Source organism: Sinohyriopsis cumingii, chromosome 12 (genome assembly GCF_028554795.1).
Source record: "Sinohyriopsis cumingii isolate HCF-2022 chromosome 12, ASM2855479v2, whole genome shotgun sequence".
Classification (NCBI taxonomy): Eukaryota; Metazoa; Mollusca; class Bivalvia; order Unionida; family Unionidae; genus Sinohyriopsis; species Sinohyriopsis cumingii.
In genome coordinates, this window is record NC_142972.1 from 9,201,596 (window position 1) to 9,310,244 (window position 108,649).

The window sequence follows — 108,649 nt, forward strand, 5'->3', positions numbered from 1 at the left end:
TGTACCAAGCCGATGAAGAGAAAGGAGAAGAAATCAAGTACTTGGACGTGTGTTCACTGTATCCTTACGTGTGCAAATATTGTCGCTTTCCTGCAGACCACCCGCAATTGCTAATGGAACACATCAACCTGAACCACATTCGACAATATGAAGGCTTGATCAAATGTAAAGTCTTCCCTCCCACCAACTTGTACCATCCCCTGTTACCCTACCATTGTCAAGGCAAACTGATGTTTCCTTTGTGCTGTAATTGTGCCGAAACGTGCAACCAAGACCAGCCTTGTCAGCACAGCCAGGAAGAATACGCCTTGATGGGGACCATGGGTTAGCATGGAATTGTTCAAAGCTCTGGACATGGGATACCGTTAGAAGTGTACGAAATTTGCCACTTTCCCAAGACACAAGAATACCACAAGGGTGACCCAAGTCAGAAAGGATTTTTCGCAGACTATGTGGATGTCTTTTGAAACTGAAACAAGAAGCCAGTGGTTATCCTTCCTGGTGTCACACTCCCGAAGACCAAAAGACATTCAAGGAGAAATAATGGGAACAAGAAGGTATCCCTTTAGACTACATCAAGAAAAATGAAGGAAAGCGATTGTTTGCCAAAGTGATGTTAAATTGTTTGTGGGGCAAAATGGCACAATGACCGTGTTTACCCAAGACGGAATATTTGACAGAACCCTCCCGCTACTTTCAGATGATTCACGACAAAACCAAATACATGAAACACGTAGACGTCGTTCATGAGGATTTGATCTTAGTCAATTACGAAGAAGATCTGGACTTTGTACAAGCCGACTCATTTGGAAATGTCATCATTGCGGCTTACGTGACAGCCCATGCTCACTTAAAATTGTACGAAGCTTTAGAACTGTTAGGGGATTGTGTCCTGTACTTTGACACAAACAGTGGTATGTACATCGATCGCCCGGGTCAACAGCACCCTAACATTGAAGGAGACCGTTTAGTCTATCAAATCGTGTACCAGAAGCGAGTGAGACTTCCCAATCATTTTACATTGCCGTATGGTCACATCGATATTGGTCAGCATATAAAAAGGGACAACGTCCAAGACCAATAGTTCATTGTCACTACCAAGACCAATCGAGAAAAATGAATCCTTTCAAACAGCAAGTATAGAGCGTACGACTCAAGTCCAACGAGAAACTCAGGTGTGATTCTATGCCTCACGATCACATCACCAATGCAGTACCACATCTTAGATGTTTATGTACTAACGCCATGACAAACTACGTGCAACCAGTGAAACTTCCAGACCGCAAAACTTTACCTTATGGACATGCTGATATCACCTAGTCTAAAAAGGGACGACTTCCAAGAACGATGCTTCATTGCGAGGACAAGTGACGAGAAAGATGAATAACTCTACACAGAAGAAAAAAAGAGAAGGAACAAACATCATTGACCTCTTTCACCACCATACCGTCACAGCAAAATGCGTTCAAAAAGGGAAAGGATTCAATAGACCTAAAGGAGTATTTTAGCATCCAAATGACTCAGACAGCGACCTCGAGAAAATTTAGAACGACAACTTACACCTACACAGTTAAATTTAAAGACTTCGCATCTGACGTTCCAGCTAAGGAAGTCTCAGGTTTCATTACGGATCTACTTGACTCACTGTTAGAGGAACTCAAATATCATTGCCAAGTCAAAGATCGAGGTCGTTTGAGCCTATATATGTATCACGACAGTTTGAGCTCGCCTGTATGTCTCGGATTTAGCACACTTGCAGAAATAACTTCTTCCAAACTTTTGAGGGCTATTGAAGACATGCAGTCGATGAGAGAAAAAATTTGACATCACCGATGGAAAAGTGACTATTCATATGGCATATGTTGTACCTCCATGGGAAGAAGACGATGACTGCTCTTGATCTGCTTACCAATAATTGTACCTAGCACGATGGACGTAACAGCAGATTTATGACTGAAAGGGAGTACGTGATGGGAAACATCTATGCTGGGACACAAGTGGTAGCTGACCAGATTTTAAACAATGTGTGTGACAGATAGAGAGACAAACATGAACTTTCTCTTATTTGATTGTTTGTTAATTGTTTTGTTTCAGCTTTTTCTTATAAACGAACATTTAATGTAAATTAGTCGCATATGAAGTGTATTTAGAAAGGAGTGAACATTAATTTTAAACATTAGTTACTTGAGTCAATGACTAAACAACTCGTAAATAGGTTTGTTTTATGTCCAAATGTTTATGTATTAAATGAATAGTGCTCAGACCAAAGCACACGCCAGAGAGCTCATGTATATACTTGAAAAAATGTTTTTAACCCATACAACAGACTTTTCTTTTTTGAGTCTCTATTCTATCTGTGAGTCTTTTTTTAGAATATTTCTGTCCTCTTTTCTGTGTGTCTGGATGTGTATTTGTTTGTTTCTGTATGTCTATGTTTGTCCCTATCAACCCTTTGTCCCTACAAATACATTTCACCCTATAAAAGGTTTTGACCCTATAAACAGATGATGTCACCAATGTTTAATTCCCATTGATTGCCAGGTGATATTCCCATGTTCAGTTCCCACTGACGCCAAAGTGCAAACATCATATTTTAACGTTAAAGTCCCACTGACACTAAAGTACCAGCCCTGTGTTTCCCATGTTCAATTTCCCATGTTAAATTCCCTTGATGCCAAAGTGTCGGGACCCTATTTTAACATTAAAGTCCCCTTGTCGCTATAATGCATATCATGTGCTCCTGATGTTAAATTCCCCTTGTCGCTATAGTGCTGGTCCTGTATTCCCCATGTTAATTCCCTTTGTTGCCAAAAACCATACAAAATTTCCCCATGTTAAATTCCCATTGTCGCCAAAGGGCCGGGACACTATTTTAACATTAAAGTCCCATTGTCACTGAATCGTCCCCATATAGTACTTGTGACTTTTATATGTAAACATGATCACATCATCCTCTATTTTGCAATATATTTTGCAATTAGGCATTTCCGAGAGAGATCGAGATCTCAGAGTCCAGGGCTTTTAACCACTTGATGTCAAGTTGTTTTCTTTTGTTGTGACCAGAAATTAACTTTTGAGTTTTTGAGTTATTAGTTAATTTTTCTCCAAATTATTTGGACTCTAAAAGATTAATTAGTTTCTATGGAAATATTATTGTACTCATACAGAATTCTTTAACAAGGACATTTACTGAAAATTCTGTTTGAATTTTCAAGACCAGAGGATAAGTTATTGTTTGTACAAAGAACTGTAGACATCAACACAGTACAGGCTACAACATATGTCATCACCTTCCATCTTGGATTCTTTGTTGGTACTCAAACCTGAAATCATCAGAACCTTTCAATATTAGGTCTGCAAAAACTTTATTCATGGTTCTGGAAACCATAAGTTCTATTTTTTAATTTTGACAGTATTTTTCCAGGGAAATAAATTGTTATATTTTTCAAAGCTTGTTGTTTTCACTCTTTCTTGTTTTACTGTTTATTCAAGCCTAACCACGTAACATAAGAGTATCATTAAATACTTGTATGTATGTGCAAATAGGATGATATGAGGAGCAAGATAAGTAAAAAATGTGTAAATATATCCTAAATTTTATTGTTATATAGAAATATAGACTGTAAATACATCAATATCAGTAGTTAGTGATACAATTAATACAATTATGATAGTTACAATATTAAAAATGTTGCTAATTCTAACATTCAGATCTCCAAGTTCTCTGCTATGATTATGAAACACATATCAAATCTACATTTCAGATGACTGCAAATCAATTTGACTTATACCTTGTGTGAGTATTTTTGCCCATTTAGAAAACCCAAATGACCAACATCAAGGGCACTGACACTTGACTAGACATTTTAGTAATGGTCATCCGAATCCCATGTATAACCAACACTAAGGGCAATGATACTGAGGTTGACATGGTTGTTATGGCTATCAAAACATCCCATGAATAGCCAACACAAAGTGTACTGACACTGGGTTAAATATGATGGTACCATATACAGCCAACACTAAAGGCCTGATACAGAGGGGTATACTGTCATCCAAATCCCATGTATAATCAACAGTACAGGGGCTGACATAGGAGTAACCATAGTGGGAATGGGGGAGTGCATGTGTGTGTGTGTGTGATGCTGAATAGAAATCATGCACTAATTACAATCTTCAAATCATAAACGAGAAAGACAGAAAGCAGATATTGAATGAGATTTTCAAGACTAGATGTTCTTGAAAAATATTTTGTAATACATTTGAAGTGTTTTGTAACTGATAAGCCCATTACAGTTCAACATGCAAGGCAGAAACTTTAAAACAAATGGTTTCTTAATGCAGATTAACTGTGAAATAAACAAGAGACATTACTTATAAAATTACAGATCCATAAAACAACCAAATTTAGATATGTACAAAATTATCAGCATGTTTTCAAAGTCCTTTTACTGTAGGACACCAGGTGCACTATTGTTGCAGTTATAGACCCAACATATAAGATATGCATGTTCTATCCCCTTTTTTGGTGTGTAATTAGAATAATTAAGGGTAATGACCTACTCAATCATTATTTCAGTATCTGCCCTAGCCCAACTGCCAGTAAATGACCCTTGATATATCAATTAGGCAGCATAGATGAAAATAAATCTAGCTCATTTAGTCCTTTGATGCTAGCCTAAATATTAAAATGTGATGTCATTCAATAAGTGAAAGAGGCTAATCCAATATACTTTACAAAAAATTAAAACCAAGCATATATGAGCATTGCTGATAAATATTATATTGTAATGCACTTTAGTGTTTTACTATGCATCAAAATGCAGTAGAAACAATCCTTCATTTTAATTTACCAACCCATTCAGCCTAAAATGCAGAATACATATATATATATATATATATATATATATATATATATATATATATATATATATATATATATATATATAGACAGATGCATACATACTTACCCAAGTACTTAAAATACATGTGTAGTCATCTTGTATTATGGTGATATATATATACACATCATGGCAACATAGCTTTTTCATTTCTATTTGAAAACAAAAATGCAAATATAAAACAAAAAAACCTAAAAAATAAACTAAAATCTTTGAAACATATTTAATAATAGCAACAGGAACATATGTTGCAAACTACTTCAATTTTACATGTTCTTTCATTTATTGTTGGATATGATAATGACATAGATGTTTATAATAGACAATATAATTTTACAGGATTTTGTATCATTCAGCAAGAGCTACGTTTTAATAAAATGGCTCGAAAGTATTTGAATGTTTTATATTCTGTACATGACTGTCTAGCCTTTAAAATATATTACAGCCAGACCAAAAATTCAAAATGCTACTCCCTTCTGAAAATTATGCCTAATGATAACACTGAGCCTTAAAAACCAAACAATACAATTTTTAGCTTTATAGAAAATGCCAACATCACAAAAATATCCTCCATAGTGAAATATAAAGTAAATTTATTTATTTAATGTTGACCAAAATAATAAAATCCCTTCCTTAACAAGAGAACAAAAACATGAAATCACATTTACCGGTAATGATACTGATAACAAAAGTTCAAACTACCTTTACACTTACCACATCTACAAACTTATGATGGCATAATATTAATCTTATGTACATGACTGAGTACCGGTATACCAAAACGTATTTGACTAAATTAAAATCTTTAAAACTAATAAATATTATTTTTGTTAAGCAAATCCTGAAACATCATGTATCCGGTTATTCTTCATTAGCTATGACCTTTGTAGAATGATTTTTTTCTTTTGCGTGTACATAACTGTAACCTCAATACAATATTATATTCAAAAAAATGGAAATTATTTGATTTTTTTCTTTTGCGTGTACATAATCGTAACCTCAATACAATATTATATTCAAGAAAATGGAAATTATTTGATTTTTTTTCTTTTGCGTGTACATAATCGTAACCTCAATACAATATTATATTCAAGAAAATGGAAATTATTTGATTTTTTTTTTGTGTGTACATAATCGTAACCTCAATACAATATTATATTCAAGAAAATGGAAATTATTTGATTTTTTTCTTTTGCGTGTACATAATCGTAACCTCAATACAATATTATATTCAAGAAAATGGAAATTATTATGAGAATGTAGTATTGAATATTACCATTTTATAATTTTGACCAACATAAGACTAGTTGTTGTTGTTGTTGTTGAGTTTAATGTCATTTTTCAGCACACGATAGGCTATATGTGGCGGCCAGTATTAATGGTGGAGGAAGAACCCGGGAAATCCCCGGAAGAACCATTGACCCTCGAGAAGCTACTGGCAATATTTGTTACATACCCACCATAAGACTAGTATTTTAATCTTTGAAAGAATTGTTTTTGTGTCATAGCCATAATGACAGTAGAACAGTTTTTCATAATGAAGCTTTCTGTGAAACTAGCAGTTAAATTACTCAGCAATAAAGATATTAAGTAACATGTAACTGCTGATGCTAACATCTTGAGGTGTTAACCTATTGAAGTCATTTCCTTCACTCGTGGCTAATTACTACAAAAATGTCTATAATTGACAATTTAACATGTGTTATATGTATATATAAAGCAGCATATAAAACTAATAAGACAAAAGCACATAAGCAAAGAACAATTAGGTGGTTGAAACAAAATTATCTTACAGACTATGATGATATTGTTTCATCAAGCAGTGGAATTATACAGTAGTTACCTCTTTTATATCATTTTTATTTGAAACAATGCATCATATTTATTTCTGTAGTTTACCATTAATCACCTTTTAGGATCTTGGCATGCTTTGAACAAATTATTATGATCTATATGTTAAAAGGCGTATGAACAAGTTTATTTGAACAGTATTTGGACAATGCTTTGAATAAAATGCCAGTAATATGGATATTATTCAATCACATGTTAATATGCCATTGATCTGTTTAATATGCCATTGGTCTGGGTAGTATTTAATGATGTGGTTATTATTCAATCACACATTAATATGCCATTGATCTGTTTAATATGCCATTGATCTGTTTAATATGTCATTGACCTGTTTAATATGCCAGTGATCTGTTTAATATGCCATTGACCTGTTTAATATGACATTGACCTGTTTAATATGCCAGTGATCTGTTTAATCTGTTTAATATGCCATTGACCTGTTTAATATGCCAGTGATCTTGGTAGTATTTAATGATCTGGTGTATCATTTAATGATCTGGTTCATATGGTTATATATATATATATATATATATATATATATATATATATATATATATATATATATATATATCGTGAATGCTACTATGTTCATTGAAGCTAAACAAGAAGTGAGTTAGAAATATCTGCCCACAGCAATAATTAGTGTGATCAACTTGGAGAAAGATAATAATGAAAAACATATCGAATATTGCAATAGCATTGTAGATGGTCATCATAGTCTCCATACTTGCAACACCTATTATGTTTTAATATAAGTATACACTCCAGTAACACTGATTATATGATAAGCTTGAATCACTATCGTCTCTGGGTCTCTCCTCAGTTTGTAATTACGCATTAGTTGTTTCAGATGTTTCCATCAATGTATTTTCATACCTTTAGTTTGAATCTGTAATTAAGAAAATAATGTCAGGTTCATATTGCTAAACAACTATAAAGGTCATCTTATACATTTGCAAAGATAGTTTGTAAGAAGATAACTGTAGAAAAATAAAGAATAAATAAACGTGTTATGCATGGGTTATTAAACAATAACACATAATGTTAAATCTCATAAAATGCTATCATAATAACTCTCTGTAGGATCATTTAATATCATTCCAATGTCAAAATATACCCTCTGTAACATCATTCATTATCATGCCAATGTCAAAATATACCCTCCGTAACATCATTCATTATCATTCCAGTGTCAAACCATACCATCTGTAGGGTAGTTCATTACCTTCAAGTATCAAACTAGACCCTCTTTAGGGTAGTCAACTATTCAGATTTATACAATGTATGGATATTGTATGGCAAGAAGTGAAGCAGACGGTACTTTACCAGTTCATGGTCTGGATCTTGGCTTGCATCAACTCATATCAAATGCTGCCCTTCTTGTCCATTGGCTGCATCATGTCTGGTGTTTCTTTGATTCATTTTTGCGCTTGATATGGAATATAAGATTTGTCTTAGTAAATATGTTTGGAACAGTAATAATATGGCACATGATTCAACATTTGACAAAAGTCTGTCTTCTAAAAAGTATATTTAGCTTACCCATTAATGCATAAGTGGAAATGTGTTCTGCATTTGCTTCAAAAATGGACTCGTATACTTAATGATGGGTTCTTAGAAATATAGAAAACACAAACATGTACCTCTTTATAAATCGTAATGCTAGTACTTTCTTACTGTATTGATATTTTGTTTTTTGTTATCTCATTATCGTGTCCTGTGCAACGTTAGGTCAAAATTCTTGGTATCAAATTAAGTAGAATATCTCATGCTGCATTCAAATATTAGACATGTAGTTAGGTCTTCATTATTTTTATACATCAACATATCTTTGTAAATTTTAATTAAGTTTAACGATTTTGTTTCACTGTTATACGTAAATATAAGTTGTGTAATGTGTCACTCCTTGATGGTGCCTCTTTGTGTTTGAGATTTTACAAGTCCTCTATAGACTACAAAAGAGAAACTTTAACCTTTCCCCCATAAAGACACACACACACACACACACACACACACACATATAACATTTGTTGTTTTGCTTTGCAATCTAATTATTTTAATTTTAAATTCTGTCACCAGTCAAACACTACCTCACTGAACCTTTTTTATTTTTACGCTTTTATTTTCTTGGCAATGGCTCACTGACTTATCCTATTAATGAAGTTAATATATATATATATATATATATGATCCTCTAAGGTGGCTATCAATGACAAACTGATACCACTTTAGAGGAGGCTATCTATAACAAACTGATAAGCAGACACATGATTACCTGTAAACTTCTTATAATATGATTCATTATACCGCAATGGCAGCACGGCTCTCATTTTTAATTTAAGGTGACCTTTTCTTAACATCCTAAGTACATGCTCTTGGCAAGCCAGTCATTCTTACCCCTAGCAGATTTTTAACAACAGCACTGCATCTGCTGTTGCCTTAACTTCCGAAATTTTCTAAAACATATTGCAGTGTTAAATGTGTTAACGAAAGAAAGGAAGCTATCAAGTTCAGACAACTTAAAGATTTTTTTTCTGCACTCTTTACTGTATGGTGTAATCAAACTCGGCAAACAAAACAATTGATAATATGATCAAGAGGTTACTTAAAACAGATGACATTGAAATTTCAAATCAAATTTTCTATTGGGAATTTTTTTTTTTAAAATTAACTCGATCTTGGTTATATAGAGTTGTTATTCTTTCTACCCCAAGTCTCGTGCTATAATGGCTTTTACCTGTATTTGTTCATTAAAACTCAATTGAAAGATGAAGGGACCTTTTCTATTTTATTGGAAAAAGCAATTTTCTTTAAGAAAAGGAGCTGATAATGTGCAATGTGTGATTAGGTACACGTGAGACAAATGGGACTAATGTTCCGTAAGAGATGTAGCACCCTACACCTGCAAAATATTACTATCATGAGACATGTGGCAAGGGGAAAACAGATATTGTTTCCATATTTAAGAAAACTACTAAGGCATTTTCTATCGTGAGTAATCAACAGTCCAAACTTATAAGTCATAAATTCAGTTACTTGGGGTTATGGTTAGGGTTAGGTCAAAGGTTAGGGTAAAATTAAGTATTCCATTAATTAGCAAGGGAACAGATGAATCAGTAATCATAACCAATTAATGTGCATGTGTGTATTATGATATTCAACATTAGTTTGTAAATATTGTTTACTAGTTCATCTTATGGAATGGAGACACTTCATATGTGTTGCAATGTGTAATTTAAATATTTTGTTATTATCAACAATATCTTTAAATGGATGTTCTTTTCTTACATCATTTGCAAAACATAGCTTTAACAATTTTCAGTCATATCGCTATGATGTCTGCAGTGTAGCAGTTTATAGTGATGTCTAGCACTGGGGCATCATACCGCAGACATGTAGCATGATGTCCCACCCAGTCACATTCTTCTGACACCAGGCTGACCAGTCCTAACACTAAACTCTTAATACTGAGCACCCAGCAAGGCAGCTGTTAGTACCATTTTTGTAAGTCTTTGGTATAACTCGGCCGGGGATCAAACCCATGACCTCCCGCATCCAAGGCGGATGCTCTAACCAGAAATTGTTTAGAAAATAAGTGTTTGGCATGAACTTTCATATAACTGTAGGTGCAGCCTGCTCCTTTCTGACATGACGTTCTTGTTGGAGGGTACAGGTGGTCGAAAGAGGGGTACTGGCTCTCCCATAGAAAATATATATGGATATTACATGCGTTTGTGGGAAGTAAAGCTTCCTCAAGCCAAACACTGCAAAGAATAATTGATTTTACTCAATAACTACACTTAGCTTAAGAAATTTATATTGATATTTAAGGACTTTAATTAGCCAGATGCAGTATAATTGTGGAATTGAGCTGGTTGGCCACCAAAGTGGAGTTGGCTGAGTTTACCCGTGTTGACTTTGTTGTATTGTGGAATCTATCAAATATCAAATCATTTTAATTAATAATAACACTTAATTTGTTAAAATCCACTAAATGAAGTGATATAACAATACAATGGTGTACAGAACATCCAAGTGCTAAGCAGCAGAGGAGGCAAACAGACCTTTTGCAGAAACGTAATTTTGACAACTAAAAACCTTATACAAATTTTTTTTTTAAATTAGGACACTGACACTAAACCAAAACCTCTAACTTTACGAAGAGTTTCTCTCCCAGAGTCTCTCTTGGGCGTAAGTTTTTTTTTGTTACTTTATTTTTGTCATTAGTGCTCTTTAAAAAGTATATATGTTGTCGTTTACCTGCTTGACATCTCACTGAGGTTGTGCCTCCTCTGCTGCTATAATTAGATCATTATTATATCAATAATGACACCTGCACGGAATCTTATACTGCTAGATTAGCTCAAGAAAGATTAGAAGCAATCAATTTTTTTTGGTGTGTTTATGATTCTTTTAGACAAAAACTTCAAGAACATCAAGAAGCACAAGTTGAATAAGCAGATAGTACACAAAAATTATTCAAACCCATTATAAAGGTTACTGAAAGAGTTGCAGAAGCTGAACGGCTTCTTCCAGCAGTAAAACAAACTGCTGAGCGAACAGAAAAATAGCGAGAAGAACTAGATAAACAAGAAATAATTTGGAAAATCTTCCAGACATTCAACCACCGGCTCAACTTAAAGAAGAAGGTGCTGTTGGTGGAGAAGATAAAAAAAAGAAAAAGAAACGAATAAATTATTTGATAAATTTCAAGAGGACATTGTTGGTACAGTAAGAAAAATGAAAATGCCAAGAGAATTACTGATCTTGCTGTTGCAAGTTTTAGTAATAGAGATAAATTTTTAAAGCCTGAACATACTGATAAACCAGTTTCAAAAGACACTTGGGAAAATTGAATATATCGATTATACAGGAGAAGTAAGCAAGCTAGAGGAGACGATATTGATTTTATGGTATATAAATCGGAAATAAGTGAAATATTGTTACCTAAACAACAATTAAAAGAACAACCTAAACCTATATCTCGATCATTTGAAGGTAAATTTACGAAAATGGGCTTTAAAGAAATCGTGAATGCAGATCCGGATAAAGTTTATGATATTGCTAAAAAATATAGAAGTAGGGGTAGTTATTTGATAGTAAAATATACTGATTCTTTTACAGAAGATGATTGGGAGAGAGATGTGTTTCTTTTTTTAGAAATAGATTGCTTCTTTTTCTAGAAATAGAGAAAAATATTTGAAGGATGAATTTGTTGAACGGATAGAACCTGAAAAATGGATTGCTTTATTATATGCCGCCCATAAAAATCGAGATTCTTTAGACCATGACATCCCGTACATGATCCAGTGCACCTGAAAGGACCGTTATTCGCCATGTTTTGATTTGTATTCTCTGTCTTTCATATGCATAGACATACAAACACGCTTATACATTTGCATGTGTATCATGAAACGTTTAACTTTATATAACCACTTTTTGAACGATATCTGGTTAAATCATTTAAAAAGTATATTTGAAAGGGAATGCCTCTTCTACAACACTACCTAAAATAATCTATACTGTAGTCGCATATATCTATAATTTAAACGTACAATAAAAAGTAGTTAGCTTTGTCTTAGCTCTAAAGAAATCCATTAAATCCATAAATCTGTTCATACGTTCTGTGGCATATTTTGTAGCTGTATAATAAATTTAGATCAATGCCAATCTTACCTTTCTTCATTCCCCGCCGAGTTATCTTTCTTTGTAACTGAAATGAATAAGAATGCAAGATATAATGAAACGAAGATAGTGACTATCACTAAATTTTGAAATTGAATGATAGAATACTTAAAACTCAGGTATTCAAGTTATGTTAGGTATATTATGTGCATATTAGTATCCTAATTGAATTGTGCCCCTTCAAAAATTATTTTAATTGCAAAGAGCTTTAATTCTCATTGTGTCCAGAAGGAGCTCAGTAAAATGTTGAAAATTAAAATTGTTTATATTTAAAGACATTAAAAATATTAATGTCATGGTTCCAACATTTACCAATAAATACAAAAGATTTACAAATGATGAAAATATTTAAAGACTTTTATAGTTACACTTGAACAAATGTCATTTGACAATAAAACTACTTATGGTAGCTGCTACCTGGTTTTGGGACTATACTTGCTATGTTATCTAAAATTTACGAAAGGTATGTTAGCCTGTCATAGACCACATTAGTGAATATTTGACAATAAAAGAGCATATTGCACACAGCTGAACTATACTGATATAAACTGAATAAAAAATATAGGTTAATCACTATGTTACATGAACCAAAAAAGAAAGTTTCTAGTGTAAGACTATGATAAAGGCTTATTATATAATTTAGTTTCAAATGTTACCGAGGATGACTAAACATCAATGACGTCTTTTTCGCTTCTACCACAATTCCTTTATGCATGCATTTAGAATAATATTTGTTTTACTTTTAATGGTGCTGATGAAGTTGATATTTCTTACCATGTCCCATTTGTTTCTTATGTTGAGATCTTCTCCAAAGGAAGATGCCAATTCCTATGAGTAAAATGACCACAAGCCCAGCCATTATGCCCACAACTATCCAAGCAACGGGTGTTTTATGACATTCGGGTGTAGTAGGTACTGCAAAATGTGAAGAGACATAATTTAAATTACAATGAATACTGACCATCAAAGTGGTAAAAAGTCAAACTTTTTGTTGTAAATAACATTAGATCAAAATTGATATTATGGTATGGTCAGAACATGGTTTGATTGTCTGTATCAATTTCCTTTAAAGTTATGTGATTTCTTTTGTATAGCTGAAAAAACTAGTACGTCTATTTTCAGTACAATGCATCTAATTTTTATTTATAATCCATGCACGTCTGCAAGCAGTTTTAATTCAGTGCACTATTAAAAACAAAATCATGAAATATTATCATGTAGAATTTGCTATCTCTCTCTCTCTGAAAATACCATTCCATGCAAGATTATCTGGCACACTTTAATTCATCCTGGAAATTAAATAATCACTGATGTTTTAAATATATCAATGATTGTGCATATTTGCTTAGGACAAAAATAATTTCACAGCTAATTCACAACTCACATATGTTCATAAAAATGAGGACAGACTGCTTGATTCTCCAACTAGCACAGTACAGCAATGCTTAGGAATATGTGTTTACACTTCAAAATGAGGACAGACTGCTTGATTCTCCAACTAGCACAGTACAGCAATGCTTAGGAACATGTGTTTACACTCCAACTAGCACAGTACAGCAATGCTTAGGAACATGTGTTTACACTTCAAAATGAGGACAGACTGCTTGATTCTCCAACTAGCACAGTACAGCAATGCTTAGGAACATGTGTTTACACTCCAACTAGCACAGTACAGCAATGCTTAGGAACATGTGTTTACACTCCAACTAGCACAGTACAGCAATGCTTAGGAACATGTGTTTACACTTCAACTAGCACAGTACAGCAATGCTTAGGAACATGTGTTTACACTTCAAAATGAGGACAGACTGCTTGATTCTCCAACTAGCACAGTACAGCAATGCTTAGGAACATGTGTTTACACTCCAACTAGCACAGTACAGCAATGCTTAGGAACATGTGTTTACACTTCAACTAGCACAGTACAGCAATGCTTAGGAACATGTGTTTACATTCCAACTAGCACAGTACAGCAATGCTTAGGAACATGTGTTTACACTCCAACTAGCACAGTACAGCAATGCTTAGGAACATGTGTTTACACTCCAACTAGCACAGTACAGCAATGCTTAGGAACATGTGTTTACACTCCAACTAGCACAGTACAGCAATGCTTAGGAACATGTGTTTACACTCAAACTAGCACAGTACAGCAATGCTTAGGAACATGTGTTTACACTCCAACTAGCACAGTACAGCAATGCTTAGGAACATGTGTTTACACTCCAACTAGCACAGTACAGCAATGCTTAGGAACATGTGTTTACACTCCAACTAGCATAGTACAGCAATGCTTAGGAACATGTGTTTACACTCCAACTAGCACAGTACAGCAATGCTTAGGAACATGTGTTTACATTCCAACTAGCACAGTACAGCAATGCTTAGGAACATGTGTTTACACTCCAACTAGCACAGTACAGCAATGCTTAGGAACATGTGTTTACACTCCAACTAGCACAGTACAGCAATGCTTAGGAACGTGTTTACACTTCAACTAGCACAGTACAGCAATGCTTAGGAACATGTGTTTACACTTCAAAACGATATCTGGGTCAAACAGTTGTTAAATTTGCCATTGTCAAAGGAGGGAGACAGCCTCCAAGATTCGTCTCTGATGAGAAGGGACTTAAAAGCTTACCGGACTGACTATTATATTTCCAACGTAGAGGAGTTTCCATTTTGTTTAAAGCATGTATAAATTTTATTTCCTTTTGTCTCAGGATCTGTTGCATAAAATGGAGCAGACTCATATAATATTTCATGCCCATTCTTCCCTTTTCTGAAATCTCTTGCTTATCCAACTGAATTTAATGAACATTACTGCTGTTCTCAGAAATTTTGAAGTCTACAATTTTATTCGTGGTAATTAAATTTTCGAAATATCATTTGTAGCAGTTAACATGAAGGACAGTTTGGAAGAACCGTCTGCTAGGAACTAATTTCCTAACATGACTGTTACATTATGGTGTATGAAAACTAAAGAACCGTCTGCTAGGAACTAATTCCCTAACATGACTGTTACATTATGGTGTATGAAAACTAAAGAACCGTCTGCTAGGAACTAATTCCCTAACATGACTGTTACATTATGGTGTATGAAAACTAAAGAACCGTCTGCTAGGAACTAATTCCCTAACATGACTGTTACATTATGGTGTATGAAAACTAAAGAACCGTCTGCTAGGAACTAATTCCCTAACATGACTGTTACATTATGAAAACTAAAGAACCGTCTGCTAGGAACTAATTCCCTAACATGACTGTTACATTATGGTGTATGAAAACTAAAGAACCGTCTGCTAGGAACTAATTCCCTAACATGACTGTTACATTATGGTGTATGAAAACTAAAGAACCGTCTGCTAGGAACTAATTCCCTAACATGACTGTTACATTATGGTGTATGAAAACTAAAGAACCGTCTGCTAGGAACTAATTCCCTAACATGACCGTTACATTATGGTGTATGAAAACTAAAGAACCGTCTGCTAGGAACTAATTTCCTAACATGACTGTTACATTATGGTGTATGAAAACTAAAGAACCGTCTGCTAGGAACTAATTCCCTAACATGACTGTTACATTATGGTGTATGAAAACTAAAGCAAAAGTCAGATTATTTGTTGCCAAACTTTCAACTTTCTAAAATAAAGATATACACTTCTTCAAAGATTTCACAAAAATTACTTCCAATTAAATGTTTGACCAATAAAATGTTATGTATTCTGCCTAAGAATTTGTGGCAACAACACGAAGTGATTTACATTCCCTTCCTTATATATGTACACGCGTATGCGTATATTAGGTTTCTTTCCAAAAATGAACAATGAAATTAAATTTACCTATTATATCGACTAACGTAAAACAGAAGTGTAAAAAAGGTGACACAATTTAAAAAACAATATGATCCATAATTCTAATAGAAAAAATATAGCCCTAAATTATTATTTTTATATTATGGTGGTAATAACAACAATTCTGGAACACTAGATAAAATAGCAAGGATTACCCATAGTCAAAAACTAAAAGAGAACTTACTGACTGAATAATCAAAATGTCATAATCAGTGTTAAACACAATTTCATTATAACCACCCACCCACTCCGTTGTTAAATAATACTTCTGGCACATCTTCCATACTCATGAATTTTCAGAGATTTAGCCCCGTAAATATGAAAGTAAACTGAATGAAGCTGATCATTTACTACAATTAATAAATCATCAAGCAAGATGGAAATAATTGATACAAACGATGCAGCGACAGTTCATCTAGTAAATGAGTAAATTAGGGGAACTAAAAAACCTCAGTTTACATTCTTGCATATTTTGATAAAGACACATTAATACTTACAGTAAAAACTGACAATGTAAATACTCTTGGTATGTATAACAAACACAAATGAACTGGAAACTTTGTGACACAATTGTGAAAAAAAGGGCAAATACTCAGCAATGTGTTACAAATGAAGCAGCCAGGTCAGCCTAAAAGGCAATTGCAAGAGGCTGGTAGCATCTGTGACTTATATAAAAAGCAGCTTGACACTAGCGACACAAAACATTTTAATTGAGGATATAGTAGTAATGTCAGTATATGTCACGTGGCTTGGTAATGGATTAGTGCCCGAAGTGTTATCACCTTTGGACAATAATACTAATAATATTACATTTCGATTTCAGCACTCCGGTGGCCTAGTCATTAGAGCGTCTGCCTTGAATGCTCGAGGTCGTGGGTTTTTTCCCTGACCGAGTCATACCAGAGACTTACAAAAATGGTACTAACAGCTGCCTCGCTTGGCGTTCAGCATTAAGATGTTAGTGTTAGGACTGGCCGGACTGGTGCCAGGACAATGTGACTGGGTGGGACATCATGCTACATGTCTGCGGCATGATGCCCCAGTGCTAGACATCACTATAAACTGCCACATTGCATACATTACAGCAATATGACTGAAAAAGTGTTAAAGCTATATTAAAAATCAAAATCACATGACATTCTTTTGATTCTATTTCATCTAAAAGGAATGTTACCTTTGACGCTAGATAAACATAGACATAAACATTCTCTGTCTCTGTAACTTACTGATAGATGATGGTTAGACACATTAGGTGGATTGTCAAAAGTTCAAAAACTTGTGACATTAAACTAAATACTAATATTGTTTTAACACTTCTGATTCCTTTGATCACCATTTTAAATATCTTGATTATTTCAATCAATGTGAACACGATTGTCTTTAATATGATATAGTAAGAATTCAGTGTATCTTATACCGTGAGAAGTTAATATAGTCAAGCGAATTTTCTTGTGCCAAGAAGAGTCGATGGAGACAATGCCAAAAAAAATAATGATAATAACTAAAAAAATGGAAAACATTTCATATCTTCACACATACAATTTATACTGGAACCCAATAAGGACTTTAGTGCAGTTAGTTTCTCTTGAATATTCGTGATATTCACACATATTGTATCGCCTTTCTGGCTATTATGTGTTACTTCATGTCATACACAAAATGGTGGAGCGAATGGCCGTTTTTTACTTTTGTGTCATGAAACTCACAACACAGGTAATGTCAGTCAGAGAGCATGTTTGTCAAAGAACTTATGTAGCAGTTTTTAGTTCTGCTATGGAATCTATCTTTCAATGTTTTGATATCTCATTAACGTTGCAAGAATCATGAGCAAAGACTACAAAATTCTATATTACAGTACTTTAGCGGAATTAAGACTAGGCAGGAGCTGAATACTGCATGAAATAGAAGCATTAGAAATCCCATGATGCAATGGTAAGGCAAGAAAGGAAGAGCCCTGTGGGCCAATATCCGTGCAAAGAAAAACATCAGCTGTCAGTCAGAATGGTTCTGGAAAGGTGCTAATCCCATGTATGGTTTGCATAATGAACCGTGTCAAACTACCGACACAGAAACTGAAAGCAAGAACTATTCTGGCTTAGGAAAAAAAAGGAAAATTGTCTCCCTTTTGGGGTACTTGTTTTGCTATGTACCACCTATAGTTGCAGTGGCTTTGCATCTTTAGTATTGATATGGGCAATTTGCATGGAAAATAAATTAATGATACAGATTCTGTATTTGGTGACCCTATGCGTATTGAAAATCAGGCAGGACTCCTCTAACATGTTCACAAAGCACTAAAGATGTGAGATGTATGAATAAACAAATGTAGCAAGATGAAGCAGAATTATTGCGAAAACGTTTAGTGATCCATTGCGTGTAAATGTAAAACTGTGTACCTTATGATGGTATTCATGCAATTTTATATGAATGTTTTAAATGACACAGAAGAATGCCTGAAGAAATTCATAATTTCGAAGGTCTATCAGTCTGGATCAGTAAAATTTCGGTTTGACTTGATATTCAGAGCTGTGAAATGACATTCACAGGATGTTTTGACTAAAGCGAATAACACCAGTCTATAAGATGAAGCTTCTATACAGATTTGCTTGAACAGGTGAAAAAGAAATGTTGTCAACCTGTACAAATACCAATATAGCCAATTCCTTTTTGTTGAGTTGATGTTAGGTATACGACAGCAATTAGAGTAACAGAAAACTTATAAAAGAATTATGTGATTCTAGGTGAAGGAATGGAAATCTAACATTATACTGGAATAAAAGATTCTGAAATTCTGTGGAAGACCACATGGATAGTGAAGATGTTCAGCGTATAGTGTAGGAAAGAGGGGTGGGAATGGCCTGTCATGTCGAATACTCACTATGCGTATGGTCTTCCACAGATTTCAGAATCTTTTATTCCAATATAATGTGAATTCTGTAGAATCATTCTGCTTGTAAGTGTGTGAAAGGTTAAATGCAACATCTATATGGTAATATGTGATTTGTTTTGAGTGCCTTGTTAATATTATTGTTGTTGTAGGGTTTAATGCCATTTTTCAGCACATGATAGGCTATGCATGGCGGCCGGTATTATTGGTGGAGGAAGAACCCTGGAAAACCCTGGGAAGAACCACCCACCCACGAGAAGCTACTAGCAAGCTTTCTCACATACCCACATTGGCCGAATCCTAGACTTGAACCCACGCAGACAGAGGTGAGATGGCAGTGATCCATAATGGACAGCGCTTTAGACCACTCAAGGCCCCTTGTTAATAATACTTTTAGCAAATGCCAACAAATAAGTATGCATATATTTACAGATCCACTGTAATGTTATCCTCTAAAAAGACCCTAATCACGCAGGCAAAACAGAACTAAAGATAATCTGTACAATTTACAGCCAAAAATAAAAATTAACAAATAATTAAATCAAAATCATATACCAGAAGTAACAAAAAATATAGGTATACATAATATGATAGGTATACATAATATGATAGGTATACATAATATGATAGGTATACATAATATGATCATCTGTTCTGTAAGATATCCAGTAACATTATTTAAAGTCGGCAATTATGTAGATTAAATCGGATGCTTTTATATGGGCCAAAGTAGACCTCACCATCACATCCTAAAATACGATACGATAAAATAGAAAGAAAAAAAAGGTTAAGCTCCTCTACTTCTTGAGAAGTACAAAACTAACACTTATTTGTGAAGGGACGTACTATACTGTCAAGTTTCCATGATAATAATTATTGCACAACAGTAAGAAAATTTTACATATTAAATAATTCACCTGCTTTACAGTCTTTTCCATTTTGGGTGTATTCTGACTGACACTGACAATTGTCACTAATACAATCTGCATAGGGGCTGGAACACCCATTAGTTGCATCACATGTTAAACCAAGAGCTGAAAATACAAATGAACATTGTGTTTATGTTCAGAAAAGAAATCAACTAAGAAATCATCATGTTCAGGGGAAGATTCAAAATATATGCTGGACTGGAAACGAGAGTGTCTTAATAGACTGCTATACCATTATGAGACGGTCAAAGAGTTCAAAAGCATTATCTGTGCCTATTCAAAAGCATTATCTGTGCCTATTCAAAAGCATTATCTGTGCCTATTCAAAAGCATTATTTGTGCCTATTCAAAAGCATGGACCTCGGCCTACAGAAGTGTACGAGTTATTAAATGAAAATGAAATAATAATTATAGGCCACTGCATTTGTATGGGAAAATATGAACGAGTTTTTTGGATGGATATACTGCTTGACCTTTGGAGTGCAGTACATCTGTCCAAATAAACGAGTTCATATTTTCCCACATAAATGCATTAACCTTTTTATTATATGCTCATTTTCTTCTTCTACCTAAGGCTGTATTACATACACAAAAGTACATTAAATGAAACAAAGTAACTGAATTTATTTTGTATTCCAAACTACACAATCGCAGATTTATCAGTACACAACATCATTAATGTGCACATAATTCTGCCCAGATAAATTTGAACTTAGTCACATGCTAAACATCACTTTCGAAAGAAAATGGCATTTTGGTCTACTTAAAATTGAAATTTAGAGTCATATTGTGAATGATTGCGCACTGCCACAATTCCTGTCCCTGTAATTGTATGGTCGACTCCACAATTCCTTTCCCTGTAATTGTGGCTGTCCACCATTAGAAACAAATAATAGCAATAGCAAGAGGACATTTGCCATCATCAGCAGGTAGCAACAAGTTAATTTCTAAAAGAGAGTCAAGTTTATTCATTCAACGGAACATTATTTATGAAGATTTCATCATTCATTTAATTATACTGCAAGGAATGTGAGTACTCAACACTCTACTCAGCAAAGCAGAGACATGTTATCTTTACATCAGCATAAATATTAATAAGTTGACATGTTTCTTATAAATTTTCCCCATTCTTAATGAATGATGAAATACATTATTCAAAACGATATGCCAACCTAATGTTCAAACTAATTTGTATGGTTGCAAGCACCTACCAATACTCAAGACGCTATCAGTGATAGAATCAAGGGATACATAGGTGTTCCAAATGCAAATCAATATTCGAAAGTTACTGATGTGTTTTGATGAAAGTACAGTTTGCATCGTTGACTACAGGGATCGTTCACTTGTTTAATTTTCAAAATGATGAACAAAACACGAGGTAAAATATGCCTGAAATCGATAATCTCACTAATGTAAACCATAAAGAACATTGCAAGTAATGCTGACCAATACCTTTCAGTTAGTATGATGCTATCTAACATCTACAATGTTTTTCCTAAAAACTTTAAACACTTCTCCTGACTCATCCAAAAACGTTTTCAGTAAAGTGTTGCAGAATCTTGGCTAAACACAAAGGTTACTTCTGATCACTGGAAAATGAAATATATGTCACATATACCTAATTTGATATGAAAAGTTTAGTTAGGAACATTTGCAAACAAAATTTATAAATTCTGCAAATACATTTTAATAGGATCTGTGCTAAATGCAAAACTTTACATATGTTAGTTGAATAAATATGCAGAGATATCATCAATCCATCTGCCACATTTTGCCTTGCACAGAAAGTAAAGAAAGTACCCAGAAATAGATCGTGAATATTCTTATTATTTGGGCAAGTAATTATACACAATCTTTACATAATAGAATTGTGAATATTACTACCACCTTTGTTCATTTGTCTATCTCCACGTCAGTATGTCCATTACCATATCTCCTAGAAAATGATATATTGTATATATGGTTACCCTGTTTCCTGACAATCTGCAGGATGGGTTTCATCCATGCCTCCAGTCCTGGCAGGATATGAAAATTCATATGCTCTGAAACTTGCAATAGTGCACACACACACACACACGCTGACTACCATAAGACAATTTACCTCCTTTACAGAGAGTTCCATTTGTAGTATATCCCAACACGCATCTGCAAATGCCATTAGTGCAGTGAGCAAATGTGTTGGAACATCCACTGATCTGGTCGCATTCTGCACCAACAACTGAAAATTAAAAAAATCACAGTCTCCATTTTGAAGATAAATAGGTAAAGGATCATACATATGTATCTGAACAAAATAAATTGGGGGATATTGGGATACACCATGTTAGTATCTTAGTTGTTCCTGTATTTTTTCTTATTTCTCCATTACTATTTCTCCTCCAAAACTTCTTGATTTAATTTTGCAAAACATTTTAGTTATGAAACATTTGCAGGACAGGTTTCCTCCTTGTCACCCATTATGGTAGAACCCTATGTATGTATGTATGTATGTCTGTCTGTGTGTGTGTGTGTGTGTGTGTGTGTGTGCAGTTATTTTGCAAGTATGTTTGTATGGATGTGTGCATGTATGGGTATATATATGAATCTTTTATCCTGATCTGAACTGATGGTTGTGAAAATAGAGCTTTTGGCTACCCGACTATTCCCATGATTTTAAAGATGTTTGTTAAAACTTCAGTTCACGGCCTAACCTCGTTTAAGAGCTTAGAAGGTTCTGGAAGCGAAGAGGTTTACTGTTTGGTGGAACTTACAAATCGAAAATTAAGATTTTTCAAAGCACTCTATTGTGACATAAGTCAAGGCAAATTATATATATATATATATATATATATATATATATATATATATATATATATATATATATATATATATAGAGTTAAGCATTCATTCATTTCTTTTTAACGTCAATCTTTGGGAATCCGTGTACATTTGTTATAATTATTTTCGAATTTAAGTTGAGAGGAATTTTTCTTTTTCTTTTCTGACGGAACTATAAGTAGCATAATGAATGTTTTGAATTATGGAGAACTCACTCAAAGATTCTGGATTATATCATTGTGATATATCAGACATTCTATACTTTAGGATCTGTGATGGTACATTTAGGATTATTCGGGGTTTAATTCCCATTACTGTAAGTATCATTTGAATTTACATTTTGTATTATAGACAAATAAATTATTTCTTCAATAGTGTTTCCCTTACATGATTTAAGCCCAGAGAGTCGTAAAAGAAATTGGTGGCCTGTCAGCAATCTGAAATCCTTTAAAAGATTACAAAGATATTAAATATTGACTTAAACTTTTTAAATACTTTTGCTTCAAGATTTTCATTGCCCTTGGGAAAGATTTTATTTTCACCCATTTGAGTAATCTATATCAAATCAACAAGCATTTGCATGTTCATCTAATGATGAGAAGGAGTTAAGAGTTTATGAAAAAGGACGAGGTCCTTGATCTAGCCAGACATTTGATATTTCTTAAGTAAAAGCATCTGTAACAAAGCAATATATAACTAATATTTTGGTTCAGGTTTTTGTTGAGAATGGAAGGTTTGGAGGAACGTGTTTTGAGTTTGTTTAGTACAGGGGTGTCCAAAGTCCGGCCCGTGGTAAGATTTCATACGGCCCGCAGCTTCGGTCATATAATGTATTATTTATGGCCCGCTATCACATGCATAACCCTTCTCTGCTCATTTCTGCCATGGTGACTGAAAAGAAAGAGGAAAGTTGACAGTGAGGGCCGCCGCTTTCAGGAGAGATGGGAATTACAGTACTTTTTCACTGAAAATCGAGGCAGTTGTGTTTGTCTCATTTGTAACGAGATGGTTGCCTTGTTTAAGGATTTCAACGTAAAGAGACACTACCAGACTAAACATGCTAACACATACGACACACTAACAGGGAGTGACCGTGCTGAAAAAGTGAAGCAACTCCAAGCTGCTCTAGCAGATTCTAACTCATGGAAATTTAAGGTATTACATACAGTTCAATGTTATCTGACTCTCCAGATATGACTGAAAGGCAGAATTGTGTTTTTAGAGTTGTTCATGTCTGCCTGTGTGACTTATATTTAGTTACATTGCCATTTGAAAAATAAAGATAATTGTGTCAATGAAAATTGTTTTATTTATTTATTGTTTATTTGTTTTTTTAATTTATTTATCGTTCTATAACAGTGTATATTTGCATGTACCTTTTGTGGTTAAAAAAACATCAGAAGGAACTATTGGCATCTTCACTTTATCAAATCTAGCCCTCTTTGCAAAAAGTTTGGACACACCTGGTTTAGTACATCTGACTCTTGTAAGGAATTACAGTCAAGAGACCAGATTAACTTGGAAAAGACAAAGCGTCAACTTCAGACAGAAATGATGCAAATGCAAATGATGAAAGAAAAAAAGTAGAGGCAAATACAAACGCAGAGAGAGGGAGAGAAGGGGAAGCTCAAATACAGACAGAGTAAAGGGTGAAAAAGAGATAAAACAAAGCAAGAGAAAGACAAATGCTGAGAGACAGATAACACAGAGAAATATAAGGCGTAATAAAAGAAGAGAGAGAAATAGAAATTCAGAAGCAGACAGACGTAAAGCGAATAGATTGGAAATGTAATAAGATTAAAATAATAAGAAATGGCGGGTGGAAATCCCACTCCTTTTAACACTCAAGTAAAAGTTTTTATGTTACCAGAAATATGAGGGCAGTACCTCCATTACAAGACACAGAAGTACATAAATACTTTCCGCACTTTGCGAGAAGGATGAAAACCTGAAGTATCCAACATAAAAACTGATGTGGTTATCACAAAATGTACTCAATGGCAAATCTCGTAAAGTCTACACTCACTGTGATACATTAAAGTGTTGATGACGTTGTTTGGCAATGTATCTAACAGTGTTTTGACTTGATACCTGAGGCATGTCGACAAAGGTTTATGAACCGTAGACAAGAAACTGGATAAGTGGTGCTCTGGCAGGATGGTTGATAGAGATTTAAATAGTCTCAGGCAAGTCATAGTAATTGACGAGTTTCACAAAAGCATCCATAGTGATGTCAACATCTATTTTGATAAGCAAAAGATGGAAACTTTGGAAAATGCTGCTCACATAGCTGATGAATATATCTTGACTCATTTGTCTATGACTCTTACTCTCAACTGAGAAATCATTTCAGTCTAAAACGAGTATTTCCAAATCTCAACCTGTAATAACTTAGAGAAGTGAAATGTCTGATTGGACTAACTACAAATCCTTGTCTCTTTCTTACATGCACTTTTTGTAGAAACAAGGGTACGCCAACATAGTAGAAAGATAGCTAATCTAAATGATCTTATCTCAAACAGATTAAGGTCATGGACTGATACTGAAAGGAATACATTGGTTGGGTCGAGTTAACTCCAGTCTCATCCTTGTTTGGAGAATTATAACCATTCATATTGCATACGGCGAGGTGTGATTGTTGTAACATCGGTTTGACCATCTATTATCATTACCTTGTGGTTAACGTTAGTGCACATATGTATTGACATGGTGAGCTTCCCCTTCTCTCTCTCTGCGCTTGTATTTGCCTCTACTTTTTTTTTTTTCATCATTTGCATTTGCATCAGTTCTGTCTGAAGTTGATGCTTTGTCTATTCCAAGTTAATCTGGTCTCTTGATTGCAGTTCCTTACAAGAGACAGATGTACTAAACCAGGGGTGTCCAGACTTAATTGTAACAAACAATGTAATGTTAATTTCAATATACACCAATGCCACAAAAAGCTTGTGGTGTTATCCTACCGGCATGATAAAGTAACATGGCCTTGCCGCTGTCTCTACGGATTTTCATAATGCAAACACCTCCTGTCTTATCAACCAGTCAACACATGGTGACTAACTGATCTCACTGAATATTGATCAGCTGCTTGTTTGAGTGTGTGTGTGTGTGTGTGTGTGTGTTATTTGGATTTTTAATGCAGCTTTAACAATATTTCAGTCATATCACTACGATCTCTGTAGAATGACAGTTTATGGTAATGTCTAGCATTGGGGCATCATGCTGCAGACATGTAGCATGATGTCCCAACCAGTCACAGTATCCTGACCCCAGTCCTACCAGTCCTAAGACTAACATCTTAATGCTGAGCACCAAGCAAGGCAGCTGCTAATACCATTTTATAAATCTCTGGGATGACTTGGTCAGGGTTCGAATCTGCCACCTCCCACTCAATTTTAGTTTGAAAATGTTTTTCTAAAGGCATAGGCTACCTAACCATCTCAAGTATGTTCTTGATGAGTTTTGATTTACGTACATGAATAATCAATCACGATTTTATTAAATCTGTCTACATTTTGTAATGTAGTTTCTTCTGTAACACTGAACCACGGGGATTCACTCTAACTCAGTGGTGTGGTAATTTGATTCTGATTGTTTGTTACAGTTTACTCTTCTGGGGAGATACATTTGTATCAAAAAATTTCAGTCAGCTAGAAAGTGTTGCTTCACTGACCCATTGTTACTCTGTGACACTTATCCATGCTTGGATATAATCCAGTGTACGTTCGGTGATAATATGTGAAAATATATTGGAATTAGGTACTGATGCTGTGTTAGCAAATTGTTAATAAATTCTGGAAAGGTATTTACAGCAACCACTGTGCAATTTCATTGCAGTGAGTGACACAGATTGCTGTACAAACAGGACATGCATACATACGACAATCCAGATGGATAAATCAAGTCCTATAAACCACCTCCTGCTCTTCTCGAATCTATGGTATACAAATATACTGATCACGAAAACTGCCATTACCAGACTGCAGAGTTTTATATTTGTCTCAAGGTCACATAAGGTCTTCGATTTCATGTCTATGTATCAAGTTGTTCTAGTTTTCCAGCAATTTTGTCCAAAACTTTGAGTTAAACAAAAGACAAAGTCCAAATTCCTATTGGTGGAAGTAGTCCCCATTTACATTGTTTTAGTTTGAGGAAAAATGCCATGCTCCACATGATGCCTAAACTTTAAAAGGTTATATGACTGCCATGTATAAAGAACCACGAAGTGTAATGAATATCACCTGAGCATAAAATAGGATCATTTAATGCTTGTTTTGTAGGATGTGATACTCATCGTGCAGCATTTGGGTATCCATTCACAAGACTAAATCACAGTATACTTTACTAAATGAAACTGTTCACACGAGTTAGGTGATAGTGATCTGACCTATGCCTGTTGAATTTAGTACATTTTCCCACCAATAGAGTTTATAATGAAGAATCTAGATACTTACCCTGTCTGTATATCTTGAAGGCAACATTGTCTGACAAACAGGGCTGGACTCTAAATATATTGTGGCACACATAAGGGTTGTTATAGGTGTAGAGGCACTGACTGCTTGAGCCTTACGAATGGCTTGTTTTTTCTGCATCTAAGCGATTTATTGCTGTGCTGGTCCAAGCTGTGATCCTGTTTTGCTAGGATGGATGGTCTTGTTCAAGGGTCTCCCATAAGCCACTGATGATATGCAGGTATTTTAAGGACGACTTCAGTGCGTCCTTGAATCGCTTATTTTGTCCTCAAAGAGCGTGCTTTCTCTCACATATGATGTAGGGCTACATTGTTTGTGTATAAATACCTCACCGTCGGACAAAATCTTTACATTATGGAATGTCTTGTCAGTGAGCAGTCTACTTAGGGACTTCTAAATCTTCAGCTTTAGAGCTATGTGTTATTTATTAATTTCTTATGTATATTATAGCTTATACATATTACACTTCCACATTTAGATTTGTATATTTTCTATGAAGCTTTGGCTTGCGTAGTATGAAGCTAATATTTTCTATTCTTTCATGTGACTTAATGAGAAATTTATATTTGCAATAAAGTTGCATTTTATTAAGAAACGCTTAGTACCATGGGAGTTGTATCAGACATAGGTAGGTTCACTTCTGAACCTGTTTATTGCTTTGTAATGTTGTGCCAATGTTGTAATGTGTATAGCTTAACGTATATGAAGTCATTACATGTTATCGTATATGCCCGTATGATTCTTAGTACACAGTATTAGATTTAGTTTCAGATGATCAGAGCTGACCATGGTGATCAGAGCTGACCGTATCAGCCATGGAGCTGACCTTGGTGGTCAGGGTTGACAGGGTACCAGCTCTAGTGCTGACCATAAAAGTTGACCATGACGGCTGTGGTTCTGGCTATAGCAGCTGTAGAGCTGACGATGGAGTTGGAGATGGAGCTGGTTAAACGACAGCCATGCAGCAGAAAATCGGGCATTGCTGACCAATTGGTGGGCGCTAACTGCTTGATTGATCAAGGAATTGAGTGGTGGTCCAGTATGCTAGTGCCTAAGTGTTTTGTGTAACTTCATACATGTTATCTTTTAGCCATGGACTAATGTTGGGGCTTCTTATTTCCAGTATTTTGGAACTGTAAAGTTATTTTGTACAATATCTGTCCCATCATTTCATTATTTTACTATTTTAGTAAAAATCCTCATTTTTCACTAATTTTACTACATGAGTAAAGTACATCATTGTTTTCATTGTGTGAAATTACCGTGAATCATATTTACTATTTGAGTAAAACACATCATTCTTTTCGTCATCTGAAATTACTGTGAATCATTAACCTTTATCCCTGTACTGCGTAAGGTCATTTACTTTTATTTACATTTATGTTACATTATTAGATTCATGCGGATTATGTTAAATTGTCAAATGTTTGGAAATTATACAAGCACATACGAATCATCATTCTTTTTTCATTTGAGTCATTCATCAATAAACATTGTATTTATATCATCATCAAACATCTTCTGTCATGAATCCAAAATCCAATCCGGTTATCTTGTTACGCTGTACCACACATTCACACGTAGCCTCATGAACGATAAGCTTCCTTTGGCAATTCCACTGATGTCTTCAATGTTAATGTTCACTGCTCTTAACATGCTGCAACCCAGATATGTAGAAATGTCGACAGTGTAGAGTTTCTGGCTTTTCACTGTGATGCTCTGATCAAAGTACGGCTTCGTAGGGCATTTTGGTCAATGGCTTCGGTCTTTTTGGTGCTGATCGTGAGGTTGTAGCTGATGCGAGTCTTTTCATGTCTTCTTCTGTGCTGGAGTTGAGAAGGCAGTTGTCAGCTAAAAGGATGTCCCTGATGACGGTTCCCTTCAACTTCGTGATTGTCTGCATTCACCTGGGGGTTGAACGCTTTCCCATCAATCTGTATTTGCCATGAATGCCCTAGTTTTGGAACGCATCTGTCAGCATGCAGGGAACATTATGCTGAGAGTGTGAGAGCCAGAATGCAGAACTGTTTGGATGCCATTTATGAATGGTAATGCGTCGGACGGTTTGCCATTGTCCATTATGTGCACCATTATGCCTTCATAGAACTGGCGAATGACTCTGATGAACTTGAAAAAGCAGCCTAAAATTTGCCCTGATCTTCCAAAGTCCATCTCTGTGTCGAACGCCTTGGTTAGGTCAAAAAAGTTTTTGAAGAAGTCTATGTGCTGCTGCTGGCATTTCTTCTGGAGTTATCAAGCAGAAAATATGTGAACTGCCCCACGGCCTGCGCGGAAATCAAATTTGCTTTGTGGAAGTAGACCCAGCTCAAGATGGTGACTGAGGTGATTGAGCAGGATGCGAGGAAGTGCCAGCGTTTGACAGGAGGGAGATTCTTCTGTGACTGTCGACGTTTCTCTTAGGCTTGTATTGGTATACTTTGTGAACTTCTTTAGCACTAGAGGCATCCCAGCTTTGTAAAAGTATGGCATCCAATCTTGGGACTTTTCAATATGACAGCTGAACAACGGCTTCTTAATCTCTTGCACAGAGTGGAGAGTCCAGCTCGGCATTCGTTTCCACTTGAGGCAAGCATTTCCACTTGAGGCAAGCATTTCAATGTTGAATGATGATCGACAGTTGAGGATAACACTGAAGTGTTCGTCCCATCAATCCAGGGAGATCTGAACCTTTTCAGTATTCAATGTTTCCATCTGCACTGAAGTGGATAGAGGACACAGAGGACTGAATCTTGTCTGCTTTACTGATGAGCCAGGAGTCGTATGTTTCTCGAATCTTCGCTGAATCATCCCATACATAATGGTGAAGACTGTCCTCTAATAAGACCAATGAAGGGTCGTTTAGAACCGCTTTGTCTAGATTGTGTTTTTCTGCAAGCAGTACCTCTATCACCAGACTGTTATCATCAATCTAGTCCTGGTTCTTACGTGCCACTTGTCCCTTATGTACGAGGACCGTGGAAGTGGTAGTGTCTCTAAAGGAGGCCCAGACTTCTTCTACAGTTGCCTGACCAATCTAGAGGTCTTCCATCTAGTTATACAGGATCCTTGAGAGCTTTTCGGCAATGGAGCTAATTCAAGACATTAAGTCTTATAGTCATTTCCCCTTTGGTGATGTCTCTTTAGCTGGTTGTGAATTCAAACACAGTTAGCCTTTGGTCCGCCCAACAATCAGCACCACATATAGCATTCATCACTCTTAAGTCATTTCTGTCCAGTGTATCCCCCAGGGGTGCAAAATTGAGGGTACAAAAAAAACCTTGGTGTCAAAACTTGGGGTCAAATAAAAAATGTGGGGGTCAAAAATGTACTGACAAATTTTCATATGACTCATACTTTTTCAGCTTGAAATAGGATATTGAAACTTGCACAACATACTCTCTCTTTCTCTAAACATACAAATACACCAACATGCACAAGTAACAAACAGATGCATTGTCCATTCAAAGAATAATTTTATTAGTTCATTTTTCTTTTAAAGTCGTACTTTTAACAGTCTCCTTATAATCATTATGAAGCAATATTATAGCCCAACACAGTACATACAAGCCAATACAAAAAGCCAAATAAATCTTTTTAACCAAATGGGAGTCAATTTACTGCCTTTCATAAAATGTGTACTATCATAGGTTTCATTGTACTTCGTCCTAGAACACATTTATCCAAATATCAAGGAGGATAATGATTCATCTTCTTTCTAATAAGTTACACTTGAACTTTAAGATCTTTCTTTTACTGCAGCAAAAGTTAAAAACCAACAAAATCTGCAGGAATCCGCTGACTTTGTAATCCGAATAACGCATTTGTCTCTGCAAGTTTACTGATTTCTTTGTTGTGAAATAATGTCTTAGGTTATAATGTTCTCCAGATATCTTATGCCGAATGAGGGCAGATTTTTAAAAATTCTAAAATCCTGTCACGAAAGGATTATTCACTTTTGCAGTCTTTGCAATCACACGATCAGAAGTCACATTGGTAATCATAATGAATGTGCCGTATCCCAGTCAAGGGAATTATTTTCTCCATTTTTCATTAAAGTTAGATCCACAGTTACTCTTTTGGGTTCTGCTTCTTCGCTAATGCATGATGTTTTAATCTGGAGATCACTTTCTAGTGCAACAAGCCTTGAGGTTAAACATCTAGATGACAGCTTGCTGAACTCAATGGAAATTGCGAAAAGTTCGCGAGATATGGGGAAGCTACTCCGTCTGGTTCATTGTTTTATATGTTTCCTGCGTTGCACTTTGCTATACGAATAGAGGAGCGCAAGGCAGGGAGCAAACAAAGCAGGGAACCAGTCAATGCCTATATTCAAAGTATATATGATGCCATCCATCATCCAATGCATTGGGTATTAAATAAATCCTCATCATATTATGAAAATCCTTTGCGTAAAACAAAATGCACGGCAACAAAATGTGTGCATCAATTTTCTCCAGTGTGCGTCCCTGATGCACAACTGTGCGTAAACGGAAACACTGATTTCTGTCCTTCATCATAGTGATGACATAGTCGGTGAGATTTCAATGCATTAAAAAGGTGGTGTCCATGAGTCTTGTAACAGGAAGGTTGGCAGAACAACGTATTTGTGATGACACGATCATGTGCAGAGCACGTCTTGAGCAGCAGTAGCCTTTTGCCATTGCACTTGTGGATGACATGCATTCCGATAACTTCTTTCCAGGTTAGGTGGTCAGTCCCGACTTTAGTTTTGAAATCAACAAGAATGAAAAGCTATTCAGATCTCGGGGTGGTTCAAATGAAGGATTCCATTTCTTCATATACCTTATCTTTCACACTATCTCGGTTGGTCACTGTTGAAGCGTAGGTGCTAAGAAACGTGTCGCTCTTCTTGTTTCCCATTTGAAGTTGTAAAGACATTAGATGATCACTGTGGCCCTTGGGAAAGCTGGTAAACTTGCACACAAGATCAGACTTTCCGCAAATCTGATATTTGCATTGCCATGTGCCACCCAGGCACATTATCCTAACAAAAAGCCAACAAGTACTTACACTAACCTTTAAATGCTGAGCATCAAGCGAAGCACTGCTAGTACCATTTTCATAAGTCTTTCATATGACTCAGCCAGGGTTTAAGCCCACGACCTCCCGCAAACTCCATGGTCGTATGTTATTTCATTTAAAAGGAGCAGCGTGGTCAATATTTATATGTTGTCACAATGTGGGAAGAAAGAGAGGGACTAATATTGTATCAGACCATCAACATGAAATAAGAATTATTTTTGTGAAAATTCTATGCCAATATGAGCGTCCATTGAAGAAGATTTTTTATTAAAAATATGATGACAATCACGACAGCCATATTTGCTTTTTGGGCCTCACTGGTTTGTTTTATGACAAATTAGACATCAAGGTAAAACTGAGTGCTAATGATCACACTGACCATGATTTAGGTTAGAAGAAGCTGCTATAAAATGTATTTGCCAATGGATGGCACTCGCGTCTTTTATCCAAAGCTCTTCCACTCTTTGACAACTAGTACAAAACCTAAATTGTAATTGTACATGGACCTTTCAATGTTATATACTGTCAGTTTTATGGGACATATAATTATTACATGGATTTATGGTATTTTTTGCACACATTGAATAATATATTTTGTTTTAAGAGTGCACAATGCAGCACGCCATGAAATTCATTTTTTCACATCATATGTGCATGATAGGGACTGATTCCTGAAAACGACAAGACAATATGATCATCTCTTCAGAAAGATATGCAGTAATGTGAATTTTAAGCTGCTCATCATCTTGGCTATATTGCATATTTGAGGGACACCAGGTTTATTTAGGACAAATTGGACCTCATAATCAAGCTGCGTACAAAATTACATGACTTACCACCATCCCTCCTAAAACAGCATAGATAAGAGACACATCCAAGCTACTCTGGTCCTAGAAAAATAGTACAAAACCTAAAACTTACTTCTACAGGAACCTGTCAGTGCAATATGCTGTCAAGTTTACTTGATAATAATAACTGCATGAAAGTAGGATATTTTTGCACACATTAAACAATTCACCTGCTTTACAATCGGTTCCATTTTGGGTGTATCCTGACCTACACTGACAAGTGCCACTAATACAATCTGCATAGGGGCTGGAACATCCATTACTTACATCACATGTTGAACCAAGAGCTGAAAATACAAATAAACATTGCCTTTATGTTCAGAAAAGAAATTAAGTAAGAAACCGTTATGTTCAGGGGAAGATTAAAACATCTCTACTGGGCAGGAAACAGAGTGACTTAATACAATTCTGCATTGATATGAGAGGATCAAAGAGCTGGAAACCATTGATCTCAGCCTATACATATGTACAATTTTTTCAGATAAAATCACATAATAAGCTTTCAATGTATGATTGAGTTAAATATCGCTGTCTCTGAAACTGTGGCATTCTCTTATCAATCATTATAAACAAAGAGTTATATGGCATTTGTCATCATTAACAGACAGCAACATGTTCAATTCAGGTTTATTCATTGAATATAAAGCTACTTATCAATATTAAATCTTTAATCTAATTGAATAGAAAGCTACTTATCAATATTAAATCTTTAATCTAATTGAATAGAAAGCTACTTATCAATATTAAATCTTTAATCTAATTGAATAGAAAGCTACTTATCAATATTAAATCTTTAATCTAATTGAATAGAAAGCTACTTATCAATATTAAATCTTTAATCTAATTGAATAGAAAGCTACTTATCAATATTAAATCTTTAATCTAATTGAATAGAAAGCTACTTATCAATATTAAATCTTTAATCTAATTGAACTGCAAAAGTATTATTTACTTGATGCCCTAAAACCGGATATGTACGATCTTTAATTCAGCAAAAATATTTATATGCTGATATGTTTCGATTATTCCTGAATTATAAAATACATCATTCAAAATGTTATGCAGATATTTGATGTATAATGGGAGATAAATTATTTCAATTTGTATGACTGCAGCCTCAATAGGTTATTAGTCACAGAATCAATGGATATATAACTGTTGCAAAATGCAAATAAATATTCAAAAGTTACCCATATGTTCATTATGAAGGTACAGTTTGCACCGTTGACTTTTTAATAATCATGATGATGTTTAAATTTTACAATGCTGAAAGGAACAAAAGGTCATTTGCCATAGATAGCCTACCTCACTTATATTAATCATAAAGACAAATGCAAGCGATGTAGGATGCTCTCTAGCAACTACAAAGTCTTTTCTGAAGACCTTAAATACATTTTCAGATTCATCTGCAAACATTTTCCTGTAAAGTGTTTTAGAACTTGGCTAAACACAAATGTTAATTCTGATCACTGGAACATGGAATATAGGCCACGTAGATGTAATTTTATATGAGGAGTATAGTTACAGAAGGCACTATTCATGGAATATTTGCATAGTAAATTTATAATTCTGCAGAAATTTTTTAATAGAAACTATGATTGCAAACCTTTACATATGTGTTGGCAGAATAAATATGGAGACAAATCCTCCATCTATATGTCATAGTTGCTTTGTGCAGAAAGTAAAGGAGATCCCAGAAATAGATTGTGAAATTTTATTTTGTCTGTAACATTTATTCAGGGAAAAACCTATGAGTAATCTTTATGAAATATAATTGTGGATACTGTAATCACCTCTCTTTGTATGTCCATCTATTTGTCTGTCAATCTGTCCTTTACCATTTCAGGAAATATTATGGTTACTCTGCATGGTGACAATCTGCATGAATGACTTCATACTTGTTACCAGTCCTGGCAGGGTGTGGGAGTCATATGATCATAAATTGCAATCACATGCATATACTCATGCACACAAAGACACATACACACACATCTATGCAGACAACCATAAGACAATTTACCTCCTTTACAGAGAATTCCATTTCTAAAATATCCCGACATGCAGCCACAGATGCCATTAGTGCATTGTGCGTATGGGTTAGAGCATCCACTGATTTGGTCACATGCTGCACCGACAACTGGAAATAAAAAGAAACATGGTATCAATTTCAAAGAGAAAAGATAGACATACGCATTTGAAAAAGACCTTGGGGATACTAGGATAACCTGTGTTAGTATAATAGCTTTTCCTGTCTCTTTGCCCATTTCTCCATCACTTATTGTCCTCCTAAACTGCTGGATGCAATTTGATAACAGAGTGTAGCTATGATTTTCATGTTTGATAACCATCTGCAGGACAGGTTTCCTCCTTGGCATCAACTCTGACAGAGTCTTCAATTCTTTAATACATAAATTTAAATGGTAACCTCACACTCATATGTATGTATGTATATGTGTGTGTTTGTGTGTATGGATGCATCCATACATGCATGTATGTATGAATGCATACATGCATGTATGTTGGTATGTATGATGTAAATATGTATGTATGTATGTATGTATGGATGTGTGAATGCATATATATATATATATATATATATATATATATATATATATATATATATATATAATGACCGTATTTGAGGGTTCTGAAGACAAAGTTTCTGCCTGCCAGAGTTTTACCATATTTTTAAGCTGTTTATTAATATTTGAGTTCAAGGCCTAACATTGATTACAAGCTTAGAAGGGTCTGGAAGAGAAGATGTTTAATATTTGGTGTAATTTATCATTGGAAATTTGGATTTTCCAGAGCACTCTATTTCGACATAGGTCAAAGGAAATATGTATATAAAAGATTTAATAAACAATTCTTTATTCCTGTTTAATATCAGTCTTTGAGAATCCATGATCTTTACTTAAATTTAATTCGAAGTGAATCATTTGTTTTACTTATACAAATTCCCATTCACTATTTTGGAATACTGAGAACTCGTTCGAAGACATTTTGGATTCTATCATTGTGATATATCAGGACATTCAACACACTTGGACATATGATGGGACTTTAGGCTTATATGGAGTTTAATTCACAATACTGTGTCTTTTGAATTTAAAGTTCGTATTATAGGCAAATAAACAACTTTTGTAACACACCATAGAGTCGTAACAGAAATTGGGGTCTAGTCTGCAATATGAATTTATTCACAACATTTCAAAGACATTACAAATAGTCTTCAAAATTTTAAATAACTTTTTTCCAAACCTTCATTGTCCCAAAGAAACCTCTAGTGAAACCAGCAAGCATTCACACCGGCATTGAATATTCTGAAGGTTTTAAAGTCTATAAAAAAATGAGTTCAGTGAGCTAGCCAGACCTTTTGTTATTTCAGAGGTAAAAGCATATTTAACAAAGCAAGAAATAAAGAATATTTTGGTTCAGTATTTGTTGAGAATGTAACGTTTATATGATAGTGATTTCAGTTTATTTTTGTGAAATTCCTTTCTGGTTCTGATAGCAAATTGATGGAATTAGAGTCAAAGGACCAGACAGAGTTGGAATTGGCAAAGCCTCTGCTTCATAAAAAAGCGATGCAAATGCAAATGTAGAAAAAGGAAAAGGACTGGCAAAATCAAATGCAGAGAGAAAAGGAGAAAACACAAATGTATCGAGACGAACAGGAGAAAAAGAGAGAAGACGAAGAAAGAGAAAGACAAATGCAGAGTGGAAAAAGAGATAAAACAAGAAAGGCAGCGCTAAAAGGAGAGAAATACAAATGCTGACGCAAAGAGACCAGTAGCAAGTGCTGATTTAGAGAGATGATTGGGAAATGCAACATAGATTAAAATAATTTGAACTGACAGGCAGAACCCACACTCCTTTTAACACTACAGTTCAGGTGTTGATGTTACTATAACTATTTGGTTAGAACCTTATTCACAATACAAAGAAGTTGATAAATACTACTTTCCACACTTTGAGAGAATATTTAACACTAGAACTAGCCAAAAAACACATTGGACTTTATTGTTACAAAATGTACTTACTGTCAAATCTCTTCAAGTCTACACTTCAATGACGGTACAACGAAGTGCTGATGACGTGGTTAAGGAATGTATCTTAAAGTGTTATGAGTTCGTACCTGAGGCATGTCATCAAAGGTGTGGGAATTGCAGAAAAAAATGAGTTCATACCTGAGACATGCCATCAAAGGTGTGGGAATTGCAGAAAAAAAACTGTGCAAACCTGTGTTGAGTTTGCGAGGTAAAACGAAGAACTATTTTATAGGTGGTGCTCAGCAGAGAAGGTTAATAAAGATTCTGATAACTTCACGCAACTCATATCAATAGAAGAATTCAACAACTGCATCAACAGTAGTGTCAATACATATCTTAAGAAGCAAAAGGAAAATGCTGCTCGCACAGCTGATGATTGTATCTGGATTTAACAAAGTTTCATTTGCCAATTAGTCTTCCTCTTATCGTTTGTTTGGTTAAGGAAATAGTCTCAGTTTCACAAGAGTACTTCTAAATCTTTATCTGCACAGCTTCAGAAATCAAACGTCGATAGGACTGATGAACAATCCTTACATCCTTCCATGTCCACTGATTGTAAAAAGAAAGGGCACATCATTTATTATTGCTACAAGTTGACAATAGCAAAGTAATAAATTGAGAGCTATTCAAAATCATCTTAGTTCAAATAGGTCAAGATCATGGACTTGTATTGAAAGGAATTCGTCGGATGGGTTCAACAAACTCCAATCGGTCTCTTTATTGGAAAATTATGAAACATTCATGTTGCATACGGAGAGGTGTAATGGTTGCAATTTCCGTTTGTCCATCAAATATCAACTTGTACTTGAACTTTATACATAATTAATATTGTGATAATATGGCTGTCTTATGAATGGTAGCTTCAATAACGTAACTGCCTGCCAAGAAAAATTGATGAAATAACATAATTTTTTGTATGGTCTTGGTTTAAAAGGAGTATGGTGGTCAATATTTACATGCTGCCACTACGTGGGAAGAACGAGAGGCACTAATTTCATACAAGATCATCAACATAGAGTAAGAATTATTTTCGTGAAAATTCTATCTCAATATAACCATCCAATCAAGAAGATATATGAATAAAAATATGACTGCAATCGTGGCGGCTGTATTGGAAGCTTGAGGGTCACCGGTTTATTTTATGCCAAAATAGACCTCAAGATAAAACTGTACGCCAAATTTAATGACTGACCACAATTTTGTTTTTGAGGACCTGAAATATATTTGCTACTGGACATCAGCTGCACCCCATATTATAACATTTTTGCTTTTTGACAAGTAGTACAAAAACTAAAGCGTACTTGTAGAGGAATCTTTCATGATAATATACTATCAGTTTTTCCTTGATAATAATTATTGCATGAAAGTATTTTTGCACATAATAAATAATTCACCTGCTGTATAGTGGGTTTCGTTTTGGGTGTATCCTGACCAACAATGACAAGTGCTACTAGTACAGTCTGCATAGGGACTGGAATTTCCAATGGTTACATCGTATGTTCCGAAATGATTCTACGACTGGTTTGGACAGACATATATATTAAGGGAAATTGAAAGTACATTAAATTGTATAACAGTGGCACACAGTCTTCATACTTAAGTACACATTTGGTTGCTACTATGAAATACAAGAGTTCGCACTAGATTCGGTATGTTACTAGTATTTTAATAGAAAATATTAGACTTATATTGCTTGTTTAAAAGATAAAAAGTCCATGGAAAGCACATGTTTAAAAAACTAATATATCATCTGTGGTCATCATAGTTGATATAGTTGAACAGATAATAGAATACGTGTGAATTATACTTTCAAAAAGCCCAGGATATCAGTTGCTTGTAAGAGGTTAACCGGTTTTTTTTTCAGATGTGCAAACTGTTCACACTCGTTTAGCAGGTAACAGTAGTAGTAGAAGGCAGCAAATGGCACACGGGGATTATCAAAGTGCCACTCAATGTTATTTGTACATATTATAAGCAAAGCCAGATATATTTGACGTTACACAACGGATCTGAATTATTATCACAGATATTGCGGATGTGACTCCGTGGATTGTAGTAGTGAAATTTAATTTAAATATGTTAACTGACCATACTGGAGATGTTGGAAACGCAAATATCAGCATGATGGAAGAAAGACCTTGCCATCAACTATCTGGAGATAGTTACCTTAGATATCTGCATAATTACTCAAGATGAATTATACATTTCGACTTTTTATCTTAATGATATAATTAGATTAATTGCCAAACTCCATTATGTGTGTTGAAATAAAATGTGGCACTTTGTAAAACAAGAAAATATTTTATTTAGCATGTTTAAGTTCTTGCATTACGTCATGCACTGACTTTGTTCTGCTCTAAATGATGAACAAATGTAAATGGAAAATAACAACCTGACTTTCAGCAATTTACCTGCTTTGCAGAGAATATTAAACATGTACCAATAGCTGAAACTTAAACTAAGGATTGAAAAGTTGTGGAGAAATCCATAAAATATGAATGGGTTCAATGTTCTGGTCAGAATTAATCTTAACCTGATTTGGACTGACTATATATCCCTGAATAGAGATAGTAGAATTAATCTTAACCTGATTTGGACTGACTATATATCCCTGAATAGGAGATAGTAGAATTAATCTTAACCTGATTTGGACTGACTATATATCCCTGAATAGAGATAGTAGAATTAATCTTAACCTGATTTGGACTGACTATATATCCCTGAATAGGAGATAGTAGAATTAATCTTAACCTGATTTGGACTGACTATATATCCCTGAATAGGAGATAGTAGAATTAATCTTAACCTGATTTGGACTGACTATATATCCCTGAATAGGAGATAGTAGAATTAATCTTAACCTGATTTGGACTGACTATATATCCCTGAATAGAGATAGTAGAATTAATCTTAACCTGATTTGGACTGACTATATATCCCTGAATAGGAGATAGTAGAATTAATCTTAACCTGATTTGGACTGACTATATATCCCTGAATAGGAGATAGTAGAATTAATCTTAACCTGATTTGGACTGACTATATATCCCTGAATAGGAGATAGTAGAATTAATCTTAACCTGATTTGGACTGACTATATATCCCTGAATAGAGATAGTAGAATTAATCTTAACCTGATTTGGACTGACTATATATCCCTGAATAGGAGATAGTAGAATTAATCTTAACCTGATTTGGACTGACCATATATCCCTGAATAGAGATAGTAGAATTAATCTTAACCTGATTTGGACTGACTATATATCCCTGAATAGGAGATAGTAGAATTAATCTTAACCTGATTTGGACTGACTATAGATCCCTGAATAGGAGATAGTAGAATTAATCTTAACCTGATTTGGACTGACTATATATCCCTGAATAGGAGATAGTAGAATTAATCTTAACCTGATTTGGACTGACTATATATCCCTGAATAGAGATAGTAGAATTAATCTTAACCTGATTTGGACTGACTATATATCCCTGAATAGAGATAGTAGAATTAATCTTAACCTGATTTGGACTGACTATATATCCCTGAATAGGAGATAGTAGAATTAATCTTAACCTGATTTGGACTGACTGTATATCCCTGAATAGGAGATAGTAGAATTAATCTTAACCTGATTTGGACTGACTGTATATCCCTGAATAGAGATAGTGAAATTAATCTTAACCTGATTTGGACTGACTATATATCCCTGAATAGAGATAGTAGAATTAATCTTAACCTGATTTGGACTGACTATATATTCCTGAATAGAGATAGTAGAATTAATCTTAACCTGATTTGGACTGATTATATATCCCTGAATAGGAGATAGTAGAATTAATCTTAACCTGATTTGGACTGACTGTATATCCCTGAATAGGAGATAGTAGAATTAATCTTAACCTGATCTGGACTGACTGTATATCCGTGAATAGGAGATAGTAGAATTAATCTTAACATGATCTGGACTGACTATATATCCCTGAATAGAGATAGTAGAATTAATCTTAACCTGATTTGGACTGACTATATATTCCTGAATAGAGATAGTAGAATTAATCTTAACCTGATTTGGACTGATTATATATCCCTGAATAGGAGATAGTAGAATTAATTAATCTTAACCTGATTTGGACTAACTATATATCCCTGAATAGGAGATAGTAGAATTAATCTTAACCTGATCTGGACTGACTGTATATCCGTGAATAGGAGATAGTAGAATTAATCTTAACATGATCTGGACTGACTATATATCCCTGAATAGAGATAGTAGAATTAATCTTAACCTGATTTGGACTGACTGTATATCCCTGAATAGAGATAGTAGAATTAATCCTAACCTGATTTGGACTGACTGTATATCCCTGAATTGAGATAGTAGAATTAATCCTAACCTGATCTGGACTGACTATATATCCCTGAATAGAGACAGTAGAATTAATCCTAACCTGATTTGGACTGACTATATATCCCTGAATAGAGATAGTAGAATTAATCCTAACCTGATTTGGACTGACTATATATCCCTAATAGGGGATAGTAGAACTAATCCTAACCTGATTTGGACTGACTATATATCCCTGAATAGAGATAGAACATCTACAGGTCATTTAACATGTTACTCCAATGGCTAAATATAAGTTTAAACACCGAGTTCATGAAAAATTCATTTGAAAAATCAAATATGTTTAGATCAGGATTAGACTTAATTTGTGTTTGACAGGTAAATATAAATAATAAGTTCAGCATAACATCATGAATGTCATAAACATATTAAACATAATTAGATTAGAATATTACACGTAAAGAATCAAACATCACTTTGTTAGGCAGAGGTCTCAGCTCACATATCAGCAAAACTACTTTGTAACATTTTTTCTTTGAGCCTAATTATTTTTAATATAATTAATAAGATATTAACTATTTTACCATGCAAAATCATTTAGGTGATTTACAAAAGGGTTCTGCTTGTGATACATTGAATTATACTCACAAAGTCCAACAATGCATCTAGTATATTTTTGGTATCATATACGACACAAACATGAGGAAGGTTAAGAACATTGGGAGGAAAATAATAAATGTTCATACATGTATAATGAAACAGAAGAAATCAATCATAGTTTGATCAGCTTTATTCGTACCCTAGTATTGGTCAGTTATTCTTACCCTAGTATTGGTCAGTTACTCGTACCCTAGTATTGGTCAGTTATTCGTACCCTAGTATTGGTCAGTTATTCTTACCCTAGTATTGGTCAGTTATATATAGTGACCTGGTTATAAGACAATGGTAATCCACAACCCTTTTAACTCAGCTGTACCTGCCCGCTACACGATGTCCTCGCTTTCTATGACTATGCATGCATCACAATATACCATCAACAATGTAATGAACAACCTCTTCCACAGTAACCTCTTTCATCAATCCATAATGCACTGTGTTTGACAGAGAAATTTTGGTTGGCTATATTTAAACACCATGAAAGGTCATGCTGGTTCAACACTTCGAGAAAACTCTTCTCAGACTGCAATAATTGGATAAGCAGGTTTAATCATCATTATTAAAACTAACTAAAGGTAGTCTAATCAAAGTCAACAACATGAAAAAAAGGAGTGTAGTGGACATCGACAATTACAGACTGAATGAATAGAGAGAAACAATAGGGATGTAGTAAACCCATCTAGAAAGGCTGGTATTATAGTAAGTGCTCATATGAAGACATAAGCAAAGTGCATAAGGCTGGTATAGTAAGTGCTCATATGAAGACATAAGCAAAGTGCATAAGGAAGAATGTTAAGCTAGACGTACGAGTTATGCTATTTTTATTTCGTAACATATTGTCCTTTTAGCTGATTATCATCGAATATGATTTTGAAAATAATGTATTATAAGGATAATTACCTGCTTTACAGAGGGATCCACTTGTTTCATATCCTGATTTACACTGACATGTGCCTTTACAGCTCGCACCGGGGTTGGAACATCCATAGTGTCTATCACATGGTGTACCAACATCTGGAGAAAAAAATCAGTTTAAACAGTGATTACAGGTTGAGGAAAATACAATTAAGAAACAATCATAAATACAACAGGATAATTCTTAATCTGTTTGGAACAGGTATATTTATTTTATGCATGAACAGAGACACCATATATGTAATAAACAAACTAAAATTTGCATGACTTAATTCAAAATGTTTACATAAAAACATGAGTGTTATCTTTCACATCATAATTACTGAAAACTATTTAAAGTTTGAAACAAACAGTATTATCAACAATACTGTACCTGCTTTACAGTGGACTCCACTTTTGGAATATCCTGGTCTACACTGACAATAGCCACCAATACAACTTGCATAATGGTTGGAGCATACATTGGTTATATCACATGGTAAACCAACAGCTGAAATCGATTTAAACATTAAATTTATGTCGAGAAACAGTCCCTATGAATTGATCATATTTACACGAGAATAATTTTTCATCTGTTCTGGAGAGGCGGTGCATAGTGTTGTGACGCTATGGTCGTAAACTATGTACCATAAATAATGCAAAATCAGCAAGAAATTAGTAACATTATCCAACAGATATATTTGTCTAAGTTACAAATTGAAAATTTCAAAAACACTAAGTCTTACAGTATTGTTACTTAACTCCCAAATAATCCTACATGTGCTATCACTGAATTTCAAAAATCTTAAATGTCTTCATGTACAAGGAGTCTTGAATGTGCAGATGTTCCCATGGCAATGAATGAATCAGAATGTTTTTAAATGAGTCCATGATAATTTCAAGTAGTGTTTTAGTCTTAAAGTCAATAAATACTGTGTAATTCTAATAAATGATTTAAATAAATCAATCCTTTCAAATTGTATTAGAACACAAGAATAAATTAATCCACAGAAAGAACTAAAACCAGGAATGAGTAATTGTTTACCAATGTCTTTCACTGCATACTGTCACGTGACCTATGACACCACAATGGCTTGGATGTGGGTCATTTCCAAGAGAAAGTTCCATTACATTCATAAACAGTGTCAGGTTTTGAACTAAAAAGTTGGGAAAGAACACACAAAAAAATGACAGAAACAGGCAGGTGGGCCAAATTTCTACCATCAGTTACCTAGAATATACATAACAAACTTAATAAAATGGAATTTAAATAGTTACATATAAATAAATAAGCACAAACTATTTTGCTAAAATAATAATATAAACATTTTACTCAAGTAATTTTGTAATGTAGTTTCCTCAAATATTAGTGTTTGCTAGTTTTCTAATTTAAAATAAAAACAAAACATGTTATAAAGAGCAGTCTCCATGTTTGAGCGATGATTTCATTTATGGTTTATCTTGAAGTATATAGACAAGTGCAAATGGATAAGAACAATTATTTCACCTCAGAATATGTCTGACTACTGTTATTGCATGCTACTGAATTAATATATTTTGAACATTTTAAAAGTTCTTCTTATCTATTCCACTGTTGTTATATCGTGGTTCACTCTAACAAGTTTCACTCACAGTAACTGCATAGGAATGGTTTGGTTTGGTGTTTTATGGAACATCAACACAAGTAAGTCATTTAGTGCAGAGTGCATTTAAGTAAAGTCGTTTGCCCATACATGCAACATGGTAGCTGACAAGGGATGATCAAAACAATACAATTTTCAGTCATGAGCCCAGTATGATAGCTGCTGAGCCACCACGGATGCAGCCTCCAACAGTGGTCTGTTAGTACATGCAGGAGCACACATCTGGCCTTTTCTAAATTTTCAACCACACGTTGGTAGCATAAGGATTTGAACCTTCTTGTTTGCATTACATGTTGAACGAATAGCTGACATTGTAATCTGTCAGTCGGGAAGAATCTATTTAGAATCTATCAATTAATGTCTAAATTTCACAACTCAGCTTTACTGTTTGGTTCTCTATAGCATATTGTCCATGATGAGAACAATACTCAATTGGTTTTTATGTGCCTTATAGGTAAAGAAGTTCTGATATTTAAAGAACCTAAAAGTTAGGCAAGACTGCATACTCAATAAAGTATTCAATCTTCTTGGTAGTAAGACTGGATTAAGAAACAATATCTTCTGTTGATCACAAATTTCAATTAATCTAATCAATTTAAAATTAAGAACTGCTTTTTTGTACATTTACTATATCAATTATGCATATAGTTGCTCAGAAGGTAGTGTTGATAGCCATATTAAATTTCAGAGTGGTAACATTTTATCAAAGATCAGTTTGAATGTGTATGTAAAGTTTCATAAGAATCATCATAAAAGTTTGGGAGGAAAAGTGATTCAAAATATAATGATTAAGCAATGTATTTGGAGTATATTTGAGTTTACAACTCTCATTTGGAATACCTATTTAATCATGTCTGCTGAAGCCATGATATGAGTGTTGTTCATCTAGTTTGGAACAGTATTGCTATAATAATAATAATAATAATAATAATAATAATAATAACAATAATAATAACAATAATAATAACAATAATAATAATAATAATAATAACAATAATAACAATAATAATAATAATAATAATAATAATAATAATAATAACAATAATAATAACAATAACAATAATAACAATAACAATAATAATAATAATAATAATAATAATAATAATAATAACAATAACAATAATAACAATAACAATAATAATAATAATAATAACAACAACAACAATAATAATAATAATAATAATAATAACAATAATAATAATAATAATAACAATAATAATAATAATAATAATAACAATAATAATAATAATAATATAAAGCACAAGATGTTAACAAAGAAGAATTATAACAAAACTATCATTTTATTATTAATAAGCATTGTAATTCTAAGTTAAAGTGGGCTTGAAATCTCTCACCTGATTGACATCTACCTAAAGGTTAAGGTCAGTTTGTCAATAAACCTGGGTCGGCATTATGGCATTTGAAGAAAAAAGTCTTTTTCATCATTTATCATGGTAGCTGTATTGGATAACGGATCGGTATCATTTATTCAAAGCTGGATGCGTTCTGTACACATTTTAAAAGGATTTCACCTCTTGTTGGCATAATAATGATCATGTTCAATAGTAAAGCTACGTCATTTATATAATTCTGATTGGATTTACTGCTATTTTCTTACAAATTATGGTTAAATTATCTTATGCAGCATTTAAGATGAATTTATTTGAATGCTTGTGTCTTATTTTTACAAATGCGGTCAATATATTGCATCAGGTCAGCACTATTTGTATCAACTTGAAACACGTTCTTATTATAATGATTTGTTTTCAAATTTGGTTTGATTCCATTCCAGAAGTCATTAAAACATTTTCATAATTAAGAATTACGGCCAGCTGGTCGGTATTTTTTCTTTTCACTTAAAAACCACTTCTTGCCAGGATCGAATCTATCGATTTTGCCAAACTATTGTAAAGCGATTTGTGAGAATGTCATTTACAATTTTATTTATATGTTTAGTGCTGATGGCCATAACTGATTGCAGATCAGCATTATTTGACCAAACTTAAAAATTGTTCATGCCAACGTTATTATATCCAATTTACTGAAATGTTTAGCGTCTTATAAGATGATTCTTTAGAGGATGCGCTGAAAGTAGAAATTGTTTGTGCATTTAATGGTGGAAATATATTATTTGCAGGTAATGAGGTTCATGAAATGATACTTCTTATCAGCATTTGATGGTACACTGGTATTAGCTGTATAAATTTGTAAATCTATACCGAAATATTCTCTTGAGTAATTTTATAGATGAAATAGTTAAAATATGTCTTACGTTTAGTAATGGTGGCCATATTTGATGGAGGCCCAGTGTCTTTTGTCAATATTTTAGATGCATTTATCCCCAGATAATCTTTGCAAAGCCTGGTTGCAACTGGTCCAGTTGTCTTTGAGAAAACGTTTATCAGTTACTCAGTAATCAGTTCTCAGATATCTGTCATTTCAAATTGCCGGTCAGTTGTATGGGCAGTTTGGCATAATTATGTTAAATGGTTGTAGAGAAAAAGTCAAATGAAGCCATTTTATTTTAGTAATAGTGGCATGTTTACACAATTATTCACTTCCTTGAAACTGCTTTATTACACAAAACATGCATTGGAATTTAGTCAGTGCTCTATGTTTTAGCCAGAAGTAATTTAAATATTGTGGAATTTAGTCAGTGCTCTATGTTTTGGCCAGAAGTAATTTAAATATTGTGGAATTTAGTCAGTGCTCTATGTTTTGGCCAGAAGTAATTTAAATATTGTGGAATTTAGTCAGTGCTCTATGTTTTGACCAGAAGTAATTTAAATATTGACTTAGTTATAGCCACGGTGGCCATAGTTGTTAGTTGATGAACATGCATATTCACAAATTTGAGTTATCTTTCTGTCTAGATGCTGTCTATAAAACTTAGTACAAAAATCTGGTGAATAGTGATTTCACCTGACTTTATAACATGGATATCTATATTGTAACTAAAGTGACTTATATTAGCTTTGTATTGACATTTTTCTTTTAACCTTGTTAAATTAGGTCATTTTGTAAAATAAAATCTGAACTAAAATCTCAGTAGTTGCATAAGCCTGCGATTTCATCCATCTAACACTAATTATTTTTATGCATGAATGAGTCTCAATATCTTACCTGCTGTACAGAGTGTTCCACTTAAAGAATATCCTGACATACACTGACAAATGCCACTCTTGCATTCTGTATATGGGTTAGAACAAGGATTGGTTGCATTACAGCTAACAGCTGAAAATTAAAATGAACATTGGCATTATATGTTGGGTAGAAATCAAATACGAACCAGGTAATACCAGGTTCAGATAAGGATTAATAATAACACAACCTGTATGCTTGTAAATTCCATTCATGCTTGCAATTAACTGATTGTCATTGATATAAGCACTTTTGTTTTTTGTATTGCTTCTGAAATGCACATTTCTGAGTCAATCATTTTTTCAGGTCATTTTATTTCTTCTTTAATTTGATCTAACAATCGACTCATACGTAATAATGTTTAAATTGTGTCAAAATCAGACGTCTGTCACTTATTAATGTCTTTTTTTATTGAGTTCACTTCACATAAACAATATCGTCATGTTGCAACTAAAATAGCAAAGTAGTAAGGTCTACATTTTAAGACAGTCTTTGTACTCTATAGCGTAGATGGGCTAAAATTATCATTAAACATAGCCATCATAAAATCCAATGAAACATATCAGGTTCAGGGATCTTATATATACCTACTTTTTCTATATGAACTACATTCATTCTATCGTAATTTTTCTCTGCGTGAATTGTTACTATTGTTGGCATAAGTTTCTTAGTGTCTTTCACTATGGTAATGTAGACCGCTCACGCTATTTACTGCACGAAGAAAGTATGTGTATTTGTGGATATAACTAAAGATGGAATGTTTGTTGTATTTACACGTGATAAAGAACATTAAATATTTAAAACTTATGATAGTATAGTTGTTAATACAGTTGTATGTCATGAAGAGTTATTAACGATTATTTGTTAAAATAAAGCTCGTATTCTGCAATTTCAGAAATATCTGGGAATATTTATCTCTACTACAGTAGATATTGGCAGTATAATTTTTTGGAGCAGAAAGCACAGGTGATACTTGGCTGTTATGCATTTGTTGTTTTTTGTGACGGCTCTTTTGTTTGTTTTTTTAAAGAAAGAAATTTAAAAGTTAAGAATTCAAATGTATTTCCATTTTCTGTTATGTATCTCAAATGGTTTACATGGTTTTTAAAACATCTGAAGACATCATATGTACAATGAACCAGACAATATCAAAAAATTCTCAATAACAGAACAGTCTATAAAGAATAGTACGTGTCATAAATAAGCAACACATTGATGTCTACAACTACCAGAACATAATATACAAAGCAAATATGCTCTGTGACTGACGTAAGCTACATGATTATGGCAAGTGAGCAATAGTTGTGCTACACGTCACCACAATACGCTCACATGGTAGTTACATGTTAAACTAAGAAAACATGCAAACAATAAAACAAAGTTCACAAAATCCATATGAAACAATTTCTTTACATATGCAATATACAGACGGAAAATCTGACAGCAGAGAGTAGCTAACAATCTGCTGAAATAATGTGGCCTTTCCTAGGCGGTGGTAAGTGGTACAGCTACCTAACCATGCGTAGAATCTACAGAGTTATGTGAACATTTTGCTAAATTTTAAATGGACTATATACAGTCAGTAGGTAAATTTTAAATGGGCTATATACAGTCAATAGGTAAATTTTAAACAGACTATATACAATCAGTAGGTAAATTTTAAACAAACTATATACAGTCAGTAGGTAAATTTTAAACGGACTATATACAGTCAGTAGGTAAATTTTAAATGGACTATATACAGTCAGTAGGTAAATTTTAAATGGATTATATACAGTCAGTAGGTAAATTTTAAACGGACTATATACAGCCAATAGGTAAATTTTAAATGGACTTTACAGTCAGTAGGTAAATTTTAAACAAACTATATACAGTCAGTAGGTAAATTTTAAACGGACTATATACAGTCAGTAGGTAAATTTTAAACGGCCTATATACAGTCAGTAGGTAAATTTTAAACGGACTATATACAGTCAGTAGGTAAATTTTAAACGGACTATATACAGTCAGTAGGTAAATTTTAAACGGACTATATACAGTCAGTAGGTAAATTTTAAAGCTAATTTAAGGTGATAATAATAGACTAATAGGGTGTGGTAGATTACATCTGAAACAGTAGTACTTATCATCCTAAAGTGGTTTTATTTAACGTTAAAGACTAATTGATGATTATAAGTCCGAAGCCAAAATTGGACTTTTCTAAAGTTGAATTGTATCAACGCTGTTTGATACATGGAATTATTTACAACAGTTTTTAAGCCCTAATGCCGCCATCATGTGCAAAAAGATGTATATGCCAAATCATCTGAATAATACTGAATGTTTAAATCTACTGGTCCTAAACATCGTTGTATTCCATTATAGCCAGATAATAAGAAAGTTTCATCACATTATGAACTATGCAATTAGAACTATGCAATTAGAACCATGCAATTAGAACTATGCAATTAGAACTACGCAATTAGAACTATGCAATTAGAACCATGCAATTAGTCCCTCAAACTGAGAAACCTGCATCTTTTTATAAGGCGCCGTAGCGGACAAAAGCTGGTCCAATCAGAACGGTGCCGTGTTGTATCAAAAATGCTTGACCTTAAAGTTTCATTTTCTAGGTTGAGATTTTAGATTGTATTTGTTGAATTAAACATTAGTGGTTAAAAGTTAAAACTCTTATGTCAAGGTTTTAGATTGTTTTGTTTTGAATTACACAGCGGTGGTTGACATTTCAGTGTCATACGCTGAGAACTCCTAATTTACATATTGTTTCAAAGAGTTTATGTTGAAAGTTCCATTCCATATGTTGAGTATTTAAATTTCATTTGTTGAATTACACAGCGCTGGTTGAAAATCCTGTGTCCAATGTCGAGTTTTCAGATTGTATCTTCTGATTTATATGGCAGTTGTTGAAATTTTTGGTTGAGCGTTTCAATTTAGCATGTTGAATCACACTGATTGTGCTGAAAGTTCCATTTCGTATGTTGAGTTTTCAGATTGTATCTATTGAATTACACAGTGGTGGTTGGACATTTTTTGTGCTTGTCAGAACTGTTATTTTAATATGGTGAGATGATGTGTTGGTGTTAAAAGTATCATTGCACAATGTCCACTTGAACAATTCAAAATAATATCGAGTACACTGCTGTCAGGCATTTCTGCGCACCTAAGATTTTCATTTCCAATACTGAAGCAAAACGCATACGAATTCGAGCGATTGACAAAAATAAAATACAGCAATGCTTACCATTTGAAAAGATGCAAATGTCACCAGAATATTCTGTTCAAAATAATATTAGTTTTGGACACAGGGGATAGTAGTGTATGGGGGCGATAACGGGACAATGGGACTTACCATTAAAAACATGGTCCCAGCACTATAGAGACAATATAAATTTAACATGGGAATACAGGCCCAGCACTGTAGGGACAAGGGGAATTTAACATGGGGAATACAGGCCCGGCACTGTAGGGACAAGGGGAATTTAACATGGGGAATACAGGACTGGCACTATAGCGACAAGGGGAATTGAACATGAGGAAATTGAACATGGGAGATGGATAGAACACAGACAATAGAAAACAGACATTTAAAAAAAGAAAAAAAAGAAATTAGGCACGAAAGTTAATTTCTTTTTGAGGCATATGATTGGCCCTAAAAAGGGCCTTTGGTTTTATGTTAACATAACATACTGTTAACATAGAGGGCATCGCTTAGGTCTCCTTCTTTTCCTTAAACTCTGTCTCACTTCTGGTCCATAAATCAAAACCCTCTTTAAACAATTTTGTCTTTCTACGTAGATTCATCTTTTCCACACACATGTATCCTTCATCTTGACAAAAGTCCATGAGGATCGGACATACATCAGTAAGTCTGACCAGAACAGCATTGAAGAGACGAGAGTAGAGGATTCCACGTCGGTCCACATCTTGGTGATGAGAACAGGTGAAGGAATACAGTGAACTGCGGTTATTTATAGGAGAAGGGAGGATCGAAATGGATTGAGTTGGTTGACCAATCCAAACACATATTACAAATTTTAGTCACCATTCCTCCAATCGGAAGAGAGCAGTCCGTGACATCACACTCCCTATATAGAGTCACTAGCGTTTGAGCACAGTCAATCCATACGACACAGCATAAACATGACACAAACTCAGAAGACAATGAATTGGGGTGCACCGGCCATGAAGGCTACCCAAGTGAACCTGGCCTTACTTCCAGAAAAGGTGAATTGGGATTTTGTGGATTTTCTTTCGCAAGAATTTGTTCCGGAACCATTACCTTTGCCACCTTCTCCTTCTTTACCACACGTGGAGAATTTTAAACAGAGACAGAAAGAAGAATTGGAGAAATTTATACAACAGCAAAAGGAAGCAGAGCAAGCTTTTCTCCTACAACAGCAAGAAGAAGAGATAAAAAAGAAACAAGAAGAAGAAGCAGCAAAGAAACAAGAGGGTGAAAGTCAAACGATTACGATACTGTTAGACATTTAAGCAGAGTTAAGAAATCTGAAACAAATGTATCAGACTTCTTTATTACGACCGAAGAGAAAAAGACCTTCCCGAGCTAAACAACCCAATCCTGTGACAACATCTACCTTACCACCCTTAATGATTTCTACCAAATCATCATCGACAGTACGCAGTCCAGAAGTAGGCCTTGGCCGTGGCAAAGGCTTAAGGCAGTTGTTGATTGCTTCCTAAGTTTGTTGTTTAAAACCAACAAATACCTAAAGGCCCTTTTCAGGGCCATCCATTTCTCTCAAAAAGAGATAGTATTTCAATTGCCAATATCAATGAAAACTATTTTTAAAAAAACTTTTTTTTACCCATATAGTACATGTGAATGGTTGAGTGCGTGAGTGTAGATTCTTATTCTAAAAATCAAAACCAAGAGATGCTTACTTTTTATAGACTGTCTATTCTGGTACAAATTTTACAATTCAATTCACAACACCACATAGCACTTTAAAAAGTTCATAGGCTTCTTCTTTGTCTGTCTTCACTCTCTCTCTTTTTTTAAATGTCTTCACTTTCATAGCTTTTTCCTCCTCTTCATCCTCACTTTCTTCCCTTCTTTTTTTCTCCTGTTTCTTCACCTGTCTGCTCTCTTCCTCTTCTTCCTCTCCATAACTCCCCTCTTCTTCTTGCTCCTGTTGTTTCTTAGGGCAATCTGGAAACCAATGTCCTTTTTCTTGACAATGATAACAGGTATCTTGACTTTTGTCTCTTCTAACCCCTGTTTTGTTTTTTGATGGTCTGGACACTCTGAAGACCAATGCCCTTTATTCTTACAGATATAGCAAGTATCTTGATTTTTATATCGAAAGGAGGGTGAGTAGTCCGTCGGCTTGTCTGAAGAAAATTTTCTGATGAACCCTCGCAAAGCTCTGATGAAAAGTTCGATCTGTGTAGTCTCATCCATTGTTCTGCTCAGTTTGAGAGTGAAATGAACAGTGAAAGGACAAGACACACACCCTTTTATATACGCTGGTTTGCCATGACTATAAATTAGTCTATGGTGTTTAAACTTGAGTCATTTAACATTTTGCACTCAAGATGAAACGATCCCATTCATTCGAGAAGAAAGAAGAAAAAAGTAAGAGGCAGAAGAAACGTAATCTATCGCCTTGTACCATTGCTGAAGTCGTGGCACAAATTCATGACAGTGATTTTGAAGAGGACAGGAGTGAACCAGAATCCAGGCCCAGAGAGTCTACACCTAGCCAAAGTTCACCAGCCAACCCTGAAAAGTACTATCACATTCAAGAGATGGAAAAGCGTCTCTCTAGAAAAGTTAGAACTATGGCTTACAAATACATGGTGAAGTTTAAAGATTTCAAGTCCAACGTACCACTGGAGAAAGCAGAAGGGTTCATCACCGAGGTGTGGGATTCTTTGCTCACCACACTAAAGCGACAATGTCAACCCAAAGAATACGATCACTTGAGACTTTCTATAGAACACAACAGTTTGAAATCCCTTGTCTGGATCGAGTTTAGCAGCCCTGCAGAATTGACCGCTTCCAAAGTCATTGACAAGATTCAACACATACAACAACCTAATGACCAGTTTGACATCACCGATGGAAAAGCCACACTGGACAATGACCCATGTCTCTCCTCCTCAAGGGACCGGACAACGCAAAAAGGTGTTATTGGTGAATGACCATCACAGCATTAAGTGTAGCCTTGTCTGAATTAACAACCCTCAAGACCAGATGTGTTTAGCCAGGGCTATTGTGGTGGGATGAACCTATGCCGACAAGAACGACACGGCAGAAAGGAAAAGAGCCTGGGAAAACATTTGAAAATCGGACTGAGCCAAACAACAAAATGAAGCAGAACTCCTGTTACAACAAGCCAGCCTTTCCAAAGACACACCCTGGGGTATTCCTGAAATGCAAAAATTGCAAGATGTCCTAGCTTCATGCTACACCTTGAAAGTGCACTCTCAAGAAGTCCGCGGGTCTCTATTGTTCCAAGGCCAAGACTTTAAAGATGGAAAAGACATTCTATCATCACCATGAACATTTCGATGTCATTACCAGTATCACTGCATTACTGGGATACAGTTATTACTGTGAGAAATGTGACAAAGGCTATAACAATTGAGAGCAACATTGTGGATCGAAATGCTCAGGATGTTTGGCCTCTCAACCCTGTCGGGACCATGCTAACAAAGAGAAAGGAGAAAAAATAAAATATCTGGATGTGTGTTCCCTGTATCCTTATTGTCTCTTTCCTGCAGGGCACCCGCAATTGCTGACGGAACACATCGACCTGAAAAACATTCAACATTATGAAGGTTTGATTAAATGTAAAGTCTTGCCTCCCACAGACTTGCTCCATCCCGTGTTACCTCACCATTGTCAAGGCAAGATGATGTTTCCCTTGTGCCGTACTTGTGCCGAAATGTGTAACCAAGATCAGCCTTGTCAGCACAGGAAGAACGCGCCTTGACAGGGATGTGGGTTAGCGTGGAATTGTTCAAAGCTCTGGACATGGGATACCAACTGTTAGAAGTGTACGAAATTTGTCACTTTCCCAAAACACAACAATACCACAAGGGTGACCTCAGTCAGAAAGGCATTTTTGCAGACTACGTGGATGCCTTTTTGAAACTGAAACAAGAAGCCAGTGGCTATCCTTCCTGGTGTCGCACTCCCGAAGACCAAAAGAAATTCAAAGAGAAATACTGGGCACAAGAAGGCATCCCTTTAGACCACATCAAGAAAAATGAAGGCAGGCGATCATTTGCCAAAGTGATGTTAAATTGCTTGTGGGGTAAAATGGCACAACGACCGTATTTACCCAAGACGGAATATTTGATAAAACATTCCCGCTACTTCCAGATGATTAACGACAAAACCAAATACATGAAACACGTGGACGTCGTTCACGAGGATTTGATCTTAGTCAGTTACGAAGAAGATCTGGACTTTGTACAAGCTGACGCATTTGGAAATGTCATCATTGCGGCTTATGTGACAGCTCATGCTCGCTTAAAATTGTACGAAGCTTTAGAACTGTTAGGGGAACGCGTCCTGTACTTTGACCCAAACAGTTGCATCTACATTGAACGCACGGGTCAACATCACCCTAACATCGAAGGAGACCGTTTAGGAGCCTGGACAGACGAGCAGCCGATTAGAAATTTTAAGTTTCGTGAGTCGTGGTCCTAAAAATTATGGCTATGAATACCGGGACAAACAAGGAGAAGTGCACACGGAGTGTAAAGTGAAAGGATTGACTCTCAATTATCGCACCAGTTGAGTGGTGAACTTTGGCGTATTGAAAGAAGCCTTGCAGTCTGGAGAAGATGAAAACTTTAAAGTGACCACCAATCAGCCAAACAAGATTGTACATTTACCCACTCATCAAATCATCAGTCAACCCTCGGAAAAAGTCTATCAAATTGTGTACCAGAAGTGAGTTCGACTTCCCAATCACTTCACTTTGCCATATGGACACGTCGGTATTGGTCTGTATATAAAAAGGGACAATGTCCAAGATCGATAGTTCATTGTGACTACCAAGACCAAGCAAACAAGATGAATCATTTGAAAGAGACATCGTTCAAGTTTGGGGATTGTAAAAAAGTTTTACCTTCCCATAGTGTGACTAATATTGGATGGATAAGACCCATGCATTGCGACGGAAAATGTCCGGAAGGAAACTGCAAGTGTCCATGCGGTTATCATTGTAATTGCGATACGGAGTTTGCAGACTAGTGTGATTGTGAGCCTTGCGATGTGAACAATGCTGTATGCTGTGACCTTAGTGATGCCATAAAGCATCATGGGAACTTTGTTCTCACTAACCCTATTATGGAAAGTGATGCTGTGCTTGTCAAACCTGATGGATGCAAAAGTGATGCTACTCGTCTTCTTGGACACTTTACTAGGTTTCATTGTAACTGTGGATGTCAACTTTCACGTCTACCACCCTATGGATGTTATCCAACCCTAAGCAAACTCCTGTTGATGTTCACCCTACCCTCATCGAAATGAACCTGTAAAAGACAAATATTCGTTCCCTGTGCATTTGTCTGCATAATGCAACTCTGAAAATCGTTTTCAATCGTTCAAAGGAAAATGGCCTAAGTATATGGGAGGACCAACCCCCGAAGAATTAGCCAGAGCCAGATTTATCTACTTGGGTGAAGGGGATAAAGTCAAGTGCTTCAGTTGCAGAGTGTCACTTCACCACTGGGAACCACAAGATTTGGCCTACCTGGAACATGCTCGACGATCTTCCAGTTGTCACTATTTACCTTTAGTGAGACAATAATTTTGAATGGATACTTTACAAGAGAACATTCGTGCTTTGCCTGTGGAGTTGAGAGAACGCGTTTACCGAGAACTGGTCAAAATACAAGTCAAATGTAAAGAACAATTGCATCCATTACGTCACCGGTGTTTCAACCTCTGGTACCTGAATGCTATAAGAGGACCGATTCATGAGAAAGTGCTCCATTGGTCAGACCTTCATCAACTACCTCTTGGTTCAAAGGATTGGATTGTTATTGATGATTATATTTCTTACACTGTAAACTTACTGCATCAAATTCCAGAGGAAGAAGAGTTAAAGGAATACCAACATCTTTTACAGAATGTCACCTTTGTGAAAGAGGAAACTTCTGAACAAACTGTAATGTGCAAATTAGTGACTAAACCATTTAGATTCGACACTGGAGTAAAACCATGTCTGTGTAGACAGTATACAAAACCACTTAGCCTATATAGGAAACGAGCTTCATAAAAGTTATAGTGAAAAGCCAAAGTGTAAGCCATTTTAAGAAATGACCAAATGAAATGAACATAAATATTTCTGAACAAAACAGATAAGGAACTTAATGGAAACTATCTACATTATTAATGTGAAGTTAAACAAAAGTTACCTACACGTGTAAGGCAAAAACAAGTGTTTAAAGAAAAAGATATAACAATTGTTAATGTTTCCACAGCTATTTGTATGATTAAATAGCAAATCGTATTCTAATTAGAATAAATTTTGAAAAAGGCATTAACAGTACAAAGCGATAGTAGCGGTAACACTAACTCTCATTGAAAAATTCAAATTAAGCATGAAAAAAACTGATCACAAGAAGATCAGCTTACCTAAAAAGCTTGCGCAGTGTTGCCTGGTATAGTTGGATGTGCAATAAGCTGATTTTTAAAATTTACCGGGAAACTTATTTTTTAAATTACTATTTTCATTTCTGCATTATGTCGGTTTTTCTCTGCAATTATCTAAAAGCTATATTTGTATTATCGACAAAACATCATGCATTAGCTATCTAGTTAATTTATTTTCAAACTCAAATTGCACTGTCTTCTGCAACATATTTACTCTAACTACTGCTTGCTTATATATTGCATGATTCACATCTGTTAAATCATTAGGACTGTTAGTTGTTAGTATTGTTGTTAGTATTGTTGTTTGTATTGTTGTGTTGTCCACATAGGCCGTACAAACCGTTTCTTGTTCTAGTTTTATAACCTGATATCCTGCATTCTGACAAATTGTTGAAAACTGTTTAACTGCTGCTGATAGTATATATTTAATGAAATTGATTTTTACATATCAATGATTTTTAGTATAAATGAATCGGAAGTTTACTTGTAGATTGTTAATAAACCCGGTTATAATATTCATGTCTATCAACAGAACACCGTGCAATAAAAATACAATCGCCATTAACTGTAATGTGAAATCTAATCTAATTGTTAAAAGTGAAATATAATCTTGAAAGCTTTATGTGATGTTTTCATCTCAGTTATAACCTTCTTCACACTAAATTTAATACATAAATGTTTTAGACTTGAAATATAGAACCATACTGTTTAATATATTTTATTATCTATTTGCCCATCTAAAACTGATACTAAATAATATCAAATGCTCAGATTTAGACTTGTAATTCCTTCATTTGTTAGTCCAATCATATTTTAAAGAAATAAAATGTCAGCATATGGATTCTTCTGGTATTATTGTGTTCCCGTCAAATAGATATATCGTTCGATGTTCGGTAAATACTGGGTTTTTGATGTCTGTAATAGATGCCACAATCTGCAATCATTCTAGTCCCTCCTTTCCTCCAATCATAATGTGGTGATCAAAAATAATACCGTTTTTGCATATTATTTCAATTCTTTCAAGAATTATCATGTTGTCTGTTGGATCAACGGCTTTACCGTATTGTGATTGTACTTAGCATTCAGAGAGCATTTTTCGTTTTTGAAATTGGTTTGAAACCTGTATATTATTGTAGCAAACTCAGTTGTACTTCTGATAAATGCTAGCAAGACATACAGTTTAACCAATTTTATCAAAATTTCATATCACATAGTACCCTGTATTGAACGACTGAATCGTCGCTGGCGAATTTAGTAGTGTCTCCTTTGGCAGTATTCATTGGCTTCTTTTTGAAATAGTCATGCTTTGTATTTCTTCAATCTTTTCTTGTTAAATTCAGTTGCTATTCCTTGGTCATTTAGTAGTTACTCGTGAGTATATTTAGATCATCATAGTTAATTCATACAAACTGTATGTTAAATTTAAAATTAATGTTTATTGAAAATGCGGTTGGTTCTGTTTTATTCCATTTAACTCTTAAATGTCAGTGGAGCTTTTCGTAAAGTTTTCAAGATTACTTACCCAGATTTAACAACCGATGTATTTGATTTTATTTCATACACTTTTTGAAAGCTACAAGCCCAGTCTTTTCATAAACTTTTAACTTTTACATACTGCTTTAATCAGCCCAGGTACTTTTCCATATAAAGGTAAGGCTGATGGTCTAGGTGACCCATTCTTTTGTCCCATAACATTCTGCGCCAACTGCCCTAAGTGTCGACATTTACAAAGCATTGGTCCATGCTTTTATTTCATGAATTGTTGACGACCACCACTGTCCCTGGTATTTTTCTTCCACCTACTTAGGGTTTTCCTTCCTAACATGTTGATGTCAACTGGCCTAAATTTTAATGATTACTGATATGGGTCTTTTTCATACATTTGTGAAGACCAATGGAATAGTTTGGTTTTTCTTCATACAAAATGCAAGGATCACTGGCCCAGGTTTCTCAAACAAATTCAAAGGCTATTGATTTATGTGACCAAGTGTGGCAGCCGCTAGTCCATTATTTTCTCATAAACACTTAACAACCACTGACAAAAGTTCTTCATAATAGTCTGATGATCAGTCGGGGTTTTCTCACAAAAAATGACAACTACTGAGCTAGGATTTTTTCAAAACATTTCTGACGAATGCTGACCATGTCATTCAGATAATGTTGATGCCCAGTGAACCAGGTTTCCTCATACAGATTAGCTGACCACTGGACACAATTATCGTCCATAAAATTTAAAAAAGCGGTGGCCTACTTGTTTTCATAAAATGTTAACGTCCACTACCCAGGTTCTCTGTGGCCCTGACGTCTTATTCATACAACTTAGGCGACCACTGGCCCCGACTGTTCTCAAAAGAATATAATGACTGCTGCTCAGATCGTTTCATATAATGTTGACAAACACTTACCCAGGTTGTCCTCTGGCCTAATTTATTCATACAATTTTGAAAACTACATACCATTTCAAAGTACATTTTTCTACTACAAGCTTTAGGTGAGTCAGGGTTTGCTTCCATAAATGATGATTCCACCGGCCAGATCATTTAAAAAGATATTTGGCGACCAATTGGAAAAGTTTTTCTTTATAAAATTCTAAACGCCTATGGCCCATGTCTGCAACTAAAACTCTGGGAGCCAATGATCCAAATTAATGTTTTATAACATTTTTATGACTAGTGACCTAGGCCTTTTCTTTTCAATTTTAAGACAAATGACGCAGATGTTCCATGTCTGTTCATCATTTGCTCAAGAGGAGTGCACAGGTATTTTAGTAGCATTCGGAGGACCGATATCCAGGGTATTTTAGTAGCATTTGGAGGACCGATATCCAGGGTGATGACCAGAGGCTGCGGTGAAGATCAAAGGTTAGGGGGAAAAGTAAAAAGTTAAGTTGCCCAGGATTTGTAATCCGCATACTACTTATTAAATATACAATAAATGCAGCAATACTTCATTATTTTCACATTTTGAATCATGTATTATGTCTTTATAATTGTTGTGAACTCCTATTACTTTATTACAAGCACTTTATAATTTAAGTCTGATTGTGAGACAATCTCGGATTAATGCCATTTTGGTCATTTTAGAGATGTTGTAAATCATATTATTATACCGCAATTTATAGAAAGGTAAGCACAATTACCACAACCAATCAATCATAGCGATAAACTACAATTTAATAAATACTCTTATCCTGTTTTGATAAATGGTTTCACAGACTTTCTTTCATCAGTAATTCTGCTACAAATGCATGATTGTCTTGGGTGCACGTGATCAAAAGCAAAACGTCAAGATGCATCAATAAATAACCTTTACAGCATGTTTCTCTTTTGTAATCTAACTTAATATCCATTACTTGCATAATCTTGTGGATAATAACTCAATTGTTGCTTACAGCGGTACAAAAAATACTACATTATAGTATAGTTACTACCGATTTCAAAATGGGATCTTTTAATTGTAAGAATTAGAAAATGCTCTCTCTCTCTCTCTTGCAAACAAAAAAAGGTTTAAAAAGGTTAAAACAGATTTATAAGGAAATTAAAATTGTTGCAAGTTGTCACAGCTACTTACCAATAGGGCATTTGCACATACCCCCTGATAACTCTGTGGAGCATTGTATTGGAGTCCACAATATGTTCACATACATGTAAGCACACATATATCGGTGATTAATCATTACTGCACCTGAAATATATTTTTTTTAGAAACAGCATGATTAAAGAATAAACAAAACTTCCACCGTATTTTTCATGTGGATACAAAAAATATGATTACAATATAAATACTTCAACGATTGCCTTAACATGCATAAAGTTTCTAAACATCTAAAGCACTGGAAGATATGAACGTCATTACTCAGTGCAGAAAACTGAGCAGTTAAAATAAATGGAGAAATTTTAAATTTTGTAATTACCAGCAATTAAAACGTAAAACTTACCATTTCATATTGTGCTACAATAAAGACCTGCGCATAAGAGGTCTGCAGACTGGACTTGAACAAGTATGCGTGCATACAAACCTTTTGTCCCAAGACGATTATGTACTTACTTTGAAGGATGTTCCTTTTCTGTCTTGTAAAGCTGATAGACACGTGTTGATATCAAAGTGGTTTAGGACCAATAGCGCCTACTTTTTAAAATAGGATAAACACTGTTCGTCTCCACTTGTTTACATATGGCCAACTTCTCAAAAAAAAGTCATGTCTTAGTAGAACACTAACATAACTAACTGAATTAATGATCAAGATAATGGTCGGTTTGCAGGAAAGTAAGTCCGTAAACCAGTATTAAATATTTGTTTCTCTGGCAATGTATTGAAAGCATGGAATTGGGATGAAATTAATATAAATTAACGGTATGGTACGGCACGGCACGGCACAGCCAGGCCAGGCAAGGTATGGTACGGTAGGTAGGTAGGTGCATATGTGCGTACTTTAATAAGGTTTTAGAAACTGTATCGTATAATTTAGATCATGTTCAACTTAGATACTGCCTGTTTTGAGAAAGTAGCGACCGTGTTTTACTGCCTGTTTTGAGAAAGTAGCGACCGTCATTTAAAACACTGACAATAAATAATAGCGTCTTTTAAGATACTCTGAAACAGTCCATAAGAGTAAAGAAAACAGTGTAAAGTCACTAACAGAGTTAAATACTGACCATTTAAATATTTTGATATTGCAACAGGGTTATTGCACAACATATGAGAAGATGATACAACTAACTAAATTTAAAAAAGTTGATCCAATATAATATAAATGATTCACTGATTAATTGAATTTACAGCTCAATCATACTGACATCTGTTATCCACAATGTACACTCCACTCTCCTCCAACTACCACAACCGACCCATGAAACCATGAGGCCACTTCATGCTACTGAAAATCCCCAATATTGTTGATACCGGGGAATTAATGGAAGTGAGAAAATGATTGCAATGTACTAGTGAAAAATTACAATGACACATAATTTGCTGTTTATTGCACCAATAAATGAAAAATTAAATTTTGTGTGATCTAGACAAATACACAGATTTGTATCGGGCAAAAATTACAACACAACTTGAATATCCCATCAAATTTATTAGATCACTGTGCATAGCGATTTATCAAGCCATATAGCGGACTAGTGAAAAATAGAGCTGGATTAAAAACCGCATGGTAGCTCAGTATGTGAAATAAAAAATTTAATTAACCAATTGAACGGCAAAACATTTTATGTTAATTGGGAAGCACTTATAACTGCAAAGCGACTAAAACGATGTTCAAATTTGTTGAAATAAAAGTGCCTGTCCGAGATTGTCATTGTATTTTGTTCAGACTGAAGTTACAAAATGAATAAAATAACACCCACAGAAATCGATAATTCCAACTAAAAGTCAGAGATATTATTGTAAAAACATCCCTACAAGCTCTAAGACATGAAAGGCAAGGAGTGAGAGAGCATGTTTTACGATCAAGAGTTATCACGCATACAGAGCCCAAATGATTCTGAAGCCAAGAAAATGAAAGGAAACTTCTGTCTACTAAAAAAATGGAAAACAAATGTGATAATTTGATTTAAATTTCTTGACATCATACAGTGACAACACCACCTTGTTTACGTTGGTGTTGTACATCTGGTGATTGTATGCCGGGTGTAAATCCATCAACCTGTAATTTAAAATGTGACTGATTATAATCAATCTTAGTACATCTAATAGTGCAGATTAGTTTTGTCATTCACAGTCATTATTCGATTGTAAATATTCTTCCATTGTTATTAGTCTAGTATTAATATAGGTTTTTTTCTTCTTTTGTAATGAGCAATGTAGAAACCCTTGAAAATTCCGGGAGCGCTTACTGTCGATTGAGGTATATCAGTCTCGTCCATAAGAGTGTCACAACATTTTACCATACTTCACGTGACTGTACATTTTCTGTGTAGACAAGACTACAAAGGGAGCCTGTATTATTTATGAGAAGCATAATTTTATCATCGTATTCGCTTTTAAATATAGTGTAACGTTATATGTACATCAGCCATTTCGACAGCTCTAGCATCGTAAAACAGGCATTGTTGATTTGGATCCTGATTAACAGCAATCTATCATTAATGTCTGTCCTCTTGACAACAGATATATATCTCTTGACAACAGATATATATCTCTTGAAAACATATATATATATATATCTCTTGACAACATATATATATCTTGACAACAGATATATATCTCTTGACAACTGTAACTCTTGCTTATATTTCCCTGGGATTCTCCATTTATTTCTCAATCACGAAATTATTCATGAATTTCAATAAATATGATTTAAGTCAGCTTTTTGATTCCAACCAAATCTAAAGTCTTAGTGTGATTTAAGTCACTGTACCTATTCAAACAAGACAACTCTGTGTATCTTTAGACTGCTAAAACCAAATCTAAAGTCTATGTGTGATTTAAGTCACTGTAGCTATTTAAACATGATAACTTGGTGTATCTTTAGACTGCTAAAACCAAATACAGATAAAGAGCAAGGTTTCTGTTATGTATCTTATGGCTGATTTTGTTCCCATAGTAGATTTGGTCCAAAGACTACACTTGCAATGATTTTTTAATTTCTTAGCTAGTGGGATGCATCATTTTCATCTGGTATATGTTCTCTTGAGCAAGGGCTAGTTCTTGAAATGGAAGAAAAACGTGTTGGTATCTCTAATGTCAGTTCTAAATTCCATGCAGTTTCGCTAACAAGTTAAAATAGTTTTCTCAACCTACATCATATAAGTATCATTTCCCGATATGAAGCGTTTACGTAACTTAATCCCAAGTTGTTAATTGAACAGGATTCCATTATGGAAGAGAGGCAGAATTGGATAAAGTAGTTTATTCTAAGAGATCTGATCACTGGTTGTAACATTAGCATGGAATGTTCTGTTTAAAATATCTGAGTCATTTGTAAGTGTTTTATGTTTTTTTTTAAAAGGCTAAAATTACTATGTGCATACCCTAATCAAAACTGATTATTAAAGTATTTTTCTGGAAACCCAGGTTTAAGTGCATTTAACTTGATAAAATGCCATGAAAAGCCTAATTTTGACTGTTTAGAAAGTATGTTGCTTACTTGCTGGATTCATTTAAGTACAGGAGTCGCAGACTATTTTAATTGAAATATCTGTAAAGAGAATATATGTATAGTATTTACACTGTATCAATGATACAGCATGATACATTTTTTATTATATAACTATCATCAATTGTATGCAAAATGTCGAACGTAGTACCTACAAACTTTACCCACAGGAAGGTAACATTCATTGTCACCACACCAAAAGCAGAGTCCACGCTGGAATACTTTTCATATGTGACAGTATTTTGGCTGCATTCATACACTGTATGTCCCTCGTTTCATGCTGCTCTTTATGGGAGGCATACATAACACGAGTAACTTCCAAGAGTCTTTCTGCTCGACCTCGACTGTATCATTCATACATATGGTGCCTAATGTGTCATCCTTTCAAGAAACGTATTTAATATTCTGTCACAAAACTCTCTGATTTCCTTTTCATTGCTAGCTCTTGGTGGATACTCTGATGTGGGGCACATATTTCCATAATAAATGATATATATATGGAGTACATTTACCTAGCTATTTACTTGACTTAATGTTTCTTTTTATTACAATGTAATTAATATATAAGCACATCAAACTGTAAATTAAGTGGCACTTCTTAGGTAAAGACTACCAGTGAAACAGCAGAAGGCTGCTTGTGCTCAAAAACGATCCAGGCAACTTATAACTGTTATGATCTCAAAAAGACGTGTATCATCCAAAAGTATTGCCAGGTTTGTCTTGTATATATCATCATCAAATGAAAATATATTTATTTTAAGAGACATTATCAGCATTTCCTATGGTAAATCAAGTATGTGTCTGTGCCTTTTATATACTTCCTCTTGGTAAAACATCTCACTAGTTAGTTTTTGGTTGGTTGACAACAATCTTGTATTAGCATTCTTTCTATTCTAATTTGAAAGCATACCTCAACTGTATGTTTAAACATGCTGCTGTAAATATCTCTGTGATATGGTCTTAGCATATATAGGAATAAATATGCAATCATCCAACAATGTAAGAGTGTAAAATCAACGCATTTGATTTAGCTCCAGCAATATATAGTTGAAATGAGCAATCTGTGCAACGTTTGTCTGGAGCATGTCTACATACTATTTGGCTTGACAATGTTAACATTACAATATTTCAGTACTCAAAAGTTCAATAGTATTTGCGTTTCAGTAGTATGCAGGCAGTCTCTGCTGTCATGCACCCACATTGGGTTGTACATGGATGTGGGGAAGCGTACATATTAAATAAAATATAGCAATACCAGGGGAAGCCATACTTGAATAAATCAGTGAATTAGTTTTGCTTTATTTTAAATTAAATAGACCATATCTTGCTGTCACATAGGAGTAAAACACAAAACCATAATTTGATTGGTATGCCGGTCACAAAGTCGGCTAAAATTGGCTGCTATTACTAATTATTCACAATATGGTCAATACCCTTAATGTCAGCTTGGAATTTTCTTCTTCGATTTTTTCCCATCATTTTTCTCAGTGCTTTCAACTTATTTTGTTGGTGTATATACATGATTCCGATTATTCCAGCATTATACAATTGTTGTTTTCCTGTCTGGATATAAATGCCGTGAAGTACATACCTTTAATTGTCTGGAATGTTTCCACTCACTTAAATCGTTAAGCAAATGTGTTGTGCTGTAGGTCATCTAGTGCACAAAATGGCCTCTTTTCTCCAGTGTTTTCATCCATGACTACATAAATGACTTGACTGCCTTATCCTTATATTACCCATTACTAGTAATGTCTGTTGTTTATAAGGATATCAAATACGACTTCTTCATCAGAGAGGATGAAAGTAGCTAATTTACCTTCACTCCAGTTTGAATATGTCACAGTTGTACCATCATTCCACATCCAGTTGACACCATCATTTTTTAGGCCTATATATATCACACCTGGTCCGCGACTGCAAACAATAAGAGTAACATAGCAAAACGCACTAATACCTAGCCCTTCTGATTGATTCTTCTGCTTTCTTTACAGTAAGTGCTGCTTCTTGCTATTTGTAATGCTAATATTGGTAAAACCGCTCGCACAAAAATGTGGATAATCGCAGAATCTATAATATTTAACACTTGAGGAATGAAAACAGTTTAAAAATAGAAACTGAATGAATGGATGAATTGAAAACTAAATTAATATTCTCAATGATCACAATGATAATTTATATATATATATATATATATATATATATATATATATATATATATATATATATATATAATTACGACTCTATGGTAATAAAAAAAGAGTGAAAGTGAGAGTGTGAAGCAGCAAGCATTGTAAAATTCAACAGAAACTTTATTTCCTCGAATACAAAGTGAAAATATAAAATCATTAATTTACAGTATTGCAAATTCAATCCCAAATAAATGGAGCCTTATGGATACAAGTACTAATAATTAAATAAAATTTAATGGAGATCCAAACTTAATCCAATGCTAGAAGCGTTGATTTTCCAGTTTGCCTCTGAAATGGTTGTCAGCAGCTTTTTGTTTCATCACAATAATACAATCCAAGAATATATCATTTTTTCTAATTTCACTCTAAATTCATGTCTCTATTTCCAGGAATGTCATTTTATGAGCATTTTTTTTATTTCCAGTAAATACATAATTTAAATAATTAAATTCCAGCCAAAATGGACTACTGGACACAATAATGCAATTGATTCTGCTCATATCTTCAAGCATGACTGAAAACTTTCTAGAAACTGCTTTTGTTGGCTACAGTCCTCTACCTGACCTCGGGTCACAATAATAATTTGCTTTTGAAACAAACCACTATTACCTAGTGGAAAATAACCTTCTAGAATGTTCCTAATGTTTACAAAATATAATCTTAGTTATAATTATTATATTATGAAATACGGTAAAAGAAAGTCATTTAGTTTAGGACAAGATAATAATCCTAATAGTTAACCAATATTCATAGAAAACAATTTGCTATTTATTAGTTCTTTCCAGAATAAAAGCAATCAATGATTAAGGTCAAGTGGAAAATGAATTTAACTTTGGACAAGGTCCACGTCCAAGATGTAATTTCCCATACTGTAAAATAATATATATATATATATATATATAGAGAGAGAGAGAGATTAACACCTTAACCCCTAGCGACAACTTAACGGGGCAGTAGGTAGTAGCCTACTGCTGAGCTCTGTAGCGTCAAGGTCATGCAAGATACACTAAAGTGGGTGGTTTATAGAAAGGTAGACAGATGTAGCTCTACAATGATACCAAATAATCTGGAATATCTAGTTGCACAACAAAATACAGATAGAAAAACCTCATTTTTTGAACCCGACTTTTTTAATGCAAAATTCACCTGTGGTCAGAATCTCATTTTGTGTCCGGATTTTAGACTTTTTGGTCTCAGATCTAAGGTCTCACTGGATAGTTTCGTATTTTGACACCCCCCCAAATTTTTAAGGTAAAAGGCATGAACCTAATTATCACAAGCCTAGCATTTATAAATTCACACATAAGCTAAATCTATAATGTGGTTCAGATTTACTTTGAGTTAGGCTTGGAAATAGGTTGGCTTGTTGGTGACTGCCTGTCACAGTTAGATTTGCATTGGAGATCAAATGCGTAACTTGGGCTGCAAATGAGCTGTCGACTTGGCTTACGTATTTATGTGTGTTTGCTACAGAGGTAAATATCTAAAAATCTAGATGGTTGAGGGGTGATGAAAAGTATGCTAATTTGTTATAGTACTAGTGAACTTTATTCATGCATAAGGCACATACTGATTCTTTTAGCTGCCTTGTCACAGAAAAATATTCAAAATAGCTATTTCTTGTCAAAAATGAATGTAAAATTTAGGGGTTGGTGGCAGTGTTGGTTCAGTATAAAAACCACCAGTTGCATCAGGAATTAACCTGATTACTGCAGTCAAAATCTCACATGTATGCTTTCTACAAAAATCATTAGTTTGTTTTTATTTGTAACTTCAGTGTAAAATTATTCTCATTTTCTGTAATTGGTCATCGTCGGATGAAAATTCACCAGATAAACTGTCCAGTGAGACCTTAAGGCAAACTGGTATGAACTGTAAACAGACAGATGAGACTTTGCAAAAAGTAGGATAAGATGGGCATTTTGGAATAAATAGTGGTCTCCATACGAAAATAATGGTTCCGTTTAGCAAAAAAGAATTTTTTTACCCATCTGCTCATGCGCGAGTCAAATCGCCAACGAAAAACGATGTTTCTAACACAACTAGGCAGTATGTTATTGAAAGATGACCGGGGATTTGGTGTTTTCGAGTCTATTCAGAAATAGCTTTCAAAATGTGTTTCCTACTCGATTTTCAGGCAAAAATGGCAAAAACCTCCAAGGGTTAATGTGTTAAACAAGTGTTTGGTGATGTGTATGTAAGAGCAATATATACAAAATTTATATGTGGCAAAATACATCCTATTCCACACTAAAAGCATTTGTTATAAACAATATTCTAGCCCTTCTGAAGAAATATGTATACAAATTTTCTAGTAACCCATCCTCTTGCATTGAATATTTTTTTTTTAAAAAAAAATATTGATAATGGATCTAAATAATATAAACCAAAAAATCAGGACTTTGCAAAACATACTGCAGATAATGTGGAAAGTGGATTTTTATGTATGTGCATACGGTCTATTTTATGATCTTTAGAGTATAAAATTCCATGGATCTAGAACTTGATGCTTAGTAAGACCTATCACTTATGGTATCTTGCGACATATTGTCATAAGGTATACTGTATATAATGAGAGAACTGATCAATTATAGTCAATCCTTTCTTGGAGTCATTCGTAAGTTTTGTATTCTTGTTGTAACATCAAGTTTGCACACAAATTTTATTTTATAGTTAGATGTTATTTAAAAGGAAGAATATTTGTTTTGATTACTCTGTGGAAACAGAAAGTGCTCTGTGGACTATAATATTATTTTGGAAATACTGTCATGTATTTAAAGGAGTTCTGGACTTTGCCATTTTGATAACGTCTTGAATCGTGGCAGGCCAGCACATTTCTGGATCTGAAATTAACACTGAACATGTATTCTTTTATTCTTTTGGACCTTGACAGAAAATTTTTAGGATTTTGTTGGATTCAATTAAATTTATATTACTATAATTTCCTCTCAAATTTTCATTTCGTAAGATATTCGACTGGAGCCAGTCAATCAAATGTGGCAGAGGGAAAAGACTGTGCTTGATTCTGGATAGAGCAGGTATCCAATAAAGGTTACAGGGCATTAGAGATGTGTTCAGTTTTTGCACTCTAAGGATGATCCCGGCAGCCATATTTTTGAATTTTTAAGTTTATGTAGTAGATCTTGAGATGATCCAGACAGAAGTGAATTACAATTGTCCAGCCATGAATGTACTAAGGAAAACACAAGTGTGTTAGTGGCATCAACCGAAAAAAATTGTGACTGGATCTAATGCCTCTCTGCCTCAGATATGCACCTTTGGATATGACCATTACATGTTTGGATATGACCATTACATTAATGAGAATGTACTGTCAACAGCGACACTATGTTTCGTACCGCCTATGAAAATATGACTAAAATAAAAAAATCTCGAGTCTTATCTGTTATGTATTTGAGGAATAAATATATCAAAATGAGATATAAATATGACACATTGTTTCGACTCGGCAATACACTGTTACAAAAGATATTTCAAAACTTAGTTTCGTCCAGCAAAGTTATGACAGTGAAATAAAAGATTATGTGATTAAAAATTATGAAAACAAGTAAAGCAAACATGGCGGGAGAAGACCTGTAATCAAAACTGCACGTGGAACGTAACCAAACGTAGATCATGAAATAAATGTCAAAGACTTTATATTTAAGCATATGGTTGCAATAGATGCAATTTACTCTTTGAAAGGTATAAATACGTTAATCTTATTACCCTTTTCTGCATTTTCATTTTCCTGCCTAAAATGAACCTGAAAATGGCAGTTTTAGTATTGCGATTATATGTATAATGGCATATTCAGCTAATATGAAAACAATCTTTATTACTCTTCTTAGAGCCAGCTTTTTTTTGTCTTCCATTGATGTGATCAGTAACACCGCTGCTTTGTTGAGTGACGTATGCACATATTTGGCAATAGTTTTCAGTGCTTGTTTAATTTTATCAACTTTGTCAACAAATAACAAACATTTTCCTCAACCATCTCCTACATTTATACTGTATATTTTTTTAAATGTTACTTTCAATTTTTTTAATAGTAGTGGTATTTGCAAGTCCATATTGCCCAGAAGTCACCTAAAGTGTTAAGATTATTAAAACCTTTTTTGCATAATCCAGTTTATAATGATCATAGAATTTTTTTTGTTTCTGCTCAGTTCCGTGACGAAGAAAAACAAGCTGGAATGAACCCTTTTGTTCATTAGTATTGTAACAGATGTTCTGTGACGAAAAAACCCAGATAGAATGAACTCTTTTTATCCCACTCCATAAACACAACAAATTTGTCAACCAAAAGGAAAAAGAAAAAAGAAACAAAATTCTGTACTCAGAGATGAAAGAATGGATGTAGGAACATAGCAAATACTCAACTATTGTTATACTTTGTTCTATTTTAGCATGAATAACCTTCAACTTCTGGCAACCTTTTGACTTTCATATTTATGTTGCTAATATTTTCTTTGTTACTTTCTGAAACAGTTAAATGTCCACCATAGCATTACTTACGTGACTATCGAATACAGAAAAGCATTTTCTTCAGCGGTCTTTGCTGTAGCTAAGGTACCTCCGTAACTCTGACAATACCTCTCCGAATTAGTATAGTCCTTCGCTCGATAAAAGAACATCTTATAAAGCGCTCCATTGTATTTCTTCCATCCATTGAGCAGAAAGTTATCTATAGAAATGGAAGAATATTAAATCCTCCGAAAAATACACTAGTAATTTTTTTTCATTGACATACTGATTTTTAAATTTATGAAATGGTTGAGATGTGCCTGTTTGTATAAACAGCAACAATAATGACTTTATTCAACAACAATAACTACAAAATTTTTTTTCTCGGATAAATATCTAATAAACTTAAGGCAGTAAAAAGACATAAGCTGTCAATTAACACAATGTTGCTCGCCCAAGTGCATTTTTAAACCGCATATACGATTTTCGGCGAGAGACGAATCACATTAAAAATGCTTTATTATTATTATCAATATTAAAATGATATGCCATTTCAAATCTTTTAAATCAAGTACGTTCGTACTTTAATCTGTTTGTTTCTTGTATTTTTCACAGCCAGGTTTGTTGGTGAAAGGAAACGCTTAAGTAAGACACATCAGGACATCTTAATACCACTTAAGTAAGACACATTAGGAAATCTTAATACCACTTAAGTAAGACACATTAGGAAATCTTAATACCACTTAAGTACGACACATTAGGAAATCTTAATACACTTAAGTAAGACACATTAGGAAATCTTAATACCACTTAAGTAAGACACATTAGGAAATCTTAATACCACTTAAGTAAGACACATTAGGAAATCTTAATACCACTAATCAATATAAGTAAAGCTTCAAGAAACGTCACATTGTTTTGTGTGATTTAGCGTATAACTAAATTCAGCAATACAATGTCTAAATTGGAAAAGACATGTTCTATTCCATATCAGCATTATGTGAGATCTGTCTGACTTACGAAACATTTAGTATGAATTCCGAAACATTCAATATATTCAACAATTGCACACAGGTAGCTCAAACCAGTGAAATAATAACTTAATGCATTTCGCATGATCAAATTCACATATAAAGACCTAGGATTAAAGCCCCGCCTCCAACCCAAACCCCAATTGCCGGAGCTATGTGCACGCCACAACGAATGTTCAAAAGTCAGTGTTTCGAAATCGCCAAGGCTAGCCAAAGCATGCATCATTGGTAACACTGTACGTTGTAATCAAACGCATATACTGCTTTGACCACATTTATTCACACAATTACAAAAGAGATGACACAAATGCACAATGAAGGAAGACAATAAAACATCATAACAATACATTATTTATATGACAGGCGTTTACCTGACGATGTATTTACCTTCTGTGTTATCCTTTGCATAGACTCATCGTTAAGTAATGACGCCTTGCACATAAACCGAGAGAAGAAATATTTAGGTGATTTGATTGGTACCTGTACATAAGAGTTGTGTTGTTTACCAAATGATTTTGCTGTAACAACTAACCTTTGATTTTTTCGAGAAAAATTAAGCAGCAAATTTTTGTGTCATGTATTTGCTACAGATAAGGGTAAAGTAAATAATACCTGTATCATTGCACCATGACGCCACTTGGATAAATTGAATTAAAAAAAGCAGTATCCACATTACGCTTCCACACTTCATTTCTTCATCTGACTAGTACTCATCAAAGATTGCAGCTGAAACAATTATATAATTAAAAATGGGCAAATGAAGCATTATTTTACAGCACAAAGAATAGTGACGTTTTTAACACACTTGATGACCTCTGTGAAAATGATAGGTTGAGGAAAATAGTCTCAAATTATATACGAACATATCAAATCGGAGAAAATTCAAAATAATCAGACAGTCAAATGTTTCCAGAGTAAAAGTATAGATAATGCGCACCATTACTTTTGGGTTATTAACAGAATGATATTTAGGTGTGAAAATATAAATAGGAAACATATACGAATAAGATGGAAAAATGTTCCTTCGTTCACGTAACTAACCGTGCTGTTTTTGTAATGTTCCATATTCTTCAACTGAACCATCCTTCCTGTTTAAATCATAAGTGTATCTTATATATATTTTATAAATATTAATGAAAACATAAGTTCAAAACTAAAAGAAGTTGGTTAACAATTTGAAAGGACACTGTGATTATTCGCAAAAGGTTAAGAAGTTAAGCCCTACATTTTGTAGGGGTCACAGTGGACAGGGCTGTGCAGAGTTCATTCATTCTGTCAATACACATTTGCTTGTAGTCAGTCTTAGCTGCGATGGAAATGCAAATATATGTATTTGTAAAAAAAAAACATAACATGTACGTATAGTATGAAGGGTGTATCTTTAAAATACCAATCATTGTATAAACATTGTTTCCTTTCAATGAAAAATGTATACATCTCGTGGTATATCAATGGTACAACGTACATACTATACACATGTTCTATATATCAGATGTCGAAGTTACATCTCGTGGTATAGCAATGGTACAACGTACATACTATACACATGTTCGATATATCAGATGTCGAAGTTACATCTCGTGGTATAGCAATGGTACATGTTCTATATATCAGATGTCGAAGTTACATCTCGTGGTATAGCAATGGTACAACGTACATACTATACACATGTTCTATATATAGATGTCGAAGTTACATCTCGTGGTATAGCAATGGTACAACGTACATACTATACACATGTTCTATATATCAGATGTCGAAGTAATTCTTTTTCAGAGCCTGCCTATTTTCCTTCAACACAAAATGGTAGAAAAATGCAGCAATAAATCAATCGCTTTACAGACTTTAATATGTATTCCAAGTCAGATATGAAAAATATTGATACAGCTTTAAAAAGATCTGTTGATATTCAGATACGAAAAGCTTTGGAGGATAATATGTAGGACACCAATTCCCATCCTGGTCCTAACAGACTGATGTTGTACAAGTTGGAATCAATTCTGGAAATTATTTGTCTCTAATACGATACAAATGCATTATAATCAACAGAACAATCAGATAATGATAAGCTGAGAAATAACTTCACTTTTTGTATGACTACATCAATTTGGAGAGAATCGTTAACATAGAAGCAAATTCAACTTTAAGGAATCTCATATGCAAGTTAAAAGTTGATATTGTGTAACACTGGTAGAAAAAGTATATAGCTAGGTATCCAATGATAAAACATTTTCCAAAATCAACGAAGGATGTCTTTGATTGACAATAAAAGTACATAACGCTTTGTAACGTAAGGGAGAAATGGCGCTAAACCCAAAATACTAACAACAACAGAATGTGGTTACTCTCTGATAACAACATTATATATAAGATCCCAAATCACTTATCTTTCTTTTATTCTTTTCAAACTTTCTTGTCTCTTTTTCTTTCATGAATGGATAATATTTTATTTCACTCCCACATATTCTCACTAACAAAAAATTCTTGCTATGCCAAATATGTTGGACAGTCACTAGGCTCGTAAAATTTACTGTTCTTGTTCATGTCATTTTAAACGTTTTCTGGATCAAAATGAATGCATCAAGAATCTGTATTATTTATTTTTTAAAAATCCATTATATCACCATATTTGTTTTTAATTCGTTGTAAAGCTTTAAGATTTGTCTAACACTAAATTCAACGCAGGTTGGTGTGGATAATGTACTTTTCTCGCCTTATTACACTAACATTAATTACAAGATGCTAATTGTTTTCTTTGTAAATACTATATATTTTGGCATTTTAAAATTCACTTTCAACTGTATATATTTTAATGTTGTGTTTAATTTGTCTGACACAACTTTTTCCCCGACAATAAAAGGATCGTTATTGAAGATAATACTTAAGTGTTTGGGAATCTGGAAACATGCTTATAATATGCAACCAGTCTAACTATTACCAGCACTTTCAAACATATCTCTTCTACGCATCTATTTCATTCATCATTTCCCCATCTAAAGTCATGTACCGGCCTGTTATGGTCTACTAATCTAGAGTTCTAGAATCGATGACCATATTACTTTGGTTGTGTCTCATTGAGCTCTCCATCAATAGTTTTGATTGCGGTTTTCATTTGCTTTGAATGTATCATTTTCTTGCACATATCTGTCTAGTATCAATCTAACTGTACAGCGAAATACAATCTCAGTTATTTAAATCATCGTAATCTGCTAAACGTTCTAACTGACCTGAACTGAACGCTGTATTTAAAAGTTGTGATACGTTTTGGATCTATCTAAAATTCGCATTGCATAAACTATGAATATGCCCTCTCTTCATACCTTTTAAAGTCACAGTAGTTGAAAACTTCATCTGCAAATACGTTTTCAACACAAATGTGACATGCTACTGTTATTTTAAGTCTTATATTAGTCTTCAAATACCATAGGTTTTGCAATTTTCAGTTCCAATTCTACGTTAAGTAGTCTGCAAGACTACGCAATCAGTTATAGCTGAATGCAATCAGTGCCTCTGTAAATAATTGTCAGTAATATGTGTGAACTGACGTGACTCAGATACATAACTCGGATATAATGTGTATATTTTCCAGAATATTATAAAGATCATGAAGTTACGTTAAACTATAAGATGAGAGAGAGAGAGAGAGAGAGAGAGAGAGAGCAATCACGAGTTAGTTATCAAACAATATTTATGACGAGGATTTTTTGTTTTACATATCTTTTTTATGTTTTTGATAATGACAATATTCATTCGGATTAATATCCACAAGAAATGACATGAATTGGTTTTCGTGTCCTATACATAAATTAAATTTTAGTTTTTTCTCCTATAAAAAAATGGTAATTTTAATTCCAATGTCAGTATCTCTAGAAAAAAATAATATCAGTAACTGATGATCTGGTTGTTATAATATTGAGGTGATCACAATCACAAACACATAATAACTATCACTAGTATCAGTATCACCCATAATGTCCGAGTCTAACATCGAAAATACATTACACTCAAACAGTAACATTTTTGTTCAGTGCAAATAGTTTAATAAACGACAACACACCTGTATAACATGCTTCGTCGGGATAAATGTCCGCTTTTTCATAAACGAAGTTTTCGTATGTTTTAGAACTCAATGTCGTATTGTTGCCATTTATTACATATTTTACGTACGCACGTGCCGGTAAGAGCCCCAATTCTTGAGGTCTTGGGTTACCTTTATAAGATTTAATTTGGTTTTTTAGGCAAATATTCTCACACATTTAATATTATTTTCGCAAAATGGTCTCAAAAAGTTTTTGAAAAGTAGTTGTAGGTCAGCGTATATATTCGTAAATTCAGATTTACTGCGTTTTGTAATGTCTCGTTTATTTCCGCTTAATATTTTCTTATAACACCTAGTGTCATTTCAGCTGAATATAAAATGTTGACCTTTCAACCATGAATAAATTCAAATGTAATAACGTCAATATGTTTCATATATAAGCAGACAAGGTTTATGGGGTAATGTGGTTGCCATTTTTATAAAATCTTAATGTTGATCGCCAGCGCCATCTACCCACGCCCTCCAATGATGTATTAATGGTGTGATGGTGGATGGAAATTTAGTGTGTAATTTATTTGAAGTAGTTTTTTTAATATACGATTTCGCTAATTTCGGACTTATTTACACTGAAATTTAAAGTTACCCCCCCCCCCACATAAAGTGTTTACTTGAGCTCTGTTTATGTCAAACCATTTTTTACCGGTCAGCGCACGCGTCCACTAGCATTCATGTGCACCCATCCTCATTCTCCAGAGGAGGCCCTGCTTCCTGTAACAGCACATGCTCTACACACTCTTGTCGCATCCTATTATTTTCCCTTCTTGTGAAGGAAGTGCAACTTCTTGTTTATCTTCAACTCTTTCCTCTATATCTGATAGTCCTGTCCCTCCATCATCTTTTGTTAGAGGAAACGCTGCTTTTTCCAGCAACCAAACCATAATATCTGCTTCAGAAAGATGTATCGTTACTACCGAAGGACCCTGCAGCAGACCCCTTGTCCTCCCTCCAGTACCATCGACGAAAGACGAACTCCACAAATATATCCAGTGGATTAAGAAAGGTCAAGAGAAGTTAACGGAAGCAATGCAAACGGCCATAACGCGTTTAGCGACCATAGAGGGAGAGAACAAAGTCGCCAAGGAAAGAGACGCCCGAAGGTTGCTGGAGCAGGACAACAGACGTATGCGAGCTGCACTATCCCAGAAAGACTTCCATGACTATTCCCGGCTGAATGTCTTTGTCCCCAGAGATGAAGTAGTCGAGTTTGAGGAAAGACCAGATGGAACCATCAGAGCTGTCGAGCGATTGAAGACAGGGGCACTACCACCATGGTATCCTGTGAAACCATACACCGCTGTCCAGGAGGAATGAACCAACGACCTCAGGACCAAAGCTTAAATCCAAATACTGTCAAGATTCTCCTGTCTATGAATTTTAAAAATGATCGTTATTTTTATCCCCCCCCAAAAAAAATGGACTGACTATAAAGTTTTACATAGATATTAATTATTTTAACGTCTCAAACCAACCTAAAGTTATTCAGTATTGTTGAAGATCGTGCTGTTATTTTAGTAGATTTCTTTTAAAATAGTGCTGTACTGAAATTAGTCATGATGTCATATTTTAAAGTGAAGTTTAAAAAAAACCCCTGTGTTTTGACAAATTCTTTGAAGTAAACCTATGTGAACGTCATTCTCTCAATTATAGTGTGATAGTTGTATGTGGTAAAAATGGATAAAGATAGTTTACATGTGATCTATGTGCATCCCTTTTGATCATGCAAATTTGAATGTTATCAATGCTGTAACTTCCCACGCACGTTAGTTTAATGTGAATGAAATAACAGTTTGCATCTTGAAATGATATGATTACTCTCTTAGACGCAATGTGCGGAGCACATTGTGTTTAAGAGGGGGGAATGTGATGGTGGATGGAAATTTAGTGTGTAATTTACCTGTTTTTTAATACATGAAGCAGCAGGGGGGGGGGGAACAGACCAAAACTAAATAGAAAAATAACTGTTCTACAACAATTATTCCTTGATAGAACCCTATTTTGATGAAATAAACCCTTCTACGGTCTTACATAAAAACACGCGTAAAATGCTTCGCATTTCCGAGCGCGTTAACGCGCCAAGAAATAATTTACGCTGCAAAAATTGTATCGAGGCCGACGCGATATCGTGTCCGCGGGTCGTGCAGGTTTATTGTCACAAATCCGTGAGGGGTTCTTTGGGCGCGACTAAAGAAATTTTTGAATTTATTTATGTCCATGTCACCACTACACCAGGTTTGATGAATATTTCTCAGTGTGTGAACATCAACTCCATTAAACACAGCAAGAAGATTACAGTTATCCCTGATTACTTTAGGAATTTGTGTGTAACGCTGAGTAACATAAATGACATCAGTGTTTTTATGACGTCCCCGTGAGAATATTCTCGCAGGATTTTTTTGTTTATCCAGCATTACATCATCGTACACTACTAGGTTATTTATTTCACCGTCAAGGTCTTCCACAGACGGAGCTTCTTCAATATCAGTTATAAATTCAACTACGTCTTCGTCACTCAGCGCTCGTGCACTCTCATTAAAATCTTTTATTACATCATAGCATCGCTGATCATCTACAGATGGTGCTACCAAATACAGTTTGTCCCACTTCATCCACTTCATAATCAGGTTCAACAACAACTGTGTTTTACCCGATCCTGACGGTCCTATAATAATCATCCGGATCGAGTTTGGTAGCACTGAATTATGCTTGATTGGCTCCCTTCGCCGCGTCGCAGAAAAATCTGTAATTTCCATTTGTATACAAAGAATAATAATTATGGATCTATATTGTGTGAAGTGTAAGGCTCGAACCCCTACAAATGATCTAACAACAGTTACAACAAAAAATAACAGACTAGCAACTTCAGGTACGTGTACTCAATGCGGCACAAAAAAATTTAGATTTCAAAAAAAAAGCTTGACAAAGTCAGCGGAGGTGACATCGCAGCCGCGTTCGGACGACTTCCAGGTACCCCTTGGAGTAAATATCCCGGAGAAAAACATCTTCCAGGATACAACTACTGTGGTCCCGGGACTCGTCTAGATATCAGACTTGATGAACAATCTAAACCAAAACCCGGCGAGTATCCGATAAACGCTATCGACGCAGCGTGTCACATACATGATATTGCTTATCGAAGTAAAGATCTGCAAGACAGACATATCGCGGATGTAAAATTAATTCATGCACTCGGCGCTATAAAAAATAAATCATTTAAGGAATCACTCGCTAATTGGTTAATAAGATCAGCGATGAAATCTAAATTAGTAATCGGGGCTGGATAATTAAATAAAAATGCAAGCGATTTATTATTCCCCAATCGGATACTGGAGAGGTAACTCAGCAATTAATAAACTCGCCAACGCGGCATCAGTAACACGCGAGGTTGCCAAAAATTGGCTGTCAAAACAAGCAGTGTGGCAAATCTACCTACCACCGCCGAAACAAATCAACTTTGCACATTTTGATGTTAGTGTCCCCAATGAAGTTCATCAGGCTGACATACTATTTCTGCCTCATGATACTATCCGTGGCCGAACATACAAATACGCGTTAACAGTAGTTGATGTTGCCAGTAGATACAAGGAAGCAGAACCGTTAGCGACTAAAACAGCATCCGAAGTCGCCTCTGCGTTTTCGCGAATTTATCAACGAGGACTCGGACCACAAGGTGGTCTACGATGGCCCCGATTATTACAAGTTGATCCTGGCAAGGAATTTCAGGGCGCGGTATCATCGTTGACAGCCCAGCATAACGTTACCGTGCGACGAGGACACACTGAAATTCATCGCGATCAGGCAATTGTTGAGCGGTTTAATAGAACACTCGCTGAGAGATTATTTGGATACCAGTACGCGAGAGAATTCATTTACGATACACGATCTCGTGAATGGGTTGCAAGACTGCCAAACGTGATCCACGCACTGAATAATGAAATTACTAGATCAATCAATATGAAACCTGTAAATGCAATCACAAAAAAATATATACCCGGCGTCGCACGTGGACAACAGCTAGCGTCCCCGTTGCTGGGTAATGTCATCGTTAGGTATTTATATGAACCTGGTGAACTAGAAGGAGGAAAAAAAAGAGCAACTGATCCCACGTGGAGTATTACTACACATAAGATATCTAGCATAACCAGATCAACTGGGAGAAACGCAATTTACAGATTAGATTCGACAGCTCCTCAACGCGGATTTAAACGCGAACAACTTCAGGTGATCCCCGCGGATACGCAATTACCACCCCGATCACTAAAGTGATTTACACTAAAGTGATCCGCGAAAGTGATCCACACTTAAATAACTGCAGCAGCACCTCTGCGTCGGTTACACTCAAGACAGGTCAACATTACATTTTTACGTGTGTGACCACGATTACTATCTATTCTATCTACGGTAAATTGTCTTGGGTCGTTTTTCGAATACTGCCATAATAATAAACAATTACAACTCGCGCAGTGATTATTCTGACGCTCACGTAGCGATAACACAAATTCAACATCCAGGTTAAATTCTCTATTATTTTTTTTGTCGCTTTGTCGGTAACTGTTTAATTTTTTTCCTATTTGATCTTTTTGTGTTAACGTGTTCGCGGCTGACTTCGTTGACGTATCTAATACAATCCTTCGCAACTGATCCATCCTTCTTACCCTGGACACGGCCAAGTAAACTAAATTTGACCATTCGATGCGGTCATCAACAATCCAAACAGTTGTATCAGAAATAGTTAATCCTTGTGCGGAATGAATTGTCATAGCATATCCTAGTGTCCACGGTGATTTACTCATCGCTAATGCATCTTCGACCGCATCGACGTTAACTGTTACTATATCATTCAATACTAAATTTTGTTTCTCTGGCTGGGACTGAGTCCCACGTCCTGGAATATTAACGTCGATATTTTGCAATCGTGTGTCATCTGGTCTATAACATAACGGAACTTCCCGCGTTGGAAATTTCTGCTGATGTAACTGAAATAGTCGCCGCTGAAGTGTATCCCTGACGGATTTTCTACTTGCGACAATTAAATCATCTGGTTTCCACGCTGTTAAGAAGTTACTGAATGAAGTCCTAGGAATTACCTTGCGCATTATTCCACATTGGATTTCATTGGTTTGTAGTCTAATCAGCTTTTTAAATTTTTTTAATTTGTCATCAATTGCTCTAATGTCATCACACATTTCCTCGTAATAATCAACAAATCCTCGTAACCATTCATGAGGGGATTCGCCGACAAATGGTGGTGGTTGACCGTGATCGCCGCACATCACTATTGCGGTATTTTTCGTTAACAACCAATCAAGGAACGGTCGTAATATATCTAGTGACACAGTGTCTATCTCATCCCAGATGATTTTCTCAGGAATATATTTTGTCCCCATCCGATCAGGTGTCCACGTCCCACCACTGTATTTGAAAAAGCCGTGCCACGTAGAGGCCTTTACACCGCGTTGTGTCATTTCTCTGGCAAGTCTGTGTGTTGGTGTTAGCACAATCATATCAACGCCGCGAAATAATTCGATTGCACGAGTTGTTTTACCGCATCCTCCTGGCCCATTCAGATAAACTGTTCTGTGTCTAGCAATTGGATCGCACACAGAAGGCAACAACGAAGGTAACAAAGATACGGGTAAAGATTTACGATATTCATCTTTGATTTTAACATCAGCTGATTCACAGTACTCGTGTAATTCCTCCTGCTTTACTCGCCAAGTCGCCCATTCATCCGATATTGGTAAATCTAACGCGATTAATTCTTCCTCGGTGATGTAAAACGAATCAGTCGCAACCCGTACCGCATTAGGAACTCTGTTGACCATCGACAATAAATTCATAGAAACATAAGCTAACATAAAAGATCTTAAATGGGTGTACTGGGCTGAATCACCGTCGAGATAAGTAACAACCGTGCCTAATCGCGTTCCACGCAGTAGTATATCCTCGCGAGAACAAAACGTATCTTTCGCAGTAGTATCAGCGATAATAAACTTTAATTCTTCCTCGTCCATAATTAAGCGACTATGATGTCGTTTATGATCAAACGCTCCTCCCTGAGTAAATTTACCTATTAATCTTCGGCCGAGATCTTTGCAGTTGCGTTCATCACTTTTCCACGCGTGCCATTCCTCGTCGGGTGCATCATCATCGGGTTGTGACGGAGTTGGTAACCAAACCGAAGTTTGTTTTGTGTAGCAAATAATGGCTTCACTGACAATAACGGATATTAATATTTTTTTGTCAATCATAAAATATAACAGAGGAAGCGGTGCCCATTTCTTTTCAGAAAAATGTCTGCCAAACCAAACGTAATTAATAGGATGTAACCGCGTTGCAAATTCGAATGATTCCACGCGAGCAAATCCCGTCAAGTCGAAATCAGGTAATGGTCCGTTAATAGCTACCCGTGCCATTAAATTTGTGGGGTGTCCAAACCGTGTAAAATATTCAGCGCATTCACCACCGCCAAGAAAACTTCCGGGATAACACGCAATCATATCCACTGATACCATTTCGTTGACGTTAAACGGTTTATTCCACAAACCACCGTGACCGTACTCAACGCAACTCAGCTGGATATCTTCACGAAACGGAGTCGGAGTTGGTTTCCAATTATTTTTTTGTCGTGCCGTGTGTGCGACAACACCTGGAATAGTAAAACAACAAGTTAGCAATTTTTTGTCAGCGTCATCAGTTGGATATCTTTCCGCGAGCGCGCTCATCTCCGTGTGCAACTCCTCGGTTCTATATATTTCTCCGTTTGGTTTCACGAACTGGTCATAACTACCAATTTCAGAACTTTTAAATAACCACACAGACACGGGATCGGTTTTACTCATTTGATAAATACAATCGAACATATCTCCGGAATAATACCTTACGACGCGATCTCGCGGAAATATTTTAACTGAGTCCGTCCACGCGTGGCTGTTATGGTCAAAAATTGTTATCGAAGCTCCACGGGAATTGTATTTACTTTTATATAATTGTTCACCGGTTAACGATAATACCGTTATAGGAAATTTTAATGATTTTTCCAACTCGGCAACATCCTTAATTGACGCACCTGTATCTTTTACTCGATTACCCCATTCGGTTATTTTTTTTTGTCTGATTGTTGTTAGACCATTTCCCCGAGCCGCGTTTTTAAAGTGTTCCGTTACTCGATCGGCCACACAATTTAATACTGTTGATGTTTTCATCGGGGGTAGTCTGTTTATATCTCCGGCCGTGACTGGATATATTCCGTAAACGACCCCCGACGCCGGGTAAGCCCGAGCGTAATACGGTGTATCGATTCCCGTTAACATTCCCGGTCTAGAATTTCCGCTTAGTAAAACAGTTCTTCCTCGGGCGTCAAGTATAGGATCCCTCTTGTCGCGAATAATCCATCTGGTTTCACCTTCATCAATAATTTTAGTTATAAATTTTATCTGTATATGATACCGCGTTGCGCCGAGACGTCCAATAATAATTCTCGCAATAACATCTGTCATAACGCCGTCATCAACAACATCACCAGAGATAGATCGGTGTGTTGACCAAACATGAGATACACCTTCTTCACGAAACTCTCTCTTAGCTGTTCTAATTTTGTTACTCAACACAAGGTTTTTCGGTCGTCCGCGTATACGAATTAATTCGCGTAACCAATCGAAATCAAATACTCGTGTATTCATTTCTATATATTTAAGGCCAAATAGCATCTAATTAAAAAATTATGGTAATTGTATAATGCCTGAAAACTATTGTTCGTGGAAAGTACTGTCAACGAATCAAATCTGTAATCGAAAGTGTCGAGGAGAGTATTGTGCGAATCACAATCAGAGTATCAAAAGAGGATCCACCGGGTGCGTATCTTGCATGATTTGTGGTATTGCAGTCAGAGGAAAAACCCAATTATGTTTGAGTCACGGAGGGAGAAGTTTTCGAGAACTTGCAAGATACCACCTGCGGAAACATAATCGCGTACTCGGAGTACAAGAATATATAGCAAAGAGACAAATCAATCATTTAGACAAGCAAATTACTTTTTATATAGCATGGAATTCAGAAAACATCCCTTGTACGACAACTACGAATCCTCCGCTGATGGAACAATCAGACACTGCACCCGAGGCAAGCCAGTTGGACGAGCGGTGACTAACACCGGGTATTGCAGATTAACAGTCGGCAAAGACGGTAAATATAAATCTTATTGCTCCCACAGGTTTATTGTTGAGTGTCATCACGGATTAATCCCCGCGGGAAAGGTTGTAGATCACATTAACGGAAATAAAACAGATAACCGTGTGACAAATTTGCGAATTGTTACTCCGCAGGAAAATAGTAAACCACCATTATCGCGAAACCCTCCTCGACCAGTAATCGCTGTTACCGACGACGACGAAATAGAATTTCCGTCAATGAGATCTGCGGCTAAATATTTTGATATACACCCCGCCTCCGTGCACAGAAATATTACCGGGGTAACAAAAACTGTTTACGTACCGAAATATCGCACACGAGTAACCTTTCGTGAACCCGCTGAAGACTCCGATGACAACTTCGATGATGACTCCGAGTCGGAACGGGAGTTCAACGAAGACTCAGAATAAGATTTTAAGGATTATACCTCAGTGATATACACAATTTAAACAAAAAAAAATACTAATATATAATGAATGATAAACTCGTTGATGAACTTTGCGTCGAACTTGATGCAGTTGCTAAACTTCACACAAATGAAATTTTCAACTCGGTTTGGCTGCGAGAACAGTACGATGATGTAGTAGATTCTCGCGTACAAGGATTTAAAACTCATAAAAATGAGTACCGAATAATAAAAACACTTGATACGCAGTTGCGATCTGATATTATTATTGGTCGCGATTTAAAATTGTTTATCGCGGTCGCAAAAAAAATTAAATTTATCCTGACAGAAATAGGAAAAGTATTCGAAAAGGAGAAGGCTGGAAAAGGTCTTTCTGTGCAACTTGATAAACTACTCGAAGAATTGTAAATTTTCAGAAACGCTAGCGTTTCCATAATTGTCGCCGTAATTGTTATCATAATTACCAAATAATTGTTATCGTAATTGCAGTAACAATTTCTGAAATAAAAAAAATTGAGATAAAAATCTGAGATTTTCAAAAATCTATCATTTTATTTTTTTTTTGCCTGTTTTTTTCTACTGGTTATTATTATTATGGTAAAAATTACTCTTACGGAAACCCAAATACAAGAAATAAAATTCGCGCGAGAAATAACCCCGATTCGCGATATTGCACGACAGTATCATATTGGGTACGGTAGAATTTATGATATTTGGCGACAAGATGATCCGGCGTCGGTACGAAATAAAGTTTCATCGAAGGATCTTATAATTCGCCAACTACAACAGCGACTTGATGCGATTCCGAAAGACTTATCTGCGGACAATCAAAAACTGACTGAGGAAATTCAAAGAATTTCTCAGGACAATCAGAGATTGTCTCAAGATAATCAAAAATTGACTGCGGAAATTCAAGGAATTTCTCAGGACAATCAGAGACTGTCTCAAGATAATCAGAGGATGTTTCAAAATAGTCAAAAATTATTAAATCGATCAAAAGAAACTCTTGCGAAATGGGAAGCGGAAAAAAAAAAGATTACTGAAAAAAATCAAAAACTCGTTGCAAAAAATCAGAAATTGTATCAAGACAATCAAAGATTTCTTTGCGAAATTCAAAGATTATCCGGTAAACTACCCCATCAAAAAATCATAAGTAGTAAAACCGTTAATGAAATACTGTCACGGAAGTCTTAAGACTTCCAAATCTTCGATTGAGAAATGCTTCGCATTTCCGAGTGCGTTAACGCGTGAGAAATGCTTTGCATTTCCAGAGGAATCTACGATTCCCAAATCAAAGATTCTCGTAATAGTAAATCGTGTAATTGAGCCGATGTTAGACACGAGTGAGCGTAATTAAGAATCTGACATCGATCACACACAATACTAGTAATAAGCTCTTGCGTTTTCAACTGCTGTAACTGACTTTCTGTCAGTAAAAAATCTTCATTACCGTGATTACCAATTCGGATATTAATACGAGAACCAAAGGCGTCTCCGGGTTTAAAAGCCTGTCTGATTGCTTGTTCGAGAATCTCTTTATCGTAAATAAATACTCGTTTGTGATAATACATTATATATTTTTACTTGTCGATAATTGAAAATTATCAGTGGGAAGTGGCGCGTGAGCGATGTTTACATCGCCGACGATGTTTACATTTACGATTTCACTAGTAGGTGTACCGAGATTGTTTCACCGCGCAGGTCTAACAAATTTCCTCGTTGGTCAGCAAGTTTAAAATTTATCGTTGACAACCACCGATTATTACACCGCAGATAAACGGGATTAATTGGTTCTTGCACAATCAAAAAACCCGGTGGATCTTTTGGTGTAAACGTATACAGGATAAATCCTTGCGTGGCTGTGTTATCATCGGAAACGTTTCCAGCGCTGTAGCTACCGTCAATGATGTCACATACAAGATTAACCGCGACGACATCTGTAATATTTACAATCCCCGGTGAGATGTGTCTGCCATCGGATGCTCTGCTGTTATCATCCTTGAGAATAACCGGCTCTGGTTTTATTTTTGCATACGCGGCAAGAATATCTTTGAAAGATTCCTCGATGAGATCCTGGACTGATTTTCTCAGCGCGGGTGCGTTATATCCGGGAAACTTAAAATCTGAAATCTTATTAATGTCAGTACCAAACCGAATTGCAAAATCTGCTCTGATGTTTTGTCTGAGACCACCATCGGAAACATCCTTGTAATCCAGTACAAGCTGAATTATTTTTTGATTTATAGTTTCTGTCGCGGATGCAAGTTTGTTTAGTTTTTCTACGGTTGCAATAATTTTATTACGAGAACTGATTGTAGAAATGCTTTGCATTTCCCCAGATAGATCATAAATATAATCTCGAAAGTGTTCTCGCAACAGTTCTATCTGTTGGTTATGTGCTTGCGTGATCGGAATAAATAATTCAGTTTGTATATCATCCAACGGGTAATTGAATTTTTCCCCACCGCGCAGAACTTCTATACTCCAAGTATTCTTTGGTATTAAGATACTTTTTCCCGCTAGTAATTGATCTACAAGGAGTAAATAATAACTGTACTCGAGATCGTGCAGTTCTTGTTTATCAGTTTCGAAATCTGATTTCACGGGTGGTGGTAGAACCGGTTTAATCTTTGGGGGTTTTTGTGGCCACCCTAGTACGGACCTAATAGAACTGTTATAAATATCAACTGAGTATCCCGGCGTTGAGATTTCGATGACCGTAGACAGTGTCGGTTCGTGAGCGGTCAGAGATATTTTGGATTCCTTGCCGGTGATTCGTTTTATTTGGCGTTGTATTTCCGCGTTAATTTCCTCGATTTGATAACTTCCAGTTGGCAGTGTAATTTTATCCCATTCCGGAACATCATTAGGTTTGTTTTTCCACGAGAACACAAATGAATTATTCCGCGGCTGACCCGAAAATGGCGCTGACCTGATATTGGGCCAGCTGTGATACACACTGAGCTTCGCCAACGCGATTTCGTTTACGGTAATAGGAGTTCGAAAATTAATACTGAATTCTGGTTTCGTCGACGATACTGAAATCATCGTTGTTTTTACCGGTGTTGTATTTGTAACTATTTGTTGAAGTAATTCCTGCGGTGTTGTCATTATTTATTTGTTTAGTTTTTAAATAATCATTGTACACATCTGACATTAGTTGGAATTCAGAATCTGATATCGACGCGGATTCGCACGATTGTGCGTTTAACGCTGATGATATCATCGATGATAATTTCTGATATGCGGTCGTGGCTGCATTTAATTTTATCATGTAATCGTGTAATTTTGTGACCGCGCACGAGGATATTTTTTTTGCTATGATGCTGAAAACTCCCGCCGCGGACGTTATTGTACAAATCGAGATTGTGACCGCGGCTGTCACCGGAGCTATCGCGGATAGTATTACTCCCGCGGATACCACAATAGCAGATACTGAATAAACCGCGATATCTAATACTGTTATGCGGCGTTTGTATTTTTTTACTTTTTGACTGGTATCATCGATGACAGTTTTTAACTCAGATTGCCACTCACGGACTTGATTATATCGATACAGCTGAGCATCTGGAACCGTTAACGGTTCTCGTGGAAATGTTTCGGATTTTAATGTTGACATTATTATTTAAAATCGCTGGTAATTTTTAATTACCGATAATTTTCAATTACCGGGTATTGCAGCGACGAATTCCAAACACCACCAGTAATTGACTGTGGCTAATCCTTGTGTGGATTCAGGTTGTAGTGTAAAAATTTCTTCAGTTGTTTTGTTTATCACCACAGACGCAACTCGGGAAAAACTGTTAGTTAAATCATACTTGGTAGATATCTTAAATTCCACAGCAGAGATTATTGTCAGTCTATATATTCCAGTGACTGTTGCAGTATGTTTGATAGTCTTGTTTTGTTGTGACCAAGTTGCGAATCCCGATGCGACCGTGAATACAATGTTGGCGATACCCCCAGGAGTAACGTCCGCGGGGACCTTAATTAAACTGGTTTTGTTAACGATCTCAGGAATTCCCGATATTATATTGTTTTGTTTTTGTCTGATATCGTTGATATCGGTTTTAATATCAGCAAGTTTTACATCGACGACTGGAGGAGTCCCAAAGAATTTATCCGCGGATTCACCGATTTTTTGAAAGTTTCTTTGGAGTCTTTTAAAACCGCTCACGTGAACATCATACTCTAACCGCATTGTATTTAGTTTACCGTCGACGATGTCTACATACTGCTTGTTTGACGCATCCTGGTTGGATTCGGGATCCGCTAACGCAGTTATTTTGTTACCGCTGAGGCTAAGTTCTCCGGTCATTACGTCACCGGTTTTTTTTACACATTTATCAACGCCGCTATTAATATTGTCTTTGATGTTCACGATTGATATATTCGAGTCCTTAATGTGGCCATCATCGGTAAATGCGACGAAGTTATCCTTGGACGCGCCAAGAACTCTGCGAATTATGTTACTGATTTTAATATTGCTCGTTCTTAATTTTCCTTGCCGGTCCTGAAAAACAGCAACTTCATCTGGGTCAACTCCAGCTATATCCAAGAGATTATCAACTTCATCTCGGGTCGCATATTTTGAGAGATCAACATCTGTGCTTGATTTAATTCTTCGCGTGGAAGATCTTCCGTAAATATCAACCATTATTCTTGTTACCGTTTTTTAAATGCGTGAGAAATCTCCGATTTCCGAGAAATCTTTGATTAGAAATGTTTTACATTTCCAGAGGTATATTCATGCACGAGTTTATGAGGAGGTATTGCTGGGTTTCTTGAGATTGCATCAAGAACATTTAGAACCTCGTTTCCACAAATGGGCGGATCAATTAATGTTTGTGTTGGTAACGTCGACTGCCACACTGGAATTGAAAATCTGGAAACATACCTGAGAAACTCAACTGGCGGTGCTAGCCCGTACGAATCGAAATAGATAATTCCACGTGGATCGATCGCGTAAGCAACCCAGTGAGTTCCCGGACCGGTTTTGTTGTCGAGATTAATAATTCCAGTTTCTGGATTCCGCGGCCGCGTCGGTAATTGATCTCGCATAAATACACCTCTGAAATGTTTTATACGCAATTTTTTAACAGCATTAAGTAAATCAAAATTGCTCAACGGCGTTAGAATTTTTTTGGATACCATGATGCGGGAGTTCCCGGTAATCTTAACCCGCTTCCCTTTTTTTTGTATCCGTGCCCCGTTGCTTTCTTTAGTGCCATTCCAGCTGCGGTTCCGACTGCACCTAATGCTGCAGCTTTTGCCGCTGCGCCAAGTAATCCTGGAATTGCAGCGGCGAGTATTGGGATGAGAGGAAATATTCCACCGGTTTTAGTCATATCTTTGATAGCTGCAACAGAGAAATCAAGTCGTACACCGGTTTTTGCTTTTAACGCCTTATTGAAACGTTTAAGCTGAGTGGCCGTTAATGACAATTTGTTTGGGCCGTTACCAAGTTGATCTCGTTTTAACGTTATTGATGTCCCGCACACGCTTGCGTTCTTCGACTGCAATTTCTTTGCTTGACCGGAAGTCAAGGTGACATTAACGTGACTGTATGACATTTATATTTCAGAGATTGATCTAATTGTTACATGTTTTCGGAAATCATTACATATTTTTGAAAAATATTACATATTTTCTACGGGAGCGTCAATGATTCTCATTCGTCCACCAACACCTTCAAGCAGCATTGCTTTGTCGGAGAGTATAACCGCGATAGCTCTAAAACCACCAGGAATTGCAGGTATGGCTGGAGGTCCAGCCACTGCAGCAACTGCAGCGGGAAACTCACCAACGTTAGCCCTGAAGTGTATATCAACGACAGATTGTTTTGTTAAATCCAAATGTTCCAACGAAAAGTAATAAATCGGATACAGCGTTGTAAAATCCAACTGTGATATCTGCAAACCCGTGTCAATATTTTGATCACGCCCCATAAATGTCATCAAACGATGATACGCGCGCGCAACTTCATTTCGCTCATAATTTATCAGTATATCCTCGGATGGTTCTTGATGTCCGTTTATTCGCAGCGAAACCTCAGAGACATTAAGTTTGTCAAATATCATATGCGATCGTGCTTGACTATTTACTCGTGCGTTAGCCTGAAGTGCTATAAAAATGTGTCGTGGCGCTGATACACCCTGCTGTGATGAGATATGCCACGTGAATTGTCCAGCACCAGCACCTTGAATAGAATCTGTTGTTGTTGTTAACCATGATATCAGTGATTTACCGCCTGTGTCCATAAAAGAGAGTAATCGTTGCTCTTCAGTGATCGATGGAGACATTACTGGCATCCACAACGCGAGCTTTGATAATATTACTTTACCGGCAGCGACAGCGGGATCATCGTCTCGCCAGATAGCGTCGTTGTCGTCACCCTTTCGCACAAATACAACTGTGTGCTTGGCTCCAAAAATAACCTTTCTGACATTTCTACAGAACCCAAAGATGTGAGACAGTGGAATTGCGCATGAGAATCTCCTTCGTACATCCCCCAACATTAATTGACGCGTCTTAAATCCTAAATTATAATTAGGGTTGGGAAATACTAAATCTTCCACATCGGCAAGAGCAGCAGGAGCAGCACGGTCGTATGGTTGTCTAATAATGCTAGGTCTACCATCTGGTTCATCGTAATTATCCTTAGCAAACATCATAGTCGGACCAGCCGATCTGGTGTAATCATCTGAGTATCGTGCTAATCCGACAATTGTTGTAGCAACGTCAACGTTATCCTGAATCGTTTCAATTTCTTTCCCGTCAATGCTGTATGAGGCACTCCTGAATAGTGCCATGATACCGTTATTAACAAACCCAACTTGGATATTAGCGTCGTATGGTGTATCAGCGGGAACATTTGTTACAAGTTCCCCCGTGACTTCAAGAAATGCTTCAGCGGGCAAGAAATATCTACTTGTGTCCTGAACTTGTAATTCAATTCGCCCTCGCTGATTGGGATTTCTTGCCTCGTAAGAATAATACTGATAATCGCGCACAGATTCATCTTTGAGTGTTGGTGCTTCCATATCGAACGCGGGATCAGATACGCGTTTAAACATTTTATATAAAATTATTGTCTTCTAAAACGAAATCCGCTTCCTGATATCAGGCTCGTATTTATTTGTTCGGGTATTTGGGTTACAAGCTCTGCAAGTTTTTGGTTGGCAGCATCATTTATTACTTTACTGATCCCCGCTGGCATAAGTTCAGTACTGGCCAGTTTCACCGGTGGCGGTGATTTAATAGTTTTTGGTCTGCGAATTAATCGTGTCAATCTGTCTTTGATTGATTGAAATGCCTTCGTGGCGAGATCACCAACACCACCAAGGGCTTTATCTTTGACAACATCAATAGCTTTCATCGACAATTGTTTTGCAATTGGAATCGCCTTAGGGGCTATTCTTGAAAACAAACCAGTAATTGTATCACCGAGACCATCTCCGTAGGTTGCTCTGTAGACTGGTAATCGCGAGTTTACTACGCGGACTTGTAACACGCTAGCGTGTCCGGGTTGAGAATTGTGCACGATCATTTTATTTAATTATTGTTTCTCTAACTTAGTCGCTGTAGTAACCGTCTGCGAGTTCATCAATAAGTCCCCGGTAAACGCCGATATCCATAATTCCGCTCTGAAATAGTCGCTGACAAATATTTGCGGCCTCATTTATAATTTCCCGAGAGTTGTTTCCGGCGCGTCTTCCTCCGATGAGAACTTCCAACCGGGACACATCATTAATGATGTTATCAGGACAGATATGATTGTTATATCCGCGACCAGTGTAACCTTCCCCCGTTTTCTCCTTCTCCTTCTCCTTTTTAAATATTTGTTTTGTGTATGCAGTTAATTCATCAGAAAGAGCCATTATCTTGGAATCTATCTCCTTAGCTTTTTCTCTTTTCCCAGATCCTACATATTTGGTTTTCTTATTCATTAAACTGCGTAATCTTTCTTGTATTTTTCCTCGTTTTTCTTTAAGTGTTTCTATATCTAATTCATACGGAGAAGGAAGTGACTCTCCTACCTCATACTCGACATCAACCGGATCAAACGACGGCGACATTACCGGGTCTGGTTTTGGATCTCGTGGGGGCCATTTTTTACCAGTCAAGTCCTCTATTTGCTTTTCAAATTCTTCCTGTTTTTTTAGATATAGTTGTTTCTCCTTCTCCTCCTGTTCCCGTTCTATTTCTCTGACTCCTCTCGCGATCGATCCCTCTATATCTTTGATATTTTGAGCTGTCAATCTTTGTTTCTCAGTCAGCTCTCTTATTTCTGATTTAACTTCCTTTCTTCTCTTATCCTTTTTTTCTAAATCTCTTAATTGTGCAGCCCGTTTCTTCTGCCTGGCAATTAATTGCTCTAGTCTTTTTTCATTTTCTTCCGATGATGGCCGCTGGGGCAAATAAGGTGGAATATAGATTACCCTATCCGCCTCCTCCTCTTCCTCTTCCTCTTCCAGTTTTGTTGGTGCCGCGGTGGCTTGTGGTTTAGCTATTTTTTTTGGCGCTATTTTTTTATGCCGTTTTGTCTGTCGCATTTGGACGGTAAATCGATCCGATCCTGACATATACTCTCGATAAAATACATCAGCAGTATCTATCCGTTCAATGTTACGTTTTAGTTTATAAACCCCATCGAGAAATTGTTTTTTAGATATCTTTTGATTAGGATCTTTCATAACAGCTTCTCGATTGTGATAAGCCCTAGCAACTTCAGCGCCAAAATTAATTATTTCATCTCTGGTCGCGACTGAAAAATTTTTAATGTCATTCACAAACCATTCAACGAAATCCGTTTTATAATTAAATCCTTTGATCGGTTTTGGTGGAGCCTGTTTAAATCCTTCTATCGCCTGAAGAAGACTTTTCTGCGGCGCATCAGGATCAGGGGTTCCTATGATAGCAGTTGTAATCGCTTTGGTAGTTGCTGTTACAGGTTTGAATAATTCCTCCGCAGATTCTGCAAAAACTTCCCGAGATTCTTGTCGCTGCTGTAATTTTTGTCTGACGGAATCTCGGACAGGAAGAAATTTCTGAATTGCACTAAGACGTTCTCGAGCTAGTTTAGTCGTAAGTGCTTCTCCAATATTTGCCATTATTTATTTGTCAATGATTTAATTTCCCGTGGCGGCAAAGCATTTCTTGACAATAAACCTGCACGACCCGCGGACACGATATCGCGTCGGCCTCGATACAATTTTTGCAGCGTAAATTATTTCTTGGCGCGTTAACGCGCTCGGAAATGCGAAGCATTTTACGCGTGTTTTTATGTAAGACCGTAGAAGGGTTTATTTCATCAAAATAGGGTTCTATCAAGGAATAATTGTTGTAGAACAGTTATTTTTCTATTTAGTTTTGGTCTGTTCCCCCCCCCTGCTGCTCATGATTTCGCTAATTTCGGACTTATTTACACTGAAATTTAAAGTTACCCCCCCCCTTCTTTTCTACATGAAGTGTTTACTTGAGCTCTGTTTATGTCAGACCATTTTTAACCGGTCAGCGCACGCGTCCACTCTATGCGCATGTCGGATAGTCCGGTGGCGGCGCGTGTATACATTTCATTTTATATATGCTTTTCGACCGGTCCAGGGTCGGGTGGGGCGAAATAGCTGTTTGCGGTTGTTGAAGGTAGTACAGTCGCCATTGCTTGGCGTTAGACCAGTCCTGTGTGGTTACAGAGTTACTATATCGAGACGATACGATCGTCTGGTTTGTTTTGGGCGTACAAGAAGGTAAAAAATTAAGCTTGGCCCCATTAATTACATGATTTATCAAATTATTTCATACTTTCCTAATTTCTTCCTAATTTCCTTCCTAAATTTAGTCTCCATCCACCTAAAACACACCCTTAATTTGTAGTTGCTTATTTAACTAATTATTTACTTTAAATAAACCTTATTATTTTCATTCGAATTTCATCTTTGCTTCTTGATTTCAGTAAGTAATAACTTTACTTTAATAAAATAAGCTATCTTTCTTTCTCTTCTATCTGTCGTTCAACTTTTAGAACTTTCTGTCTTACTTTCCATCTCTTTCTCTCCGATAACTAAATTATATCACCGAATACCCTTTTATTAGAAACGAACCTGGGTTAGAATAAATGAAATAAGTGGGGACTATTTCAAGGCTTCACTCTGTCCGTTCGTCCATTATCTTCGCTGGTGTGCATCAGCCCCCACCCCCCTTCCCCATCAAGCGGAGAAAGCCCTATTTAGATTTTGTAAAGAACTGTCCCGGTTACAATGGCAGAGTACCGCAGGTCACGAGAGCAGCTTAAGTGCCTTTCACTGTATCAACTAGGTCAACAAAATAGTTGAGGTTGGCAACAATAGTTTGGACAAAATGTATGACAATGAATAATTCGGTGTAGTTGCAAAATTAAACAAACGAGAGAGAGAGAGAGAGAGAGCCCTTGCCCCATGCTTTTTAATTCCTAAGAGACATTCCAGAGTGTAAATCATCTAAAATAACTTAAAATCCATTTTAGCTTCCGAGTTTGAAACATTTTCTGTGGAATATTTTTGTAAGGAGAAAGTTAAAGTGGAGGACTTTTGATATATCTATTAAAATTACAAAGAAATCGAATGCATTTAGTAAATCTGAGGATAAAACTGACGAACATTTGCAGCGCCCTGGTAGACGTATCACAGAGAACATCATATGTTTTGATTGTGATGTTAATTTACAATACATATATCTTGTGACATGGTTAGACCGTTTCAAAATTGAGGCTCCAAAGGGAACTGTATAATCACGTATTACATTTTTGCGACTGTTCAGGCAGACAATAAACAGAAGACAATAAAACAATATTGTAACATTGTTTAGAATTTTCTTGTTTAAATATACCCAAATGAATCTTACAAATTCTAGTCCTTTTCATACTTCCAGCCTGGAACGACTTTACAAGTTAAAATATTAAATAATAACAATAATAATAATAATAATACTAATTAGGACTTTGTATAGCACCTAATCTTTAGAAGCTCTATGCGCTTTACTACATTAGACAACACCTATAAGATAAAAAACATTTTTTTTAAAACATGCTGAGAATATTTAAGGTAGGAAACATTATTAGGTCTTTAAGTTTGTTCTTGCAGTCAAAATAAGTGAGTTTTTAGAGCCCTCTTGATGTGATCACTGTGTCTATGTGTTCGGGAATGATTTATTACTATACATTCTAATTTATACAAGAATGCCAACACAGTTTGTAATTTTAAGAAATGCAGTTAAATTAGGTGAAAATGGCAGCTATCAGCGCTGGGGATGATGGGAGAGCAATACGCTGTCGCACTCGAACTTTCTTTGATATAGTTCTGATTTCTGCAGAACTTTTGAACTTTTGGAAGAAGATAAGATACCTTGCTCTTGAATTATTCGGCATCAAGTAGGCCTAGCATAATTGCATTCCGTTTACTTTCTGTAAAGAAAGTGCAAACTTATGTATTTCTCCGCCAATCCGCAGTCAAGCATGGATTATGATTAAATATGTTATATTTTGGAGAAGTCTATAAAACTTGGTGTAGCATTCCCCGTCCGCGATAGTTAGCTAGAAAGAGATACATGTATACATATGTATGTATGTTTACAAATAAATAAAATTACTTACCTTCTGTCCTGTCTTTTAAATAAATACGCCCACTGTTTTTTGTTGTTGTTTTTTTTTTTTTGGGGGGGGGGGGGAAAGTGGTTCTATGTATAATCAAAAGCTGTATTATCGCGGGTTCTATATTATCGCGGCAAACGGGATTTCCAGAATAATTTTGCACACGCGACGCCTAGCGGCTGTTTACCTAAGTAACGTTCTAGAAAAGAGATTACGCAGATCGTTTACAACACAATTTCATCAAAATGTCAAAATTTTTGGTAAGTATACTTTGAAAACCCGGGAACGCACAATAGTGCAGAGTGTCTGTAATTTTGTGAATGTTACAGATCATGTAACTAGTGAAATGTGTCGACTTATAAGCTGAAATAATTCAAAATAGCCTAGAGTTTGAGAAGATTAAATTGGGCAATTGATAAATAAACGAAAGAAAATGAATTTTTTGTGGGGGCCCGCTTTAATTGAAACTTGTAGGTCACGAACTGTTACGGAAGCCTCACGTGACCACAAAAACGTATACGTCATCTTCGTCCAGTGGGCGGGTTATGAGTCACGTGCTTGTAATTTAAATATCTACTATAAACAAAAATGGCGGACACACGTGAGAGTCAAAAACGTCAAGGTCGCCCGCGCTTGTCGCTTTCCGTGAAGAAACGTCGAAAAACTGTCAGAGAAACCGAACGGGACTTATCAAGGATTTTTCTTGGGGACCAGTTTGTTCGATGTAGAGCATTGATGTAAGAGTTAGGACTGGCATCAGACACTGAAATGGCGAAGTTGTTGTTGGACAGGTAAGCCAATGCCTGTGTTATATGGTGATACATATTAGTTTCCCCAGAATCAAGTGACTGTGATGTCTATGTATAAGTGTTCTCCATTTTTCATATCTTGTTCCTACTGTATGTTTGAAAGCACACTGTTTTATTAATACAATGTTTGCACAAGGACTTGCTTTGTAATATGCCCAAAATAGATGTGATCGGCTGATCAATATTTCACTCGGCGACTGCATTGTGTGTATTGTATGTTGGGGTGGAATACATGTATATTTTTTATTTTTTATAACAGCGTGCTCATAAAGGTCATTTTGTACACCTGTCAATTAACTTCGTGACAGTTTTCTTTTATAAATTCGGCGAGGGAACTTAGATACATTTACAAGCGTTATCATTATTTATATCATATCTATCCCTCTCTCTCTCTCTCACCCACCCCCCTTTGGTTAATGTGACATGCACATTACTTGCATAAAAGTTTAATACCCTTATCAAGTAAACGTGATGGAACAAATAATAAGATTTTATTGTACATCTTTCAACTACTAGTAAATCTGTTATAAAGCACTGTATTGACTACAGTTACAAAAGGATCTCTAGTCATGATAGGAAAGGATGTTGTAGTGCTACCAGAATATATGGCTGGCAGATTGTTATCAGTTAAAGTTTTGAGCTGCAGTCAAGTTAGTTTTAGTGATGTGAACTTTTTTTATAGATTTATTATTATGTATTCTTGCTTAAATGAAGTATTTCAGTTCTAAGTTTTTAACACAGTGCACAAAGAAACAGATTTAAAACATAACTTATAATACAAATGAATATTTAATTCATATTTTAAGTTACAAAGTTACAAAAAATATAGGAAAAGATGAACCCAAGCATACTGAACCGATGGCCAGTACATTTTCATGCTTCACATCAACACCTGGCCAAGTGCTTTTGCAACATACTGAGAGAATGGAGACACCTTCAGTACCTGAAGTATCTGCTATTGAATCAGAAAGGTAAAAACGACCAATTTCTTGCAGATTTTTTTCATGGGTGGGTGGGGGTTGTCTTACAATCGTCATTCTGCTGAAAACAATGATGTAACAAATGCAATGCTGATAAAAGACATTATTATAACTGCCAGCAGGTTGAGTTCCCACTTCATGCTTTTCTTAGTTTGAGTTCGAAAAAACCCCTTGAATTTCACTTTCTCAGAAGTGGGGTTGGGTATTTCAACTACGCCACATGATGCATAGAAAAAGGCATCATTTGAAATGTCATTGTTTTGGTTATGCTAAAAAGTTCCAGTATACTGTGCTGGCTAACCCAATAATCACAGCTGGATTTTTTTCCCACTCAATACTTAGAGGACCAGTGATTGTATATTGAAACTGTGTCTACATGCTTCATACGCTTTCTTTATGCCATTTCCCATTTATACATTTATCTATGTCCCACATGCAGTTCTTGCTAACACCCTCTTCCCATCTATCCACTTAGCTCATGATGAATGCACATAAGACATATTCAATTTAAAAACAAAATACTGAGATAACAGTTGAAGTTTGTTTTTGGAAACCACTGGCAGTTCATTAAACTTTATTCATTAGGACTGGTGATACAACTTATTTGGGATTTAATTTACAATACTGTAAGTTCTTTTTAAATTTCATTTTTTATTCTTGGGAATTAAATGACTTGTTGGTTTTCACTCTTTATTGTTATAAAACTTTTGGAATTGAAAAAGCTGTTTCTGTTTTGATGATTGGTCTTCATGCATTTTTAACTTTATTGCATCTACCTACTTTTCAAGGTTGCCAAACAAATGGATAATATGGCTTTATTACAATGGTCCCAAGACATGAACCAGTTTTGGTTTTCATGCAAGACTGCTAGCAGCTATGGACAATTTTTTGTGAGTTTTCAGTCCTTTTATTTGAAACATATATGTAAACATTTGCTATTGTATACTTTTGTATGAAATCAAAATTACAGTGCAAAATCCTTATCTTCTGATTTCTTTTAATGTATTTTTTTATCCATATATATTCATCACCAAATCTTCTAGGTATGTAGTTTATTAAAAGTAATTTATTTGAAATGTCAGAGTAATGTGGAATATTGAAGGAACAATGATCTGAGGAAAATTTGAATACTGCTACACTAACTGTTAGCCAGTTCTACAATGTAGCTTTCGCTTTATGATATAAATCAAGTTGTCTTATCAATATGGGGTCACCATGACAAAAGAGACCAGCTTTAGGTGCTAAAGGTACTGATTGTGGCATTCTTTCAGAGTATCTTGAGCAGTGTCCTAAATCACATCACCAATACACATGAGTAGATCCTCTCACATGGCCAAGGCATTAATAAATGTCTTCATGAACCTTACCTGGAGAATGAAGAGCTGACAAAGCTTTGGCTTGATGAAGATGATCCCAAGAAGGAAGCCAAGTGCTGAAAACCTTGGCACAGGTGCTCTTGGACCAAAGGTTCCTAAATAGTGGAGTATTACTTAAATTTCAGGTATGCCATTTCTGGATTGCAACAATTGCATGGTATTGAAAAGAAAAATGTGAAGACCACTTTAAATATTTTTATTCTCAACTAAATAATACATTACTGTACATATTTACTATTTGAAGATCTGAATAAGTTAGAATTCATAAGATGTGTGCACATGATACATGTATAGTGACTCTCCTTCTCAAGTCTTTGGTAATTTCAGGTATAATACATGCACATCAGGTATAAGCAATTCCATGACACTCTATCAATAAACACTTCAGTAAAGATTTTATGTATGCAAAAATTACCAACAGTAATGATTATTTAATAACTGTATTAATCTGTTAGCAGATTGCAAATAACACATGTTACAAGATACATGTTTTTGATAATTGCAAAAGCACTGCTGAGCTTGAAGTTTTTCATCAGCAGATCATGATGTACAGTGCCAAGAGATTTTCATACATCCCTCCTGTGTACAGGATTAGGAATGAGCTAGCTGCTTTGGATCACAATATCCATAGTGGCTGAGGTGTAATGAGAAACAAAGATGGGGAGATAGTGTAAGCTTGTTTCACTACAGGACATTAGAATTAATTTTATGTATTGATTGTGCATTATGATCCCTGCCTGGAGATCAGATGAATGGAGTATTATTCACATGTACAAGTCATGAAAACTTTGTATTAGATACAAGTCATTTTGCAACAATCGGCACACATTTATATTTGTGGTAAGGAATCTTAATATTTTCATGCATACAGATCTTGTAATTAGTATTGTTATCATTCTAGTGGATATTTATTTTGATTTGAGCAATGCAAGTCTAATAATTAGATCCAGTAATATGTATAGCACTTTCCCAGGGACTGACACACTTTTTTAAGGATATATGGGGGTTTATGGAATATCCTCAGGACGTTTGGGGTAGATGCTGTCATCATGATGATTACTAGCTAATACCTGTTCATGAAAACATGTTGCTTTCTGAAGGAATGGGCAAAAATGCATCCTGTCTCACATAGTATTTTGTGGATAGAACAAATAAGAACAAAAACAACCCCTCAACAACTCCTTCTTGGGAACTGATCATGAGGCTCTAATATTGGGTAAAAAGTTAATATGGGTTAGCATGGGGATGCTTGTCACACATGTTAAGAAAATAAATATTTCTTTAAAACAGGCATCGATGTTACAACAAAAAGAGCGGCAGATGGTCCGTCTACCCTTGCAAGGAAAAGAAAACATCCCCACATTAGGGAGTTGTAAAGAAAGCCCTCATCTGTCAACTTGAGGGAAAGCAGGGTATGCAGAGGAGAAGAGAACTAAAGGAAAATGATCCTAGGAGAATTTGTAGAAACCTGGCACCTCAAGAACCACCATCAGAAACAGCAAGAGGGAATTACATGTCTCTGTCCAGACCCCAGCCTTCCATGTTGCCGAACTGCCTATAGGTAGCATGACTGCTGGCACTCATCAAGTCAACTTTATCATTGACGACAAGAACATTTCATCTGTACATCCTGGGCAAGGCATGTACAGCCTCATCAAGGATTAGATCTTGAAAAATCTGAAAAATTATTCCAATTGTAATATGCTATTTCTAAAATGTAAAAAAATATATTTTAAGAAATAATAGGAACATGCGCTTATTCAAATGTTATTCATCTTCGATCAGCAAATTCCACTGTGAAATACACGTGAATCAAAACTGCACATGGCTTTTATTTTGACATGAACACTGAGAGTTCCATCGCAACTAGAACTGATAGTTTATGTTAAGATGGACAGCTCAAAGTTTTTGGGGAGCATTTCTAGAAGTCGGAGACTCCTGCATTGGGATCAAATAGGAATGGCTGATTGCAGCTTAGATTTGGCTAGTATAGTGAGGTACCCACACTGAAATCAGGTAATGAAAAGAATCTACTCGATGAGTATCAATTGTAAATTAAAACAAAGTCCTTATCATTTGCATATGTATGCATGTCTGTTTTTGGACGGCTTACAATTTTAAAATTCTTTCATAGAGGTTGCAAAAAAATAACATTTACAACAATCATGTATGTACATCAATTATCAATCTTTGAGAGTCCACCTTGGAAATGGAATTCATTGTAGATGTTGTATTGTAAGAGTAACTATCAAAGTTTTAATTCTGTTTGTAAATTGATGCAGTATTTTGATTTTATTGGTACAAAGTGCAAGTTGTACATTCATAGGCATGTGCTACACATATCCTGTATACAGAAAGAGGTTTTCTGTAATGTAGCCAACATACCTGTCAAGTTATTCATACCTTTTGTGATATACATTTTGTACATAAAAATTTTAAGCTTTGGCAATAACACGCTCAAGGAATATATAAAAGTTATTGAAAGAATTAAAGAAATTTCAAAATTGCCATTGAATCGAGTAAATCTGTTATACAGAAATCATTTGCAGTAGTCACCAGTTCAAAGGTGGAAACATTGAATACCAAGCAGACTGGGAAATTAAAATTCTTACCCAAAAATGTTAGATCAGATATGAAGAAGAAAAAAAAGTTTCTTGCAAGCCTTCATGTCAGTCTAAATTCTGGATAAATAAAACAATTTAGGATTATTAAGTCCTTATGTTTATCATGATATTGCATATATAGTATTATCTTAACATATTTTGGGGCTTTAGAAATACACATTAAGGCATGCATCATATTTAAAACATAAGAATAAAAGTGTAGTACAGTAAAACCTGTCTTGAAAGACCACTGTTATGTGAGACCACCTGTCTTGAGAGACCATATTCTCAATAAACAAATTTAATGATTATATTGTGTTATGACCTGTTATGAGAGACCATCTGTCTTGAGAGACTATAATTTTATGGCAGAAGGGGTGGTCTTTCAAGACAGGTTCTACTGTATTTATTTCACAAGACTTAAATGGCTATATGAATTCTGTACATGTCTAATTTTAAAAAAAAAACTGCAATCTAGTCAGGTCTAATTGCTGAACTCCAAAGTAAGATTGTATAGACTTTTTGTTACCATTTTGTATTTAAAAAAAATTAAACTAATAAATGTATTACTTAAGTTGGTTTATTAATTAAATTGAAAAAAGAGCAAGTTGACCTTTAGGCCCTCATACAAAGGAATTTATCTATTTTAAGTGTAACTCTGAAGCCGCTGTATATGTTGGTTTGGAAGAAGGAAATAGAGTTGGCATTTCTAATATCAACTGGAATACTATTCAAGAGCAAAGTTCCAGAGTTATGGAAACATTTTTTGAATAATTCCTTATTTGGTTTGGGAATTGTATACTGTTTGGTAGACATGGATCACAGTTGTGGAGTATTACCAGGTAGCCTATATTTGAACAGTGATTGTAAATATCCAGGAGCACTATTATTGGATATCATGTACATTAATTTGGCTTTTCTCAACCGGATTCAGTCTTTAATAGGTAATAATTTTAACTTACCAGCTAAAATTTTCTTTGCTTACTTTCTGGATTGATATAGCCTGAAGGCACTTGCTTTAAGATGTGCCAGCTTTGCTATGATTTCTTCATCTGAATTACCCCACACTGTGTTACAGTAGTCTAAATAGGGTTGTATGTAACTGTCATAAAATAGTTTTCTGTACCTTATCCTACTGAAAAGCCATAAACTTGAATTAACTTTTTTACTGACATGTTCAGTCCATGATAGGTTATTATCAACCAAAACACCAAGTAGTCTATCATGACAAACCATTTGCAAATTTGTATCCTTCCATGTCAGACATAGTTCATCACTACCAAGATTTGTTCTTTTTTGCCATGTTGAGATAAGTAATATTTTAGTTCTTCCAGTATTTACCACTATGGCATTGCATGTGCACCAGTTGTCCAGTTTGTTTAGGGCATTCTGTAAATAAATTTATAGTTTGTGCTTTGTGTTTTGGATGTCTGACAGTGTTGTGTCATCTGCATAGAGATCTGTAGATGAAATTGAGTCCCTTCGTAAAAAGTGGTAGGCCATTAATAAATAGTATCAATAGTAATGGACCTGAAATTGAACCTTGTGGTACTCCATATCTAATTGTTCCAGGTTCCAACAGAACATTATTTATATAAACATGTTGTGTTCTCTCACTTAAGTCTGAAGTAAACCATCTAATTGTGCTTTCATCACATTGGTTGACTTTCAGTTTCTTAAAAGAATTTCATGTACACCAACCCATAAACTTTCCTAAATCTACAAACAGAGATCCTATTATTCAACTTTGATCAAGTGGTTGAAGCCATTTATCAGTTAGAGAGATCAAGTCAGTCTCACATGAATGTTTCTGTCTAAAGCCTGATTGAATAGGGTGTAACAGCAACTGTTTTGTTAAATATGACATGAACGAGTTATGGACATGTTTTTCAATCAATTTTGACAAGTTTTGGTTGTATTGAAATTGGCTGGTAGTTATCAGCATCATTCTTAGAACCAGATTTGTGCATAGGCATTACTTTTGCAGTTTTCCATATTTTTTGGGGACAGATGAGGTTGCAATATTTAAATTGATTATGAATGTTATGCTATCTAAAATAGCTGAGGCAGAAGTTTTAATGAGTGGTGGACCAATCTGATCAAGTCCTGTAGCTTTCTTGATATCAAGTTTACTGAGACATTTTTTAGCAGGTTTTTTTATACCTGTGGGAACCGCTCCGGTGGCCTAGTGGTTAGAGCGTCCGCCTTGGATGCTGGAGGTCGTGGGTTCGATCCCTGGCCGAGTAATACCAAAGACTTACAAAAACGGTACTAACAGCTGCCTTGCTTGGCAGTCAGCATTAAGAGGTTAGTGTTAGGACTGGTCGGCCTGGTGTCAGGATAATGTGACTGGGTGGGACATCATGCTACATGTCTGTGGCATGATGCCCCAGTGCTAGACATCACTATAAACTGCCACACTGCAGACATCGTAGCGATATGACTGAAAAATTGTTAAAGCTACGTTAAAAATCCAAATCACATCACATATACCTGTGGGATAGAGAAACATACCTCGTTAGGGATTTTTTCAGTTCATTATAGTTGTTTTCTATCACTGGTTCTTTTAACTTAGTGGTAACGTTAGTGAAACAAAATCACTCAAAACATTTGCAATGTCAGTGTCATTAGTAACTTTTGTGTCATTTACCAGAAGTGAGTGAATTTTATTCGTCTGATCAGTGAAGACTTTCCAAATGGAGTTTGTGTTGCTCTTTGTGTTTTCAAGCATTGATTGAAAAAAAGTTATTTTTTTGCCTTTTCATTCTTACTTGTTATGTTATTTCCCCATACTTGATATTGTGCATGGTTTCCCATAGCCTTCAATTGGTCTAGTGTCTTCATAGTATCTAGAATTTCAGTAGTAAATCAGTTAGGTTGGATTTCATACTTTACTCAATGTACTTTTAGCGGTGCATGCTTAGAGACTACATTCATAAATCGGTCCACACTTTAAGAGCTTAACATATGTCATCAAAATTTGGATACTATTCCATGGAACTTTATTTAGGTCTTCTTGAAATTGTTATTTACTTCAATTTTGGAAAGATCTGTAAGTGATAGTTTTGTATGTATTTTTCCTATTTCTGTTGCATTTAACCTTTGTTGTCAAAAAAGTAGGATAGTGGTCACTAAGACCAACATTTGGTACATTAACATAAGCCACATTGTTTGGTAGGTTGGTATAAATGTGATCAATAAGAGTGCTTGATATTTCTGTTACACTCGTGGGCTCATTTACCAGCTGGACTAGGCCTAATGATTCAAAAAATTCCATCCAATTACTCCTTATTTGAGTATTGAGTAGGTCCTAATTTACACTGCTGAGTATATATATTTCTTTCTCCTGTGCATGAACATTTTCTATTTGTTTCAAAGAGTTATCATTCCAAATTGCTTTGGAGGAAGGTGACCTATAAATGAAACCAACTAGGAATGATTCTGCATTATTTTGAGAAATTTTCACCCAAATACTTTCAATTTCATGTGACCCCAAGTCAAGTCGCCTTTCTGCATTTACATCTTGTAATGTATACAAGACCCCCCCCGCTGTCTCTCTGTCCCTGCATAATGGTTTATTGAAGCCTTGACAGTGAAATAGATTATCATTGTGGCTAGCATTTAATTTGGTTTCAGTGAGTCCTAAAACATGTATATTATTTTCCTTGGAAGACAACATTAACTTAATCTGTTCTATTTTTTCCACTATACCTTGTACATTTAAGTGACCCATGTTAAAACCTTTTGTATTTAGTTTCATATCAATTATATGTATTTCATCATGCAATGGGGTACTCTATGAGATTATCTCCATAATACTTTTACCATTTTGGTATTATATAAGGTGGCCATATAAATGAGGTGGCCTCTGTATTTTCTATGGTATCTGTGCATAGTCTTCCTTTATCAAATCATATTGGGGGGGGGGTGTTGAGTAGCAACAAAAACTAAAGCAGTTTAAACATACATTGTTTGGTAAAATAACTAATCCTTTATTACAAGTATGCATTTTCTAAGTTGTGCAAAACACTACCGACATAGATATCAGAGTTTTTGCCAAGTTACTTAGTACCAAACATTTTTCAATATCTATCAATACTTGTTTTGCAAGATATAAATAAACAATTACCCTCATTCTTGTCTGCCTTGTCTGAACTATGTGTAGAGCTTGGTCAGCTCAGTTTTTAGGCTGCACAGCATGTCTTCCTCCTCTCCCTCATCTGGTTTTTCAACTTCTTGCTCCATGCCTCATCCTTCCTCTCCCTCTTCCTCTTAAAGGTCGCTCTAGAATTGAGCTTGAAAGTGAGCTGATTTAAGTCTAATGAATTTTAATACGTAAATGTATTTCATAATTTGACAACTAATATATTCATGATTACTTATCAAACTTATAGGAATATAGTGCTAACTTTGGATAAGAAATTAATACATGAGAGGTTGTGATTTGATGGAAGTTTTTTTTGGGCTGGATCAGGTCAAGCGTTGGGTAGGGTGGGGATCCAAAATTTAAAAATGGCCCCTATTTTCCTCGAATGTGCACCAAAGCAAAGTCTATGTGTCTATTTACTCAGTGTGCACAATACCCAATAAATATGTGCAAGAATAAAGCTGTGGTCAAACTTAAGCTGACAAGTGACTGTACGTTTGTGTGTGTGTACTTTTTTATGATCTCGCCCTGAGTTTTGAACCTGGATTCCATATTCTAGTCGCATATTTTTTTTTAAAAAAAAAGCTTATTTAAAACCTTGTGTATGTAAAGTATTAACTTTGAGAAGCACACAACTTCTTTTCCGCTTTGTTTGAAACGTCAGAAAGATGGGTGTTAGGGGTTCACTGGTGACAATCTGGTTAGAATTTATAAATTGATTAATGAAATTACTCAATTTTGAGCATTTTTAAATATCCCTGATGCTTTTCGTTTATAAAATTGACTGGTGGGGACGTGAGGGAGTACGAATTCTACTGGGCAAGAAATAGAGTGAGTACCTGTGGGTTTTTGCAATACTGTGCAGAGCACGTCGATTTAAATTATTCTCGTACCACAAAAACTTTGAAATATAACAATAAAAGTAGTTCATCATACATTTCATTGTTCCTCTCAAAATTAAAATTAGAATAGAAAAGGATAAGAAGAAAAGAACGAGAACAAAGAAGATCGTACTCACCGTTGTTGACATTTTGGGCGGTCTCGTAGCGTGGTTGTGTTTTACGTCATTATCTTCAGTGTTTACAATGTGGCCTATAATTATGCAAATTATAGTCACCGGAATTATGTGTTACTCATTCGGGATCTGCCGATCACTGCCGATCGGGATTTCAACATGGAGACGATAGATTCGTTACTCTATGTACGAAGATTTCAGAGAGCTCGTATTTCATAACGAGAACCCCTATGTACTTGATATTACCCCAGAAATGCATTTTAAATAGTATTTAATCAGTTGATATACATAAATATCCCAACATTTTTGCAAGAAAATTCACCCTCAGCTGCACTATTGTGCCTTGTACATGCAATATCAGTTTCTTGCATACATAAAATATCCCACGATGAGTATTTTAATTTAACCACAAACCAGTCAATTCCTTATTACAGCTGACTTTGCTGAAAATTTCGATCCGCCTTATTGTTTCAGACTACAAACCTTAAAATGTTGAAATTATCAAGGCCTTCAACTCCGTCTCTTGTAATACGACGCAATACATGTCAGTATGACTAAAACACGCAATGGAAGTAACGTACGTAACGGAAATCAACAAAACTATATGTTAACACTGTTTCGTCACTGTTTTAACTAGATAAGTATTCTGGTGTAAAATTGGTGTCAACAAATAAAAATGAATACTTTTTTTTAAATTATAGTTCAAATTTACTCGAAGACCGACCTGCTACGCAATTGAAATCATTATACGCAATGGAAATTATTATACACAGTGGAAATCATTATACGTAATGGAGAGTGTGTGTGTGTGTGTGTGTGTGTGTGTGTGTGTGTGATTAGGATTCTTAACGTAGCTTTAACGATTTTCCAGTCATATCTCTACGATGTCTTCAGTGTGGCAGTTTATAGTGATGTCTAGCACTGGGGCATCATGCCGCAGACATGTAGGATGATG

At 35.4% G+C, this 108,649-nt stretch overlaps 1 protein-coding gene across 2 annotated transcripts; it reads right to left on the bottom strand.

The window, feature by feature from the left end:
- Positions 1 to 3,580: 3,580 nt before the first annotated feature.
- Positions 3,581 to 108,230, bottom strand: LOC149785985 (uncharacterized). 2 transcript variants are annotated; one of them, XR_016424852.1, is made up of 17 exons: positions 108,178 to 108,230; positions 73,059 to 73,172; positions 71,467 to 71,635; positions 66,576 to 66,673; positions 61,225 to 61,338; positions 48,000 to 48,110; positions 43,628 to 43,744; positions 43,240 to 43,353; positions 35,308 to 35,424; positions 33,458 to 33,574; positions 22,212 to 22,328; positions 20,099 to 20,215; positions 13,212 to 13,352; positions 12,429 to 12,465; positions 8,079 to 8,181; positions 7,190 to 7,641; positions 3,581 to 7,140 (listed from the first exon to the last, which is right to left on the bottom strand). XR_016424852.1 is itself a non-coding variant. In XM_089976251.1 (16 exons), the coding sequence occupies exons 2-15, from the start codon at positions 73,135 to 73,137 to the stop codon at positions 8,112 to 8,114; spliced, it is 1,518 nt and encodes a 505-aa protein (XP_089832377.1). In that variant the 5' UTR covers positions 73,138 to 73,172; positions 108,178 to 108,230; the 3' UTR covers positions 3,581 to 7,641; positions 8,079 to 8,111. The 2 variants fall into 2 exon arrangements, 1 of the variants encoding a protein (XP_089832377.1); XM_089976251.1 differs by having other exon boundaries at positions 3,581 to 7,641.
- Between the last annotated feature and the right edge of the window lie 419 nt (positions 108,231 to 108,649).

Excerpts from the sequence above, each read along its gene's own strand:
- LOC149785985 (XM_089976251.1), bottom strand. The coding sequence starts at position 73,137 with ATGAAGTGTGGAAGCGTAATGTGGATACTGCTTTTTTTAATTCAATTT. Across the intron at positions 61,339-66,575 it reads ATATTCAAACTGGAGTGAAG|GTGCAGTAATGATTAATCAC; the intron begins GTAAATTAGCTA and ends AATATATTTCAG. Across the intron at positions 33,575-35,307 it reads TGGAATTCTCTGTAAAGGAG|CTCTTGGTTCAACATGTGAT; the intron begins GTAAATTGTCTT and ends TTGTATTTTCAG.